General features: G+C 36.6%; 5 protein-coding genes and 1 long non-coding RNA gene across 12 annotated transcripts; 5 read left to right on the top strand and 1 right to left on the bottom strand.

Annotated features, from left to right (window-relative positions):
* The first annotated feature begins 3,029 nt into the window (after positions 1-3,029).
* Positions 3,030-19,349, top strand: tpd52l1 (tpd52 like 1). 5 transcript variants are annotated; one of them, XM_039692432.2, is made up of 9 exons: positions 3,040-3,194; positions 10,348-10,463; positions 11,103-11,251; positions 14,528-14,629; positions 15,475-15,507; positions 16,386-16,400; positions 17,932-17,970; positions 18,272-18,332; positions 18,487-19,349. In XM_039692432.2, the coding sequence occupies exons 1-9, from the start codon at positions 3,176-3,178 to the stop codon at positions 18,607-18,609; spliced, it is 657 nt and encodes a 218-aa protein (XP_039548366.2). In that variant the 5' UTR covers positions 3,040-3,175; the 3' UTR covers positions 18,610-19,349. The 5 variants fall into 5 exon arrangements, with proteins under 5 accessions (XP_039548368.2, XP_039548366.2, XP_088974956.1 ...); XM_089118830.1 differs by lacking the exon at positions 15,475-15,507; XM_089118831.1 differs by lacking the exons at positions 15,475-15,507; positions 16,386-16,400.
* Positions 19,350-19,645: 296 nt separating this feature from the next.
* hddc2 (HD domain containing 2) lies at positions 19,646-23,479 on the bottom strand. The gene is made up of 6 exons (XM_039692435.2): positions 23,384-23,479; positions 23,181-23,302; positions 22,076-22,178; positions 21,926-21,994; positions 21,694-21,832; positions 19,646-20,100 (listed from the first exon to the last, which is right to left on the bottom strand). The coding sequence occupies exons 1-6, from the start codon at positions 23,426-23,428 to the stop codon at positions 19,976-19,978; spliced, it is 603 nt and encodes a 200-aa protein (XP_039548369.2). The 5' UTR covers positions 23,429-23,479; the 3' UTR covers positions 19,646-19,975.
* LOC120493684 (uncharacterized) lies at positions 22,840-61,869 on the top strand. 3 transcript variants are annotated; one of them, XR_005625759.2, is made up of 6 exons: positions 22,840-23,117; positions 23,390-23,586; positions 48,288-48,437; positions 49,590-49,670; positions 53,181-53,322; positions 61,591-61,869. It is a non-coding gene; the product is annotated as an uncharacterized LOC120493684 (long non-coding RNA). The 3 variants fall into 3 exon arrangements; XR_016146064.1 differs by adding an exon at positions 57,353-57,450 and having other exon boundaries at positions 48,288-49,670; XR_016146063.1 differs by having other exon boundaries at positions 48,288-49,670.
* A 283-nt stretch (positions 61,870-62,152) lies between these two features.
* hey2 (hes-related family bHLH transcription factor with YRPW motif 2) lies at positions 62,153-67,031 on the top strand. The gene is made up of 5 exons (XM_039691884.2): positions 62,153-63,971; positions 64,680-64,758; positions 64,858-64,941; positions 65,089-65,170; positions 65,574-67,031. The coding sequence occupies exons 1-5, from the start codon at positions 63,727-63,729 to the stop codon at positions 66,230-66,232; spliced, it is 1,149 nt and encodes a 382-aa protein (XP_039547818.2). The 5' UTR covers positions 62,153-63,726; the 3' UTR covers positions 66,233-67,031.
* A 2,313-nt stretch (positions 67,032-69,344) lies between these two features.
* Positions 69,345-91,250, top strand: pex7 (peroxisomal biogenesis factor 7). The gene is made up of 10 exons (XM_039693365.2): positions 69,345-69,728; positions 69,805-69,862; positions 70,417-70,567; positions 70,655-70,732; positions 71,408-71,516; positions 76,607-76,713; positions 77,895-78,008; positions 80,910-80,965; positions 84,904-85,003; positions 90,790-91,250. The coding sequence occupies exons 1-10, from the start codon at positions 69,623-69,625 to the stop codon at positions 90,853-90,855; spliced, it is 945 nt and encodes a 314-aa protein (XP_039549299.2). The 5' UTR covers positions 69,345-69,622; the 3' UTR covers positions 90,856-91,250.
* Positions 91,251-92,933: 1,683 nt separating this feature from the next.
* slc35d3 (solute carrier family 35 member D3) lies at positions 92,934-96,737 on the top strand. Its single transcript, XM_039657505.2, has 2 exons — positions 92,934-94,370; positions 95,187-96,737. Exons 1-2 carry the CDS (start codon positions 93,935-93,937, stop codon positions 96,017-96,019), a joined length of 1,269 nt encoding a protein of 422 aa, XP_039513439.2. The 5' UTR covers positions 92,934-93,934; the 3' UTR covers positions 96,020-96,737.
* Positions 96,738-122,787: the final 26,050 nt, after the last annotated feature.

Genomic DNA, 122,787 nt, shown 5'->3' with positions numbered 1-122,787 from the left:
CAACTGTTTTCAACATTGATAATAATCATAAATCAGTGATTTCTGAAGGATCATGTGACACTGAAGATTAGTTCAGCTTTGCATCACAGGAGTGAATTACATTTATAAAATATATTAAAACAGAAAACAGCTATATTAAATTGTACTAATATTTCAAAATATTGACCATTCAACATCTCACCAACCCCAAACTTTAAAAAGTGAATCTTTTGCTCTGCTATTCTAGAGTTTATTTTAGATCATATTGTAAGGCCAGAAAAACAAGCTGACAAGTTTATCACCCAACAAAATCTCACTACTACAGATGACTATCTACCTCAAGGAAGTGTGGTGACAGTGGTCTCTGCTGAATGAAAGCTGTCTCCAGTGATTTGCATGTGCAGTGAGATCAAATATGGAAGTCTGACCACACGTTGGAGTAAAATACTGTCTTCTTTTTGTCATCTAGCTGTTGTCCGTGTAATCATGCGGTCTGGGTGCAGCTGCCAGCTGAACTAGCAGCTGTTGCTAGCTAAGTTTAGACACGTCACCTGTGTGACATAGGCTGAAAGCATATTTTGATATTATGGAATGCCATCAGACTCGCTTCCTCGTTGTTCCAAACTTGTATGACTTTCTTCTGTGGTACACACAAAAAAAACAACAAAAAAAACGTTTTTTGTCCATATGATGAATGTCAGTTGGGTCAAACAATGTTTCCACAGCACTGCACATTATATATGTCTCCTTTATCTGACACACCAAGTTCTGTTCATAGAACTTTCTAGATCACTGACGATCTGAATCAGGAAATGAGGATTCCCTGTGTTAAATGGGGGAGACATATAAACTGTGTGGGTCTCCAGGACCAGGATTGAGAACCACTGAATTAGACTTCAATTTTTTGGACACAGAGGACAACATTAGCAAACCGAGATTACAACATGTCACTTGAGTCACAGTTTCCTCAGGATTCCTTCTTTGTCCCTCCCTGCTGGTAGTCTCTGATAATGCACATTCCAGTCAAATCAATTTCCTGCCTGTCTAAGCACTTTGTTCGGGGGTTTGCTTCCTGAGGTCAGCTGACTGACTGACATCCTGTTGACACCAGTACCAGCTGCTCAACCAGACTAATGGCAGTGTGACAAGTAATATCAATCTCTGTCAGGTTAATAGAATAAAACGGTGACTCACGTTGATATTGTAGTTCTTACTCTTGAAACGTGGTGCTGAAAATATTATTGACTTATTAATGATGCTTTCTCATTTGCTGGATGAAGTGTAGGCTATGCTAAATGACTAAATGTGAATGTGGTTATTATAGTTCAAATTCATTCAAGTTTGTAAAATCTAGGCAAGGGTCTTCTGTATACAAGGGCACAACTCCTCAAAACATTTATATTATATCTATTAATCTCATGAGCAAAAACAAGAATATTGAGAACATTCGTTATCAGATATCAAAATTGAACCTAAGTTGTGGTAATGATGGGGTCTCTAATTTTATTGCAATGTTTTTATTTGACTAAATTTAATGACAAAAATGTTCTTCATGTTCTAAATGTATTATTTTTTTGGTGACCAAATGCAATTTAGTTTGATTACATCTTTTGCTCAGGGATTTTAGTCAAATGCGGTGGTGATGGTTTATAATGTTGGTCAAAAATATAAAATTGATAAATAAATTCAAACATGTTTTTCATTAACTCTTTCAAATAGACATTTATATAAACGCCATGGGAGGCGTTATATGACGCCATGGGACAAGGAAAAAATATTTATAGCCTATTTAATTAGAAAATTCCCCCAAAAATCTTCTTCCGTCGTATCAGTCATCATAGCTCATTGCTTTCTCCCAGCACTTTTTATTATCAATAATAATTATAAACACCCTGTCGGCTGTGAGTAAATCAGTCGTCAATCTCTTCATGTTTATTTAGTCTGACACCTAGTGGTCAAAATAACAGAAAAAAAAGTTATCGAGTGACATTGTATGTTGCCAACACTTGTGAAGCTTATAATCATTGTAAATACTTGTATTGAAGGAACTCAGCACAAGTATTCATGTAAATTGTAAACAGCTACAAATAACCTGTTTGCCTTCTTGAATTGTGCTTTCCGTATTATTTTGTGGAATCATCTGCTCTGTGTTTGTATTTCCATGCTTGAAGTGCTGTTTAAACTTCCTTATTACAATAAGGAAGTGTAATATCATAATTGTCTTCAAGCTCCCATGGTCACATCAATAAATATTAGCTTCTGTTATAAGCGCTTTGCATAACTTGACACAAGCATACCCTACTTCAAATGAAAACTGAGCATATTCTATTCTATTCTATATTTGAACTAAATTATTATTATAATTTTTAAATATAATATATCCGTTGCATTCTAAGGCCAGCCTGTTTTTCCTATGTCTAACCAGGAGATGGCGCTGTTGACCGCATGGACAATTTAACCGACAGTAAACTCCTTGCTGCTTTCTGCTTTCAAGTACACGTGTCACACATGACATCATCATTTTGGTATGCCAAACTGGCATTCCTTTGAAATAAAAAAAAAATAATAAAAAAATAATACATCCTATTAGACTGTTCGAATTTAGCTTGGTTTTATTCATAGCATTGTTTTGTTTTATAATTTCACAATTATTGATTATAAATTAGGCTACATAGAGCAGGTTGTTGCTCTAAAACCCCGGAAGATCATTTTTGAGGCATGGGTTCCCTCTGGATTTGCATTAAGGCTTGTATGTGGGGGACGTTAATAAAATGTATTTAACCGTTTTTGTTCTACAAGTTACAACATTGCACACAATCAAACCGAGATTCTGAAGCTGTTGTCTTTTACAACAAAACAAAAATGTTGCTAACAATTCGTTAGATAAGGACTACAACTTCCACAGGGATACAAGTTTACGTGCTTTAGGAATCGGACAACAGTTGTAGTCTTAGCAACTTTCGCTTGTTGATATTTAAAATTTCTTTCTTTTTCCAGTCTACGATATTTACTAAATCATAATATGCTAATTAGAGCCGCTCCTATTGGTCTGTGGCTGAAGCTGTCCTTGTAATGGGCGTGGTTTTGACAGCAGACGCGTGTGTGAAACGGTTGTGTAGGACGCTATATTTCTGTCTGAACTGAGAGGTTGTGTGTGTGTACTGTACTGGACCTGAATTTGCATAGTACCGCTGATATGGAGCCCAGACAACAGGGTGAGCTTACTTTCCTATCACTTTCATGTCTTATGTTCTGTGAAAATACTGGAAATGTGTTTGAATACTTCTCGTTTCACTTTGTGTATCTTTGAATAACTTGAGTAACGTTAGCTCTAAATTAAAGAGGCACGTTTTGTTTGTTTTAAGTTTACATACCAGAAAAATACAAATAATGGATTAAAACATAACTAGCCCAATAGTACTCGAAATATCAGCTGCTTAAAAGTCATCTATCTAGTCATTTAGGCTTCATTTTAATGAGGTGCATGAGCTTATTGTGAGACACGTGATCAAGTTTTCCAGGGATCTGTTGCCAAAACACGTAAACAAATGAGAGAATTAGATGGAGCTCCTCCCTCTCATGTTCCTTTAGGTGCACTGATCTGGACAACCATGTGACCTTTCCATTTCGTTTCCACGTGATTGTCCTGAGCTAAATAATTGAAATCTTGTGACCAGATATGTTCCAGTGGTAGTACCAGTGAATTGGCTGGCATTTAACTAACTAAACAAAACTGTGTAAGTAGGCTACAGTAGTAGCCTAGTAATATATAGACATCCTGTTGGCACCTGGTACTGCATTGCTCCACCAATGTAATGCAACAAACTCTAATTGTAGGGTTGGGCAATGAAAAGTCATATAAATACCATCAATCTATCTCAGTGTAATAAGACTTCTTACATGTTGGTATTCTGTGGTAACTTTTTTGCTCTGAAGCGAGAAAGGCCGGTCTGTGTACCATCACCTGTAACAACAAGACCATTCATATGTGCTCCATGAGCAAACCTATTTAGTATAATACAGTAAACATTCAGAAACTAACAGTAACAAAAGTTGTATATTATAGTAAATAAAATCATGTCAATAACTAGGCTAAAGCTGAGTCATTTACAACGATAAATGTGAATTTGACGTGTAACTTTGCAGTGTTGTATAGTAGTACGGTACAGTAAAGTTGGTAATTTATGGAATAATGTATTTTACACAAGTTTTTATAATTTGACTAGACAAAATGCAAGTAAATTCTAAGTATAACCTATTAGTTCAGTTTGTGAAGTGGAAATGTAGCCAGTTGCTGAATTTGCTAACAGACTACTCTTACTATGTCTGAGAAAGAAATGGTAATAGTACAAGTCGTAGTATGCAGGTCTCAATTCAGCAAATGTATTTTTGAAACCAGTATAGTATAGTATGGCAAAGTACAAACCTGAAAACAGTGTATTCGTAGTAGTTGTAGTTTCATGATAAGGAAAGTCAATGCATCTGCATTGTTCGTTTGTATTCAACCTTTAATATCTGTTTGTTTTGCTAACCGTACACTTCACAGAGCTGTACTCTAGCGTACTGACTTCTGAAGCTATAGACTGGGGTAAGAGCTTGCTGTGAAATGTAATGAAAGTGAATGTGACAGACCCAACCTCTGTAGTCTGTGTGTGTGTGTGTGTGTGTGTGTGTGTGTGTGTGTGTGTGTGTGTGGAAGTGGATCACTCATTTCCACTTCTGAGCTGATGGGTTGTCTACAGCTTTTTCACACAGGCCTAGGTGATTTTAGATGGAAATAGTCTAAGACTTTAGCTCATTTAAAACTTGTGGACACTGCTAAACCCTAAAATTGTGATATTATTTGACAGACACAGACCCTTTGTTGTTCTTCAAAAATGCATGTCATGTTGAGGTTCCTTGAATGAGTCAGCATTGGTTTGATATGCATGTCTGTGCACATTTTGTTTTTAAATGATATTTTTGAATGCAGCCTGTTTGCATGTTCTTTGAAATTTGAGTGCCATTTGTAAATCTGTTTGGATCTGGTGTATCATCAGCTCATGAATCATTTCATGCATTGTTCTTCTTATTTTCAATTTGCTGAACCACAGAAGACAGAGAAACTTTCCATGCAGGTAGGTCACAGAAACATCTCATGTCATCTGAAGGATGTAGCTTAGCTGAGTTATAAAAAACAACTCATTACACACACTTTGCACACTCACCATCTGGAATTTCCTGCCAGTCACTAAATACTGTACTGTCGTGTCTCTGTGCAGTCAGATGGAATTAAATCCAGTCAGATAATCACTTAGGAGAAATCCAACAGATTACTTGGGCAAGGCCAGAAATGACGCAATTCTTCACTGAAACCATGCTCTTAAATTGTACTGCTTTCAAGCTCCGGATAGATTGTGTTGCATTATTGAAGTGTAGTATTGAAGGATTTGTTCCAGTGGTCACACTTTAAGGACTTGTTGTTTAGTTCCAATTAAAGATGGCATGTTAACTAAAACTATTAAAAGTAATTTCCATTAATTGATATAAGGCTAAAATAAAATAAATATTAGAAGAAAAACTTATGAGAATGAGAAATGTTGTGTAATAAAGTGTAATAAAATAAGTTTGTAAGTTGAAGTACTAAAGTTCTGTAAAAAAAAAGAAAAAGAAATATTTAAAATAAAATGACAAAAGCTCTTAACGAAATTGCTGAACATCTAAACTAAAATTTAATTCAAAACAAAAAAAATTATTAAGCTCATTTAAAATATTAATAAAATATAATATATTCAACTAATAACCTATATAAATATTATTATTATAAGTATTACATATTATTTGAATAAAACATTTTTTTTAAATACTGTAATAGTATAAATAATACTAATAGGCCTATATTATTCTTTTTTTGTTGTTGATTTGCATTAAGTTCAAAATTTGGATTTCCATTGATAGTTGTTTGTGTTATTGAGATGAATCACAATGAAAATAAGACAAAGTCATTCACACAACTTGCTGAACAATCGTTATTTTTGGCTATTATTTATAGTTTTCTTTCCATTAGGCAACTGAATGCATTAACACATAATTGGGGGGTCACAATATAAACAATATTGTGACTCGAGGATTATGAGTGATTAATTGGTTTAATCAATTGTCAGCAGTGTTATACATAGATTTACCCAAGATTGTTAGTTTTTCCCCCCCACTCATCTCTGGTTTGTGTTTGCAAGCCGTTGTCTTTCATTCCTCTAAGTGGGTGATGACAGTATGTTTTTTTCATCTGATGAGGATAAGAATGGCCTCCTCCTCCTCCACACTTTGCAATCTTTCTCTGAGGACAGTGAAGGGATTCTTTGTGAGTGAAGAAGGAAAACGAGGACACTGAGAGGGTTAGACAGAATAGTAGCGCATAGTCCAGTGAGCTTGAAGAAGCTGAACCGTCGAGCGCACTGCCCTAAAGGGACTCTTAGTTACTCAGATGACACACTGAACACCATGACATGACTCTGACTCGCTCACCCAGACATAAGAACCTGAGAAAGATGAACTCTGATTGGCCCGTTAATGACAAAAATAGAACAAAAAGAAAATACACGAAGGCTCATCAGCAAAGTTCAATATGGCGGAGATTCTCTGTTATTATGATACTATGATACTTGAGTCATGACAAGTCAAACTTATTTCAGAGAATCAGTTCTTTCAAGTAGTCCATTTCAATGAACTGATTTAACCAATTCAGTAAAAAAAAGAACCAACTCGAAAGAATGATTCCTTCCATGTTTCTACAGATACTGTATGATGATCAAGATGACCAACCACTTGAAGTTGTCTTTGGTTCTCTAGCTCAGGTTTCCAGCTTCAGGGTCAGTTATTCTAGGTATAAATCAGAATCAGGATTTAGCTGGGGGTTTTCAGCAGGAACCATGTTTTTATTTTAATTGGTGTTAAAATAGAATCGTTTTGTATCTTCCAACGATCTCGGCTTAAATCCGATATCTCCGCATTTCATCTTGGTGGTGTTGAGTAAAGCAATTCAATATCACGCAGTTCTCCATTTTCCAGGTAATAAACCTTCATAAAAGATTACACTCAGTGTCTGTAGACACAATATTAAGGCAATGGAATAAAAAGGGTATTATTTTACATATTTACCATGAAAATGATCCTCTGTACTTCCTCTTATTCGAGACACAGACCCTTAAATAGATTTAGGGAATCTGATTCATGGGATAATTGGGAGGTTGACGCAAGGCATCATGAAAGTTACTAGGCAACCTGAACAATGAGGCGGTGGAACTGTGAAATAATTGCTTTTCTTCTGAGTTATGCTCAAAGATCCAGCCCTCAGTTTTAATCTCTATATATAAACAAACCTATTATATCTAAAAGCAAATAAAGCATCTTACAGACTGAAGAGTGTCTCAATTAGTGTTGGCTTGTAGTGTCATGTTAGTGTCTTTGTATTATCTTAATATCAGTGATTTTCCTCTGAAAAAGTCATTTTAAGGACATGTGTCTCTGAATGTGTCATACTGATTATTTTCATATTTTAAATGTCAGCCACATGTGCTATGTTTGAGACTGTTGTTCATCATAATATGACATTTAAATATCCTGACAAAAATGCATGATTATGCATGCCAGGCCAGTAGTTGGCGACCTCACTTTGTAAAGAAACACTACACTCATAAAGACTGAACACATAGTAATCATGCACATGACGTCACCGTTTACACAAAATTGTGTTGCTGTAGTTTACACGGAGATGAAAGCAGTATTATTTTCAAAAACTTGCACTTTGAAACCCAAATTCAAAAGTTTGCATTTTCAAATACTCCCCAAAGCATTGTTGTCATTGTAAATGAACGAAAATGCATACATTTTTTTTGTTTTTTTTTTGTTGTGTAAATGGGCACAAAAGTTTTGTTTACAAATAATCACATTTATATGTGCTGAGAATCTATTTTTTGTGGTTACACTTTATTTTGATAAACTCTCTGTGTTTTCTGGCATTCATTGCAAAGTCTTGTTTAGTGTTCTGAGTTACTAGTGTTACTAGTGTGGACCTTGTTTTACGTTTGGACTGGTTTCCTGTGTTTGACCCCATCGCCTGTTGGATTATGATTTTGGATTGCCCTAAGAAAGCTGTGTTTGGATCAACCAAAATCTTGGAGAAGTTTGTTACAGTAGACTGTTAGATTTATTATGGTTAGGTGTTTGGGTTAGTAAGTAGAACAAGTTTACATGACATGTAAAGTTGCTTATTCTACTTACTATACTATATGTCTCTTGGGGGAGCATCAAAATAGTGTTTAATAGCAGATATTAAGCAGACAGTCTATTAATACACTAATGACTGCTAGTTGACATGTAGTTGCAAAGTTACTTGTAGAATGTTTAAAGTGAACTAAAATGTTACTGTAATCGTAATTGTTCATATTATGACATAAATTAGGCTTTAAAATGCTTTTTTTTAAATAACAAATTGTGTGAAATGTACAAGGTTTATTTATATATCCATGCTATTACTCAAACTTAGCCTACTTCAAACTGAAACAATTATAATGATGTAATGGTGTTTAAAGATCAAAATAGGTTATACTGTGTGCTGACAGGACAGATGAAGATCAGTCAAAAGGCATAACATACTTAGTCTGAAGGTAATGTCTTACAGAGCACTGAACCATCTTGCTTTAGTTTTAAACATGTAGATATGATCTGGCATTGTGTGTGGTGTAAATGATGAATCTGGGATCTCATTCCTGAGTACTTTTCTTTGCTAAAACCTTTCTGCTCTGCTCTTACCTGCTGATTGAATTAGCCTGTGAAAGTGTATCACGCGTTTCATACCACAGCACTCTAATCAGTTTCCCAAGTAATGACTGACCAGACCTCCGAGATGTGACTCTTGTTTCCTTCTGGGCAAAAACAAGCTCAAGGTTTATTCACATTACTGGAGGCATATCAAATGCATTAGAGCTTCATCATTTGAGCTTTCATTGTCTGGCTGTTGTGAGGTTTAGTTTTTGATTCTCCAACATAATGCTTTTGAAGACCATTGTCTTAAATTAATTGTAAAAGTATTCACAGCCATTCACTCTACAATAAACACACTTAATGTAAAATATTTATTTATGTAAGCTATGGCAGGCATGTCTTGCTATTCTGAAATGAAACTGATACACATGATGTTCTGAGTTAAAGGATTTTCGGGAACTGGGTTGAGCTTTCAGTGATAGTTGTGGTAATAAAACCATATTACTTTCATGTCCTCTTCTCTTTACTTTAAGTTATAGGTTTTAGTCCTCAAATGCATGAGGGAATACTACAGTTTTGGTCAGTAGTCTCTGTGTCAGCATGTCAGCTTGATTATGAAATCAGCCTTTTGTTGCCTCAAATCATACTTTCATAATGCTTATAAAAATACCATCTATTTGGAAATCAGTTTACCAATTCTTAGGATTCATAATGTACTGATCTTAAAGAGTTAGTGCACCCAAAAATGTCTGAAGTGAAATGTTCGAAGATGAACGAAAGTCTTACAAAATTAGGGCTGAGTAAATCATTTTTTGGTGAACTAGCTATTTGAAAGAAACACGTAAAGCTCTATTATAACTGTTACCTTCAGGTGAGTGATGATGTGGCATGCTTTTCGTCTTTTTGAGTACAACCTTTCAATAGAACTGCAAAAATACACCTTCATTCAGGGGTGAGGCAGGATAATTACAGAAGGTGATGGTTAAATGTGTTTAAAGGCTTCACTGCTGTTGTCACACTGACTGAAGGCTATAGTTTCTGTGTACTGGCAAATGCTATTTTACTTTTTATTCAGCAAGGATGCATTAAACTGATCAAAATTGACAGTTAAGACTTTAAAAAATTATATAAAAAAAAAATCTTTTAAATTTATAATTTAACAAAAGATTTCTATTTGAAATAAATGCCATTATTTTGAACTTTATAGTCTTTAAAGAATTCTGGGAAAAAATGTATCCACAAAAATATTAAGCAGCACAACTGTTGTCAACATTGATAGTAATAAGAAAGGTTTCTTGAGCAGCATATCTGCATTTTAGAATGATTTCTAAATGATCATAATCACGAGTATAGATGCTGAAAATACATGTGTAAATTTTCAGGTTGGCACAAATATATATAAAGGAATACATAACTTATCTGATTCATTATACCCTTATACTTTAATGATGAGTTTGAGACTTTTTGGCTTAAATGTCATCCTTTTAGCAATGGTGGATTGAGTTTACACGAGATATTTCTGTGAAATCAAATCTGTGAAAGAATGTGTTCTCATAGATTTGTACATGTGACGGAGACATGTTAACAATAACATTTGTTATTCTATTTTTGTATATTTATTTCCAGGTTTATTGGACAAAGAGTCTCTGAAGGAAGTGGATGAGGACATGGTGTCAGAGGTGGACCTCAACAACACTGTCACAGAAGAGGAGCGAGAGGAAATGGAGAATGAACTGACTAAGGTACTTTCCCCAATGTTTTAGTGCTGTAAACTAGGAAAATGAGGTGCAGTGCAGGCACATTAAGAGCTGTTTTATCCTTAGAAACAGTGTTAGTCTGTGAACTGAAAGGCCACAAAGCTCAAGCACAAATTGTCTCGCATGTTATGCAAATCCTGCAGACCTGTCATTTTCCTTCTTTGCATATTGTGACTCAATGTAAAAAGTGCATAGGAGATTCAGTATGTATACCTGCTTTGACCCATAAAAATGAATTTATCTGTGAAAAAGTGTAGTTAGCTTGGGTTAGATTAGTATTGACATGTGATCCAGTTTACTGAAATAGTCACTGAAATTTACTGTGCAAACAGTCTGCATTATCTCCTCCAGAAAATACACCATTGATTGGAAATCATGTGACCTAAGCTTTTCCGTTTTTTTTTTCTCTGGGCTATTTGATCCCCCCAGATCTTCACGGTCCATTAAGCCACGTAAGGCTGACGTTAACTGTGTCACAGTTTGTGTGTGAGACAGAAAGGACAAAAAGAGTGGATAATTCATATTAAAACTGCATTGGACATTTTCTAGCTGTTATATGTAAATCTGAAGAGCATCACAAGAGCTTCTCAGCCCCTAACCTTGACCTATTTTCCCCTCTGTCAGTTAGAAGAAGAAATCACTACTTTGAAACAAGTCCTGGCCTCCAAAGAAAAACGTCACTCGGAGTTGAAACAAATACTAGGGGTCACACCCTTGAGTGAACTACGACAGAACTTCAGCAAGAGCTGGTACGACATGCAGAGCAGCACTGCGTAAGTACAGTAGTGTAATGCCATCTTTCGTTGTGGCTTATTGTTACTACAGAGGCATGCACCTTTTTTAAGAAGAAAATAGTGGTGGTTATGACACATGACCATAATGATGGAGAAAAACAAACACTTTTTAACCACCAATATAGCTTTTTGTGGAAGTAAAAGGACTGCAAAGTTTCAAATATCAAAAAGCATGATAAATGGAGCTATTGTCTCCTAAAAGAGAGAACCTATTTTGAACTGTTTGAGTTGTCAGTAGTTAGTGCTGTCAGTTAAGTTACGCTTAATTTGGTAACATTTTATTTGCAAATTGTACGTTTTATTAGATCAAATGCTCGCCTTGCTCTGTTCTGTAATGCGCGATCGTGACTCTCCTGTTCGAACTCGTTCATCAAAATGAACGAATATTTTTTCATGTCATTTGGTTCATTCAACGAACGAAATTAACGAATTGCTTATAAAACGTAAACTTTGTTATTTATTTATTAAATGAGCGATCGTTTCGCTTGATAAGACCCTTATTCATCGTCTGGAATTGTTTAAAGCCCTTTGAACAGTTTGCAGTTTGCACTGAAACTGTCTTTTGGGCCTTGAACCGTTTGGTTCCCATTGAAGTCCATTATATGGAGAAAAATGCTGGAATGTTTTTATCAAAAACCTAAATTTCTTTTCGACTGAAGGAAGAAAGACATGGACATCTTGGATGACATGGGGGTGCTTAAATTATCAGTAAAAGTTTTTTTTTAAAGTGAACAACTCCTTTAACTACATGTATTTACGTAGAACGGTTACGGTTTGGTTTACTCGTAGTTATGCATCATTTAGTGTTTTTACTATACAGTAAGTACATGTAGTAACGTGTAGCTTAAAATTAAGTGTTACCCCTATTTTTACTAACATGCTTCCTTCTTGAGAATGAATTGCAGTCTGAAAGAGCATGTTGAAACTGCTGTTTTCCCTGTCAGTCTAAATTTAGGTTATTGCAATCATGATGTGATCCATATCTACTTCAATTCACATTCACTTATACAAACAGTGCTTGTCTGAGACACACAGCCTATTTGCACGGCAATTACGTCATTGCGACACCGACAAGGTTTGCTGCACATCCCTCTTTCGCTTTATACGTACACTGAACATAGACATGAACAAATGGCCTATTTTTGTCAATGAAAGGGAAATAATGTAATCACTTCTCATTATGACTCATGAATTATCATAACAATGTTGTGCATTACTGTTTACAATCACTAGCCTAGGTAATAACAGCTGTTCTGTTTTTAAACGGAATAATACTCAGGTTACAAGCATGATGAATAAAAACCATTCATAAGCAAAGATTATGTGAATTTATGCCATCAGAAAATATTGTACATTAATTCATTTAGCAGACTTTTTTGCCCAACGTATTGCCCATTCTTGTTAGATCTGGTGGATTGGCTTGAAATGTATTTTTTTGGAAATCAAATCTGTGCCAGAAAGTTTGCTTATTGAACAATTATTATTGAACTTTCGCTATTGACACTTTAATTATTTGACACTTAAACTTTCTTTTTTGTATTGCTGTTTAACATTATAATCAATGGAACTACATTAAAGGGTATGTTTATATGAAAATAAGTATGACTTTGTTTATATTTATATTAAGTTACTAGTGTCATGGTAACTAGCATCTCAAATGAAAAGCCCTTCTCATGTCGCAGTTGTCATGGACAGAGAGGGACAAGCTGATCAGATGGCATCTTCTGATCGATCTGGATCATTTCTGTATTATTAGCTCTTACAGTAGATTATTCTTGGGTCAGTTTAGATCTGCTATTAACTTAAGGCATGTAATTCCACAATGTGATTCACCTCACATAGATATGCTGAGAAATGTACCTTGTAACATGACTAGTTCACCCAAAAATATTTTTTTTTTTAATATAATTTATTCAGCATTATGTCATTCCAAACCTGTATGACTTTCTGTTCATACTGTGCTTTTCCTATGAATAGGGATGATCAAGCTCCAAAAATGACAATTAAACAACATAATGTCACTATAAATACTAATCCGGACTTGTGTACTATAGTCTTCTGAAGTCATAAGATAGCTTTATGTGAGAAAATCAAGTTTTTGTAGGCTTTTAAAGTCTTGTAACTGATCAGACTGTGCCACTTTGGATTCTGTATGTGTAAAATGTTATTAAATGTGGGAGTTTTGTTGAGGAGCTCTTGGGTCAAAAGGATGTGACTTCAGTAAACTGATTTAGATTAACTTGTTGTCTAAAATGTGATGGGACTCAAAAACAGACATTTATGAAAAAGCATAGAATAGGAAGTCACTCACTCTTATCCAGGCTCAACGAGGAGGATTTGTCACACAAAATAAGTTTTTTTTTTTTCTGTGTGTGTGTGTCTGTGTGTGTGTCCAATTTAAATCAATTAAAATGGTTATGGTTTTCATTGTGACCCATGTAATCTTAAAGTATAATTTATAACACCAAAATTCAGATGCCAGTGAAATTAGCATTATGAATCTACTGTTCCCTTTGTGGACTGTCTTCTTGTATTCTCTATATTGAAGCAGCATTTCTTCCTGTTTTGTATGAGATCAAGTAGAAAAAGTGAAGTAAAGTTCTTCCTGCTTACAATTCAGAAAAGGCACCTTTGTGCCTGTTGGATTCTTGGTTTAAAGTTTGTTCTCGTTCTCCAGTCTCCTTTGGGAACTGGTCTAATATTTTAATGTCATGTTTAATGCACTGTAACATACACTAAATAATTAACCATAAAGGGTACAACGGGGCTAAAGGCACAGTCTATCCTTGTGGACTGCAGTAGATTTGTCAGTTCTTGCTGTGAGATGTTTCTCCACAAAGGCACTTGCAGGTTCTCTAACATGTCTGCTTGGATACATGTGGTTTGGGACTGCAAGGACGATCCCTGTAGCACTGTCAGACATTGCCGTTCCACAGGTGCATATGCAATAGTTGTTTTTGGATCATTGAACAAGCATGAAAAAAAATATATAAATACAGTATATACAATTTTCGTTAAAACTACAGTATCCTGAAAAGGGGACGCTTCTTTTAATTGCTGATATACCGTGTACAGTACATGCGGTCATTTCTACTATGTAGTTTGTTTTAAACTCAGTGACGTTTAATAAATGGATTCTGGAAGGATTTCTATAAAGGAATATATCAGATTTTAGAAATATATATTTTTCTGAAATATTTTGTTTTATTGTATTTATCAGTGACAATATTTGTTATTTTTGTACTGTTCTGGCAGATACAAAAAGACATCTGAGACCCTGGCCACGGCAGGACAGCGGACCTCAACTGCCTTCAGTAACCTGGGTACTACCATCACCAGGAAGTTCGGGGATATGAGGTACAATGTCCCTTCCCCCTCTGCCTCTTAAATTCTGCTGTCCCATCATTTCCTGTTTTTTTTTCTTTTCCTGTAGGGATCTCACAAACACATAGTTCACACATTATATGTTGCCCAGTGAAATGGCAGTGGTCTTGAGGCGTTTACCTCAGACAGTCTGTTTGAGAGGCATGTTTGTGTTATGTAAGCCTCATTTAAGCAGCTTTCAGCCGGCCAGATTGGAGGCAGATCCAGCTGGCAGAGAAGAAGAATTTACCAGCTCCTCTTCACTGCCTCCTGGATGGTTGAGACTTTCAGTGACAATAGATGCTTTCAAAAGCGTCATAGTCTATAGTTTGTTTGAGTTATTAAAATTAAAGATGGCCATCTTAAACACTGCAGAAAATCAGTATATTAAAAAGCAATATATATTCTTAAAACAATTTATTGAGAAGCAACATTTTGTACTATAATAGAACTGTTGTTAGAATGTATGTTATACATTTATATTTTTTCTAATAATCTTAATATGTATGATTACCTGTATATTTATCCACATACGTATTTAGATATATAAATTGTGTCAAAACGCTATGCATTATTATTAGTGCTGCTTATCAAATGAGAGTTTCTTGTTTTAAGGTTGTTTAGGTATGTTTTACTGGAAGACAAGTCAAAAATATAGATACAAAGGATATTCATTATGCTGTATGCTCTTATTAGTGCTTTTAAAACAATTTTATTCATTAATGACAAATCAATGCATGAAGCCCAGTTCTAATTTATTACTCAATCCTGCCTCTGCTTTAGCAAAATAGTGTTGATTTTACTGTAGATCCAATACCTCCTACCTTATTTTACTTCAGCATGTTTGGCCTTCAGGTACTGTATCCCATGAGGTATGTGTGTTTGGTTGCCAGTGTGTGACGCTGTCTCTCTGCATGTGTTTGTGGGGGGGGGGGGGGGGTTTCTACCTCATGTTTGCAGTGAATATTCAAAGAACAATGCGTATCCTTGCATGCTCCTTGCAATAGCAGCAGAGCGCATGATGATACAGTTCATACTGGATGACAAGTAATGCTTTTTGCTCCTCAGGATTTCATCAATATCTTCTACTTCAAAAATGAACTTTTTATTTTGTTTAAATAATGATAAATCTTGTTGTTGTGCAGTCCTGAGTGCTATGTTCAGCCTACTTCATCAGCCCAAAAATGGCAGTATTGGGAACGGTTAATATTCATTAGCAAATTTAATATACAGTGGCCCTAAAAAGTACACTTAAAAATGTATGAATGCCATTGCATTAGATGCACACTTTTAAAGCAAAAAAAAAAAAAATTCACAAAGACAAAGTATTTGTGTGAACTGTGTGAAAAGTTAGTTCTGAGAAAAGATCAACCATCATTTGGTTTATATATTCTTTCCTAATGCAATGATATTCATACTTGAGTGTCCAAATATTTTTTTATGACCTCTCTGTATTAAAATTCATTTACAAAATCAATTGCATGGGGTTCAACTGCTGTTGAAGTTTGTACTGTATATACCGTAATTATGATATGATAAATGTCTCTGATTTTATGTCCAGTGAATTGACCTGAAAGTTCTGTCAGTATAGTTCTTAACGTGAGAACTGCATGCATTTTATGGTTTCTACTGTTCTGGCAGAACACAAACTGTGGTTTTGAGTCTCATATGACCAAATGTTGCATGGCCTATAATCTGTCAGCAAAAATAATTTACAATGTTGTTTCCCTATCTCTGATGCGCACCAAAGGTCGCATTCCATTGGGTAAGATATTATGTTCATAGATCCCAGATAGAGATGAGCGATAGCTGCTTTTCTTTTAGCATCTGCATGATGCATGAGAACAGTGATGGTGCTGAAACTAAATCTGACTTACAGACAGGACTCCCATAAATAATCAATATGGGTGTGATGGGGTATTCAAATATCTCAGCAGTTAGTATGAATATTTTAATACAATTTCAATGAGTGTCAGCCTAACATTGATTCTAACATTGTGTGGAGTCATAAACTCTTTGGATTAGATCATATGAGATCGGAAATGGTTCAATGTCTGAGACGATGGCATAGCATTATAGACTGGTCTTATTTTATTTTTAGCAAATCAATGTAGATCCAAAGCCACAATCATTTCTTTGTCTCCCACATTGACTGTATGTTGTTTACTAAATCAGCATCTGTTGCTTTTCTTTGTGAACTATTTATGACAAGTAATGCATACTCTTTGATAAATAGCAGAACCCCTTTCTTCCATCGGCTTCGAGTAGATTTTTAATTTTTTTTTTTAATCAAGCACGTGGTTTAGTTTCTATGCATAGAAAACAGAAAGTGCAAAATGATCTGTACAGTTACCCAGTTCACATGCAGCCTACTACCAGTATAGCCTTTATGGGACAGTTATACGTATAGTCCATTGAAACGTTCAAAACCGTTCAAAGGTCTGGGGTCAGTATTTTATTTTTGAAAGAATTTAATATTTTTTTTCACCACCGATGCACTAAATTAATACAAAGTGACAGTAAAGACATCTATGTTGTTACTAAATTATATATTATAAAAATATTAAAGGAGTAGTGCACTTTTAAAAAAACTTTTGCTGATAATTTACTCACCCCCATGTCATCCAAGATGTCCATGTCATTCTTTCTTCAGTTGAAAAGAAATGAAGGTTTTTGATGAAAACATTCCAGCATTTTCTCCATATAATGGACTTCAATGGGAACCAAACGGTTCAAGGTCCAAAAGACAGTTTCAGTGCAAACTGCAAACTGTTCAAAAGGCTTTAAACGATTCCAGACAATGAATAAGGGTCTTATCAAGCGAAATGATTGCTCATTTAATAAATAAATAAAGTTTTAAGTTTTAAAAATGCTCGACTTGCTCTGTTCTGTGACACACGTTTGTGACTCTCCTGTTCGAACTCGTTCATCAAAATGAACAAATCTTTTTCCGAGTCAGTTCGTTGGTAGCTTCAATCATTCATTGAATACCAAATGACTCGGAAAGAGAATAATAAGAAATGTTTCTGGAGCAGCAGATCAGCATATTAGAATGATTTCTGAAGGATTATGTGAATGAAGACTAGAGTAATGACGCTTTTCCATCACAGGAACGAATTACAAAAATCGAAACGACCCCAAACTTTTGAACGGTGGTGTACAGTAGATGTAGTGAAACTTAATACAACTAGAATTATAACAATTGTAGCATTTTATGTGTCTTAGTTGCTAAGTATTTCTTTGTCAATGATGATGATGAAACCTCTCTTTTGCTTGGCCATGCTTTCATGGGACAGCTATTCTATACGCCATTCAATGAGCATGCCTGCAATGAGGTAAATATGTGTGACAGCTTGCTTTGCATGTTTTGTCTTTCATTGCATTTAATACCACATAATCATATGCATATATAAAACAGTACACTACAGGTTGAGTGTTTAATACAGTCCGATTTATACCGTCGTGGTTTTGTTGCATTAAAAAACTATAAATAATGGTAATACCTGCATGTACCAACTTTTACATCACACAACAAAAAAACAGGAGAGGATGTTAGGACTCCTTTTGAATGGACCACGTTTAAAGTTAGATTAGGGTTGGTGAAATGCGTAAAACGAAATTGTCTTCATTCCACAGGAACTCACCTAGTTTCAAGTCCTTTGAGGAGAAAGTCGAAAGCACAGTTTCAAACATTAAGGTAAGCCTGGCATAAAATGACCTTATTAGTGATCAAACACTAACTTTGTTTGTCCCTTAGTTCAGTGCTGTTAATAATTGAATAGCTTATCATTGGGAGTTTTCAACTTGTCAACATACTATGCCATGTTGTGAGAGTTTTGTGTTGTGAGCAGTCAAAGGTTGGAGGAACAGGAGGTGCAGGAAGTTTTGAAGAGGTCCTGTCATCAGCGGCCCATGCCAGCGCCCAGGACACCCCTACTAACAACGTAACTGAGAGCAGTGAGCGCTCATGCTGAAGATGTTAAAGGTCTACAGGTGGAACTATGATGCCTCCTAGTGGTCTGGAGACCACAGTGAAAATTGCTCTGGGGGCCCAAGACAGTAATACACGCCTTCAGAGGTATGCTGGTGGATTTTCCGTGCAAAATACGTATTTTTTTTGTACGGAAGGAAAACAACCAAGTGGAGCATGTTTATTCTTTAACATTTCTTAAAAATATGTATATTTTTCAAGGAGACTGCGTTACTTTATCATTATTTAAACTCTCAACATTGTGTTAACAGCAACAAAGCATGATATATTTCCAGGACCAAAAATAACGACTGAATATCCAATCCTAAGAGAAGTACTTGAAAGAATGTTTAACTAAATGGATTTTAACTTGCTTTTTCCTGTCATGAATCTGTTAATGCTCCTTTTCCTGCTGTATACCCCACAGCTAGAGCACATGTTTGCTGTTAACAAATGCAAACAGCAAATTAAGAATGTGTGTTTTACTGCAGTCTATTAATTTATCTAAAATGCCTGGTGTGAACTATGAAATGGCAACAATATTTGTCACTGACCAAAAATGTATAGCATTATGATGTGTGTTTTTTTCTTTTATTCATACATTTGTGTAAAATGTGCTGCAGCTTTACATATTTAACATTGGCATTTAAGTCAATTGTTGTTTTAAGGAAGAGGATTTCATAACCAAAATCTTTCTTCAAAGTGTTGATAACGTTAATCATTAAACGTTTTTTTGCAAAGTCACCAAGTCCCGGCTCATCAGTCATGAAATAAATATGAACTGAAATCATAAACCATAACATGAGGATTCATTTTACTGTTCCCTCATCATTAAGACACTAAAGTGTGGCAAAGTCTCTGCAAAGACCTTCGATTCACTTTTTTTTTGTTGCCTTTACTTTCCACTGTAGAACTGATAATGTATTTACAAATGTAATGAAATTACAAACATATTTTGAAAGTTGTTCAAATTATTGCAAGATGGGTTGTTTACATTTCCCTTTCCATTGCGTTTAACATAGTAAAATCAGGTTCAGTGGTCATAAAATATGCTTTTTAATAAAGAATGTAATACAGGAAGGCAGTAAAATACTGATCAAAAGAAAAAAACTTCTGTTAGGTTAAAAAACACAGTTTCACATATTTCCATTTGATTTTAATAAAAAGGTTGATTTTTCTATAAATAAAATTACAACCGTGGAAACAAACTATGTCCTTTAAACAAACAGGAACATCACACAACCACAAACCATGCTTCTGTACAATTAAAAAGATAATAAAACAGAATATCTCGACTAAATTAACACTCTTGTGCACAGATGTGTGGAGGTAGCTTCATTGCCTGACAGGAATGGAGATCATGGTGTTGCTCAGGTGTGAGAGCTTGTGTCAGTGGTCTTCTCAGTAGCATTATCTCCTTTGGCAGCGATGTGGCGAGCTCTTTCCTCATTCAGACTCTTCACCAGACTCAATACCTCTGGGTGATGAAACCTGCCTGTTTTGAGAAGGGAAAATACAGCAGTCAAAATAGTTAGTGTATGTCCTAAAGACAAAGGTCTCTATCTGTCTAGATCAGGGGTGCTAAACTCGCACATCCTGATTTTGCAGAGTTCGACGCGTTGATCCTGAAGCAACATTCCGTTCCGAAATTTTAGTTTATAATAGGGCTGTGCAAAAGTTAATTGCGATTAATCGCATCCAAAATAAAAGTCTGTGTTTACATAATATATTTGTGTGCGCTGTATATAATTATTTTGTATATATAAATACCTATGCATGCATGTATATTTTTAAGAATTATTTGCGCTTAAATTCTTTATATATTTATAAATACATAATCTATATTATATAAATATAAATATTTTATATATGAATAACACATTTTCTTAAATATATACATGCATGTGTGTGTATTTATATATACAAAATAATTATATACAGCACACACAAATATATTATGTAAACACAGACTTTTATTTTGGATGCGATTAATCGCAATTAACTTTTGCACAGCCCTAGTTTATAACCATATCCCTGCCCCTAAACCTAACCCTACACTAAAGTTATCCCTAAAAGGTATAGGTGAATCACACTGATGTAGAAGCACTTAATCCTGGTTGTAAGCCTAAACTTGACATGAACTGTAAACTTGTCCCTCAAATCTGATTGGTTGGATGGAATGTTGTTCTAGGATCAACAAGGATGTTGATCCAGGAACATGTTGCACTTGGTGAAATCATGTTCTGTGCTACACAGTCCTGCAGAGTTTAGTTCCAAACCTGCTCAAACACACACACACCTGTAGTTTTCAAATAACCCTGAAGGACTTGAGTAGCTGGATCACGTGTGTTTATTTAAGGTTGAAGCTAAACTCTGCAGGAATGTGGCCCTAGAGAATTGAGTTTGACATTCAATATAAAGTAGGGGTGAATTAGATCACAAAACTCATGGTTCGGATCATACTGTGTTTTTTGAGTCATTGCTAGGTTCATAGCCTTAAGTACTTCAATACCACAGCAAAAGCTACTAGCTTACTAAGCTAACTAATAAAATTCAAGTAAACAGTACTTTCCAGGTCGTTCCAACAGTAGTATTCAGGTACAGAAATTGAATCATCAAATGTAAAATAGCACAGCAGAGTGTTCACTGCATCAATGAAATATGATTAATATTTGTTAAAGCCAATTTTGTCTTTTGTTGCTTTGTCATCTTAAAACAAATATAAAATGTAAATGATAAACTTTTACTTTATGATGGTCAAACTTTGCAAAAGCGTGCCGAACGGTGGGGCTTGGTCTGTATGGATCAACTACAATCCGTTACACCCCTAATTTAAAGCTATTGCAATTAAATCAATAATTGCAAGTATGAAAACTATAAGTTATTGCAAAATGGCCTATTCAAAAATGTGCAAATATTTGTAGAGTGTGGTGAGAGGATCGATTTGTTCATTTGGAGTTCTTCATAGGAGTGAGTGAACGGTCACTGTTGATGAGCACATTTAATACAATTTACTTTGCTTGATCTTCTTAGAATTACTTATCTAATTAGATCCTAAGCTTGTAGAAATTAGAAAACAAGATCAAACCTTCAGTGGAGGTGAAGAACTCCTGGAGTCTTCCAGGTTTCCCCTCCAACTCTTCATATTCATGAGCTTGTATTATCATCTCCAGCTGGTCAAACTCTTTCACCAGTTTGGCTTCTGGACTGGACTGAGCCTCATACTCCTATGAGGGATGCAGTCCAGGTTATAATGTCATTCTGAACCAAAAGAAAAAGAGGAACTTGGTCCTGTAATTTCAGTTTGATCATTAACTAACCTCCCATAAGTTGTAAATCTCTTCCCGCAAGCCATCATCTAACAGGCCTGTGATGTGCACCATTGCCTCCTAAAGAGAAACATTCTTAATGTTTAATGTGTACACAAACATATTATTTTAAATGTGAAATTAAACTTAAAACCATCTTACATTTTCCCTTCTGTGCTTCTCTGTTTTGCTAACATTGTCTGCAGGAGCAATATCTCCCACAATACACTCAGCCAAGTCATGAACTAAAGCCAGCTTCATGCATCTGTGAAGAGAGGAGCTCATCAATTATGTGAATGCATCTAAATGAACTGCTCGCTATTATTTACTTTGCACATTTTAGAATTATTTTCTTTTTTAATTACATGTTTTTATTACACTTCTAGAATTGTAAATATATTTACACGTTTGGTACAGTTTATGTTGCTTGATCTTAGCTTTCTAGAACAATTATGCATTAGGCCTCAACAGTTTTTTTTTTATTAAAACGTTGACTGGTATGAAAAATATGTATATGAATTAATAAATAGATCGAACCAGTGTGATTGAAAAAAAGAACTGTACACGTGTGAATGAATCTGAATCAAACACGTGTAAATTAATCTAAATGATTCGCACCATGATTTACACAAGTGTGAATGAATCCTAATGAATCGAACACGCGTAAATCAATCTAGATGAATTAATCTAAATGAACAGCACTAATGTGAAGGAATCTCAATAAATTACACAAATGAGAATGGATCTAATGAACTTCACAAATGATCAATCAGTCTAAGTGAACCAAACAATTGTGAAAGAATAGGGGTTGTGAATTCAATCTCAATGAACTTCAGAAGTATGAATCAGGTATGAACGCTTAAATGAATTGACTCTTCTGTAAACCCCGCCTTTTAAGTCTACTAACCAATCATACTCTAGCAACTGTTGCCACACAAACTTGTTTCTCTCACAAGAGGACCCGTGTTTGTTTGGATAGATTTAGGGAAATTATCGAAAAACACGTTACAGTGTCGTTGCTAAGTTACTTATAATCGTACCACAAGAACCCGAGGAGGATATAAGTAGTATTTTGTCTCAACATCTTTTTTGTCTCAATATCTTTTTCTCAACCTTATGTGAAAGCGCGTGCTGTGGAATAACTGTCAAAACTCATTGAAAAAATAAACAGAAGAAACGAAGAAACATCAACGTAAGTTTAAAGGTAAATATAGTCGACAACAAGTTATGTAAATAATCCTCAATTTTATGACCCCCTCATACAAACCTTTCTTTATTGACACTAGTGTCCTGTATTGTTAATGCCATCATTGACATTCTGTACATATGATCAGAGACACTCTCAGGCTGTTTGATATTTCTGTACACCCATCCTGTTCGTGGTACGCGCTGTAACACAAGAAATCGTTAAAATGGCATAACGTTACATGTTAACCTGCAAAACATTGTACTAATACGAATTTCACTCACTTTCAGCTGTCCGACTAATTTCATGAATTGTAACATGTTGTCCATTCCATTGACGACCGTTACACCAACCAATGGAATTTCGAGTGCCGACGTCAACGACCCGGATGTAAAACCACGAGAGGAATAACCGGTAATAACATGCAGCCGCCACTAGATGGTGACAGAATATAAGCAAGTCAATGGAGTCAAGTGAAGCAAAATCTGTAAGTACTTCAAAAATAGTCAATTCTATGCATACGATAGATAGGTTACAATTTATGAATAAGATAAGCGTTCCTTGCAAGAAAATAGTGCCACATTCAGTGCATATTGTTTTTTTTAATACGTATTGATTTGTTATTAATTCTTTTTTATTATTAAAAAAATAAAATAGTTATTTTAATATTTTCACGAATTAAATACTTTTTTTTACCAATAAAAAGTATCAAAGCATGTCATGATACAACATTTGGTTTACTCTGACATATACCATGGGATTTACAGATAATTACTTTTTAAATAACATGAACATATGCCAATCATTCACCATGGTTGGTAGGCCTATGCCAAAAATGCTTCTACTATTACCATTTTGGGAACACTTTACAATAGGGTTCATTAGTTAACATTAGTTTATGTATTAACTAACATAAACTAACATTGAGCAAAACAGTTGTTAATGTATTTGTTAATCTTTGTTAATGTTAGTGAATTAAAATAAAACTGTTCATTGTTTGTTCATGTTAGCCCACAGTGCATTAACTAATGTTTACAAAGTATTAGTACATGTTGAAATTAAAACTAACAAAGATAAATAAATGCCGTATAAAGTATGTGTAGTTCATTAGTTCATGTTAACTTATGTAGTAACTTATGAACCTTCAAGTTTCTGTGGGAAAACATCAATGTAAACTTGGAAAAACAATCCATTAAAAATTTGCTAAATCACGTGCTTGTCACGTGCGTGTTTTTAATCATAACCATCTTTTGACTGTTTGTAAATGTTATAAAAATCATTCTTCCCTCAGTTGTTTTGGCCTTGACATATGCATTGTCTACAATGTTTCCTTTAAAGTAAGAGAGTGGGATTGACAAACGCACATTCCTCCAAGACTACAAAACTGATTCAAGGTTGATTTAAGAAATACTTCTCTGGAATAGCTTTATATTGCAGTATATTGATTTAAGATTTAACCACAATCATTTTCAATTTCATAAAGCAGTGATAAGATGCAAATGACGGTCGTCCGACGGTGTGAGACGACTGACTCATTATTTACAGGATACGTGTCTCTCCTCATGCATGCAAATCTGTTTTTCGGGGGGCGTGTGCTTGTAGTGACAGATATAGCTTCTATTCTGTGATGGTCATCTTCCCTTATACCTATGTCACCGCTTTTTCTCATGACACCGTTTCCTGGAGGTACGCTCTATTTGTAGAGGGTTTGTAGACAATACATCCTGCTCGTTGGTGTTCTGGTTATCACTTCTTGAACATCCACCAGGAAGGATGTGCTGTGGATATTTTGCACATTGTGGGAAATCATCAGTGATTCAGTGGAGTTGAAGAACTCGGAGTGTGCAGGTTTCCCTGCTAATACAATTTGCAATGATTTGATTAGCTCATGCAGAAAATAGGGTTTTATAGTGAAAGTGTGTCTCCTTAACATGAATGTAAATGAAAGATTATAGTTTCAGTGTTGGTAAATACTTATTTTTTCACATTAAGTGATGTGAAAGTTAAGAAATAAGTCGGAGAAAACAGTAGTTCATTGATAAGATAAATTCAGATGACTCATCCAATAAATTCAAATAAAATCTCACTTTCGTTCATCAGTTTAGGGTTGGTAAATTAAATTTTACATTTTTTTTATTTTGTTTTTATGTTTTATGCTCACCAAGGCTGCATTTATTCGATCAAAATGTAATTAAATTTGCATTTATTAGATTTTTTTTTCATGTGAAAAATTACTCCAGTCCTCAGTGTCACATGACCTTTCAGAAATGATTCTAGTATGCAGATTTGCTTCTAATATATCTATTATTATCAATGTTGAAAACAGTTGTGCTGCTTACTATTTTTGTGTAAACCGTGATTTTTTTCCGGATATTTTAAAAAAGTTTAAAATAACAGTTTTTATTTGAAATATATATTTCACTTTCCACTTTTTTTCAGATTAATTTAATTGGTCCTTAATAAATAATATTATTAATTTAAAAAATAAACATTTTAAACAGTACAGTGTAAATTTCAGCATAAATATATACTGTAAAAAAATATTGTTGGTTTAACTTAAAAAATAAAGCAACCTGGTTGCCTTAACTTTAAGTTCATTGAAAATGAAAAATTGAGTTAATGCAATGAAGGAGATTGATTTAATAATCAGAAACTCAAAATATTATGTTATCTGAACCACATAAATTATCAACAAATCATGATTTTTTTTTTTTTACAGTGTAAAATCTAATCTTAAATATAACAATATTTTTCTGTGATTCTTTCTGAATGTTTGATATGATTTGCATAATTGCAAGTCTTTTAGTGTTGTTGTTGTTATTATTAGATTTACTTTACATAATTTAAACACTGAAACTGTGGTTTAGATCAGTTTGAAAATGAAATCAAGATAGGACATGTTTTCACATGAGGCTTCACGGATGTCACTTGAACCGCTGAGTGTTGTTTTCAACTTCATCGTAGAGATCTTCATTTCAGCCTGCGAATGATTCTGATTCTTGACCTCTGGGTCAGTAGGGAACACTTCTTTTCACACGTAGATGTGACGGGTGTCAGAAAAAGAACAACATCGGCGCAGTTTCCGTTGTCAAAACAATGACAGCCGCACTCCTCTCTTTATTTACAGGAAACACAATGTTTCTTCCTCTCTTCTTCTGCCAGCAGAAAATAGACCCACAGCTGACTGCAGAAAGACACTGCTGACCGCTCATCTCCCTAATTGTCTCTTCCTCTATATTTAACCATTCGGTTGTATTACATTTCAAGCGTTCCGCCGACCTTTGGTCTCAGTTGACCAGAGAAGGTCTAATATTAGAAACCGAAGCTAAAAATGCTCTGGGAACTCTTTTGGGGGATTTTGCAGCTCTCTGGAAGTTGTGTGAACCGCCTCGCATGTGGAGAGTGGGTTTCTCGTGAGAATGCGGCGCTGTCCCGTCAGTGGCGCAGGGGGATGTTTACAGAGGGCACGTGGGGTCTTCAGAGCATCACTCACAGGAGTGTGTTGGGGACGACGGCAGGTCTGCTCTCGGCACCCCGCTGATACTTTAACAGGCCGTCCTGCTCAGTGCTGTGCTGTCTGTGTTTGTGATTAGATTCATGGCCCGCTCTGTTTACAGAGCAAAGAACGTACGGCCCTGACCACATGCTGCTTTATAGTCAAGTGAAAGTGACGTGCCCAATTTTTAAGGTCCAGAAATCGAACTCCTCTACATGCACAATCTTTATATATAAATCCCAATCTTATTTTTATAACGTGCGTGTCATGTAAACAAGTCAAATTTACTTTGTGCAAGTTTTTGCACACAGGTTTTTAAAGTGGAATTAAGTACAAGCTACTTAAATAAGTTTAGTACTATTAACAAAGAAATAAGTAACTTTAACTTGTTAAAGTTTGTTGAATATTTTAAACTTTACTTTACAAAGTACATTTTATTTAAACATTAAAATACTGAATCTTGCAATGCTTTTAAATTACATTACTTTGAACATCTAAATAAATAATACAGTAGTTATGTGTCGATAACATGTCGTATTTATTCACCGCAGAATACTTTTAACAGTGTTGTTTACAATAACCAATATTCTGTTTTTAAAAATCCAAATTTCTAGAAATCCAAAGACGTGTTGGCATATTCATGTATTTTAATCGGTATAAGATTTTATAATGTCATATATTTCTGGGCAGTTTCCAATGAAAGTAATCATTTGTGCAGCCATTTCTTTTTTAAAAGAATGTGTATATAAAAAAAAAGACCTTTAGTAATTCTATAACTCATAGCACACTGTGGTATTTATTGTGCTTCTACGTTGTAATGACTTCATTAAATCTCAAGTAATTATGGCCAGGATCTTTAGGGAATAAAAATGAGCATGTCTTAAATTTGCTTAAAATAAACCGATTGCCACATGCACTACTGCTCAAAAAGTGGGGGTCAGTATGAGAAATACTTTTTAAATTAATACTTTTATATAGCAAGGATGCATTTAATTGCTCAGAAGTCACAGTGAAGACCTTAACCATAACATTATTACAAAAATTGTACTTTAAAATGAATGTTGTTTGTAATTTGTTCATCAAAGAATCCTGAAAAAAAAGTGCAGTAAGGTTGTTTTTAAAATTGATAATAATAAAGATATGTTTAATCTAATCCACATATCAGAATGATTTCTGAAAGATTCGACTTTGCCACCACAGGAAAAAATTAGTTATTATAAAACAGTTATTATAAATTTCAATCATATTTCATAACATTACTGTTTTCACTGTATTTTTTGATCAAATATGCAGCCTTTGTGAGCATGAGAGCCTTCTGTCAAAACATGAAAAAATCTTGACGATGGATCAGTAGTGTATACAGATATATTCCAATAGCTGTGACGCATTTAAAACACAAATGGATGACATTTGGATCAGAAACTTTAAAGAAGCAATTCCTTGGGTTAATTTGAACGTTATAATTCGGCAGACTTTATCTACAAATCTACTTACAGTGATTCAAGGTATACATTTACATAAATAAAACATAAACCTTCTCTTCCGTAGATTGCCATGGCGATGGGTAATGGATCTGAAATCCCCCCGGCTGCCTATGCTGGGTGTCAGGGGGGCCTTTCCACCACAGTCACACATTGTGTGAGCGGACAGTGCTGGGGCGATGGTGGCTAACAAACAGCACTGGCAGTGATGGCTTGTGGGTGCTTTGTGCGGCAGGGCAGGCAGACAGAGAAGGGCCTTGTCCCGGAGGGCCGTGTGAATGAGGAGAGGTTAGAGCGGGGGCAGGTGTAACACGAGCCCCGGCAACGCCACTGTTCAAAAGAACACTACCTTGAAGTGAGCAACCTCAGCCCGGCCATAAACTGAGTTCAGCGGTGGGAAGGGGGGGGGAGGCCACGCTGTTCCCTCTCAGGGATCACATTGGGGGTTCGCAGGCCTTTCTTCCTCAGAGGGAAGAGTCTGAAGAAAGGGACATTGTCATTCATGGCTCCTGAGCTTTGATTTAGAGCCCGTGAGAGGCTGCGGCGGTGATGCACAGTGAGAGGTCTGTGCCTCCGCTCTGCTCACTTCTTGTTAAAGTGGAGGTGAAGCCTTTGGCGGCCATGGAATCGATTATTGACGCGCTTTAAACGCAGTAGCACTACGTCCTCTTTGACGACAAACATGTTGAAATGCCATCATTTTGGCTCTGAAATTTAACCCCAGTGATGGTGCCTAAAAGAGCAACCTGGCATAAATTACATGCTGACTTGATTTTTAGCCAAGCTAAACTTTTAAGGCTGGTCTGTAATGTACTGGATACCAAGAAAGATTGTTTGTATGCTATGCCAAAATATTTAGCTCTTGATTTTGCAGGAAGCGCATTGAGATACATCATTGACCAGTCAGTCACTCACTCATTCACTCACTTACTTATATGGGATAGTTCACCCAAAATGAAAGCCTTAATGTTATGCATGCAGGAGAAAGAAAGGCATAGGTTTGGAATGGCATGAGGCATGAGTAAACAATTACAGAATGTTCATTTTTGATGGTGAATACTCCCTTTAAAACTGTATAGGTTTTAATGTGCTGCAGGTAATCACTGATTCAGTCTCAAATTCTGTACAACATCATTGAGAGATCGTTTTATTGCTTTTATACAAATATGATACAACCACGAAGCAACAGTAACTAATGTAACGTGAGTTAATTAGTGATTTAGGCAGTTTTTGGTCTGCTAGTTGCTAGTGAATTGAAATGCAGAGTGATACAAACAGGGAGTGTTTATTCACTGCTGTTATAGTACTGATTATTTTAGAACATCCAAAAAAATTAGAGGACTTGACAAAAATTGTCATAATTTTTAATGAACACAAATGAGACTTCAAATGATCTCGTATCAGCTCCTCTTCCCAGATTACTGTAGGCCTAAAGATTTCCCGTCAGTTTCTCATTTCATCTTTTGTAACACTTCTGATAAATTGCGTTTTGAAACGTTGCCCTGTAATCAAGGGAGTAGAGCTCATTCAGTGGAGGCTCTCAAATGTAACCGTACCTCGGCCCCAAAAGCTGACCCACTTCTCCCGCGTGAGAGATAAAGAGCTGGGGGAGAGAAGCACAGTGCCGCCAGGAGCCCTGTCCTCCTCGCCGTCGCTCCCACGGCTCACCGAGATCGCCCCGTTCCCAGCGCAACACCAGCACCACGCCGCCCCGCCGTGCCCCACGCTCTCTCACACAGAGTGCCACTGTCTGCCCAGCGACGGCCCCTTTCCATTGCATAATGCAACATGGAGTCTCTTTTTTTTTCCCTTTCGGTCCCTCTTTTCTCCTGGGGACGCATCGGTTATGTATTTTCATAGAACGAGTCTGGTTAGGAAATGTTTGAAGAGAAAAAGGAAGAGGGTGGGGGTTCGTTCTAGCTGGCGGTTTGGCTGTCACCAGAGCATGCACAAGGAGAAAAGCCTGGGAAAGAGTGTGGCGGAGTGGTTGAAATCTCAGGTCATGATGATTTAGCCAAAGAGCATGTGATGGGTAGGACCCATTGAACAGCGGCCCATGGCCATACCTTTGAATCAGTCTTCTGAAGTGCTGGCCTGCTGTCACGTTTGAACGGTGGTACTTGTAAAAAAGGAGCGTGGATCAGAGTCCAAACCCCCCGCGCGCTGGCCGCCTGAAAGGGTATTCAGGAGGGCTTTAGGGGTCTGAGGGGTCCAACTTTTATCCCTAAGCTGGTCGAGCGTTTCGAGCGTTCATCGTGGACAGAAAAGTGCGGGCCAAAAAAAGCACACAAGTAATATTAGCATTTAAGGATCACTGATCAGGAATTATGGCAGGGGGAGTCACAACATGTCCACGATAAGAGGGATTACTGATCACAAGTCATGTGGTTGTATTTTCAAGCTGTAAAAACAGACAACCTTAGTTCATGTCTGTCAATGAGACCAAAAGAAACTTAAATTGTGAAGGAGAGCTCTCAAAGGCCTCACATTTACTTATATTATTCATTAAGATGTAACAAAAAAAATCACCTTTAGGAAAAGTTAGAAAAAGGCTTAAAGAAATAGTTCACTCACAAATTAAAATTCTGTCATTATTTGCTCACCCTATGTCATCCTATGACTTTTTATGACTTTTGATTAACACAAATGTTTAGCTGTTTAGACTGGCCTGCTCTTTTCCACACAAGGTAAACAGATTTTTTAATTATTATTATTTCAAAAAGAACACCATCAAATATACAGTATATACTGCAAAACGAAGAATTTTCTTGCATTTTATGGAAAACTACAGGCAAGCATAAAAGTCTTATGGGACAACCTGAAGGTCAATTATGACTAAATTAATTTTTTTATTTATTTTTTTTTACAAACTTTAATTATCAAAAAGGTGTTTTGCGGTCATTATCAATAAAAATTGTTTAAAAATGCATATATTTAAAACTTATCATAGCTTCACAGTTCCAGTTCAGGAAGTTCATTTTTTTTTTACTTTAAAGCTACTAATCCTATGAATCCCATCAAAAAATCAGCACATCTTTTCCACACACACACACATTTGAGAAAATGTTTGCACTACATCCTGTTCGCGTTGCATTGGACCACAGCCAGAGAAGGTTAAAGCAATGGGAAACACCCCCAATCTATCTCTTATACCGATGTGGTTGAGAACCACTGTCTGTCACAATGCAAGTGACCGGCCGAGAAGGAAGGAGAGATTATATTTAGCCCAATGAATTCGAGGCACAAAAAAAAAACAGGGCAGTCGCTTGATAAATAAGGGTCCGAGAGCCTGAGAACGACGGCAGGACCTACCAAGCAAAACAATCGTGGAGTGGACACAGAGAGGCCTGTGAAAACAAACAGAGCTGATGAGAACGACGCTGCCTGTAAGCGGCTCATTAGTGACCAGATGCAGGCTTTCCCCTGCGCTTCCTCCCTACACACACCGGCAACCCCATGGCACTGCTCGCTCGCCCTCACCGTTTCCGACAGCTCTCCATTTTTCATGAAAGGGCGACACTTTTTTCCCCTCCAGCCAGACTTCTCCACCCTGATATGACAGCAGTAAATCATTGGTTTAAGTAATGAGAGTCGTGTTTGTGATGTTTAAGAACGATGTTTCTCTGGCTTTGGCCACTCTTACTTATTGGCCTTCCTCATCTTTAGATCTTTATTTATTATGTTGGCCTTTTTTCCATGTTGAAATGTCTGTAGATTTGATTGTAGTTCATTTATATGGTTCAGTCCAATCTCTCAACTGTCAAACATTTTATCAATTAAAAAAATATTTTTTTTTAGCTGTGACAAACTTTAAATTTACACTAAGTTAGGGCCTGTACGGTGCGTTATACTGATCAAATTGACAGTAAAGATATTTAAAATGTTACAAAAAAAATCGCTTTCCTCAAAAATATTAAGCAACACAATTGTTTTCAACTTTAAAATAAAAAATAAATGTTTATTGGGCCACATTTATGAGGGATTTCTGAAGTATCATGTGACACTGGAGTAATGATGCTAAAAAAAATTCAGCTTTATCAGAATAAATTGAAAATCTTCTCAAATTGAAAACAGTTATTTTAAATTGTTATATTTCACAATATTATTGTTTTTACTGATTTTTGATTAATTAAATGCAGCCTTTATGAGCATTAGAGACTACTTTCAAAAATATTAACAAATCTTACCAATCCCAAACTTCTCAGTAGTGCATTTAAATGTAGCCTATATATAAAATTCCCCCATTTATTTTTCCACATAAGAAAGAAACTTGTACAGAACAACACTACATCTTTAGACTGATATTTGATCTGACAGCGGCTGAATAGACCTAGCACATTAAATATCCTCTTGTTCTTCACTCTAACCAACTCTGCTAATATTAAACAAACTCCCGAGGTGCTTAATGTCCCACTAACAGCCTGCACTGCAGTGAGTTACTGTTAATCAAATGTTAATTAGTGAAGTGTATTATGAGCAAACAACTTAAAAACAATTTAACACCGCAGTCCAACCCATCAATCTAATAAACCATGCAAAGAAATCCAAAAGATGTGATAAAGCACTCACACATAGGGATATTTTTTACATTGGGACATTGCTTTAACCGCCTGCACTAACTTCCCTTGGATTTCCTAGGGGCATGTTGAATGCGAGGACGTGGAAGAGGAGTGTGTTAGTGCGTTGTGTATACGCATCAGGCCAATGTGGGAACGGTACTAAAGTGGCAGCGGTTCCAGATCTTGATAGAGACGTGTAAGGGTGGAGAGGGCACTGTTTATCAGCGAGGGGATCTCTCTCAGTACAACACTGGGAAGTGCTGTGAGCACACTGCTGCACAGACTCATTGTGCTGGCCCTAAAACACCAGCCTGCCTTTTGCAAGAATTTTTTTTTTTTACAAGCATACTCGTGAATCTGAACCCAATGACTTTACTTGCAGGTTTTATGAAGCAGGACTGGTGCTGATCAATGTTATTGCTATTACTTTTATCGTCAATAGGGGGTGCTCCATAAGGACTGTGCAATACTGGAAAACATGATAAACAATAACAATTCTAAATTCACTTTTATATGATGTATGCCCATGCAAAGCTCTCAGTCGCATTGCTAGGTTGTTGGGGGGGATTTAAAAGTATAGTTAAGTATAGTATAGTAATAATAGGGAATTTTTTTCGGTCCCTATGGGGAAACAATCTTTTAAATCATACAGAATTATTATTATTATTTTATTTGTAAATCTAAAACAGCAGATGGCCTTTTGTTATGGTGTGTATCTGTGTGTGGTGTTGTTGTGTTGTTGTTGTGGCTATATTTTATTCTTATATAATTTATTCTTAGTCTTGGTTAGAAGTACGCTGATACATGTTTTTAATAGTTCAGCATCTCTCTGACCCCACAGTTTTTTTGTTTTGTTACATTTTTGACCTTACAGTTAAGTTTCTCGTGTTCAAAATCATGAAAATATGCACTTTAGGTGCTGGAATTCTCTCCTCCAGAGAACCAGCAGTATTTATAATTTCCTTGGCCATTTTCCCATAAGATTTCAAATATCTGAGATGATAACATGACAATATCAACAGTCCATAATGTCCTGAAACTCAATAATGAGAGAGATTCTCTGTGAGTCAGAGAGGGCCTATCATGAAAGCTCACTGGCTGGGCCGGACCCTCCTTAGCCCTCAGTGCCATGGCCAAGACATAGTGCGTCCATGTAACTCATTCACTCTGCATGGGAGAGTCTCAAAGAATAGAAGTCAAGAACAAAGTTGAATTGGAGGAAGTCAATCCAGATAGTGAGAATCCCAGATGGTCAAATCAGACAAATTGAAGGTAATTCCGACATACTTAATGGCTCATAAGATGCCTGGAGATAGAAGGTGTGCACCGCAGGCAATTGTCTGCTTCTGTGCTATTTTTAAACATGATTTTTGAAACGGGGAGTACTTAATTGTATAAATCATGTTTGAAAAATGGTACTGAAGCAACATAAAGACAATCCTGTAAATGTACTTTTTATACATGAGATAATTCTTAGTTCAGAAAGGATTTTATATTTGTTACATGTTGTATGTACTGAATTAATGAGGCTTGGGAAGTGAACAATGTGTATCCGTGGGAAAGAGAAGTGTGGGTGTGTGTGTGTGTGTGAGCATATGCTTGTGTGAGTGTACTTTAATGTATCTAAACGTGGATGTAATCCACAAAGGGAAGATAGAGATTAGAGTGTTTTACCACTTTGAGTGTTTGACGTGCGTGCGTGCGTGCATGCGTGCGCGTGTGTGTGTGCGTGTCAGCATGTACGTGTGCTTTAATGTATCCAAACGTGGATGTAATCCACAAAGGGAAGATAGAGACCGGGACATTCGAGTGTTTTACCACTTTGAGTGTTTGACGTGTGTGTGTGTGTGTGTGTGTGTGCCTGCCTCTAGAGACATGCTGTTGTTCCTGCTGCTGAAGGAGTTGTGAACGTGGTGGGAAGGTCACCTGATCAGCGCCCTGGGGGCGACCCCTGTAGGCCGCCACTGCATCGTGTCCGGGAAGATCGAATGCAAGTGACAGACGTGGGCTCCCATCACAAAAAGCTCTCTGTGGTTTGTGCACAGGGGCCGAGAAAGTCAGCGATGCTCCTCTCCCTCCCTGGCCAAAGAGCCATGAGAACAACCCTGAGAGAGGGTGGAGGAGACAGTTCTGGAGGAAAGCCATTCATTTTCCCTTTCTACACTGTAGCGATGGGACAGTTCATTCAGTCAATTCATTTCAGTGAATCGGATCTTTTGAGCAGTTTGTTTCAGTTCAAAGGAATCAATTTAGTAGTTCTTTAATCATTGCAATAAAGCCATATCCATTAGCATTTTTTCCCCTGTCTTTTAGAAAACGCTACAATTGTCCTGTCCTAAACATATTTCCAGTATGGTTTCTTTCATACATTATTTCTGTTCCGTTCCAACAGTTCATTCCACATGATTACTCGTCCATTCCCAGCTCTTAATGAATCAAACCGAAAGAAGCGGTTCATAGTTCAGTGACTGGGTGAGTCATAAAGCCGGATCAACACGAGATGAACATGTTCGAAAGAAAATGTTCTGGTTTCAGTGAGCGGTTGTAACATGGCGAGTAGTTAACCCGGATGATTGGAAGTCAGGCATGTTCGATGTTTATACACCATAGTATTTATTCATATTTTACATTTTTTAATTGAGCTTTAATTTTTTTTTTTTTCTGTATTATTTTAATTTTAGTTTAAGTTTTAGTAATTTTGTAATGTGCTTTTGTCATTTTTTATTATATTTTATTTAAAATAAATCAATTTAGCCTTAATTTATTTTTATTTGTTTTGTTTTTTAGTCATTTTAGCACTTAATATTAGTTGCCAGGGCAGCATGTCTAATTTTCATTTTTTAAGTTTAAGTTTTTCATTTAATATTTATTTTTTATTTTATCTTTATTTTAATTAACGAAAACATTTTTTAAATAGTTTTATTTTTAATTAACATAACAACACTTTCCAGAAGAGAACTGTAATTTTTTTCTTGAACGAATCATTCAGACTGATTATGAGAACCGGTTCAACTTATTAATTGAAAAGATTTACTCGAATGAACAATTCATTTGCGAACTGGACATTGCTTGCTTTCTCTCCCTTCACGTCACGAGATACACTTAACCCTGCTGTTCCCCAGCCTCTTTTCTCTCTTTCTCTCCATCTCTCTCAGCTCAAGTCCCTCTCGTCTCATGTCTCTCTATCCTCTTTTCACCTTTCCCATCTCTCCCTCTCAGTTACTTTCAAACTTATTTTCATGCAGTTGAGTTCATGCAGATGAGTACAAGCTCTGAGGGAGGTCTGCAGAGTGTGTACGTGCTGAGGAGTGTTTTTGGGGGAGGTGTTTGGAGAGATTAAAGAAAGGGAGAGCTGTGTGTTGTGTGTGAAACAGGAGCATTTGTGTGTTTGAGAGAAGGACTTCACAGAGTCAGTGAGTGTCTGAACATCATAGAGACCGGGACATTAGAGTGTTTTAGCACTTTGAGTGTTTGACGTGTGTGTGTGTGGGTTGAGGGATTTTTTTTTATATCCTTCCTTCATGGACACTGAGATTAGTGATCTGCCTTGATGTCTGCATACATAGACCAATGTGTTTATGGCATGTTTCATGCTGCACAAAAAAGAGTGCATATTTATGTCAGTAGTATGTGGTAATATATGAAATAATATTATATGCACTCCTGTTCAAAAGTCAGTAAGAATTTTTTATTTTTATGTTTTTGTGAGAAGTCTCATATGCTCACAACATCTCTGTTTATTGGAACAAAAATACAGTAAAAATGGTTATATTGTGAAATATTATTATAATTTAAAATATTTGTTTTCTATTTTAATGTACTGTAAAATTCTATTTATTCCTATGATGGCAATGCTGAATTTTTGGCCGCCATTATTCTAGAAGTTCAGTGTCACATAATCCTTCAGAAATCATTCTATGCTGATTTAGTGATTAAAACATTTCTTGTTTCAAAGAATGGTCAAACAACGAGTTTGTTTGGCCATTGACTCAGCAAGCCAAGCAAGGAGTTGAATTTGGAGGGGTGTTAACCTACGCTCTCTGACATCACAACTTTTGTAATGTTTATTCAAATAAAGCAAAAAAACTGAAAATTAGTATAAAAACGGGGTAAGGACTGCTGGCTTTTGCTTATTAGTTTCCTTGTTATGCAGGCTGACTGTTACATTTTTAGTGCCTTTCCCTAAAGCCGTGAATACACTTAACGACTGTAAGGCCGATTATGAGTGGTGTCTAAAATCTGCTCCAGTCATTGGAAACAGTCTGTAAGTGTGTTCAGTTAAGTCTCAGAATGTTTCAGCTATAGTCGTTAAGTGTGCCACTGTCCACAGCATAAAAATGTAATATTTCATGTTTTCAAGCCACGGAGCAAAGCCTACATATATAAACAGGGTATCAGGCTGCATACATTAACTTAATCTTAAAGGAGTCCTATTATGCTTTTCCAGTTCTTCAACCTTACCTATTGTGTAATGTTGCTGTTTGAGCTTTGTCCTGTAAACTTGCCAATCTTTTTTATGATCTAAGTCCACTCCAAAGCGAGACATTTTATTTTACAGAATCCACTTTCCAAGAACTACAATAAACAGCTCGTTTGGACTTCAATGTGATTGCTTATAAATTCATAATGTTACTCATTTAAATAATTGCTGAGTTGCTGCCAATGCTAAAGAGATGCTTTTTTTCCCCCACACCGGTTCCGAAACCCCTTTTTTGGACCTTCTTAAAGGAGAACTCCGGTCAATTTTAACATTGAGCTCATTTTTTGTACATTTGGAGTGCTGTCAGTACAAAAACGACAAAATCGTCTTTTTAAAATTCGCACCCTGTTGACCCTCAATGGGGCAAGATATTAATAAAAATTAAATGAAAGATATTAATAAAAATTATGTTAATTCAGCCAGCTCACATACCTGTATTTACATCCTGTTTTCGGTCAAAGAACGTTTTCAGAACATGCGCTAAGCAGTGCCAATCACAACACACTGGGCTAGCTAACCAATCAAAGCACAATTTGTATTTCGCATAGAAGGGCTTCATCGAAACAGGACTTAGATGGCTCATTTGAGGTGGACTTGGGAGAGAGGAGCTGTAAAAATGTGAAATATATGAAAAATAATAAGTTTTTTTAACAATCAAGCATGAAAACATTTTCCAGTACACCCCAAAAACAAAATAGTAAAAGAGAATAATAGAACCCCTTTAATCTGACTGTCTTTTATGTTTCACTTGTTAAATGTTGCAAATAAATACGATTTTACAAATAATGACAAAATGTCCACTGTTATTTCTGGCCTAAACTATATGTCATCTTCCATTTGGCTTTCCAAACAACCTCTCTTGTGATGATTTTCATTAGGCGAAAAAAAAAAAAGTTTGACTTACCTCCCACCACTTTTCCTCTTGGTTTGTAAAATGAATAACTCTCATTCATAAGATCACATACAATTATCCCTGGCTCTCCAGAGGAGTTGACACAAATCCACAAAGCTTTCTTAATGTTTGCGTTGTGTGCATTTAAGTGATCTTGAAATAATCCGGAGATGAGTAAAGGCGCTAAATAAATAAAACATTTTTTTTTACATATATATATATATATATATATATATATATATATATATTATAAACATAATTAAATAAGTTTATATATATATAAATGTATTTACTTTTTTTTAATTAACCTATTTTTTATATATAGGAGACAAAAATTAAGAAAGTGTCCCTCTCTTTGTATCCCTACATCATTCATTAAAAAATTTTACAAATGGAATTTGTTTATTATTACATTTGATATAAAAATATGTAATACATAAAAATAATTACATAAAATATGATATATCATTTTTTTATAGTACACAAAACTATGATTTTCCCTATCTCTCACTGTATTTAAAAAATATATTTAGTCCCATATCAATCTTTTTATGTAAATTTTTCCTTATGCAGTGTTTGGCTGGGCATTAGGGAAAAAAAATATGTAGCTAATATTTTATTATGACAGTGAATAGATTTGTTTAAAGTCCTTGTTTAAAGTCCTCGGGGTGAGGAGGTAGAAAGGGCTGTCATAGTTGTTTGACAGCTCACAAGCAGTCACATATTTTTGTTTTTGCCATATTGTTGTAAGAATGCATTTCATAAAGTTCAAGCATCCGAACCCTCCAAATGCATTGAATAACTAAGATATATCATATCTGCACCAGATGTGCATGAGATGCCAGCTAGTAAGTGTGACTCTGTATAGAATCAAAGTCATTTGTTTGTCGTCTCCCGCCCCACCCAAAATCTGCAGCACTCCAGTATTATTTCATCTGGTGAACCTGTAAGGGAAAAGACCCAGCCCTTCTCTGATAAGAGATATTGACAGGCAGAAATGTGTAGACGGTAGATTAATCTGGGTATTTTTTTAAAACTCACTCAATGCCAAGCAACCAGACATGCTGGCCTGCAAGACCAGAGCTCTTTAGACCGATCAGGAAATGACTGCTGTGGTTGTTATGCTTTCTACTTGTCAAGGGCCTATTATCCCAGCACGAACGTTTAGTCTTATTAGTAACCCAACGTATGCTTGAGGACAAGGGGATACTCCCAATGGGGTGCCTGGTCAGAAAATAAAACATGTTCAGTAACTCAATCCTTCAACACATTCAACTTGACCAAAAAAAATCTGATTACTAAGGGGGAAAACATTGAGGACCTGTGCCAATTCACTTGCGCTGAGACATGGGAAAATGGTTGGAGAAGTTGGCCACTGTCTGAATCGCCATAGTATGGCATATTCAGTATCCCACAGACCAATAACAGGATGGTAATTCAATTAAGGCATGAAGGCTGTCTCCCATACAGAGATTCAGTATTGTTCGAAAAGATGAAAGTCGCCAATATCCGTCACTTCTCATGCTTCTTATTTTAGATGTGATGGGAATCAGAGAGATGTGACATTTATGAAGGTCTTCTTTCATAGAGGACACTTTCCCAGACCCAGGAACTTTGACTGGCAGATGTTCTGCATGTCTATCCATTAACCTTATAGTTTTTCAGTAGACCATCAATTCAAAGCTCTTGCTGTTCTTTGAGAAAGATTGAATTGGAATGAATGCAATATGTCTCCATCCACCTTTTGGGATATCATATATGCATAATTTGGGATATGAGGTGTGCGTAAACATAATTTGTTGTTATCCAATAAGACGACGATGGAAACCCGTTTACTGAATAAATCCCTCAATGCGCAGCAAAAACTCATGAGTTTTCCTCTGCAGATGATGTATAATTGATTGGATAACTGGACTAACCAGTTGCACAGCATCTCAAATGTTAGTTTGATCATTCTGAAACCAAGTCAAACTCAAAGTATTTATCTCACACAATTGCGTTCCCGAACACCATTCGCCCGCCTCCGAATTGTATTGCGTTTCGTCTCTGAGGCACAAGCCTGTATTATGCACAAAAAAGAGACACAGTGGCTTCTTTAATTGAAGCAACGTCCATTTTTATTGCAGATATTTTGCACTAGTTTCCCAGGAAGAGACAATTTTGTTCCCTTGAACACATGGTATGGAATCGGTGCTTTATTTGCAAATGTTTTACGCGTTGAATTCGCAACTTTGGATGAAACATAGTTTATGAGACCCTTGTAGTTGCCTGGAAATTTGTGTCAAGTTAAGCTCAAATTGCACTCGTTTTAAGCATCTTGTGATCTGAATCTGTCAAGGCAACAAAAACCTCATCATAATTTGAAACAAAAACGTTTCATACTTGAGTTAACATCTGCAGCCAACTCTTTGAAAAGCGTGCACCACAGCCTGTGCCAGTAGACTGGTTTGACAGGACCTCGCATGGGTGAGGAGAGGGCTAGCTGCAGGTGGCACGACGCGGTGCCAGAATCAATTTAACTGTCAGTGCGGAGCAGTGTGAGTACGGGAGGATGCCAAATTGGCACAGCCCGAGCTCTCCGCAAAGGAAGTTCTGGTGTGGGCAGGACAACAGTTCAAAGCAGAGGTGTCCTGAAGGACTCACATTAGCGTGCTCCAGCTCTGGTCGCTCACCCCCACAGGTACTTAGTGTAGAGAGCCTTTTAACCTGCCAAGAGCTGATGTTTTGTCTCTGGTTGGGCACTTGGCTCACATTTATAGGGAAGGCATGTCATGAAAGCGTCACACTCACCACTCCTGATGGTTTTTAAGGTGATGTGTAGGCAGAAGGACCATAACTTGTTAAAGTTGCTCACTCTTTTCATCTGTGGTTTGGAAAAATAAACTCGGACAGCTGTATGTGATGCTTGTTTGGCTTGAGCACAGTTCAGAGCTGAAAAGTTGTTGATTATTACAGATGTAAGGCACCGAACAGCACAAATATGTTTTTGCTTCTATGTGATTGATGATGTGTGTTATTTCAGAATGTATACCTAGCTCTCTCTCTCTCTCTCTCTCTCTCTCTCTCTCTCTCTCTCTCTCTCTCTCTCTCTCTCTCTCTCTCTCTCTCTCTCTCTCTCTCTCTCTCTCTCTCTCTCTCTCTCTCTCTCTCTCTCTATATATATTCAGTATAATTATATATAAATATTTGTACATTTTTTGTAAATGTATGTAAAACCATATATATATATATAGTTTCTTTAATAATACATTTTATATTAAAATACAGCATTTTAACATATATTTATGAAATAAACAATATTGTTTATTTAGAATGTGTTTAATTTGCATGTATATTTGTCTGCGTGAAACATGAACAGACACAATATAATACAAAATAATATTACCTTTTTTATTTTGTGTTTATTAATTCATTTTTATGTCATTGTTATACAATTTAAATCACACTTTAGATTAGGGTTTAATTCTCACTATTGACTAACTATTAACTATGAATTTTGCCTTAATAAAGTCCTACTGCAGTGCTTAATAAGGCAGTTGTTTAGTTTAGGAATGGGATACCATTAAGGCCATGCAGAATAAAGCATTAATATGGGCTTTACAAGTGTAAACAGCCAATATCCTAATTTGCAAGCTAATATGCAACTAGTGAGAATTGGACCCTAAACTAAAGTCTTACCAAAATTTATATTAAAAATCATTAAAAAAAAAAAATATATATATATATTTGTTTCTTGCAACAACAAATCAAGTTTCATTAAATTGCTAGTTTCTAGCAATGAATAGAGGATGATTTCACATTTTATTACTTTGTTACAAATATTTGATCGATCATTGATGCACAGGGGAAAAGAATAATTAGCACTGATGATGACTGTTCAACAAAAGCGTAATGTCCGTTGCAACATCATCACTGCAGTCTCGTTCGGGAACTCCGTGTGAAAACAATCCTAACGGATATCTGTTTTTAAACAAGCCTGTTGATGGAGGAGGAGGCGATGAGATCAACACGTAATTATAATCAGTATTAGCTCGCTCCTCTGCTGCCAGCCAGCCTAATTGTGTTGTGTTGGACCTTGTGCCTTCCAACAAGCGCTAACAATCACGTTACCACAGAAACACAGACACTGCAGATGCCATGGGGCTTCCTCAAAGTCCTCGTTCCCACTGTTAAATATTAAACAGGTGGTGGGAGCATATGCTCACCTGCTCCCCGGTCATGTGATCGTTAGTTTTGTGAGCCAACCAACAAAGTGAGCTCAGGGGCTTTGTGGTTAGTGCAGTTTACATTTAGCAAGCTTTGCGGTTAAAGATAATTTATTTACAATGAGTTCATGTGCTGATAGTTTAAACATGCAGATAATAGAATTTACATTTTGTTCTTGGACTGATCTATAAACAAAGGTTTCAAAAAATGTTTTACATTACCAGTTCTGTCCATTTTAGATGTAAATAATACATTATATTTTCTGAAAAAAAACGAAATGTAAAATGAGTTTTTAAATTAAACTTGGTGATTGCAATGTCACTAAATCCATGAATTTTGGCTACAACCAATAATTACTCCTAAGAAATTATACTAAAATAATGTACTGTAAAATTGCAAAATGCTACAGAGAAAAAGTCCAGTTAATTGGTTAACTGTAAGTTATTTTTCCTTAATCGGTGAAAAAGTCTAATAAGTTACCATGACAATAATTATACTGTAAAATACTGTACTCTTCGTAAGAATTACGGTGAAAAACAGGAAAAGGATGTTCACATCAAGTTTAATGATATTTTATAAAACTATTTGTGTAATTTTATTTTTGTACATTAAGATGTCATGTTTAGTTAATGTTTACCATAGTGTCCCGTATCCTGATTTAGTTTTTTTGTTCAACACTTTGCTCAGACTGTTTATCTGTTTACTACTTATTTTGGTAATTTGGTGGATATATTGATATAAATTGGTAAGTTGATGGATACATTAACTTTATATCAGTACTGATGTTGTCAATGTAATTTAGCTGCCAGTTTTTAGTTTTTTTGTTACTGTACATTTAGCCAGATTTGTTGCCCAGAGTGCTGTCTGAGAAATCTTTTAGCTTTTGCAGTAAATGGTTATTGTTAAATGACAAATAAGTCATCACTGACCCACCGCAAGCATTTTCTTTCATGGAACGCATAATTACATTCTTAGCCTCCACACAATTCTCACAGTCATTTGAGCGGCGAACTCCCTCGGCTTATTCTCGTGCGTCATTGAGACGTCTAATTTCCACTGTCACACTCTCACTCATTAATTAAACTATAATTTAAGGATGCTAATTTGAAAAGATTCTACATTGATGCCCAAACTCAATAAACGTTTTGCAAAAATATATTCCCAATTTGATTTATGGTGCTGCCATAAATTTGTTCTTCGCATAATCTATGACTTGTTTACGAACGCTGGGGGAAAAAGGCCATTTCTAATGCCTTAAAAGAAATAGAGATCAGTTAAGCCCTCTCATTGACTTGTTCAGGCCTTTCTCTATAAGGCCCCAGTGATTCGCTTTGATTAGTGTGGTGGTGGTCCAAGTATATCTCTCAGTGAGTCTTTGAAACTCAATTCAACATACAAAGCCCATTTTATTTAGGATGCTACATGCATTTGCATGAGCACAATCAAAGCAATTTAGAAGTCACGGCTTCCACTGCCTGTATTCTGATCGAGCTGAACCCTGTGTGATGGAGCCAGACCCCCAGCACAAATGGAAACTGTACCAAGAATTAAACATGAGGATGAATCAGCTGATCCAACCTCAAGGTCTTTCCCACACCCCCTGCGTTCCTCACAGGAATGTGCAAGAGCTAAGACTCTGCATCCTGCACCCCACTGCTTGCATCTCTGGAACGTGTGGGGTTGCAAAGCTACAATGCGTGCTCTGACACGCTGAGGTCACGCAAATAAAGGACCGAGTCGTGTAAGTAGCTGGTTGATTTTGCATAATTGTGCACTGCACTGACGGGCTTGGCCCATTGTGCCCGAAAACGAACCACCCTCTCTCATTCTATAAGTGGGCCAGGGTTTTGTACATGCCTGAAAGACTGCGATGTAGTCCATGAACTCAGATAATCGAGCTTTTCTTCATCAAACGTGACCGAATTACACACTTCTGTCATGCACCGTCAATAAGATTTAGGTTTATATGGCCGATTTAAATATGGAAATGGCAAGCAGCTAGCCAAAAGCCCTATTGCGATGGTAATTTGTAATGAATATTTCTGATTTCATTATAATAACAAATCACTGGCTTGTGAAACCCTTCTTGCGCTGGCATCGCTGTCTGGTTTTATGCCGTACGGTATAACCAAGTCTGACAGATCATATTTAACATTTTCAACTCTGCAGACTAACTTAAACCCACAAAACTTCTTTTTTTTTTTTTCAAAAAGCTTTGCCAGTTGGTTCCCATTGCAGTGTGTGCTGTATTATAAAAAAATAACATTGTTATGTTCTTCAACAATTTCCCAGTCATGTTCTCGATTCAATGCAATACCACAATATAACTGGAACTCACGATGACCAGTCAAAACAAATACAATATTCCATCATTCCCAATTACCTAATTAGAGGTTTACGGCACACAAACGTCTTTGGAAACACTGGTTACAGCAGTACCTATGGGACCTGAGCGCTTGTTTGCCTCTCACCGCTCTCTCGCTTTATAAATAGATCCAAACAATGGCTCAAAAAAAACATTGTCTAATCTGTAGACCGCAAAAGTGTCAAAAGCCAGAGAGTGAAAATGACAATGGAGGGTGCCAGAGGAAGAGGGGTCTGGCTCTGAAAAGCTTGTATTCAGCGTAAAACAGACATTGTGTTGAAGGACATTGATACTGACATTCTCTTTGGAAAACTGACCACAATTAATGAGCAAAGTTCTTATTAAAAAACAGTTACATCTCACCTCTTTTTTCCCGTCAGTAAATGTTGACCTGTCAAACACTAAAAGTCTTACACTGAAAAAATGAATATGCTTTATCTAATCAAAAATTCCTTAATTCCTTAAACAGACTGATCTCATGAAGTAGCGTGTGTATGAGACGCCAATTCGTATTTCCATTTTTGGCGTGCTATCAAGACGCATAATCGCCTTTCAGCGTGTTTATGAACGCCGTTGACTTAACGTTATATAAATATATGACTTACCTCAACCCCGTCCCTAAACTTAACCGTCACTGGGGTTAATGGCATTTATGACTGTTCCCTTACTATCCTAGGTAAAAAAAAAGATGTGACTTACCTCAACCCCATCCCTAAACTTAACCGTCACTGGGGTTAATGGCATTTATCACTGGAGATTTGACTGCGTGTTCAGACACGCGGAATGAAGCGGACGTTAATGGCGTAGACATATACGCATACACGCGGATACACGCGGATAGCACAAAATGCGTGGAGATAACACGCCACCTGACTCAAAAGTGGCGTATATGTTTACGCAAAAGTCATGATGTCATGTTGCCTTAAAAGTTAACCATCTTACAACAACCAAAAAAATAAACATTTATGTCACCATTATGGTGATCAGTGTTTGTTTTAGGTTTGTTTTACAATTACGGTTTCCTCCTTCAGTGATTCTGCTTGTTAACATCAGGTGTCTTCAATGTCGGCAATATAAAATAAAGAGTTCTTGATTAATCGTTGACGTCTATCTGTTAGTGAGACATTTTTTTTTTGGTTTAAAGTTTACTCATTGTAAATGGTTAACTTTTACGGAATAATTTGATTAACGTTTACTCAATTCTAATTTGTTCAATTGAATTAATAATATTGCTTGTAATGTTGCCACAATTCTATTGATTAGATAAAGCATATTCATTTTTAAAGTGTACTATACAATTCTGATTTGCTGTTAAACATACCTACTTTAAGCATCAAAGTTAAATGTAAATATATCACAAATCAGGTTGTAAAAATAGCAAAGCTCATATAAAATGAATAAAAAAAACAGCTCTTATTTAGTTTAACCTTGATAATCATGATCTGGAGGTTTTTTGGAACTTGCGATGACCATTTATTATTATAATTATTATTAAGAATAATACTTAATAACCATACTTAAATAATTTGAGGTTCTCTTTTGTGGCCACTGTGTCACTTAAATAAACTTGAAAAGTACTTGAAACAGACTAAGTAAACTGACTTGTTCCTAATTGCTTTTTTAGTACCCCATGGGCCTATTTAAAAAGCCAGGGGTCTAACTGACCATTGATGACCAATGAGGGATGAAGCCAAACAACCGGCAAGCCTCCATTTGGAAGAGAGCACTTAGTCTAACATGCAGAACTGCAGGCCTACTCATGGTTATTTCCATACGATCACGCAGTGCTTTTGCTAACACTAAACCAGTCACTTGTTTTCTGTCAGACAGACTCTGTTTCAAATGCTGAGCATTGATTTAAGGCCACACACACTCTGCCCTCTGTTGATGCTTCATGAGTCAACATGCTGGGTCCGGGCTCATGAGAAAGACTGTCTTACAGACTTTATTTAGACCCTTGAAGAATGTCCGCCTCCCTCCCAGTCAATGCCACAAGTCTTTCTCCATCCAGTATTCCCAAGGTGAATGTAATGTTTTATGGAGTGTTGGAGAGGACAAGAGGGATGCTTTCCAACACCGTCTGCCTCAATCTTCAATTTTCTCAGCAATTTTATGTTTTTTAAAACAAAGTACAAAAAGCATGCTCAACGAGAATAAATGTAGCTTTACAATAGCCAGCATGGACCAGTGACATAAACAGAAAAAAGAACTGCTTCAGAGGAAGGGCAATTAAAAATAATACTTTTCAAAAATATTATTTCTATCTTAGATCACAGTAAAACCAATGCAATGGTTAGGTTTAAAATGTTAATAAAGGAGCCACCGATGACTCATCAATGACATCACTCATCATCAATTAGCTCAGGGTCACGGTCTCCACACGTGCTTCCCGCGGGTCTGTCGGCGGCAGCTGACTTTCTCACAGGCTGCATGTCATTACGGAGCTATGCGTAACACAAACAATTCCTCGCTCCCAGAGTGTTTATCTCGTGGCGCAGAGCACGGTGTGCCCACACATCAAAGTCAGAGGGAACAGACGCTGCTCAGCGGCAGCAGCTGCGCTCGGATCCTGTCCACACCCTTCCTGTTTGCTGCGGTCTACCTTGGGGCTGTTATTTTCCCCACAGAGAGACGATAACCTCCCTCTGCCTCACTCCCTTCAGCACCACCGACACCGGCCACTACACCGCAACAGCAGCCGCTCGGTTGGTCAAACCTCTCTGAGCTCCGGCCCTTGTTTCCTTATTTACCAAAGAGCGGGATTTTGGCTAGTCCAATGCCGTATTTTGAATGTATTTTCAAACTGCCAGAGACAATAATGCATTTTCACATAATTTACTTTTGCAGAAATTATTATATAAAATATCATGTTTTAAATACGAAATTTCATATTTTTACAAGATTTTAATTGAACAATTGAACATTGGTTACATATTGTATACAGTTTGTGTATATATACAGTAGGCCTGACTGTATGTAGCCTATATATGTACCGGTTTTTATATGATAATTTTTATCATATAAAAAGATATATATATACGTATATAAAATAAAAAATATAAAAGTAATTTCACTTAAATGGCAATGAAGATTAGGCCTACATATTAATTGTCGTTTAAGTGAAATTACTGAACTTAAATATACAAGCTTGATAAAAAAAAAATTATCATTAGAAGAAAATTTCAAATGAAACTTTTGCATCTGATCTCTTTATATATATATATATATATATATATATATATATAGGCTGTGGGCTGTAAAACGATTAATCACATCCAAAATAAAAGTTTGTGTTTACATAATATGTGTGTGTAGTGTGTATAATTATTTTGTATAAATAAATACACACACATGTATGTATACATTTAAGAAATATTTGCATGTATATACTTCATATATATTTATACAAAATTATATATAGCCTATATATATATATATATATATGCAAAAGTTCCGTTTGAAATTTTCTTCTAATGATAATTTTACATTTTAACTTTTAAATTTAGGGTAATTATTAGCCATGGTATAGATTATGTCTTGGGAATGCATGAACTAAAAATGTATATTGTGAATGCAACATATAAGTGAAATGTAAAAATGTATCTGTTTAAAGGCCTGTGATTTTAATATAAGAAGGAAAAACTGTTTAGTGAAGACTGTCCCTAGAAGATCTGAACTCATTATCTGTCACCATCTCAAACCCCCACAGCATTTTCCAGCTCTGGGTCAAGACCTTCATAACGCTGTTTCCTCAGTCAGAATGGGCCATGCAGATTTCCCTGTGAGAGAAAGGGCGATTGAGTCTCCAGCTGCCATCACACAAAAACATCTTCACAGGCATGCGGCAGCAGCAACCGTGGTGAGCTACATCAAATAGGGTTGCTCAGACACCCCATAGACTTTCAACTTCAGAGCCACATCTAGACTTTTCTTTTGACCCCCTCTGTCTCGTAGACCACCACACAGGGTCAGAGAGCACTGTTACACTGTCCTAGGGACTTTCCGTGCCAGTTCCTCTGTGATGTGTGGGCAAACAATATTTCAATGTTCCATTTAAAGTACATTAAGTATTTTTTTATTATTATTAAAAATCCTACACATAAGTTATTTAATCATTCAAATGATGTACCGTTTTCTATCTGTAAATCAATAATTATCTGTAAATTAATAATTAATACAGTAGTTGTGCTTTTATAACGTGTAAAACAAACATCAACACAATGATGTGCTTTGTATGAGAGAAAACACTACGTTCCATTCAAACGTTTGGGGTCGGTATGATTTTTTTTAAATGTTTTTAAAGGCTGTCTCTAACCACAGCTGTATGTATTGGATCAAAAATACAGCAAAACATTAATATTGTGGAAATATTATTACAATTTAAATAAATATTTCAATATTTCAAATGTAATTTATCCCTGTGATGATAAAGCTGCATTTTCAGCATCATTAGTCATGTCTTCAGTGTCACATGATCCTTTAGAAATCATCATTCTAATATGCTGATTTGATGCCAGAGTCAAAAATGCGGTTTTTAATATTAAAAACAATTCTGCTGCTTTAATTTTTGTTTCAAAAATCATAAAACTCAAAAAAAATGTTTCACAGACAAGGCTTATGTTTGAGCAACTTTTACTGACATATTTTAAAATTTGTCACTGCCGTTGTTTTGTGTTAAGATGCACACCAGTAATGTTTTTTTTTCTTAGCCATGTTTATAAAAGCTAATTAAATGTCCTAATTAAGCTGAATTCATGGCTTGATGTAAGAAACAGGCCTTATCTGTGAAACCAGGCGAAAAAATAGTATATTAATCTCAGAAATGTACAGATTGCACCTTTAATTACAATTAGTAAAGGCTCCTGTGATCATAATCAACCCAATAGGCAAAAATGTGTTATTTTGGATGGATGATTTTTGCAGATAGTTTCTGTTAATTCACTCACTGTTTTGTGTATGTGTAATTTTTATATTCCCATGCATTTTATCTTCTGGAAAATGGGATGGCAAGCCAATCAGTGAATGTATGTCTTGGGCACCAGTGAGATTGAATAATTGAACAGGATCGAGGCATACAGACATGACAACTTTGGTATGTAATGGATTTTTGTTTGCCTTTTCATTTTAATAGAAATGTAGAAATTACATTTCTAGTGTGCTGCAATTTTTATTTAAGTCATAAATGCTATTTTAAACACTAAATCAGATGTGTCTCATACCTGTGATGTGACATCACACAAACCCTCTCATGTCTTGTTTTATAGTCTATAATTCACACATGAAAGACCTGGCCAGCACCTGTCATGCAAAACACAACAAGCTTTAATTATCACGGAAATGTCATTAAAGATTAGCAGAAGCGTCTGTTACATGTTTTACAACCTTGACATCCAACTAGTTTAGCTACTGAGGGCTTTTTCGGGGTTCTATAGCAAATTGCATGGATGTTTGAGTGCAACAGGACGTATCATATCAGCTTGTCCATCAGGATGTGAGTTCTCAGAGGTCTGGAAGCACCTAGTGTAATCCAAAGTAAACATTCAGGCTGATGGAGAGAGAGATCCTTACGATAGAAGCAGCTCAGACAGTGAGAGCGTGTCAAGGGTTTGCTTCCCCTTCTTGTCTCAGTCAATAATTGTATCAGATTCACAAAGAAGTGTCAGGGATTGCAGGGATTCCCTAAACTTCCCTCAAACATTTTATGGAATAGTTCACACAAACATGAAAATTGTGCTAAACATTTTATTTAAGGCTAATCACTGAAATAGTGGGCTGTTCATTATACACAAATATAATGCATGATTGATGTACTTTTATGGTGCTTTTATAGTTATTAGATATAAACTGTTATGGAAAAGATCTATTCAGAGACTCTTGTCACTAAATAAAAATAAATGGTTTGCAGTTATATGAATGACATAGCTTTGAAGTATCCTTTTAATATCAAACATTGTTCCCATTTAAATAGCTGTTTTCTATTTGAATATTTTAAATTTATTACCATGAAGGCAAAGCTCAGCATGACTACTCCAGTCTTCAGTGTCACATTTCAGAATTCATTCTTATATGCTAATGTGCTGCTCAAGAAACATTTATTATAAGCAGTGTTTAAAATGTGCTTCTTAATATTTTTTGTGTAAACAGTGATACTTTTGGTCAGGATTCAAAAATTTTATTTGAATTTTTTTGATCGATTTAATGCACACTGTAAAATTGAATACGCTTTATCTAATCAATAAAATTGTGGCAACAGATTACAAGCAATATTATTAATTAAATTCAACAAATTAGAATTGAGTAATAATTAAACAAATTAATTCCTTAAAAGTTAACTATTTAAAATGAGTAAAGTTTACACCCAAAAATTTAACAAAAATATCTGAATAACAGACAGACGTCAAAGATTAATTATGAACTATTTATTTTATATTGCCAACATTGAAGACACCTGATGTTAACAAGCAGAATCACTGAAGGAGAAAACCGTAATTTTAAAACAAACACCGATCACCATAATGGTGACTTAACGTTGTTTTGGTTTGTTTGTTGTTGTTGTAAGTTTTACTCATTTTAAATGGTTAACTTTTAAGGAATTAATTTGATTAATTATTACTCAATTCTAATTTGTTAAATTTAATTAAAATTTTTGTTTGTAATCTGTTGCCACAATTTTTTGACTAGATAAAGCATATTAGTTTTTACAGTGCATCCTTGCTGAATAACAGTATTAGTTTAAAAATAAAATTACCTTAAAATATGGAATAGGAGTGTAATCATATAATTGAAGTTGATATGTTCTGTTCTTATAGCCATTGATCATTCTTCAGCATGGCAATATCCTTAGGATTGTCTTTGCCAGCTGCCTGTCATCACCAGGTGCTTACCCTGACTGACCCTCTCTGGAAGCCAGCTCTCTGATCTCTAACCGAACGCCAACCTCTGCTGCAGTAATGCCAGAGTGGCCAGAGTAGCTTGACCTGTAATGTAGCTGACCACTACAGTATATTACAGGAAGAAAGAAAGTGTGGCTACAAACAATGAAAGCCACAGCTGTTGCCATTCTGTACGGTAGCGCTGCTAGCGAACTACACTTCCTTCCAAGATGGCATCGGCTTTATGAATGAGACTGATGTCTTTTGACAAAACTGATATTAGCACCTGGAGACATATTGTATTCGACTTTAAAAACGTACAGTATTTTGCAGCAGTTAGATTGCTGAAATGATCCTGTTGCCTATTCAAAAACTGACCTACCATTTACAGTCTAAACTTTATAGGCATCATGTAAATAGTTTGCTCAATTAAAGTTGATAATGTTCAACTTCTATATTCATTTTATGAAGTATACACTTGAAACATAAGCAAACAATCAACCCACACAATATTTACACCACAACCCAGTGGCGTGTGGCAGACTTCTGAAATGAAAAGTCAAGTCTCTCACTTTAGGGATATTTTACTGTAGTTCTCTAAATGCATTTCATTTGGAGTTAATTTAGATACTGTGTTAACATTTTTACAGGTTTGGATTAAATGCAAAAGAATATGTTTTAATCCTATAGTCATATAATCTAATATTGTTTGTCAAAGCTTGTTTGTATAAAAAGACCAATTTACTAAATCAGAGGTTCATAATACACGAGGTTAAAAATGTTGCTTAAATTATCCTCCTGGTCTTACCAATTGAGTAAGGTAAGCAGCCACACTGTGAAAAAATATTGTTGGTTTAACTAAAAATAGTAAGTAACCTGGTTGCCTTAAAATTTTAAGTTCATTGAACTGGAAAAAGTGAGTTAATACAATGAAGGAGAATAATTTAATCATCAGAAACTCAAAATTCTATGTTATCTGAACTAAATAAATTATTGAAGTTGATTTGACAAAAGAAAAAATGTTGTGATTACTAATCATGAAAAGATTTTTTTTACAGTGCATTGATATGCCAATCAAAAGTCTGGGGTCTGTAAGATTTTCTTTGTGTTTGAATTGACTCCTGATGGCAAAGCTGAATTTTCAGCATCATTACTCCAGTCTTAAGTGTCACATGATCCTTCAGAAATCATTCTAATAAGCTGATTTGCTGCTCAAGAAACTTTTTTTTTATGATTGTTAAAAAAAACTGTTGTGCTGCTTAATATATTTGTTGAAACCATAGATTTAAGTGTGACCACTATGTCAGCCTTTATGAAGCCTATAGCCTTCATTCAATTTTCAGACTGTGCTTTGTGTATTTACATAATATAGTGCACTGTGCACATGGAAGCAAACAACAAACCCACAGATTATTTACACCAACATCAGCTTAGGCCCTTGAATAAGATGCTTTCTTTTCAGTCAGTACTTATGGGGTAGCATTCCACAGTATGTGTGTCAGTAAAGCCATTTTGCTCATAAACTACCGTCAATCCCTGAAATACCTGATCTGTTCCTCAAAGCAGTCTCATGCAATTGTGTTAAACAGAAAAAAAATATGGGCATGGAAGGTCATAACGACAAACTGTTCTTTATGCACTTTAAATAAATGAAATTGTGGCTTACAGTTGTATGAAAAGGATTATGTCTATGTCTGTAACAAATAACATATTTTATTGAACTTTTTCAGCTTTGATAGACAGTGACAAGTCTTCTACCAATGGGAAAGACAGCGGCAGGGTATCTGGGAGCTGTCGTGGACACCTCTCTCGTCTCTCCTGGTGTGAATGTAGCAAGATTCCTGCAGCTGATCGCGGCTCTTCTGATGACAGGTATTTTCCAGGGCTCGGACCCTCAGTCCAGGTTTTCCCCTGCAGGGTGTATGAAGAATTAGCCGACGTGTTGTTGATCTGGGGTCTGCGTATGGTCAGCTGGTGGCCCTCACTCAGCTTGATAAGATGAGCTGAGCCTGCTGTTGTCACATTCTCCCCCAGATTCAACAGTGCTGTCTCGGGTGATAGCAGTAAGACCAGAAGGCCTGGGGTCAAGCATGTGCGCTACTGCTTTTCAACTGCTCGCACTGATAAGTCAAAGTGTCTGGACTTCCAATACAATGACGGGGACTTGCCAATCAGACCTAAAATAAACCACATACAGATTTAGGCTAGTTCAAAATTAGTCTCAAAATTAAACTGCATTATCACCTTCAGCTCCCCTGTAGCCCCCAAAAATCAGGGATTAGGTGAAAACAGTGGAGAAGGATATATGAGATCTTTTCATTCAGAATCCCACCTTACTAGTTGTGAAAAAACAGTAATTAGGCAGTTAAAAAAAAGTTTAAAATCAATCAAGTCAATCTGTGAGTTCTTCCTCTTAAATAATTTCATATTTCATTTTCAAATAAGTAACTTAGTTCAGTCCTCCTATGACTAAAACTCTAGATTCATCCATGATTACCATTGTCCAAACATTGTATTTGGATACACTACTTTTAAAAATTTGTAGCCCTCAATGGGGTCATGGGGTCTATATGACCCCAATCAACTTTTACTTAATAAAAAAAAGGTTCCCTTCATCTCAGTGGAATAAGATTTTGTGACTTTTCATACATTATCTATTTATACACAAACAAAAAACTGGGCTTGATTCGGTTGTTCTGGAGATATGTAAAAAAAATCTTCACAATGTACACTTTTGGTCTTCAGGGTCAATATAGTCTCAGCCTCAGACGTCACGCCCACGGAACGTTGGCTAAAGGTCTGGCTACGCGAGACTAGGGTCAATATGACCCCACATTGAAATGAATGGGAAAAGTGGGGAAAAAAAACGAAATATATTTTCTTAATGTGTCAAAAAAAAAAAAATCCGGCATAAATCTGAAAATTTTTACACAGAAATAAAGGCCTAGTACTAGAGCATAAATGCAATGTATCATAAAAAAATAATATTTCATATGCAAGCTAATGGTGTAGTTGAGGAATTGTGTGGTATATGGATACAAAAGTACTTTATATCTCCAAAAACACAGCATTAATGAATAGATGAGAAGTAAGCAAAGAAAATTATATAGATGTATGATTAAAAATGTATATATTTTTTGTACAATTAATTACTCATTAATTATTTAATAATTACTTATTATAATTAATTAATTAATTAATTATTGCAATTAATTGTTGGGGTCGTATAGACCCAGAAGTGTAAACAGGAAACGAAGACCATTTGAAGGTTAAGAAAGGTAATACAGTAGTTACAATTACAGTAAAGATGTGTAATGTTATAAAAGTTTCTCTTTATAAAATCTCTTTATATTCATCAAAGAATCCAGAATAAAATATATTGTGGTTTCCAAAAAAAAAAATTTAATTAAATTACATATCACACTTGTTTTTAACATTGATAATGATAATAAATGCTCTTGGCCACAAAATCAGCATATGAATGATTTATTAGTCTCATGACACTGAAGAGTGGCTGCTGAAATTTACAGAGATATACATAAATGAATATGTTAAAATGAAAAACCTTTATTCTAAATTGTGATCATTTTTCATATATTACTGTTTTACTGTATTTTTGACCAAATAAATGCGGTCTTGGTGAGCATAAAAGACTTTAAAACCACTGCAGTATTCTCGTCTGCCGCTTTTATAATGCTTGAGCTCTTTAAAGCAGAATAAATTCTGATTGGCTGATTATCGAATGATTGGCTGTCAATGTTTATATTGTTTATTGTTTCTCTGTGCCATTACTGTAATAGCTGTGATGTGAACTCTGCTATATTTTTTTTTATATTTCGATTTTTAGAACTGTCTTTATCGTTATATTTATCGTGTGAACCTTGGTGTGAACGGGTCTTAACGCTTTTTCAGATAAACCCACCCTAAAGGTCATATGAAAACAAAATACTCAAAGTGCATTGAATTTCTCTTAACCATGATCAACTTCATTGTCATTTATTATATAAGTCCATCACTCTGTAGCACACCCATCGCCATTTCACAATCATGGGGAGTGGAAGGATGCTGGCTGATAAAGAACCAGAGGGTGCAGCCCAAAACAACAATATGGAGCATTGTTTATCACCAGGCAGTGACACACCATATCAGTGTTTTGGCTCTGTGGGGTCTTAGCCTGGTAGAGATTAGCAGAAAGCTCTTTCCTGGATCTCTCTCTAACCTTGTGCTTCCTCACTGCCTGTGATACCCAAACGTCTTAAAACTCAGGGAAAGATTGGTGAATGGCTTCGGCTACTGCCCATACTGAGTTTGCGGTGGTGTTTTCCTTAGCACAAGATAAACTGTGCACAAGCTCATGTTTTGAAAAACATAATTCGCCTTCACAGATAATTGTTAACTGATAAATGTTCAATTTTAACCCCTATCTTTCAAGAGGGTTATATATCATCTTTGTTTAAATATTTAAATAATATGTAATATAAATAATAAAATACAAACCAGTAATGGTTAGTGCAGGTGTCCCGAGGTGTCCTGTGTTTGTTTTTTAGTGTAGAAGATTATCTTGTCGGCCTTCACTGACTGGTGCCACGTGTGCAAGCATATATCTTTCTCTGACTGTGGTTGTATCCTGCCATGTAGAGTAGTGATTTCACAGTGGTCAGGTCACTTAATGTGTAGCTGATGACTTCCTCTTTCTTGTCTGTTAATTACTTTAACACATTTGCCTGTCTGCTCAGACTGGGGTTGTCCAGGGCAGCTGCTTCCCTGAAAGCACAGCGAGCCAGGAGCCACTGATATGGGAGCAGAGCCAGACCGCTTATGCAATTGGATTAAACAGTTAAAAGAGTTTCAGTGTCAAACAACGCTTCCCCGGCATTAAATTTTCCGGTTTTCCATTTTCACTGTAAAACGGTAGGGGGAACTATAAGGCATTTTCTGGAAAAAGTACTTAATCTCCTGATCAAAACACATTCGAGGAAGAAGCAGAAACAAGCGATATCATATGCAATCACATGCGTTTGTAAAATATTAACATTAAACGGCATATAAATCAAAACTGCCTAATGTTGACCGAGAAAGTAGTATAGAACTGTGCAACCTTAGGGTTGCTGATGGACTATTTTTCGCTATTTTCTAAAAAATCTTCATTTCTCTATTTGCTCAATGTATCTTTTTTTTATTAAACTATACCCACATTCAAGTGTTGAGAAAAAAAAAGAATGCATTAAGCTAGAATAATGGTTTGTTTTTTTTAAGCAGAGGCTCTGTTCTTTCTTTTGATATTGCATGTTCAGGTATTCATACAAAATATTCTGGGGGCAATGAAATGTGAAAATGGTCAAAAACGCTGGCGGTGGCTTTTTTTTTTTTTTTTTTCTTGTTTTTTTTTTTACCTGGTGGGGAAAGTGAAAATATAGCCAATGACTGCAATGTGATGAGTTATATTAAAATATATTACTGTATATGTATGAATATTTTATTCTTGGTTGTGCGGCATTTAGAATTTGAATGCTTTTTAAATGTAATGTAATGTTTTTTATTTAATTTTTAATTGCATTTGAATTGAGGTAGCAAACATGATATGGAATTGTTTAAATGAAATTTAGATTGGATCGATAGATAGATCACATTTATATATATATATATATATATAATTTCATGTTTAACCTTTGTGAACCTGGATGGAAAAACACTTAATTTTCCAAGATGTAGCGCTTATGTATAATTTCTTTGAATTGCATTCATTAAATTAAAAGCGAACCAATTTTAAATTGAAATTCCAATCCTGATTTAAATAAATGAAGCTTTTGACAAAAGACATGGCATAATATTAAATACATGTATTCGTAATGGATGAGTTTGCTGAACTAAACTGAAACTGAAAATTGTTGTATTTCTTTAGGTTGAACTCCAAATGAAGCCATCTCAGCGCCTCCTTACTACAATGATCTACAAGCACTCTTGTGGCATGTTTAACTATTTGGATCAAATGTTCAAATGGTAAGGAAATTAAAAATACCACAAAATGTTAATTTTAGTATTTAGCTCTAGAACTTTGTCTGAAGAGCTGACCTGTCGGTTCCAGGTTTTGGCAGTGGAAACAAAGCTATTGTGCAAATAGCGAAGGTGCCACAGTGAATAAAAGGGATGCATAACAATTGGTTACCAATGTTTGAACAATGAGAGCTGAATGCATACGGGGAAACCTATGGCTTCCTCAAGCTCATGCATCCTGACAGGAAGCTCAGGTCATATGACGGGAAATAGAGAAGGGGCACCTGTCTGTGTGTGGTCACACTCCATTTTGGTATTATATTTTTGTATTATAATCCCACACCAGTACACACTATAGCAGAGTTTAAAATGTCTTTTAAAGACTGATAAACTTGTTTACATGAGTACATGCTCCCTTGATAGTCATGCAAAATCACCACAATGATGTTGTTCTGATGCTGACATATTTCTGACAGACACTTTGTGTTGAGCCAAATGGCACTTGCAGTGCAGCTTAGTGTGTATCTGAGCGTAGCATGCGGGTTGATGAGTGGCGAAGCAAAAGGCCAGACACAGTACGATGGAAAGCCGTGACAGAAATACTGCCCTGAATCTGAGAATGGCAGGAAGGGCCCTATTATTCTGACCCATTCTCTTCAACGTTGGCCCATACGACGCCTGGAGCCTGTCTGCCATGAACTCGCTTCCCAGGATTTCCGACTCACGGCCGGCGTTCCAACTAAAAGCCAAATATTTCACTCCAGAGACGCACAAGGCTTCCTGATATAGGATGCACTTGCTTGTCTCTCTGTGACCTTAAACACTAATAAAGCGCCTATAATATGACTTTGGAGTCAGAAGTCCACAATCCTAGGATATCGTGAGTTTGTGGCTGTTCGCTCTTCCACCGACAGGAAAAATAAACAGATGCCCATTTGTCTCGGACAGATTGGATAACAATGAGAAAGAAGTAGATTATTTACTCAGGGGTTAATTGTTTCAGTTTGGCGCTGAAATGAAACCTTGTTGTGTTTAAATCCAGAAATCGCTTAAAATCTTTATTGTCTGATCGGCAAGATCAGTCGATCAGTTATTTCTGATTAGCAAATGTTTTTCATTCATGCAAAGAAACTTCATTCACTAATCACAAGAGCATCCCTTGAGGAGCAAGAAAGGATGGAGCTAGATTATGATCTCTGTAACTTCCTAGTTTCTTTTACTTCTGTTGGTGCAGGCAGTTCTTAAAAAGCAGTTTAAGTCAGCCTTTTATTTTCAACACTTCTCAGCTGTTCAGACCAGATGAAGACCAGTTTAGGCTTGGCTTGAGGACCTGTTTGAGCTGGGTTACACCGTTATGGTATCATAACATTAGCATAAAAGTGAATCCTGTGGCCAGTTGCATAAACATATCCATTATGTTAAGAAGAACTAGTGTGACCAATTGGGAATGACATATTTATGTTGCTATGCAACTGACTTAAAGTCAGTCAAAAAAATTAGATTACTAACTTGAAAGACTAGTCTTAGCCGTTTATGCAGCTAGCCACTGGTTCTCAGATGAATTTACTTAAGAGCAATAAATGCCCATGTTTTCCCAACCATTTTACTTTCACTATACTTTAATTTAACAGGACAAATGTTTGTTTGCCCTGAATCTAAAACAGGTCAGTGTACTCTCAAGGAAGAGTCGGGGCTAAGGAAGATGCTGCCCAGGCAACAGTGTCTGTTGCCATGAAGCAGTTAACTTGGTTATAAAAAGGCAGTTTGCGAGTGACTAAGGGCAGCCTTGTGTTCAGAGAAGGGCTTGAGATTGTGGCTGTTGCTGTTGTTTTCATTGTGTGCTTGGGACTCGGGGAGGGTAAGAACAATAATGCATGTAATGCTGATTTTGGAACGGGTCCACCCAGCTTTTCCCAGGCTGGCCAGCCTTGGGAACCACTGATAGCATGGCACATCAGGGCTGGGCCCCTCTCGCCGGGCCCAGGGGCAGGGCTGCCCGCCCGCCTTCTCCATGCAAGCATGTTTGGGATGAAAGAAATCCTTCCTCCAGCCTGGGAATAGAAGAAACACACGCAAACGTTTGCACTAAGTTGCGTCCCAAGTTTGGACATGCTTGGCCACATACTGAGACGTCTCAGAGGTGACACTGACAAGCTTTAGCTCCACGCTGCCCGCTGGCAGACTTGGTGGAGGCCATATTCCGGTTTTTGTTTTGTAGTCCTGCCCTGAACTGATATCACTAGCACTTGTTTTCTATAAGCCAAGGATGAAATGCAAAAATCAAAACATAATAGGAATGAAAACCTCTTTTCACAACATCTAATATAAAGATATATGTAATATGTGCATATTTTCTGTTTGCTTTGTGTGTATATATGTGTTTGCCCATGCAGCCAAAAAAACACAGCCATTGACTTACATAGTTTTTTTTCCCTTACAATGGAAGTCAGTGAGTTAAAGCCATTCTTTAACTCTTTCTCTGCCAGCGTTTAAAAAAAAAAAAAAAAATTCCAGCCAGCGTTTTTGTTAATTTTCACAAAACTTTCTTGGCCCCCAGAATATTTTGTTGTATGAATATATACCTTTTTATTTTAACCTCAAGTATTTTTTTTCATCAACACTTAAAGCCATTTTGATTTATATGTTGTTTATTGCTGATGATTGCATTATATTTCATATGCATCTGCTTACATATGATCACTCTTGCTGCTTCTTTGCCTGTGTTTTGATCTGATACTCGGGTCAGGAGATGCGCAAGTGCCCCCTGTATAACAGTGAAAACACGGAAAGCCATAAAAACTTGTCAATGGCAGTGAAGCATCTTCTCATAAATGATGAGATAACTCGTCAATGGAGAATTAAAATATCTTATTTTGTGCTCAACAGATACAGGTTTGGAAAACATTTAGGGTGAATAAGTGTATAAATATAAGTTTTGGGGTGTATAAAAATAAGTTTTGGGTGAACTATTGCTTTATGATTGGATTATCAATGCAGTTATTATTGTTTCTAGTGAATTGTGAAACAATAAGTTGGGAGGGAGCATGAAGAATAATTTTCACCCATGAATTGGCCCCTCTAAGTCCAGACCTTAAACTCATTGAAAATCTTTGGGATGTGCTGGAGGAGACTTAACAGAGTGCTGGACTCTTGCATTGTCATTACAAGATCTTGAACAAAAATGTATGCGCCTCTTGATGGAAATAAATGTTGTGATGTTATTTCCACCAAGAGGTGCATCAATTCTTCATGCTCCCTCCCAACCACCCTTTCCCAATTTGAGCCTGATGAATCTTGACATTGTCATCCTGGAATATATGCATGATGTGTCTTCCCACACACTCCATTAATTAGGGTTAGAAGAACTGTTGCCAAACATATGCTAGAAACATAATCACTGCAATAATGACCCAATCATCGACTCTTAAGCATTTGCATATTTACATGCAGTAGATATATAAAACATTGTTGTAAATTTTACTTATTTTGTATTTGTCTTTAGGATGACCCTGTAATATTCTATCCAGGGTCTACAGATAAAAAATAGCCCTAATGCTAAAGGCCCATTCACTCCAAGAATGATAGTACCCACACCTATGCAAAATAATGTTCTTTGTATTATAAGTAAGTGCTGCAGTTTTGCTGCTTTAAATGCTACAGCTCTGAAAACAGGATGGATTCTGATTGGTTGCCAAATGTGCCAATGTTATTATCGTTCATCATCTGGAGAAAAAAACGTTCTGAAAGTAATTCCAACGACATTGTTTCTCTGTGCCGTTATCATTATAGTTGTGGTGTGGACTTCCTTATTCTCACAGAATTAGAACAATACAATTATTAAAACTGTAGAGTTACCATTATTGTCCATTTACAGAAATGTTAATAATGTGCACTGTCCCTTTTAAATAAACTAATAAATGGATAAAACAATAACAATATGCAAATGCAATTCATCGAGTGAAACAAACCTTTAGGGCTTGGTGTATATCTGCTCTCCTGTCAATATTTTCATTATTCTGTCTTTATTTATCCTAAAAGAACTTTGAACATTCTTGAGTGGGCATATCCATCAACAGGGGAAAACGAGGGAAAGTCCGGGTCTGTGAAGCCGGACAGACTGCTTTAATTAGCCCTTATATACTTTAGGTCACACCTGGGAGAGCTGCAGCCTGGCCTGGGCTATGAGAGGCTGTTGACAGCTTGATTGGAGCTATCTGTGCTGAGGACTGGGTCTGGTGCAGGGTGTTAAAGGCAATGGGTGATGCAGAAACCCTTCGGCAGGACAGAGGTGTGTGTCTATAATATTAATAGGAGATCATACATTTTTGGACATACTTAACATTTTTGAACTTTTTATTGCAAAAATACAGTATTGTATAGCTGTTGTTTTTACCAATAAAAATCACCTATTTATTTTGTAAAATATTTGTCAAGTGTGTGTTTCTGTCATTCTTTAAATTCCATTTGGTTTGATATTTTATTGTGAAATGCACATTTAAAGACATTTATGTTTAAATATAATACTTTTTGGAGTAAAATAATTCATTTATATTAAAATTACCACTGGAAAATACATTTGCTCTCCACGTAATAACTACATTTTATTTAAAATATTTTATTCAAATTTGTTTTTAGTTATGATGGTTGTTTTTAGAAATTCTTGGGTGGTAAACATAATTTTATTGTGAAATGCAAAGACATTTATATATTTTTTAAATATTGTACTTTTAAAGTAAAAAAGTTGTAATTTGTCCATAATTTTACATTGTACACATTTACATAAAATTGAATATTAAGTTCATGGATTAACAACAAAATATAGTTCGACACTGTAGAACTTAATGTGTGAAAGGTCATAAGTGCCCTCCTCCACAATGCCAGCTTGATATTTCTAAGGTTTTATATCCTGTTAGTTAAATTGGACTTGCAACAACCAAACAATGTGAAGAATAGGGTACTGCGGCCACAGTAGTGTGGGTGACGCTTGGCTCACGGTAACCTCCCAGTGGCAGCGGCCCTGCCGGCCCTCCCTGTGTTTCTGGCCGTCTCTCACATGGTGATTGGGTTTCAGCGCAGGGCTTGAGCTGTGGGAACGAGTCATCACACTGGCGGGCTGCCTGGGAGACTGTGCTACGCTCCACCAGGGGGAAGGCACATGACAAAGGGGGGGTTTTGTGAGCCCAAACAATGTGCTGTCTTCACCGTTTAACCCAGGAAATTCACTGCAGCTGGAGGCTCCAAGTAGATGAGGAGCCCATGTGTGAAAGTGTGTCTGTCTGTGTATGCATATATTAGTTCAGTTTGTCAACATACTGTTTTGAGCTATATGACAGACTCCCCATAACAACTGAAATAGATTCGGACCGAATGTGATGATTGGACGAACATTTTATGGCCCTATGCCTTCCACAGACGATATATGGGCTACATATAATTTATACATTTAGTGTTAAAGGACCTTAAGTAACAAAAAAATGTTCTGAAACAAATCGCCCATCTTTAACAGTAAAATGTATAGGCTTAAGTAATATAATTTTTTTATTAAGGTAATTGCTTCTTAAAACATGTAAAAATACAGACTATGTTGTCTTTAAAATATAATTTTTTATATAATATATATGGTAAGGCAATATTGACCAATTTTAACTTTTTGTTTATTGTTATTAAAACGACTAGAACTTTTGTAGGTTGAAGAATATGGTTTTGTTCAGTTTTATTTTACATATAGCTGCTAATACGTTTAAATAACATTTAAGTAACCTAAAAGTAAAAAAAAATACCAGTTTGTCGATTGCAGGCTACACAAATTTGCGCGTGAGGTAACCATAGCAACGCAGCTTGATCGCTGTCTGTGTTGGATGGCAAGTCGACAAAAACATTATGTCGTTATTTTCATATTAATATAGATTTAAAATAAATATATACCATTAATTGTTGTTCTATTTAAAACGTCTTCAGGATATTTGAAGGTTAGCTAACTGTGCAAAGAGAAGCTAAAACAGTTTAGAGACTGAACAAACTGACAGGAATTCCTTCCGTAATAATTCGCGCGCTGAATAAACTACGTTACATTTTGGCAAGACACTCGGCATCCTGAAATTAGCCTTGCTTGCCAGAAACCCTTTACCTAGATTTCCTGCCTATCTGCACCCTCTGTCCAAGCTCTGTCAGGCTGTGAAACACCGTCGCCTTTCTTGTGTAAAGTGTTTCTCACGCTTCTGGGGCCCTCGGGTGCAGAGCGCGAGTGCTGAAGCTGGGCAGAGTCAGTCAATTATCAGGGGAATGAAGTTTGAGACCTCCATTCGGTGGCTCGGGGCGTGTTTTCTTTTTTTTCGGTGGGTGTTCCCAAAGCAGGACGTGGGCGTGAATGCGAGACTGAGGCTCCAGCGGTTCGTGGGAAAGACGCTCAGAGTGTTTGGTGACTGTACCTGTGCGCACTGCATCATGAAGCGGCCTTGTGAGGACAGCACGTCCGACAGCGACATGGATGAAACTATTGATGTGGGCAGCGAGAATAACTACTCGGGGTAAGCAAGGATAGCATGGGATGCTTGTTTGTTGTTCTGTAGCTGAGGATTCACTTTTAGGTGAAAGATCTTAAGATCTTTCCCATTGGACATTTTTACATGTATAAATATATATAGGCCTGTAATATAATTAAATTGATTATTTAAAAACATTCTAGTTCATTTATAAGTGTATTCATTATAATTAATAATTAATTTTAATATTTTAATCTTAGACATTATAATTAACAAACATTAGTATACTCAACAGGTGAACTAAATAAAGTTTGTAACTTAGTTGTATATTGTCATGTTACCTAAAACATTAGGCTATTTAATATGACTAAATCAAACTACAGTAGATTGTACCAACAATAATTTGATTGGTTTGATCAATTGGAAATGGATCCTAAATGTACCAATTGTTTGTTATAATGTGTTAACATTTTTTACATGTACATTACTAAACATTATTGTAAAGTTATATAGGCATTTCTATCTATTTGAATGTAGGCTATAGATTTAAATTGACTTGTTTATGCTTGGTAATGAATTACAAGTGAAAGTTTTAGTGAAGTGTTATCTGTTATCACTCTCAAAAATTTTAGGTAACCTGGTTTTGTTGGTTGAAAATCGAAAATATAATTCAATAGGACTTGATCAAAAAAGTTTTTTTAATGAACACTTTTTACAATATACAGTACTGATAAGTTTTCATTCCCCCCAAAGTCAAAGCAGCGGTTCATTTATAAGATGTGGCTCACCTACTACAACATCCCAAGTCATGGCCAGAAAGAAGCGGAGAGGGGTAATTCATAACTTTCCAGATCATTTTCATATTTGTTAAAATCTTTAAAATACTTTATTTAGAATACTGACACATTGTTGATTATTTTATATATTTCAGATCATCGAGAAAAGACGGAGGGACCGAATAAATAATAGTTTATCAGAGTTACGTCGTCTGGTGCCAACAGCATTTGAGAAACAGGTGAGTTCACATCCCTGTGTGCTTCATTCTGCTTTATGAAAGTATTATTTATAATTATAATAAACTAAAAGTAAGTGGAAGAGGATGTTGCCACATTATTTCATCAAAGCTATCATATTAAAAACATATCCTATTTCATCTCCCAAGGGATCTGCCAAGTTAGAGAAAGCGGAAATATTGCAGATGACAGTGGATCATTTGAAGATGCTCCAGGCCACAGGAGGAAAAGGTAGACTGCTTGTTATTGGCTCCTGTTTTGCACTCCACCTAACGCCGTAGTGAAACTTGAGCACAGAGTTCCCTTTTGACCAGATTAAAGTGGAAATCAATGTTAATGGTAGGATTGAACTCGTGGGAAAGTGCCGGCAGGACAAAAGAAGCACTTGACCCTGGGATTGTGTTTGCTTTCATAAATCCATGGGAGGGGAGTGGGGCCACATTCACAGGCTGCACTGTTGGGGGTTTGTTAGGGCTTTCCAATGAGTGTTAAAGCCGAAGCAGAGGGGAGACAAAACAAACATACAAACAGGTCAGGTCACAATCCTAGTCTGCTTAGGTTTAGCCTCTCCAACACAGTGGGGTTGCATTTGATTCGTCACGATTAAAGCCTCACTTCTCTCTGTCTCTTTCAGGATATTTTGATGCTCATTCTCTGGCCATGGACTTCATGAGCATTGGCTTTCGGGAGTGTCTGACCGAAGTGGCGAGGTATTTGAGCTCTGTGGAAGGTCTGGACTCCAGCGACCCGCTCCGCGTCCGCTTGGTTTCTCACCTCAGCAGCTGCGCCTCGCAGAGGGAAGCGGCCGCCATGACCACATCCATAGCCCATCACCAGCAGGCCCTCCACCCGCATCACTGGGCTGCCGCTTTGCATCCCATCCCCACTGCGTTTCTGCACCAGACCGGACTTCCGTCCTCAGAGAGTTCCTCCAGCAGGCTGACCGAGGTTCCTCAGAGGGGTGCAGCCCTGCTGACCTCCTCCTTCACCCACAGTGACTCCGCACTCAGAGCGCCCTCTACAGGCAGCGTCGCTCCTTGCGTGCCGCCGCTCTCCACCTCGCTGCTTTCAATATCGGCAACCGTTCACGCGGCGGCCGCCGCCGCTGCAGCGCAAACCTTCCCTCTGTCGTTTAGCGGATTCCCGCTCTTCAGCCCCAGCGTAACGGCATCTTCGGTGGCTTCTTCCACCGTGAGCTCTTCCGTTTCCACCTCCACCACATCCCAACAGAGCAGCGGGAACAGCGGGAGTAAACCATATCGACCGTGGGGGACTGAAGTGGGAGCGTTTTAAGTGTTGGATTTGCTCTCGTTGCATCTGGACGTCTTCCACACTTTGTACATAAAGGAAAGAAAACAGCTATTGTGCCTGCTTTGGTCAGCACTATGGGCTTTTTTTTCCTCTACACTTCCTGTGCACATATGCCACATCACATCTGGGAGGGAAAGAAAGACAGACTTTTACACATCACACTGCGTGGACACCCGTAAGGATGAAGAGTGATTGTCATTTTTAAAGAAAAATACTGGTTTAACTTTGTGTAAAGGACTACGCTATGGGATAGTGCCTGCATAAACACTGCTAAAATGCTGCAATTGATGTGTATGCTTTGATATTTCTCCACTCAAAAGCATATTGTCAGATTTTCACAAACACACACACACTGTAGAGTTTTTTTTTTTTTAAAAACAGCTTGTTCAAAGACAAACCAAAGGTTTTGCAGATAATCGCTAAAGTGATGTGTGGATCAGTTTTGTAATCTTTGATTTAACAATCCAGTTTGTAAATCTGTACATGTGTAAGATTGTAACTAGAGTTTATATTGAAATTAGATGACTTAATTGGTATGATGCACTTCAATCACTACTGGGTTTTTTTTTTTTTTGTTTTTTTTTTTTGGTGGAGACGGGATCTTCTCCACTTTACACAATAGGCCTACTGAAATTTGTTAAAAATAACATTCACTAATACTCATTTGTGAGATTTTCTACTACTGTAACTTTGTGACCCTTTTTAATAACCCTACCATGCTCTGTAAGATGTAACCCTTTTTCTATGCAAAAAAGAACAAAAACTGATGTCTGAAGTGAAACTGAAGTGTTTTCTTTCATTCTGGCACATATGCCATAAAACCATCATTCCATTTGCCTTCACCACAACAGATCGTGGAATGTTATGAGAGAAAGTAATTGTTTTCCCTTAGCACAATTTAAGTTCTTGAAATTGTATGGTCGAAAAAAATATTTGCGTTCTTTTATGTGTTTTTCCAATAGTCAAACAAACAACTGCAATTATAAGTGCTTCTTGAACAGTTATAAATCTGTCAACAAACTTTAAAGTAAGCTGCAGACACATTTATTGAATAAAACGCATACATCAACAGTCAAAGTTGTTACAGTCACCAGCAATTTTTAAAAAAATATGTTCCCTTTTGTTTATGAAATGTCTCAATGCCATTGTATATTGACGCTGCAACAATGTTTTAAAAACAAAAGCAGTTCTCATTTGCTGTTACTGTTATTTGAAGGCACGGTCCCTCAAGGTCCCCCTTGGTCCCTCAGGGACAGCTCAAGTCAAAACTTATGTAGCTGTTCTGGCGGGCGTGAACAAACCGCCGGTCGGACTGCAGTAGTGTGCGCCACATGAAAGCACAACAACACCAGTCACTCCTCCCCAAGATGGGTCTTTATGCCGGCCTAATCCAGTCCCTTTATGCCAGGGTCTGTTAGACAGATTTACATTAGTAAATCACTGTCACACCATTAAATTCCTTAAGAGAAAAAGTATCAGCATTTCCAAGTGAATGGGGATTAAGGCAAACAGCGCCTGCTCCCCACCGGCAATCATGGGAAAAGTGCGAGGCCATAAATCCGCCGGTTATCTGCTTTAGAGCGGCTGGTTCTCACGCCGGGCCCCTGCCTTTGAAGTGGCCGTCATATATCAAGGCCGCACATGATCTCCCCAAAACATCACACGGGCAAAGAGTCAGTGGTGTGAACGTGGTCAGTAAGCCTGTCAGCTTCATTACTTTCCACACATGAAAATGGTTTAGCTACTACAAGATGAGATTCATAAACCAGACCACAAGATAAAAGCAGCATATAGATATTCACAGCTCAGACAGGTCATGTTTTTGGCTCAAGGTCACAGTGAGTTTGCACACAGTCGTTTAGACTTTTTAACCTCAACTGTTTGGGATTATCTGGAGTATTTAATATATAATGTGTGTGTGTGTGTATATATATATATGAAGAGTTCAGATGCAAAAGCCTCTAAATGCCATTTGAAATTTTCTTCTTTAATGATGATTTTTATCAAACTTGTATATTTAAGTTCAGTAAATTCAGTTAAATAACAATTAATAGGTAGTTATCATTGCCATTTAAGTGAAATCACTGAACTTAAATATACAAGCTTGATAAAAATGATCATTCTAGAAAATTTCAAATGGCACTTAGAGGCTTTTGCATCTGAACTCTTCATTTATATACTGTATATATATATATATATATATATATATATATATATATATATATATATATATATCCAAAACTTAACCCATGGCCATGCACTGTAAAAAAAAAAAATATATTTTGTCAAATCAACCTAAATCATTTATGTAGTTCAGATAACATAATATTTTAAGTTTCAGGTGATTAAATCAATCTCCTTCATTGTATTAACTCATTTTTTTGCATTTCAATGAACTTAAAATTTTAAGGCAACCAGGTTACTTAATTTTTTGTTAAACCAACAATATTTTTTACAATGATTAAAACGTTACTTAAGTAGTCAACAAAGACATAAATTAACTGAGACAAACCTTTGTAAAAAAAAAATAAACATATTGTGGAGGTTTAAATTACTGGGGTCAAATTGACCCCAGAGGGTAAAAAGTGTTATCAGATTTGAGGGTAACAGGAGGGTTAACCAGCACTTTCTTAGTTAAGTGCACGTAGGCTACTGCAAAATATTGCTTAACAAATTATTTGACATACCTCGGAATACCATGTAAATATACTATGCATATATACATAATGTAAATAGATAAAGTGCCATAATTATTATAGTGACACTACATTAATGATGACACAACAACAAAATATTTAAAATGATTAGATGTGTGAAGTTTGAAAAGGCCCCCAAAAAAGTGATTTTTACCAGAGAAATGCTGCCATCTGGTGCGAGATCATTTAAGCTGCAACTTGTTCTAAATTCACTCACTCGGTTTTTTTTTTTTTTTTTTGTGCAAATCCGTTCGAATGTAATTTAAAAAATATTTTCTGATCAAGTTTTCATTTTAGAAAACCACACTGAATAAAAAAAAGGAAAAATAGCATATTAATGTAAACAATCATAACTAGATGGCGTCATCCTCACCCGACCAATCACAGCTTTGCGTTCTTCACGCAGTCAAAACACGGAAGTAAACATCTGGTACTTGGGTACACACATGTTTTGCGATAAATTTGAGTTTACCTGACAAATGCATTCATTTCTTAATGTACTGTTGTATTAATTGTTGGGAATTAATCGAATTTTCGCCATTGTTGACAAGAGCTAGCCATTTTACCTCAAACAAAAGAGGTTATTATTACATGTGATTATTTGATGGACTTTAGAGTCAATAGTACAATGACCTAGGCGCTGTTATCTCTGTATTATATAATAATATCAGCGAGTATGAAGTCGTTTAAATCTTCAGGACGTCATGGATATGCGGTGGAGGTTTCACCTTTTGTGGCTTCTACTGTCGCCTGTGCTTCCTCTCAGTATTATGGAATAGCAGGTAATATTAGTTTGCATGACCATGGTTAGATGACATTGACGTAAATGCCAATGAAAACCTATTTTGTGTCTTTTAGGATGTGGGACACTTCTTGTGCTGGAGCAGAGGGAAGCAGATGTTTCACTTGTGAGAAGGTAATTTGCTTTCTTTTAGGTAATTAAATAGAGCATCTGCAAATATGTGTCATAGATTACCAAAACCATAAGAAACAAACAAACTGCTGTTTTGTTTATGTATTTATTTGTTATTGTTGTTTGTGAAATTATGTTGCTTTACAGTAATGAAAAAAAATCATCCCACAAATATTATAATAATATTACTATGATATACAACTAAAACTGTGTTTTACAAATTACCCTTTTTTTTGCATTAAGAATTTAGAATATTGAGGTTTCGAAGTTTTCGTAATTGTCATGAAAGTAATGTTCCAATGCAACAAAATTGTATTGGGCCTGAAAATGGGTTCTGTTTTCTTTGAGTAAAATATAATGTATTATTATCATCATTATTCAGTAAACATCTTGAATAATTTTCTTGCAGATAACACTTTTGTTTTGTATTTTATTTTGAATGCATTGACATTCATTTCATATGTTTTTGAGGCCATTGTAAATCCGTGTCATCTTGCAGTGATATGAGGAGTCAGTGATGTGACTGATAGTTTAGTATCTTTTTGTCTCATGGGCAGTTTTGACTGGAATAATGGCCTCTTCGATGTGACGTGGAGTGAGAACAATGAACATGTGCTGGTGACGGCAGGAGGTGATGGATCTTTGCAGATCTGGGACACGGCCAACCCGCAAGGTCTTCTGCAAGTGCTGAAAGGGCACACACAAGAGGTCAGTTCACACAAAACAGCATGTTAAAGCTTCCTGCACTTCATAACCTCTAGACTGCTACTGTAAACATCTGGCCTTATACTGTAGGTGTATTCAGTAGACTGGAGTCAGACACAGGGAGAGAACCTGGTGGTATCAGGATCTTGGGACCACACAGCAAAAGTGGTAAGTGGAGTTTAACAGCAGGGGTGTAACAATATATCATGCCACAATATATATCGCAATTCAAAAATGCAGCAATATGTATCGTGGATAGTGACAATATGTATCGTGAATAGTTCCCCCAAAATAAAAATACAAGTTTTCACAGTTTTAGTGTCAATACTATATTAAACTACTATGTATAATGTTGATTATAATGTATAATAATGCAACGGGGGAATATTTGTGGGTACTTATAATGCCAAATGTCTTATGTAACCTGACATTTATTTGAAATATATCTAGTCAGTGACAGAGTGCAAGAATATTCGTCTAAAATTATTCTGGATTTTCACCATTGTCCGTGGGTTACAAGCACCAAGTCCAAGCAATCCAATCAATCCAACAATCCAGTTAACTTCCCATGGACAAAAAAAGTCCTGTCCTACAGTTTTTTTTCTTGTTCGAGAAGCCGTTTCACTAGAAGAAAAGACTATTGCAACTTCCGTTGCATGCCGAACTAAACAATGCTAAATGCAAACAATTAAATGCAGCTAACCATATACTCATGCATTGTTGGGATACCAAATTAAACAGATTTGTTTTACCTTTAAAAGAAAGACGAAAACATTCTTTCATGTGCATTGGTGCCCAAAACACTACTAATGAGTTTACATGGTTGTTCTGTTTTCCACACAGTGGGATCCGGAGCGCTGTCAGTTAGTGAGCTCCCTGCAGGGTCATGAGGGTGTCATATACAGCACCATCTGGTCTCCTTATATCCCAGCATGCTTTGCTTCAGCCTCAGGTAGGATAATGAGCTGTATCTGTTCTCCCATCAAGCTTGGAAGGATTGCTGCTTTCCTTCGGAAAATTGCTGTGTTGGGATGCAGACTAGAAATACTATACAATCTAGGGCTGATCAGACATGCATATGCAAGTTTGTAGAGCATGTGGTAGAGCAACACCAACGTAAACTCACACAATGGGTTTAATTCCCAAGGAATGCATGTACTGATTTAATTTTTTGGGGGAATTATACTGTGTATTATACTATCAATACAGGTTACCAGTTCAAGGGGCTTTTTGCTAATTATATTTTGAGGGATGGAAGAGGACAGACAATTTTGATGAGAAGAGGAGGTTTGGGATCTTAAAACAGTTGTTTTACTATATATATATATATATATATATATATATATATATATATTGGCCATTTCTATTTTATATAAAGTTTTAGTATTTGTGTTTGTCATTTATTCATTTTTTTTTAATGTGTCCTTAGTTTTTGTACATTTTTATTTCAGTTTTAGTTATTTTACTACATCAAATTAAACTAAATGACAATGTTGCCTTGGCAAATAGCTGAAAGAAAACAAGTTTGTCTATTTTATTTGATCAGTTAACATTTATTTAATTTCAAGTATTTTATTTATTTATTTTATTAATAATTGGCTCACAGGCAACTTATAAGTTACAATATATAAGGAAATACATTGTGTATTGAGACATGTATCACCATTTCAAAATCTCATTCCCCTCAATATAATTAACAGAAAAACAAATTGAGGTGCAGACTGAGGTTGAGTTATTTAATTATGTTTTGTTGTAGCCAAATGATTCACCTCATCGTCAGTACCATCATTCACCCCATGAGGTCAGCAGCGAGCTTTCATCATCCTCTTCAGCTCGCTTTTTTTGTTCAGTTTTGAATTTGAATTTAATGTGTTAATATAGTACAATTAATTATGAGGGGAAAAAAGCACAAAGTAAAAAAAAGTTAAAGGTATAGTTCACCCCAAAAAAAAAAATGATTGTGATGGAAAAAATGATGAATCATTTACTCACCCTCAAGTTGTTTTAAACCTTGAAAGAAGTTCTCTCTCCTACATTTTGGTTGCCAACAAAAATATTTTTCATTTACGTTCAACAGAAGAAAGAAATTCATGCATGTTTAGAACAGCATGAGTCTGAGTAAATGATGACAGATTATTCATTTTCAGGTGAACTGTCCCTTTAGCCATGCCCCCTAACATGTATCTAAATTCCCTTATTCCGTTTTCTCAAAAAAAAAAAAAAAATTAATAAGTGCCTCTTTAGATTTAATATGAATTAGTAATCTGCTTTTTGATGTAGAATTACATTTTCAATCGACTGAAAAACCCTAGTTTTGGTACATTTTGTGCTGGGAAAATGTACAATACATTCATCTCATTCATAGTAGAGATCTGCATAATCATGATTGCGTAACAATGGATATTTGCCCTTTTTTGTACTCTTGAGTCCAAACAGTGATCTGTTTATGTGTGTACGTGTGTAAGAAGACTCACAAGGCTAGGAGCACACATCTTTTTCAGATGTAGCAGAGGGTTGGTGACCACATTGCAGCTCAGGGCCCAGGGTTCATCAGCTCCAAACAGCTCTGTCGTGATCTTATCAGCCGCACATTGGGCCTGCAGCACCCACTCACTGCTGATGTGATCAGAGTCTCAGTGTCTAAAACGAATAGTTCATCTAGAAACGAAAATTGTGCCATTATTTACTCGCCCTCACATCGTTGCAAACCTTAATTATTTAATTCTATGGAGCACCCATGGAGATATGCATCCCTTTATAATGCATTTTATGCATGCAGAGTGACGAAGAGTCAAGCACCAGACATTAAAGCCTGGCCCTGAATGCATTGCACATACACACATGAAGCCCATTTATGGTTTTTTGGAAGATCATAATGCATAAAAACTCCTTGATCCTTCCTCAGGGGCTGAATTAAAAATAGCACACTCCTTTGCTGACAGAGGACCCTTTTCTTTTGCTGTTAAATGTTCACACTATGTGTGTAATGAGATGTGTCTGAAAATCAATACTAAATCCCAGTACCTAATGGCGAATGTGATCATAGGAGAAACAGTTTCCATGAAATGCCGCCTCAGCAAAGATGTTTAAGTTATATACATGCTGGCTTTTCTCATCACAGAAACCACTTATGTAAGCAGATAACATAAAGCCAACATCAGGTTTTCACGTTCCATGTATGTGGCATCTTTCCACAGCTTTCACGTACAGATTTAAGAGGGCCGGTTGTGGCTGTGAAAGAGTTTATTTATAAACATCAGGCTTGCAGAAAGTTGCATTCCTTATATCTCTTCAATATGCAAATGCCAAATTGGTATCTTGGTATTTCAGTCTGACCATCTTTGCATGGACACTGATGTCAGTACCTCCACATGACTCTCTTTCGTGAGACAAAATATACACAGAATTTGCTAGTGTAATGTTGGCATATTTCATTATATGAATATTTAAATAAATATTAATAATACAATTCTCTCTTAATCTTGTAATATCTCATATTAGGGTCTAAATCAAGTTAATTATGTGTGTATGTATATATATATATATATATATATATATATATATATATTTTTTTTTTTATTCAGCAAGGACACATTATATATTGATCAAAAGTGATAGGCATTTATAACGTTATGCGTATAACTCTATTCATCAAAGAATCCTGAAACAAAAATGTATCACAATTTCCATAAATTTTTTAACCAGCCCAACACTTAAATATTGATAATAAAAATAATTTTCTTTAGCAGAAAATCATCATATTCGAATGACTTCTGAAGATTAGAATGACATCTGAAAATTAATCTTTGTCATCACAGGAATAAATAACATTTAAAAATGTATTAAAATAGAAAACTGTTATTTTTTATTGTAATAATATTGCTTATATTGGATTGTGTATGTATATAGTAGTGTAAATCTTTTTAATCTTACTTAGATTTTCTTTTTTATGTCATGTCATCTGATAATGTATTCAACAGGGCCTAGAAGTGCTTTGAAGAGACAATTTCAGCACCTCCCTTATCCGAGATTTCACCTCCTCCCGCTCAATGCAGTGATAGCAGGAGTCCTGTCTTCTCTGACGGGGATGCCAATGAAATCTTTAATGCGAAACGCTTGCATGCCAACAATCTCAGTAAGAGATCAGTTCCGCTATAATTAAAATAGAAGTGCCTAAAGCAGACCACATATCAAAGTTATTGTTAAACTTGAGCTCATTCAAATATTGAGATCATTAATCTTCCTCAAATCCTTGAAACAATTTTTATTTCCATCTACGAGCTGCCTCCTACACATTGAGGCCCTGTTTGTGATGTTTTCTGACATATTCTCATCAGCGTTTGGAGCTGGAGTGGTGGGGCCTTGTTGAGGATTTGAATCAATTATTTTCACACAATATTTTCTGAAAAGGTTTACTCTTTATTAACATTTTCATAATTTAAAAAAATGGAAGATTTGTATGGTGGATTTTCATATTTCAAAATCAAAGTCTGCATCTGTGACGAGGGTATAATCATAAAATCTATACATAAAAAGCATTTGAGTAATATTTTTAAAAATAGATGGTGTAGGCAATAGGCTTAGCAAAGTTTGGACTATCGAGTTACAAAACGAAAAATCATAATCATATACTGTAGGTCTACATGTCCCATATTTTAGATTCTCTGACACTTTTTTCCTGATGCTACAATGTTAAAATGGAACCATGTTGCAGTATATCATGATACAAAAACACCACTCCGTTGCACCGTTTAAATCTTCCTAGAGTACTTTAAAGTGTTTGTGGGATAGGCTTAATTTATCGTGGCTGCGCAGCTCAGGCAGGAACTCCCTGCGGGTCGCACTTCAGAGTGACTTTTATTTATTCCATCAGTTGCAAATCACCAAATCAATAGGGGTTACAATAGTCATTGGCATAAGTCTCCTGAGATGTAATTAACTAGAGTAGGGCTATTCATTTAAATGCCAGTCTATTGGATCATCAATAAATTCAATGTATTTTGATGCTGTATTTAGGATCATATTTTTTGAACATGTTTAGTCCAGCCTTGGTTTGTGTGCAAGATGAGATGGATACCAAAATTGTAATACTTTAGGGGTTTGTTCACAATAATAATAGAGATTCTTGCCTTAACACAATTTTAAATGGTCACCACCAAATACAAACTGACAATTCTTATTCTTTATGGAATATTGGATAAATGACTACTTTTTAATTCATGTGCCCTCATAATCTTTAATCAAAATAGCTTCCCCTCCCTTTTGCAGTGACATCTCTTCTCTTCTCTGATGACATGCTTTGCTGGTATGAGGGCGGGACAACCTGTCACTCACATGACATCACACCAAAAGCAAACCACAACCATCCAATCAATTCTCTATGAACAAAATCAAGTCCCACCCTACAGTTTTTCTTGTCAGAGAAGCGTTTCACTTGTATATATACGTCACAATATGGAAGAAAAGACTATCGCAACTTCAGTTTCATCCCAACTTTGTCTGTGAGCTTTCCAGATATCCATTAATATGGTTATGATGTGTTTATGTGGTGCTTATTTAATGCTTTAAGCTTCTGCACATTATATAAGTATTTATGTATTTTTAGAGCATCCTAGGTTATTCAATGTGGAACCTGTGGTTTTAGGAAATCATATGAAAATGTTTCACCAGGCTGTTAGTACTACATTTATACTTAAAGTGAATGATTGGAACATTTACTGCTTACTTCAGAATAGAAGTTCTGTGCTTCAAGAAGGTAAGATAAAAGGCGTAAAAAGAGATATGACGAGAAATACCCTTTATAAATATGCGGCCTGTGCAGCGTACAGAGGACTGGCCGGTGACATTTCCCTCTGCGCCCTTGCCCTGGGTTCATTCATGCTGAGTGCAAGTGGCCCTTGAAATGAATGTTATGGTTCAGAGGATTCTGCTGACGTCGAAAACTGGGAAATGATATGAGAAATGTTGTGGCTTTTTAAAAGATTTAAAGGTCTGACAGACTCTGACGCTTGAGAATTGATGTTCATCTATATGTTGCTATAGGGGATGGGACACTGCGAGTTTGGGATGTGAAAGCGGGATCCTGCAGGCTGGCCATTCCTGCACACAGGACTGAAGCCCTCAGCTGTGATTGGTGCAAATATGACCAGGTGAGTATTTCTATTCAGTTCATTCACTGTCTGTGGGCACAAATGGGATTTGAGTTTCAAAACACAATTTATGATGTAATATTGAAGTGTAATTGTACAGAAGTTTTTCAGAGCACTTAAAGGGATACTCCACTTTTTTTGGAAATAGGCTCATTTTACCACTCCCCCAGAGTTAAACAGTTGAGTTTTACTGTTTTCAAATCCAATCAGCCGATTTTCTGATATTTAGAAGAATATCAGCAACCAGACAGTTTCTGGTCTCATTGACTTCCATATTATTAAAAAATATACTATGGAAGTAAAAGTGCACTTGAAAAAGTGCATGTACCATTATATGATTTTCCTCAGCATCTGTTCAGGAATGAGGTATGTTTAAAATGATGTACTGCAATATTGTTTATTTAATTTTCAAAATATACAATATATTACTGCACACAGTTTGTTCTTTATCCAGAAAAATAAGGTTTTAAATTCTTTTTTAAGGAAATTGTCATGGTACATTAAACAAGATTAGGATAATTTTTTTAGTATTATAACAATTGAAGTAGCAACATAAACTACTGTTCAAAAGTCTAGGCTAGGTCTCTTATGCTCACCAAGGCTGCTTTTACAATAGTCAACATTTGAAGTGGATAACTGTAATATATTACTAGAACTTTTTCTATTTTAATATTTTGTAACATTTGATTTGTTTCTGTAATGATGTGGCACTTCAGTGTTACATACTCCTTCAGAAATCATTCTAATATGCTTATTTGATGCTTAGGAAACATCGCTTATTATTATCATCAGTGTTGAAATCTAATTTATTTGTGGAAACAATTTTCAGGATTATTTGATGAATTGAAAACGTCTCGGTTACGTATGTAACCCGGAGACGTGTCGTCCCAATTCGTCAGGGTTCGTCAGAGTTCCCAGGACGAAAGGCAACTCAAAGAAACAGCATTTATTTATTTCTGAGATGATAACTAGATACCACGCACTAACTAAATTAAGCATGTAATGTAGTGGAGTCATGTGACCAACAATGTAGCATACTGTATACTGCACATACTTTAAAAAAAACCTAGTATGCTATATATATTAAATGGTGCGAAGTTTAATTCCATTCATATTATTGTCTTTCAGTTATGTAACAAGATCTGAAATGACATTTTCTCTCATTTCTATTCTGTTCTCAGAATGTTCTGGTCACTGGAGCCGTGGACTGCAGTCTCCGTGTGTGGGACTTACGTAACATCCGAAATCCTTTAGCTCAAATGATGGGCCATTCCTACGCCATCCGCAGAGTAAAGGTATTTTTAGTTGAATGGTCAACTCATATTTAATATTTTAGCTCAAAAGCTGGTCTTAATTTCTTCCAGTAGTGTCTTGAATCATGTGATTTCAAGGGCCATGCAAACTTTGTGTAAAGAGGGCCATAGAGTAAAATCACATAACAGTTTGAAATATCCAGCTGAATAAAGGGTGAAGAATCTTACTACATCTGCGTTTATGTTACATTAGTTCGGTCATTGCTTTGACTTAAATTAACTTAACAAGTCTGTTGAACATTAATGAGGCTTGCAGCAGCTTCTGTCTGTGTGAAACTCAAAGCGTATTTCTGTACTGTATGTGACAGCTATGGATTTCAGTATGTAAATGGATTATCTTTAGGGATCTGTGTAATTGATTTGGAGAAAAGCATGAGTGTGTGAGTGTCTAAACAGTCAGCAATTATATCGATTAAAGAGTTCAGTGCTCTTTTGACCAGCCTGCTGCCAAACCTGTGAAGAAAACATACACAAAAAGTCCTTCCATCTGATTTTATGCCACTTGAGGATCCTTGTATCGCCAAATGGAGCAGTGGGAATAAAACCCACTCCAGCTGGGTCAGGGTGAAATCACAAGCTGTTTCAAGTTAATGGTTTTGCCCTCAGCTTTCAGGTAATGTTGGAGGAGCTACGAACACAGAGTTTTGCTATTATACTGGGAATAGAGGAGGGCTGTGAAGCATGAGATTGTGTGTTGCTGAATATAATGATATCAAATAGCTTTGAAATGAACACTTTTTATATTATCATTATGTCGTCTTATACTGTATCAGTGATGAAGAGTTTCATTCCTTGTCTTTCACATTTACTGTTCTGCGGATTATCAAAAAACTCTTCCTGTAGGGTAATGACAATATTTGTGATGTGAATATAGATATAAGATCTCCAAGACCAAATAATTTTAGCTTGCTAGCAAGTATAGAATTTGGCTAATCTGAAGGGGAATGTCTGATTTCCATTTTTTGCCATTTCTAGGAAATCACTGACCATTGTATTTTAAATAATTATGAATTTAATCATAAATCTGTTCTCACCTCAAATCAGACTGCTCAGCTTTGCTTTTCTGCTCAAGTTCGTTATCATTATAATTATTATTTATATATAATAATTGTGTGTATATATATATCCCTCTGATGGTCCTCGGTCACTTCTGACCGAATAATTTTCTGTTTTGAATTATTAAAAATCACAGCTTCATTGGAAGGTTATGATACTTGGTGACTTTTTTTGGCATTTGGTATGTGAATACAAAAAAAAAAAATTGTCGTAGTGGTCGTAAAAAAAATAGTCACACTCGTGGTCTAAGGTCAGAAATGACCGACCCATGGTGCTATTAGCATGGTGCTAATTTTCTTATTTATTTTTTTTTCTGTAGGCATAGACTCTATATTAAACAAAAATATTGCATTAAAATAAAAAAAAATAATAATATATATATTATATATATATATATATATTTCCATTGAAAAAATAGACCATAAATATTGCATAAATATTAATAAATTCAATCAAATTGTCTCAAAATACTAAAATAAAAAGAATAAATATTATAGAACAAAAATAAATTGCATTGGTTTTACTAGGATGGAAGAAGTTTCATTTTTAGGCCTCCGGTCACTTCTGACCGGGAAGGCCCAGGACGTGACTCATAAAGGAAGACCATCAGAGTGATATATATATATATATATATATATATATATATATATATATATATATAAAGAGAGAGTGGATACAAATTTCATGTTATTTAGTACTGTTCTAAGCTGTTTCACATAACACGTTGACATCTAGTCCACAAGACAATATAATAACACAAATGAACCAGTTTAAAATTTTACATACCATTGGATCTTAATCTTTGTATTGTTACCTAGATGATTAACAACTATTTTTATGTTTTTTGATTGTTGTTCATTAGTCCCTTGTTTGTTCTTAGCGGTTAAACTGAGCACCGTTTTTCTGAAAAATCCTCCAGGTTCCTCCTGAGGGGTGCGTCTCAATCAGTCCCCTAGCTCCCTTCTAGGTCATGAACCAGTATATTGTGTACATGAAGTCAGGCTCTGGTAAGGACCGTGAGGACTGTGGCTCACAACTCTGTTTCCAGAGACAGGACATTGTCCTCATTTGTTTGTTATTTAAAATTCATTATAAATATTTTGCTTATTACATATACTTGTAACATTTCAGCCGTAAATGAACTGTTAGCTAAATTCAATAGTTCATTACCTGTCTAGCGATCTGTTTTAGCTGAAATATTGTTAAAGAATGGTTTGTATTTTAATAACATCATCATTATGTGTATAGGGGGTTCGCTCATTCATGCGTCATGCTTCAAAACTTCCATTAAGGGGACATAGTGAGCATGGACGCTCCCTCGTTTTCATGGGGGGACCTTTTTAGGCAGCACACGTTTCAGTGCACATGATGAAACAGCCCTTAAATTGGCCGACTTCCTGATCAATGCTCTGATCTCTGAACTGGGGAGCTGATTGAGACCCACCCGTTGACTGAAAACCAAACATGACCGTGACACTTACTGCATACTCTGAAAACTGAACCAATATTAAAGCTGTATAAATATAAAGTGTTTTTTTTTTTTTTAATTCTGTCTACCAAATGATGAAAGGATTTGGGCCACATTTAGCTTTGGTGTAAATATTACATTTTAATACAGTGTTCATTGATAAAGATTTCGGCATGCACATCAATTGATTTATTTTTTTATTTTGTCCAGCAGCCGCTGTATATTAATTCTTCTTTCATTTGTCCATCCTTTCTAGTTCTGTCCTTTTTACAAGACCTTCACATCAATTGATTTATTTTTTTATTTTGTCCAGCAGCCGCTGTATATTAATTCTTCTTTCATTTGTCCATCCTTTCTAGTTCTGTCCTTTTTACAAGACCGTCCTCGCATCCTGCTCATATGATTTCACAGTCAGGTAAGCCAAATATTTGACCACAGATGCATCTGTTCTGTTCTTCTGATTGTCAACACAACAGCATATTTGCTACTTTATATATATATATATATATATACAGTTCTATAAACCTAGTGCAAAATTGTCCTTGCAAATTGAAAGACTAGAACTAACTTTTTAATGATTGAATGAATTAAACTCATCCACAATGAGTGATTTTTTTTAGATATGTTATTTTTCTCTCTTTCCTGTGAGAATTTCCTTCCTTCACTAAGAAATTACATCTGCTTACAATCTAACATTGAGCAGCACTTAAAGAAAAAAATAATTGAGTTTTTTTTTTTTTTTTTTTTACTGAAATGATGTGTCTTCCATCATAAAGACTGTAAGATTTCTAAAGAACCTTTCCAGAGTTTTCCCTGAACTATTCAAATCTACTCATCCATGTTAAGGACAGATGATCTTTCCTAGTGGCCTTTGGATGAATGGTGAAGCATTGCTGGTACTGCTGCAGAAAAACTGATCCCTTTGCCATCAAACGGGGTTGTAAAAGCCATTGATTTCATTTCAGGGTAGACTGTTTTATTTCTTTTTGCAGTGGGTTTATTCTGTTAGTGCATGGTTGTGTTTTTATAGAGCGTGATTATTGCATCTTTGCACAAAGGAGAATGATCTTTAATAGGACGGTCAAGGACGTATCAGCAGAAATCACTGTTGTAAAGCAAAAGCCAATTTTTGGTTTAATTATTTCCAAGATTGCTGGCTGCCTAGTCGCTGTAATTTGATAAAGGATCCACAAATTAGTTTTATACGAATATACCCTTGGAGTCTTAATAATCGTTAATTGTGATAAAGTCTGATATTTTTAGGCCTTGAAGAACATACTAATTATAATACTATAGTTAACAGAAGACTGACATTGTATTTCATGATTCGTATGCCTTTATGCTCCTGCAAGACATCTAGTAATGTTCCAGGTTCATAATTTGTATAATTTAGATAACACTTGTGTAGAAAAATTAAATGCATTAACAAAAATACTGCTACACATTTCGGTTAGTTTTTTATACTAAGGGACATGTGACTGTTGTAATTCACAGCCTGTCAAAAAGCTTAATTTGTTTTGAAAATGGAAAATACCATTCCTTAGTTGGTCTGTTCTGTTGTGAAAGCCCCATTATTGATAGAGGACAAAAAGTGACAACTGATCTTTGCTGTGGCTGTTGGAGAAAGATTGCAGAGAGCACTTTATCTGGGCTGACAAGCTTTTAAAATGAGAATTGACTTGCACATTGAGCAGTGGTCTTATTAGAGGCGAGTTTGATTTTCCTTCCATCGATGCTAGTCACCTTATTGTTTAAACATTGTGTTTGTCTAAGGCTGGAGGCTAAATGTGCCGGCCAATCTGTAAATAAACACTGCGAAATTGTGTAGTACGAAAATCGAAACCTTTTTATATCACCCAGATCCTAAAACAAGAGAAAGAAACCTGTATTAAATTATTCATGCATACAAAAAGCTGATGTAATGGTAGTAAATATATGTTTATGTGTGTGGTGGGGACAGTCTGTATGCTTAAATTTAATTAACATGTGTGTGTATGTTTATGTATATATATATATACCAGCCTTGCCTTAATTATTTGTAGCTTAGATGATGTTACCATATTGACATTGACACAAATTTGCTGCAAATTTGACGGCTACACATCCATGATGAATCTCCCGGGCAGCACAACCCATTTGTGCTTTATTGAACTGAGATCTGGTGAATTTGAAGCCCATTTGAGTATAGTGAACCCACTGGCTTTGTGATATGGTGCAATATCCTGATGGAAGGAGCCATCAGAAGATGGGTACACTTGGATGGACATGATTAGCATCCATACTCAGGTAGACTGTGATGTTTAAATTATGCTCAATTGGTATAGGGGCCCAAAGTATGCCAAGAAAATATCCCTCACACAATTACACCACCACCAGAGTGGGATGGATCCATCCTATTATGTTATTTACGCCAAATTCTGACCCTACCATCTGAATGTTGCGGCAGAAATCAAGACTTATCAGACCAGGCAACGTTTTTCCAATCTTCTATTGTCGAATTTTGGTGAGCCTGTGTGTTCTGCTGCTGTAGCTCTTCTGCTTCAAGATTTAATGTGTCGTGTGTTCAGATATGCTCTTTTGCAGACCTCAGTTGTAATGAGTAGTTATTTGAGTTGAGGCCGGCTCACACAGAACGCATTTTTCTATTGTTTCTTTATATAAACACACGGTAGATTGACCTATTTGACCATTGCGTTTCCATCTCTTGTATTTTGCGGTGGAGCACAATTTATATATTTGTTGTAAAAAATTGAATATTTGTTGCAAAAAAATTGCTGTCAGTGTTAATGGCCAAATACAAATTGCACAAGGAGTGATATGAGTATTACTTTTCCTAAATTAAAATAATTTGTATTGAAAATGTGATATTTGTTAAACTTTTAGTTTGTTGTCATTTTCTCAGTTCATTTAAGATAAATTATAGCTAATTTGCTTTAGAACTGGTATTTGTGGTTTTGCTTTCATAGAAATCAATTCTAATGATTACAGGAAAATTTGCTATTTGAATAGGACAGGCACTCATACTTGGCCAAGGTGTCGTTTAATTAGTTTTACATTCAGAGTAATCTGCGATGATACCGACCGTGAGGTAATTACCAGAAGTGATTTCCGCAGAAGGAACAGAACAATGTGAGTTCTTTTTTGTTCCCTTGCATTAAAGAGAAAAGTGTGTTTATTTAAATACAAAGCCTTTTTGAAGGGTTTGTGTTCAAAAGAACATGTGGGCCACCTGCTGCCACACACACCTAGCTGTTTACTTAACCCAGTCTCCTTTAGCTCTGTCAGGTCTCGTGTACGGGAGATAAGGTGTCCTCTTTCATTCATAACAGCTGGCCTTTCTGAGTTGCTATGATGGCAGTTGCTAATACAGGGTGCTGTACAGAAGGAAAATTGTCTTTCTGTGTGTTATTTAACAACTAATTAGACTGGGATATTGGTTTCGCTGTATTGTTCTCTGCTTTCTTTCTTTCAATGACAACAGTTTGTTTGCTTTAAATGAAGTACTACAGATATCAGTGTTCGGAATATCAAGCTACACTCAAAATAAGAGATTGCGATTTCCCCTTGATTCTGAATCGACATCTAATTAATTTGAATTATTATCTTCTTTTTTTATCAGTTTGAATGAATGATTCAATGACTCACGCATAAAGACTTGACTTGTTTAATTACTGGATGAATCAGTGTTTTTTGAACCACGAATAATTCAATGACAAATGCATAGTCATATTTTGCCACCTACTGGTGTAACGATGGTATTGGTGCGATCTTTATTTGAAGCGTCGAGTTACTTTCAAAAGGTGATTTAATCTATACTGAATGGACGCTACCATAAATATTAGTATTTCTGAACTATAAACTTTTATTCCAGCACTTCTGTGATCATTTGAATTATGGTTACACAGAAATAATAATACTGTGTGACAACTGCAATGCAGATTTGGCTGTTCGCTGTGATCGTATTTCTCAAAGGTTTAATAGATATCTAGCGGAATCGATGTCATTTAGAAATAAGATTGCATGGGTGTTTGAATCGAGATTGCGTTCTTTAAACAATTAATTGTGGAGCTCTATATAGTTGTAGTTTGCATTTTTCTGCACTGACTGTGGGTGAAAATCTGTGCTTATAAATAATATCTTTCATGGCAATGTTAGTATTAATGCCTGCCTAATGTTTTCTTTTAGACAGGGAGTTTTTTTTTTCCAGAGAGGTGATTTAATTACATTTGCTGAATGGATCAGTCGGGGCCTGGTGAGCCAGGGCTGCGTCAGGGCTTTGAGCCGCTGCCCCGTCAAAAAAGACAAACGGCCGTTCAATTAGCATGATTGCCTTCTGCTGCTTTGCGTCCACAGATTCTGGGACTACTCCAAGAACCAGCCACTGCTGGAGACACTGGAGCACCACTCAGAGTTCGTGTGTGGCCTGGATTTCAACCTGCACATCCCCAAGCAGGTAAACCCGCCCAAACACACTACTGTGGGCAACACTTATTGACTTCACTATAGTGCTCATATACTTTAGGCAACTTGGGTTCAAATCCAGTTTAGCTCCCGTTTTCATTCCACCTAATCCGACGTATCCTCCCATGCTCACCTTTCTATAAGTGGCAAAACGGAAATTAATTTTAGGAGAAAGTTCAGAAATGCAGCAAAAAGACTCCAAACAACCTTTGACTATAAGCTTAAGTAGTCCAGAAATAGCCACTGTAATAAAAAAGTGTCATTACATGTATTACAATGATCTATTAAAATATAACTAGGTAAATATTGCAGATTATTGACAAATTTTGTTGTCTAAAAAATAGAAATGAAAGTGAAATATATATTTTTTTTTCATAAAAAGTGTTCATTTAGTTGTATATATATATATATATATATATATATATATATATATATATATATATATAAAATTTCTCTTTTTTTGTTTGTTTTTATTTTTATTATTATTATTTTTTTTTTAGTTTAAAGCTCCAGTCGGTAACTTTTTTGGGTTAAAAATTATCTAAAATAAATTTTTGAACAAGGACATAACCAGCCAGTGTTCAAAACTCTCTGCTTGCCGTAGCTCGATTCAAAACAGTAACCTTGTAATAACGTTTTTAATTCCAGTGGTACTGGTGAGATTCAAGTATGTCTTTTTTTTTTAACTTATTTTGTGGTTTGTTTGGTTTAACTTTTTTTTTAATAAAATAAAAATCTACTTAAAGTGGGTGTTTAAAATGTATAGTACTTCTGATCAAATAAATAAAAAAAATAGCCATTTCATACATAAATACATAAATATAAGTTATATATCAGAGTAAATACATAAATATAAGTTATATATCAAATATTGCCAAAAGGCTGAACAATGTTGAGATCTGCTTGTTTAATACTATATCTTACAATCTTGCTTTCTGTGATCTTTTGTGAGTAAAAAAGGACATGTTTAAAATATCTAAAAAAATATAGAAGTTAAATTGTAATAATATTTCACAATATTACTGTTTTTCTGCATTTTTAGCCATTTTAGAGCAAATACATAAATATAAGTTATATATCATATATTTCCAAAATGCTGAACAATATCTTATCGTAGTCTAACTTTCTGGAATTTTTTCGTGATCTCTGATGATTTTTTTTTTTTTTTTTTTTTTTTTTGGCGAAACCTGCAAATTAATGACATCTGTTCTGATGGACCAGTAATTGAGAAACTTAAATCAATATTTCCATGACTCCATCTGCAGCTATTACTTAACCCTCACTGTACGGCCTGGTCTGTTGACCTCACTTTACCTGGTCTGTTGAAAACATTCATCTGTGGAGAGGTTGCCATGCGCACATAGAATCGGTCACGTACAGTAACCGAGCACTCAGCTCATTGAGATGTGGGCCGCAGTCCTCTGGGGATCTGGTCCTGTCTGACGTCAGCACTCACAGTGATGCAGTCAATGAGCCATCACTGAGCTGACAAGAGATGCAGCAAACCTCTCCTCAGCTCCACCAGGACATTATTCTCAGATTTAACATTGAAGCTCTTGCAAACTATAAGTCACCTCAGAACCTCTTTGAAGCCTGTAAATATAAAGGTCTTTCTTTCCATCTGTTTACATGGAGCATGATGTATTAGATTTGTTTGATTGATTTTCAATTAATTTTATGCAGTCAAGAGAAATAAGTCATAAGGTAATTTAATTTTATGTTGTAATGGAAAGTAAGCTGTTATATATCTCACTGAAAATGCATCGTGTCACCTAATATTTGCGTGTATTTTTGTGCTGATTAGAGTATTCTGTCAAATGTTTGGGGTAAGAATTGTCTTTAGAATTTTTAAGTTAAGACATTTATAATGTTACAAACGACTTTCTGTTCATCAAAGAATCCTGAAAAATGTATCAGTCTCCAAAGTTTTCAACTTTCAAAATTTTTAATATAATAATTATAATAATAATTTCTTGAGCACCAAATCAGCATATAAGAATGATTTCTGAAAGATCAAGGTCATGTGACACTGAAGACTGGAGTAATGATGTTGAAAATTCCCAGGAATAAGTAACATTAATACATTAACATTAATACATTATTTACTGTATTTTGATAGAATAAATGCAACCTTCACCAAGGCATAAGAGACCTCTTTTAACATTTTATGTATATATATATATAAAATGTTAATATATATATATATATATATATATAATATATATATTATATAAATATATATACGTATATAGTATATATATATATATATATATATATAGTATATATATTACAGAAATTAAGTAATCAATAAAGTAAACTTCATTAATTAAATATATATATATATATATATATATTTAATTAATAAATAAAAGTTTACTTTATTTGATTACTTAATTTCTGTAGTTTTTTTATTTTATTTATCACAATCCACTTCTCTGGTTTGAGCTTCTGTTTAAAGATTTATTTTTGCGCTGTCAAAGCATCCTGAAAGTTATTTACATTGTTTTCAGGACATAATGGGTTTGCCATTATCACATCTCATTTTGGTAATGTAGAGTTTCCTGTCAATCAGAATGCAAATTTGGGAAGCTTTTAAGCTCATTTAGATGTCTTGCCCATTTTGTGAGTTTCTAACAAGACGTGATTTGTCTCTTATACTAATAGCGCGCTAGAGAATAGAGAAATAACTAGAGAAATCACAAAAAAGCGACCGCAGTGTGTCAGCCAAATTGCAGGATTGGAAAATTCTGTATGTAAGGGTTCTCTCTTAGTGTTCGTTCGGCGTGGGCCGTAAGTGCTGCTGTTGGCAGGCTGCAGGTGCTGTGGGTTGTTCCTGCAAGACGAGGGCAAGAACTGCGAAGTGCTTTTTCTACCGCAGTCTCCCTGTTCTCTGCCAGCCGTACACAAACGCACGCACATACACACCTTGTGCTTCTTTTAGGTACTGTCAAGGCCAATATCCAAACCCACAAATCAGTCTTGAGCCATTGTTAAATACTCACGCATATAGATTTTTAACACGACCTGTGTCCTTTACTGGCTAACCAGGCCTGATTATAGGTTCAATTCAATTATTTCAAATAGCTGATATATCAGTCAATCAAAAGTTTATGCACATACTTAGACTTAAAAACACACATTCTCCTTGAAAATATGGTTCTATACTCATACCTTACTGTATTCATATCAGTTGAATTTGATTGATCACCTCTGCTCAGATTTGCTCTCTGCACTGAACATCTGTACATCTGCCTTTGAACAAAGTGAAGTATAATTATACTGTAGCCGGTTCTTGAGAAAAAAGCCCAGCTCCACCTTCATCTACACCCACAGCTGGTGATACATCATACTTTGCACCTTTTGACAATAAGCTAGAAGTTTCTGCCAAAGAGGACATGTATTCTGTGTATTCAGATATTGTTCCTCAGATGAGAAGACCGGAGCTCCGAATCACATCTCTCCCCCAGTTCTATTGAACGTTGTGTTATCAGTGACCGGCCGTTCACTGCTCGCGCCTGCTCTGCCTCACTCTCTGCATCTGGTTTTTCTGCACTGTGGGCTGCTCGCTTGCACTCGGTCTCTGTTGGGCATTTTGCAGTTAAGTAATTAATGAATGACTTTTCTCCCTCTATGGGTGATTCACAGGCTTTCTCCTGGAGCGCTCTAGAGTAATGAGACACGGAGAAAAGGACTGCAGTAAAGGGAGCGGAACTTTGCTTTGGCATCGATATATCACTTTCATATTGTCTTGGGACACACTGTGCCTTCTATTCCATTCCTTAGAAATATATTCCGGTCCATTCTATTCAAGTCCAGATTAAGTTTCAATGCATTTAGGGGTGTGTTCCTGGTCAAGACAATCTCCTGAACTCCAAACTGAATGTCAGAATGGGAAAGAAAGGTGATTTAAGCAATTTTGAGCGTGGCATGGTTGCTGGTGCCAGACGGGCCAGTCTGAGTATTTCACAATCTGCTCAGTTACTGGGATTTTCACGCACAACCATTTCTAGGGTTTACAAAGAATGGTGTGAAAAGGGAAAAATATCCAGTATGTGGCAGTCCTGTGGGCCAAAATGCCTTGTTGATGCTAGAGGTCAGAGGAGAATGGGCCGACTGATTCAAGCTGATAGAAGAGCAACTTTGACTGAAATAACCACTCGTTACAACCGAGGTATGCAGCAAAGCATTTGTGAAGCCACAACACGCACAACCTTGAGACGGATGGGCTACAACAGCAGAAGACCCCACCGGGTACCACTCATCTCCACTAAAAAAGGAAAAAGAGGCTAAAATTTGCAAGAGCTCACCAAAATATGAGTCGAAGACTGGAAAAATATTGCCTCATCTGATGAGTCTCGATTTCTGTTGAGACATTCAGATGGTAGAGTCAGAATTTGGCGTAAACAGAATGAAAACATGGATCCATCATGCCTTGTTACCACTGTGCAGGCTGGTGGTGGTGGTGTAATGGTGTGGGGGAGGTTTTATTGGCATACACTGTAAAAAATTTTGTTGGTTTAACTTAAAAAAAAATAAGTAACCTAGTTGCCTTAATTTTAAGTTGATTGAACTGGAAAAAGTGAGTTAATACAATGAAGGAGATTGATTTAATCATCAGAAACTCGAAATAATAAGTTATCTCAACTAGATAAATTATTTAAGTTACATATCATGTCCATGTTATTATCAGCTGCCCTTATTAAGTTTGTCTTGATATTTCTATTATGATTTTTAATGAGGAAAACAAACAGAGGTTCTTTGTTGACTTGTACATGGTACGGAAGCAATTTTTTGTGCACTTGTATTCCTTACATGTTCAAAAGGAGAGGCTTCAAAAGTCTTTGATGCAGAATCAAAAGAAAAAACCATTCCAAGCAAATCATTAACCGGACATTATTATTGTGCATTTCAGTAAAGCAAAGCAGCATGTGCACAGAAATCCCTTTGTTTCAATATCAATGCTCACTGCTTGTATAATTTCTTCTCTCTATCTCTCTCTCTCTCTCTCTCTCTCTCTCTCTCTCTCTCTCTCTATATATATATATATATATATATATATAATCAGGCTAGAAGTTTTTTTTTTATCCCTGATGTCCATTTGTAATATTAGTAAAGTTTGTTGTGCCAAAAAGATGTCATAATTAATCAATGTTATTTTCACATACATCAAGCACTTTTTCTTAAAAGATAAAGAATTTCAGAAGTTCTCATGAACTTACCCTTTTAAATGGAAGGGCTTGTAACCAGTTATTCAGTACCATCATACCAGCATCCATCTTAAAACCTCAAGTCCAGATATTATATCCACAAACATCCATGTCACAATGTGAAATATTAGCATAATGCCCACCCAAAAGCACCCACGAAGAAAGAAGGCAGGTTTCAGTACACTAAAACTGTGTTCAGACGTGAAAGCAAAATAGCTTTTGTTCTCAGAGTTTAAGATTTATTAATAAAGCTGTTCCTGAGTCCGACTCAAGCTCGAAATTATACGGTCAAACAGATGATTATATTTATATAATTATTAACTGTGTGATTACAATTGCTTTAGAAGCCTTGGAAGGGTGTTGTAGAAATTAGTGCATTTCAGACAGACTGGGAATAGAGGAGAAGCAATAACCACGTGAAAAATAATGTGTTTTTTGAACATTATAAAAATTATTATTAATTTAATTTTTACGCTGGCGGGGAGAGAGTTAATGTCCTTTGTTAATTATCAGATTTTTTTTACATTACATGGATGCCATTCTAATTGTGTGAGTTCCCTTTTTTTTACAGGTTGTGGACTGCTCTTGGGATGAGACTGTAAAAGTCTTCACCCCTTCATGCCTGGCAGCCCAGTAGGAGTTGATGCAACAGAAAGATGGGTCCGCAAGGCACGGGGGAGTCACGCGGTTTTAATCACAGGTGCAGAGTTTGCCAAGATTTCACTGCAGTTTTCCTAATGACGCTATTAAAGGAGAACTCGTGGGGCGCATCGGGATCATTGCATCGGGAGCGCGGTACAGAGAACGGGGAATCTCGTGCTGTCACTGAGTGTGAAAACTGCTCGCTTTCAGGAGTCTGATGTTGAGTTTCTTAACTCAATCAAACTAAGTGAGTTTACCTTGAACAGTGAGTGCCTTATTGTTGTCTAAAGCTCATTAGTAAATTATGTGGTACGTATTGTTGTTCCCTACCGGATTGTTTCCAGATTGTCAAACTGATGTTAATAAATTAATGCAAATTTTCATTCTCAATCTTCTCAAATGATGATCCTGGTTTGTTAAAAATCTAATTAATATTTGTATTATTGTCTACAGCACTGTGTTCAGTTTAGATTGCAGCAGACAAATAGGTGAATACTATATAAATGTTTGAGACACATAGTGACTATTGTTTGTTATATTTCACTTGGGGCAAAATATACTGTAGGAATAGAAATGCCAAGTATACAAGCATTTAGAGGTAAAACAGTAATATAGTGTTAAGAAAAAAGTAATGTAGCGGTAACATGGTACCGTGATGTTATCAAGTAATATGGTACTTTAGTATACACCGTAGTATTGAATGAGTATCATGTTCATGGATACATTTTGTAGCATTTTATCAAGTCTATTTTTTTACAACCTACAACCTTATGGACTATATAAGATACAGTTGATATAAAAAAAACATCAAACATAACAATAAAAAAATCTCCAAATATTTGAGATTTAAATATTTCAATGGAAAGGCATCTGATGTCAGGGATTCCACGATCTCAAGCCGAAAACAGAAACAGCCCAATCCGCTTTATTCTTCAAGTGAGTTTTGGGCTTCAACAATAAAATACAGTTTACTTTCAGAATATATATTAATTATATAATTTCAAGTTGTATAGTGGCTGTCAAGGATTTTCCAATGGCTTGTTATCCAAATGACCTTGAATCGACTCAAACTGATATGAAGCCTTTGAAATTGTAAACAGAAAGTTTTGAAGCTCAAACTGTGACTTTAGATATTGCTTCCATGTTCAGAGCTTAAGGCTTAAGCTGGTGTGGCCATTATATAAACACTTTCAGGGAGTTTGACAGAAAATATTTGACACACAATCTGTTCTTGTACAGCCAAACAACCTTTCTTAAAACATTTTTAACCCACTTAATTAAAGGTAGGTCACCCAAAAAGGAAAATTCTTTAATTAACTACAGTGTTGTAGTCGAGACCACCTCACTCGAGTCCGAGTCGAGACCGATACCAGAGAGAGTCGAGTCCGAGACCAGAGAGAGTCGAGTCCGAGTCAAGACCGAGTCCATAGAGAGTCGAGTCCGAGACCAGAGAGAGTCGAGTCCGAGTCAAGACCGAGTCCATAGAGAGTCGAGTCCGAGACCAGAGACAGTCGAGTCCAAGTCGAGACCGAGACCAGAGTTTAAAAAATATGATCAGTTTAGGGTAAAAAGGCCACATAGTAGGTGGTGTTAAAAGTAATTTTATTACAATTTGTCATGCGCAGTTGCGCACTAGAAAATCACCAATCACTGGGCATGTCAATCAATTTAAAGAAATATTTTATTAACATACATTAATAATCATGAAAAATATTTTGAATTGAACTCGAGTGGACTCGGGAATAAGTCCGAGTCCAAAAAAAAAAAATGTTCGAGTACGAGTCAATTCCGAGTCCAAATGCACACGAGTCCATGACTAGACCAAGACCATTAAAATATGGTCTCGAGACCGAGACGAGTCCGAGTCTCGAGTACTATAACACTGATTAACTACTCAGCCTCATTTCAAAAGATTTTTTAAGCTAAGAGATCTTTAAGCTTTCAAATTTTAAGCTAAGAATTTAGATAGGAAGATTCTGTAATACACTATCAGGAACAGCTTGAAAACCCCCATTGAAAACCCCCGTTTTAAAATGTTTTAAATGAGATTTGGGGGGGGGGGGGGGGGTAACAGTGTGTCGACGTAATAAAAACAGGAAGACAGGGTGGGATACATTGAACAGCTCCTCCCCTTTTTTAAATTAGCCAATGGCGTTTAGTTTATATCACAGCTTGGCCAGATGTGTTGAGCTCAGTAAAGCCGCAGTTTCCTCCTAAATTAATCTCTACCATATCGCTTTAAATAGCATTCTGTGCAGAATGCAAATGGGTCCGATATGTTTTCTGGTCTGTTCCGGCTCGTATCCGCTTTGTGCTATCATGTCTCAGCAGAATGTGTGCGCGCTAGCAATTCGCGTGACACAAACGTGAAACCAAACTTCATTCCCCCCAATGGAAATCATATTTGCACTGTCTGAATCATTCACTATCTCTTAGTGCACAATGTGCCATTTGCCATGTAGAAAATAGTAAATTTGTGAACAAATTACCATTTTCAGATGCAGCTTGAGCATCTATTTATAGTGTAGGGGGCGGGTCACTTAAGATTCTATAGAGCATTTGATTGGACAGAAATATGTCATCAAAATCGCTGATCCATATTGGCAGAAGTGAGACTAAGTTTTGAATGAATCTTCTAAATGCGAATTTTTGTCATTATTTTAGAGCACACTATCTTATTATAGATAACAGTTAGGCTAACATATTCATACTAAAAGTAAAAAAAAAAAAAAAACCTTCAATTTTGATTTCATGGTGACTTTAACACCATATATTTGGGTTTACAGCTCTAAATAGCCCACAGCTTGGATTGTTTACAACTGTAAACTACCTGAAAGGAGAAATAAAGTATATCACAGTAAATGGATTGGCTGCAGTTGACTCCAATTCAATCATTGTACAGAGGAGACAGTCGGAGCTGCAGCGCGTGTCGCATTTATTCAGCACCAGCGCGTGCGTTGTGTGAATTACGCGCGAGCGAGAGGAGAGTGCGCGCGCGTGAATATTCAGCAGTGAACTCAGAGCTCAGTGCGTAATACGGAGACGCCGGGAACCCCCAGTCTACGAAGGAAGACATGGAAGTTTGCAAGGGACGTTTGCTGGGCATTTCGGTGGCCGTTGCTCATGGATTCTTTTCGGGGTCGCTAAATATTTTGTTAAAGTTCCTCATTACGACCTATAACTTCACGTATCTGACTTTAATTCAGTGTCTGACCAGCGGCACTGCGGCTCTCACGTTAGAGGTTCTGAGGAGACTGGGCAAAATAGATATACCACCCTTCAGCCTCCAGTTAGTGAAAGTTTTTGCGAGCGTCTGTATTTTATCAACTTTGCAATCCACGCTAACCCTCTGGTCTCTCAGGGGACTGAGTTTACCCATGTATGTTGTGTTTAAGCGATGCCTGCCCTTGGCAACATTAGGGATTGGAGTGTGTGTGCTGAAGAATGGGTTCCCATCAGCTGGGGTGGTAACAGCAGTTCTCATCACCACTGGAGGAGCAGCACTGGCTGGTAGGAATATTTTGGACATTTATAGATAATATTAGTTCTTTATTTATTTGTATATTAAACTTGCAATCACAGTTGTTATTATTAGTATTGCACATACAAGTCTTGGGTACAAAAAAAGGTTTTGAACATCACCGCTATATTGCCAGGGGGAAAAAAGAAGAAGAAATCATTCCCCACTAAAGGGGCATGTTGTCACACTATATAAGAGTTTGAGTTATATGAGTTTTTTCAATGGATCATTAAACAGCTTATTAGGGTTTTAGCAAAATGTTAACAGAATTCATGAAACTGCAAACATTTTTTAAATACATTTTGTAATTATTAAAGTAGTTAATAAAGTGGCCTATATATTTGTAGCACGAAACATGACCACATAAATGTGACATTTATGGACAAACAAAAGTTTTTTTTTTTTTTTTGTTAACCCATAACTACAAAAATATTATATAGGCTAATGTTTGAGGATGAAGACCGTAAAGACCATTCTAATATAAGAACATTTTAGATATATTTTTTTGAATATAGAGTTGCATGCATTTTTGTAATTGGTCCTCTGAAATCAAAACCTATACAGCCAGTGTGACAACTTACCCCAGTTTGATAACTAGCCCTCCATAAATCTAAAGATATAGAATCTAGTATAGAATTTAAAGCAACTACACTAATCTTGCCTAAATGCTGTATTGCCCATAATATACGATTCTATGCATGTGGTGTCTGCACTAAATATTTCTCTCACGCAGAGTTTCAATGAACATAAATCATGTATGGCGCAGTCTCTTTAACTTTGCGCCGTGTCGCTCTGTTCTTGTGCAGGTGCTGGAGATCTAACAGGTGACCCTTTTGGCTACGTGACTGGGGTTTTAGCTGTGATTATCCACGCCACCTATTTGGTTCTCATCCAAAAAGTGAGTGCAGACAGTGATTATGGGCCACTCACGGCCCAGTACACCATTGCAGTGGTGGCTTCTCCTGTTCTCTTCATCTGTTCCATTGTTAGCATGGATGCCATTGACATGTGGACATATGAAGGTTGGAAGAACCCGTATATCACAGGAATCTTCTGTACCTGCATCCTCATTGGCTGTGCGATGAACTTTACCACGCTACACTGTACATATATCAACTCGGCCGTCACCACCAGTTTTGTGGGGGTGGTCAAGAGTATAGCTACTATCACCGTGGGCATGCTGGCCTTCACTGACGTGATGCCAACCAAACTGTTCGTGGGAGGCGTGGTAGTGAACACCGTCGGCTCCATCACGTACTGTGCGGTGAAGTATCACGAAACCAGAAAGAAGCTGGCCTACCAGGATATGGATGAGTCCGCTGAAAATGCAGAACTTCCAGGAGAACCTTATGTGGAACCAGCCAAGCCTGATGGAGATACGGAAACTGTTCCAAATGATCTGGAGAACGTTCCCAATGGCAGCCTGACGACGCCATCAGCTGATGGCAATGACCAGGGTCCCATTCGTGAGAATAAAGTGGCAGAGTCCATAGAATTAGAAAGGCCGGGGCTCCCGTCAGAGGACCCTACAAGACAATCTCTGAGCGACAGTTATGTAGGGGTCTGGAGATCCGTTCGCACCTTAAAGTTCTTTAAGAAAGACACTTTACTTGATAATATGGAGGTCCAAAGTCCTTGATGATTGGTTTCACGAAGTGCATGATAATTGTTGAAGTATTGTTGGTGGTGTGAACAATGTTTGCCTTTTTCTCTCCTGAACATGATTTTATGAAAAACGTTTATTTTTTATAAAAAAAAAAAGGTATGGTCTGTTTGTACTGTAGAGGGAGTATAAACAAATGACAGATGTGCCAATTTATTGACTTGAAATAAAATGTCCTTTTATTTTAGGATCAGTTTGAAATGACTATTGGAAAAAAGAATCAAATATTTTAATAGGGATAGTCCACCCAAAAATTTTAATTCTGTCATCATTTTCTTTGTTCTGTGGAGCATAAAGATATTTTGAAGAATGCTGGTAACCAGCAGTTTCCATTCCTATTGACTTCCATTATATGGACAAAAAATACAATGGGAAGTCAATGGGAATCAAAACTGTTTGGTTTCTTCCAACATTCTTCAAAATATCTTCTTTTGTCTTCCGCAGAAGAAAGAAATGCCATGGAATGACATGAGGGTAAATTATAGAATTTATTTTTTTTGTGTGGAGTATCCGTCCCTTTAATTTAATTGGATTGCTTTTATTTTGAATGAGTATTTATGTTTCTTTGCACGTAGTGTCTGTGCCTGTATAGTGTGTTTTGTCTACGAATGCAATTCTTGAATAGGAGGCATTGAATTTTCCCATTTGCATGTAGAATGCGGAATTAATTTAAAATGATTTTACTTCAAAATTGTGTTCTTTGTGTATCATCTTTAAAAACATGGATAATACAAGCTACCCACCAACTGCTTTAGCTTGATAAAAGCATGCAATTATTTAAAATCCTCTTTAACTTCCAGCCAGATAAGAGACCAACCATCTATATATATTGGAGATACTTTATATCAGTGATTCACAATTGGTGGTTCACAATCCAGAATCCAGTTTTGACAATGGGATTTAACATTTTTTTTATACAATAATAAAATTCAACTAAACTTATAATAGCTAGACTGAAATAATTAAAGCAAAATGAATAGGGAAGGGAAAATGCTACAGATTTTTGTTGTATTTTGCCAGATAATGCAATGTCAACATTGACTGGTTGTGTGACGTGCCTTCAATCTCGAAAACCATTAGTGCAATTATGCAAGGTAAAAGAAAATATGACCAGTCCTAGACTATATTAAATAGAGTTTCTCTTGCAGCAAGGATGCATAAGGTTTAAGCCGTCCATCGTGTGTTTTGTGATTGTGGATGATTGTCGAGAATATGAAATCAAGAGACTTTTGGGGATCTGATCACATCAGAACAAATAATCAAAATTTAGTTCAGTGTTTGCGACATTTGAGTTTACATTTGATACTTTGTTGAGTTTCCACTTGTTGTTCAATCTTAAAATCTGAGTACTGACACAACTGAGAACCACTCCATGATATTGAAGTCAATATCTATCGATCTTGTGTTAGCTGACTTCACTAAATGTAATGTTGTATGCAATTGAGTGGGTTCCTATCAGCAAAAGCAGACCACCTTCACCATCGGTTCTTTAGGGACTGACTACTGAAAATGCAAAACATAGAAAGAATTGTTACAGTATACATTTTTGCAGTGTAATTATACATTATTTTCAATGTAATTATACATTTGTTACAATGTAATTACACATTTTACAGTGTAATTATTATGTAATAAATAGTTACAATCTTATAGGTTTGTACTTTTTTTAAAAAATCGCTATTTTTGAAAAAGAATCGCTACTTTAAAAAAAAGAATCGCTACTTTTTTAATAAGAATCGTTATTTTTTTTAAATGAATCGCTACTTTTTAAAAGAATCGCAACTTTTTCAAAAAGAATCGCTACTTTTTTAAAGAATCTCTACCTTTTTTTAAAAGAATTGGTACTTTTTATAAAAAAAGAATCTCTACCTTTTTTTAAAAGAATCACTATTTTTTTCAAAAGAATCGTTACTTTTTAAAAAGAATCGCTACTTTTGTCAAAAAGAATCGCTACTTTTTTTTTAAATCTCTACTTTTAAAAAGAATCGCTAATTTTTTAATTAGAATCGCTACTTTTTCAAAAAGAATCGCTACTTTTTTTAAAGAATCGCTACTTTTTTAAAAGAATCGCTGAATACTTTAAAAAAAAAGCGATTATTCCTTGCTCTTTTCTTTGACACACGTTTGTGACTCTCCTGTTCGGACTCGTTCATTAAAATGAACAAATCTTTGTCCGAGTCAATTCGTCCGCTTTGTTCGTTGAGTGAACCAAATGACTCAGAAAAAGATTAGTTCATTTTGATGAACAAGTTCCAACAGGAGAGTCACAAACGTGTGCCACAGAACAGAGCAAGGTGACTCTTTGAGCTTATAAAACTTAAACTTTGATTTTTTTTTTTTTATATATGAGTGATCGTTTCGCTTGATAAGACCCTTATTCATCATCTAGAATCGTTTAAAGCCCTTTGAACAGTTTGCAATTTGTACGAAAGTGTCATTTGGACCTTGAACCGTTTGGTTCCCACTGAAGTGCATTAAATGGAGAAAAATGCTGGATTGTTTTCATCAAAAACCTTAATTTCTTTTCGACTGAAGAAAGAATGACATTGGACATCTTGGATGACATGGGGGTGAGTAAATTATCAGCACAAGTTTTTCAGATGTGAACTACTACTTTACTAGATTGTGCATTCAAATTGACCTTTAATGATGTTTAATATAATTCTTGTGTATACATTTTCCTGAAACATTTTAGTTGGACGTTAATGTAAAGTTTTTTAAATGTCACTACTGTTTCAGAGAACATTCAAAAATAGCATGTTTGCAAACTGATGACAAATGATCCCCTTAATGTTTTCATAACCAATCATATTTTTTTTATTATTATTATTTTTATTTTCAAAGCTGGCTGTTGGCAAAAGCAATAGTTTATAAAATGTTCTCAAATTATGCAAAGCTGGGTTAATAAATAAATGTAAACCTTGAATGAAGTAAACTTCAGGCCTCTCAGAACAGTATTATCTGTTGTTACACTAGACTAGAGCACATTCATGTTAAACTCTCCACGGCCTTCTTCCATTTAAAATCATCTTTGCCGGACAATGAACAAGTGAAAACAAATAAAATTGTCATGAGTAGCCTACCAGGTGTTTTTGTTATCATTTTTCAGTTATAATAGATAGCACAGCATGGCGTATTATCTTCTTCATTTCGCTCAAGGCATATTACGAAAGACAATTTGCCAGACAATATAGCACAAACCCCCAGAGCCAAACGTATAAAAAGTTAATGTCATGCTTGAAGCCATGTGTGGGAAAGATGTGTTTTGTGGTGCTGTACTGATCACATTTCATACTTTTCATGAAGCATTTGTTTGGTTTTATGTTCCCATTCTTAATATGATTTATGGCCAGTGGAAGTTTAATTTAAAATCCAATGGTCAAATATACAAGTCCAGGACAGATTGTTCTTTAGATTAATGGCAACAGCTGATATACTAACTAAACATGCAACATCACAGTAATATAAAGTACAGGACATTTGTATTTTTTAGATAGGCCTATGTTTTGAGCAGGGATTTGGGTCATTGCTGTTCAGACCCTGTGTCCATTACAATGGACATCACATGTCAGCCCCCTTTTTTTTTTACTTCTGGAGCATTTCACCTAGTTTAAAGCCTGCAGTCCATGAGATAGGACGTTTGTCATCCAATCAAATGCCAGTAAAGCTCTGCATGTAGTAATTATATATATATATATATATATATATATAAAAAAAATCTACATTGAAGAGAAGCATGGCAGCTTTTTACTCCAAAAACAGAAGCAAGCAACATTTTCTAAGGTGTATTTACATTTTGTATATATTTTTGCCAGTATTTCATAGTTTGTATGTAAAATAAAAAGATTGAACTTATTAATTAAAGGTAAAAATCGACTGTAGAATTGTACGTTTTAAACAAAAGCCCTCTATCAGAATCCAGAGTTTCAAGAAGATCAGAGAAACTCAAAATTTCGACCCCAGCCCCCCCCCCCCAAAAAAAAAAAAAAAAACCAGACAGTGTTTCCCCTGTCGTTTTTTTTGCTTTGTTTTGGGTTTTTTTGGGACGGTGCTTGGTGCTACGGACTCAGTGGCCCCAGCTGAGTGCATTAAAATAGTTTTCATACCAAAATTTTGAAAGCTAAGCTTAAAAACCACGTATCCACAAACCCACTATTTGTCAAATAACCCACTATTTTTATGATGGCATAAATGCTACGTGGGATCTCCATATCTCAGCTCTGGAAGGGTCTAGAGCCTCCATTTTTGCACTCAGGTCTAAGTCCCATGGCCCTCTATCAGAATCCAGAGTTGTAAGAAGATCAGAGAAACTCAAAATTTCGACCCAAAAAAAAACACGACAGTGTTACTACCCCTGTCGGGGGGGTTTTTGTGCGAAAAAATAAGTTTCTCCAATCTTCTTGAAACTCTGGATTCTGATAGAGGGCCATGAAACTTAGACCTGAGTGCAAAAATGGAGGCTCTAGACCCTTCCAGAGCTGAGATATCGAAACTCAAAAATTCGACCCGAAAAAAACGACAGTGGTACCCCTTTCGTTTTTTTTTTCGGGTGAAAAATTAAGTTTCTCCAATCTTCCCAAAACTCTGGATTCTGATAGAGGGCCATGAGACTTAGACCTGAGTGCAAAAATGGAGGCTCTAGACCCTTCCAGAGCTGAGATATCGAAACTCAAAAATTCAACCCGAAAAAAAACGACAGTGGTACCCCTTTCGTTTTTTTTTTTTCGGGTGAAAAATTAAGTTTCTCCAATCTTCCCAAAACTCTGGATTCTGATAGAGGGCCATGAGACTTAGACCTGAGTGCAAAAATGGAGGCTCTAGACCCTTCCAGAGCTGAGATATCGAAACTCAAAAATTCGACCCGAAAAAAAAACGACAGTGGTACCCCTTACGTTTAGTTTTTTTTTTCGGGTGAAAAATTAAGTTTCTCCAATCTTCTCAAAACTCTGGATTCTGATAGAGGGCCATGAGACTTAAACCTGAGTGCAAAAATGGAGGCTCTAGACCCTTCCAGAGCTGAGATATCAAAATTAAAAAATTTGACCCGAAAAAAAAAACGACAGTGTTACCCCTTTCGTTTTTTTTTTCATTTTCGGGCGAAAAATTAAGTTTCTCCAATCTTCTCAAAACTCTGGATTATGATAGAGGGCTGTGAGACTTTGACCTGAGTGCAAAAATGGAGGCTCTAGACCCTTCCAGAGCTGAGATATCAAAATTCAAAATTTCGACCCAAAAAAAAAAACGACAGTGTTACCCCTTTCGTTTTTTTTCATTTTCGGGTGAAAAATTAAGTTTCTCCAATCTTCTCAAAACTCTGGATTATGATAGAGGGCCGTGAGACTTTGATCTGAGTGCAAAAATGGAGGCTCTAGACCCTTCCAGAGCTGAGATATCAAAATTCAAAATTTCGACCCAAAAAAAAAACGACAGTGTTACCCCTTTCGTTTTTTTTTTCATTTTCGGGCGAAAAATTAAGTTTCTCCAATCTTCTCAAAACTCTGGATTCTGATAGAGGGCCATGAGACTTAGACCTGAGTGCAAAAATGGAGGCTCTAGACCCTTCCAGAGCTGAGATATCGAAACTCAAAAATTCGACCCGAAAAAAAAACGACAGTGGTACCCCTTACGTTTAGTTTTTTTTTTCGGGTGAAAAATTACGTTTCTCCAATCTTCTCAAAACTCTGGATTCTGATAGAGGGCCATGAGACTTAAACCTGAGTGCAAAAATGGAGGCTCTAGACCCTTCCAGAGCTGAGATATCAAAATTCAAAAATTTGACCCGAAAAAAAAAAACGACAGTGTTACCCCTTTCGTTTTTTTTCATTTTCGGGCGAAAAATTAAGTTTCTCCAATCTTCTCAAAACTCTGGATTATGATAGAGGGCTGTGAGACTTTGACCTGAGTGCAAAAATGGAGGCTCTTTACCCTTCCAGAGCTGAGATATCAAAATTCAAAATTTCGACCCGAAAAAAAAATCGACAGTGTTACCCCTTTCGTTTTTTTTAATTTTCGGGCGAAAAATTAAGTTTCTCCAATCTTCTCAAAACTCTGGATTATGATAGAGGGCTGTGAGACTTTGATCTGAGTGCAAAAATGGAGGCTCTAGACCCTTCCAGAGCTGAGATATCAAAATTCAAAATTTCGACCCGAAAAAAAAAACGACAGTGTTACCCCTTTCGTTTTTTTTCATTTTCGGGCGAAAAATTAAGTTTCTCCAATCTTCTCAAAACTCTGGATTATGATAGAGGGCCACGAGACTTTGACCTGAGTGCAAAAATGGAGGCTCTAGACCCTTCCAGAGCTGAGATATCAAAATTCAAAATTTCGACCCGAAAAAAAAAACGACAGTGTTACCCCTTTCGTTTTTTTTCATTTTCGGGCGAAAAATTAAGTTTCTCCAATCTTCTCAAAACTCTGGATTATGATAGAGGGTCGTGAGACTTTGACCTGAGTGCAAAAATGGAGGCTCTAGACCCTTCCAGAGCTGAGATATCGAAACTCAAAAATTCGACCCGAAAAAAAACCCACAGTGTTACCCCTTTCGTTTTTCTTCATTTTCGGGCGAAAAATTAAGTTTCTCCAATCTTCTCAAAACTCTGGATTATGATAGAGGGCTGTGAGACTTTGACCTGAGTGCAAAAATGGAGGCTCTAGACCCTTCCAGAGCTGAGATATCAAAATTCAAAATTTCGACCCGAAAAAAAAAAACGACAGTGGTACCCCTTTCGTTTTTTTTTTCGGGTGAAAAATTAAGTTTCTCCAATCTTCCCAAAACTATGGATTCTGATAGAGGGCCATGAGACTTAGACCTGAGTGCAAAAATGGAGGCTCTAGACCCTTCCAGAGCTGAGATATCGAAACTCAAAAATTCGACCCGAAAAAAAAACGACAGTGGTACCCCTTACGTTTAGTTTTTTTTTTCGGGCGAAAAATTAAGTTTCTCCAATCTTCTCAAAACTCTGGATTATGATAGAGGGCTGTGAGACTTTGACCTGAGTGCAAAAATGGAGGCTCTAGACCCTTCCAGAGCTGAGATATCAAAATTCAAAATTTCGACCCGAAAAAAAAAATCGACAGTGTTACCCCTTTCGTTTTTTTTCATTTTCGGGCGAAAAATTAAGTTTCTCCAATCTTCTCAAAACTCTGGATTATGATAGAGGGTCGTGAGACTTTGACCTGAGTGCAAAAATGGAGGCTCTAGACCCTTCCAGAGCTGAGATATCAAAATTCAAAATTTCGACCCGAAAAAAAAACGACAGTGTTACCCCTTTCGTTTTTTTTCATTTTCGGGCGAAAAATTAAGTTTCTCCAATTTTCTCAAAACTCTGGATTATGATAGAGGGCCACGAGACTTTGACCTGAGTGCAAAAATGGAGGCTCTAGACCCTTCCAGAGCTGAGATATCAAAATTCAAAATTTCGACCCGAAAAAAAAAACGACAGTGTTACCCCTTTCGTTTTTTTTCATTTTCGGGCGAAAAATTAAGTTTCTCCAATCTTCTCAAAAATCTGGATTATGATAGAGGGCCATGAGACTTAGACCTGAGTGCAAAAATGGAGGCTCTAAACCCTTCCAGAGCTGAGATATCGAAACTCAAAAATTCGACCCGAAAAAAAAACGACAGTGGTACGTACCCCTTACGTTTAGTTTTTTTTTTCGGGTGAAAAATTAAGTTTCTCCAATCTTCTCAAAACTCTGGATTCTGATAGAGGGCCATGAGACTTAAACCTGAGTGCAAAAATGGAGGCTCTAGAGCCTTCCAGAGCTGAGATATCAAAATTCAAAATTTCGACCCGAAAAAAAAAACGACAGTGTTACCCCTTTCGTTTTTCTTCATTTTCGGTCGAAAAATTACGTTTCTCCAATCTTCTCAAAACTCTGGATTATGATAGAGGGCTGTGAGACTTTGACCTGAGTGCAAAAATGGAGGCCCTAGACCCTTCCAGAGCTGAGATATCAAAATTCAAAATTTCGACCCGAAAAAAAAACGACAGTGTTACCCCTTTCGTTTTTCTTCATTTTCGGGCGAAAAATTAAGTTTCTCCAATCTTCTCAAAACTCTGGATTATGATAGAGGGCTGTGAGACTTTGACCTGAGTGCAAAAATGGAGGCTCTAGACCCTTCCAGAGCTGAGATATCAAAATTCAAAATTTCGACCCGAAAAAAAAATGACAGTGTTACCCCTTTCGTTTTTTTTCATTTTCGGGCGAAAAATTAAGTTTCTCCAATCTTCTCAAAACTCTGGATTATGATAGAGGGCTGTGAGACTTTGACCTGAGTGCAAAAATGGAGGCTCTAGACCCTTCCAGAGCTGAGATATCAAAATTCAAAATTTCGACCCGAAAAAAAAACGACAGTGTTACCCCTTTCGTTTTTTTTCATTTTCGGGCGAAAAATTAAGTTTCTCCAATCTTCTCAAAACTCTGGATTATGATAGAGGGCTGTGAGACTTTGACCTGAGTGCAAAAATGGAGGCTCTAGACCCTTCCAGAGCTGAGATATCAAAATTCAAAATTTCGACCCGGAAAAAAAACCGACAGTGTTACCCCTTTCGTTTTTCTTCATTTTCGGGCGAAAAATTAAGTTTCTCCAATCTTCTCAAAACTCTGGATTATGATAGAGGGCTGTGAGACTTTGACCTGAGTGCAAAAATGGAGGCTCTAGACCCTTCCAGAGCTGAGATATCAAAATTCAAAATTTCGACCCGAAAAAAAAACGACAGTGTTACCCCTTTCGTTTTTTTTCATTTTCGGGCGAAAAATTAAGTTTCTCCAATCTTCTCAAAACTCTGGATTATGATAGAGGGCTGTGAGACTTTGACCTGAGTGCAAAAATGGAGGCTCTAGACCCTTCCAGAGCTGAGATATCAAAATTCAAAATTTCGACCCGAAAAAAAAACCGACAGTGTTACCCCTTTCGTTTTTCTTCATTTTCGGGCGAAAAATTAAGTTTCTCCAATCTTCTCAAAACTCTGGATTATGATAGAGGGCTGTGAGACTTTGACCTGAGTGCAAAAATGGAGGCTCTAGACCCTTCCAGAGCTGAGATATCAAAATTCAAAATTTCGACCCGAAAAAAAAACGACAGTGTTACCCCTTTCGTTTTTTTTCATTTTCGGGCAAAAAATTAAGTTTCTCCAATCTTCTCAAAACTCTGGATTATGATAGAGGGCTGTGAGACTTTGACCTGAGTGCAAAAATGGATGCTCTAGACCCTTCCAGAGCTGAGATATCAAAATTCAAAATTTCGACCCGAAAAAAAAACGACAGTGTTACCCCTTTCGTTTTTCTTCATTTTCGGGCGAAAAATTAAGTTTCTCCAATCTTCTCAAAACTCTGGATTATGATAGAGGGCTGTGAGACTTTGACCTGAGTGCAAAAATGGAGGCTCTAGACCCTTCCAGAGCTGAGATATCAAAATTCAAAATTTCGTCCCGAAAAAAAAATGACAGTGTTACCCCTTTCGTTTTTTTTCATTTTCGGGCGAAAAATTAAGTTTCTCCAATCTTCTCAAAACTCTGGATTATGATAGAGGGCTGTGAGACTTTGACCTGAGTGCAAAAATGGAGGCCCTAGACCCTTCCAGATCTGAGATATCAAAATTCAAAATTTCGACCCGAAAAAAAAATGACAGTGTTACCCCTTTCGTTTTTTTTCATTTTCGGGCGAAAAATTAAGTTTCTCCAATCTTCTCAAAACTCTGGATTATGATAGAGGGCCGTGAGACTTTGACCTGAGTGCAAAAATGGAGGCTCTAGACCCTTCCAGAGCTGAGATATCAAAATTCAAAATTTCGACCCGAAAAAAAACCGACAGTGTTACCCCTTTCGTTTTTTTTCATTTTCGGGCGAAAAATTAAGTTTCTCCAATCTTCTCAAAACTCTGGATTATGATAGAGGGCTGTGAGACTTTGACCTGAGTGCAAAAATGGAGGCTCTAGACCCTTCCAAAGCTGAGATATCAAAATTTCGACCCGAAAAAAAAACGACAGTGTTACCCTTTTCGTTTTTTTTCATTTTCGGGCGAAAAATTAAGTTTCTCCAATCTTCTCAAAACTCTGGATTATAATAGAGGGCCACGAGACTTTGACCTGAGTGCAAAAATGGAGGCTCTAGACCCTTCCAGAGCTGAGATATCAAAATTAAAAAATTTGACCCGAAAAAAAAACGACAGTGTTACCCCTTTCGTTTTTTTTCATTTTCGGGCGAAAAATTAAGTTTCTCCAATCTTCTCAAAACTCTGGATTATGATAGAGGGCTGTGAGACTTTGACCTGAGTGCAAAAATGGAGGCTCTAGACCCTTCCAGAGCTGAGATATCAAAATTCAAAATTTCGACCCAAAAAAAAAAACGACAGTGTTACCCCTTTCGTTTTTTTTCATTTTCGGGCGAAAAATTAAGTTTCTCCAATCTTCTCAAAACTCTGGATTATGATAGAGGGCCGTGAGACTTTGATCTGAGTGCAAAAATGGAGGCTCTAGACCCTTCCAGAGCTGAGATATCAAAATTCAAAATTTCGACCCGAAAAAAAACGACAGTGTTACCCCTTTCGTTTTTTTTTTCATTTTCGGGCGAAAAATTAAGTTTCTCCAATCTTCTCAAAACTCTGGATTCTGATAGAGGGCCATGAGACTTAGACCTGAGTGCAAAAATGGAGGCTCTAGACCCTTCCAGAGCTGAGATATCGAAACTCAAAAATTCGACCCGAAAAAAAAACGACAGTGGTACCCCTTACGTTTAGTTTTTTTTCGGGTGAAAAATTACGTTTCTCCAATCTTCTCAAAACTCTGGATTCTGATAGAGGGCCATGAGACTTAAACCTGAGTGCAAAAATGGAGGCTCTAGACCCTTCCAGAGCTGAGATATCAAAATTCAAAAATTTGACCCGAAAAAAAAAAACGACAGTGTTACCCCTTTCGTTTTTTTTCATTTTCGGGCGAAAAATTAAGTTTCTCCAATCTTCTCAAAACTCTGGATTATGATAGAGGGCTGTGAGACTTTGACCTGAGTGCAAAAATGGAGGCTCTTTACCCTTCCAGAGCTGAGATATCAAAATTCAAAATTTCGACCCGAAAAAAAAATCGACAGTGTTACCCCTTTCGTTTTTTTTAATTTTCGGGCGAAAAATTAAGTTTCTCCAATCTTCTCAAAACTCTGGATTATGATAGAGGGCCGTGAGACTTTGATCTGAGTGCAAAAATGGAGGCTCTAGACCCTTCCAGAGCTGAGATATCAAAATTCAAAATTTCGACCCGAAAAAAAAACGACAGTGTTACCCCTTTCGTTTTTTTTCATTTTCGGGCGAAAAATTAAGTTTCTCCAATCTTCTCAAAACTCTGGATTATGATAGAGGGCCACGAGACTTTGACCTGAGTGCAAAAATGGAGGCTCTAGACCCTTCCAGAGCTGAGATATCAAAATTCAAAATTTCGACCCGAAAAAAAAAACGACAGTGTTACCCCTTTCGTTTTTTTTCATTTTCGGGCGAAAAATTAAGTTTCTCCAATCTTCTCAAAACTCTGGATTATGATAGAGGGTCGTGAGACTTTGACCTGAGTGCAAAAATGGAGGCTCTAGACCCTTCCAGAGCTGAGATATCGAAACTCAAAAATTCGACCCGAAAAAAAACCCACAGTGTTACCCCTTTCGTTTTTCTTCATTTTCGGGCAAAAAATTAAGTTTCTCCAATCTTCTCAAAACTCTGGATTATGATAGAGGGCTGTGAGACTTTGACCTGAGTGCAAAAATGGAGGCTCTAGACCCTTCCAGAGCTGAGATATCAAAATTCAAAATTTCGACCCGAAAAAAAAAAACGACAGTGGTACCCCTTTCGTTTTTTTTTTCGGGTGAAAAATTAAGTTTCTCCAATCTTCCCAAAACTATGGATTCTGATAGAGGGCCATGAGACTTAGACCTGAGTGCAAAAATGGAGGCTCTAGACCCTTCCAGAGCTGAGATATCGAAACTCAAAAATTCGACCCGAAAAAAAAACGACAGTGGTACCCCTTACGTTTAGTTTTTTTTTTTCGGGCGAAAAATTACGTTTCTCCAATCTTCTCAAAACTCTGGATTATGATAGAGGGCTGTGAGACTTTGACCTGAGTGCAAAAATGGAGGCTCTAGACCCTTCCAGAGCTGAGATATCAAAATTCAAAATTTCGACCCGAAAAAAAAAATCGACAGTGTTACCCCTTTCGTTTTTTTTTCATTTTCGGGCGAAAAATTAAGTTTCTCCAATCTTCTCAAAACTCTGGATTATGATAGAGGGTCGTGAGACTTTGACCTGAGTGCAAAAATGGAGGCTCTAGACCCTTCCAGAGCTGAGATATCAAAATTGAAAATTTCGACCCGAAAAAAAAACGACAGTGTTACCCCTTTCGTTTTTTTTCATTTTCGGGCGAAAAATTAAGTTTCTCCAATTTTCTCAAAACTCTGGATTATGATAGAGGGCCACGAGACTTTGACCTGAGTGCAAAAATGGAGGCTCTAGACCCTTCCAGAGCTGAGATATCAAAATTCAAAATTTCGACCCGAAAAAAAAAACGACAGTGTTACCCCTTTCGTTTTTTTTCATTTTCGGGCGAAAAATTAAGTTTCTCCAATCTTCTCAAAAATCTGGATTATGATAGAGGGCCATGAGACTTAGACCTGAGTGCAAAAATGGAGGCTCTAAACCCTTCCAGAGCTGAGATATCGAAACTCAAAAATTCGACCCGAAAAAAAAACGACAGTGGTACGTACCCCTTACGTTTAGTTTTTTTTTTCGGGTGAAAAATTAAGTTTCTCCAATCTTCTCAAAACTCTGGATTCTGATAGAGGGCCATGAGACTTAAACCTGAGTGCAAAAATGGAGGCTCTAGACCCTTCCAGAGCTGAGATATCAAAATTCAAAAATTTGACCCGAAAAAAAAAACGACAGTGTTACCCCTTTCGTTTTTTTTTCATTTTCGGGCGAAAAATTAAGTTTCTCCAATCTTCTCAAAACTCTGGATTCTGATAGAGGGCCATGAGACTTAGACCTGAGTGCAAAAATGGAGTTTCTAGACCCTTCCAGAGCTGAGATATCGAAACTCAAAAATTCGACCCGAAAAAAAAAACGACAGTGGTACCCCTTACGTTTAGTTTTTTTTTTCGGGTGAAAAATTAAGTTTCTCCAATCTTCTCAAAACTCTGGATTCTGATAGAGGGCCATGAGACTTAAACCTGAGTGCAAAAATGGAGGCTCTAGAGCCTTCCAGAGCTGAGATATCAAAATTCAAAAATTTGACCCGAAAAAAAAAACGACAGTGTTACCCCTTTCGTTTTTTTTTCATTTTCGGGCGAAAAATTAAGTTTCTCCAATCTTCTCAAAACTCTGGATTATGATAGAGGGCTGTGAGACTTTGACCTGAGTGCAAAAATGGAGGCCCTAGACCCTTCCAGAGCTGAGATATCAAAATTCAAAATTTTGACCCGAAAAAAAAACGACAGTGTTACCCCTTTCGTTTTTTTTCATTTTCGGGCGAAAAATTACGTTTCTCCAATCTTCTCAAAACTCTGGATTATGATAGAGGGCTGTGAGACTTTGACCTGAGTGCAAAAATGGAGGCTCTAGACCCTTCCAGAGCTGAGATATCAAAATTCTAAATTTCGACCCGAAAAAAAAACGACAGTGTTACCCCTTTCGTTTTTTTTTATTTTCGGGCGAAAAATTAAGTTTCTCCAATCTTCTCAAAACTCTGGATTATGATAGAGGGCCACGAGACTTTGACCTGAGTGCAAAAATGGAGGCTCTAGACCCTTCCAGAGCTGAGATATCAAAATTCAAAATTTCGACCCGAAAAAAAAACGACAGTGTTACCCCTTTCGTTTTTTTTCATTTTTGGGCGAAAAATTAAGTTTCTCCAATCTTCTCAAAACTCTGAATTATGATAGAGGGCTGTGAGACTTTGACCTGAGTGCAAAAATGGAGGCTCTAGACCCTTCCAGAGCTGAGATATCAAAATTCAAAATTTCGACCCGAAAAAAAAACGACAGTGTTACCCCTTTCGTTTTTTTTAATTTTCGGCCGAAAAATTAAGTTTCTCCAATATTCTCAAAAACTCTGGATTATGATAGAGGGCCGTGAGACTTTGATCTGAGTGCAAAAATGGAGGCTCTAGACCCTTCCAGAGCTGAGATATCAAAATTCAAAATTTCAACCCGAAAAAAAACTACAGTGTTACCCCTTTCGTTTTTTTTTTCATTTTCGGGCGAAAAATTAAGTTTCTCCAATCTTCTCAAAACTCTGGATTATGATAGAGGGCTGTGAGACTTTGACCTGAGTGCAAAAATGGAGGCTCTAAACCCTTCCAGAGCTGAGATATCAAAATTTCGACCCGAAAAAAAAACGACAGTGTTACCCCTTTCGTTTTTCTTCATTTTCGGGCGAAAAATTAAGTTTCTCCAATCTTCTCAAAACTCTGGATTATGATAGAGGGCTGTGAGACTTTGACCTGAGTGCAAAAATGGAGGCTCTAGACCCTTTCAGAGCTGAGATATCAAAATTCAAAATTTCGACCCGAAAAAAAAACGACAGTGTTAGCCCTTTTCGTTTTTTTTCATTTTCGGGCGAAAAATTAAGTTTCTCCAATCTTCTCAAAACTCTGGATTATGATAGAGGGCCACGAGACTTTGACCTGAGTGCAAAAATGGAGGCTCTAGACCCTTCCAGAGCTGAGATATCAAAATTCAAAATTTCGACCCAAAAAAAAAACGACAGTGTTACCCCTTTCGTTTTTTTTCATTTTCGGGCGAAAAATTAAGTTTCTCCAATTTTCTCAAAACTCTGGATTATGATAGAGGGCCACGAGACTTTGACCTGAGTGCAAAAATGGAGGCTCTAGACCCTTCCAGAGCTGAGATATCAAAATTCAAAATTTCGACCCGAAAAAAAAAACGACAGTGTTACCCCTTTCGTTTTTTTTCATTTTCGGGCGAAAAATTAAGTTTCTCCAATATTCTCAAAACTCTGGATTATGATAGAGGGCTGTGAGACTTTGACCTGAGTGCAACAATGGAGGCCCTAGACCCTTCCAGAGCTGAGATATCAAAATTCAAAATTTTGACCCGAAAAAAAAACGACAGTGTTACCCCTTTCGTTTTTTTTCATTTTCGGGCGAAAAATTAAGTTTCTCCAATCTTCTCAAAACTCTGGATTATGATAGAGGGCTGTGAGACTTTGACCTGAGTGCAAAAATGGAGGCTCTAGACCCTTCCAGAGCTGAGATATCAAAATTCAAAATTTCGACCCGAAAAAAAAACTACAGTGTTACCCCTTTCGTTTTTTTTCATTTTCGGGCGAAAAATTAAGTTTCTCCAATCTTCTCAAAACTCTGGATTATGATAGAGGGCTGTGAGACTTTGACCTGAGTGCAAAAATGGAGGCTCTAGACCCTTCCAGAGCTGAGATATCGAAACTCAAAAATTCGACCCGAAAAAAAAACCACAGTGTTACCCCTTTCGTTTTTCTTCATTTTCGGGCGAAAAATTAAGTTTCTCCAATCTTCTCAAAACTCTGGATTATGATAGAGGGCTGTGAGACTTTGACCTGAGTGCAAAAATGGAGGCTCTAGACCCTTCCAGAGCTGAGATATCAAAATTCAAAATTTCGACCCGAAAAAAAAATGACAGTGTTACCCCTTTCGTTTTTTTTCATTTTCGGGTGAAAAATTAAGTTTCTCCAATCTTCTCAAAACTCTGGATTATGATAGAGGGCCACGAGACTTTGACCTGAGTGCAAAAATGGAGGCTCTAGACCCTTCCAGAGCTGAGATATCAAAATTCAAAATTTCGAGCCAAAAAAAAAAACGACAGTGTTACCCCTTTCGTTTTTTTTCATTTTCGGGCGAAAAATTAAGTTTCTCCAATTTTCTCAAAACTCTGGATTATGATAGAGGGCCACGAGACTTTGACCTGAGTGCAAAAATGGAGGCTCTAGACCCTTCCAGAGCTGAGATATCAAAATTCAAAATTTCGACCCGAAAAAAAAAACGACAGTGTTACCCCTTTCGTTTTTTTTCATTTTCGGGCGAAAAATTAAGTTTCTCCAATATTCTCAAAACTCTGGATTATGATAGAGGGCTGTGAGACTTTGACCTGAGTGCAAAAATGGAGGCCCTAGACCCTTCCAGAGCTGAGATATCAAAATTCAAAATTTTGACCCGAAAAAAAACCGACAGTGTTACCCCTTTCGTTTTTTTTCATTTTCGGGCGAAAAATTAAGTTTCTCCAATCTTCTCAAAACTCTGGATTATGATAGAGGGCTGTGAGACTTTGACCTGAGTGCAAAAATGGAGGCTCTAGACCCTTCCAGAGCTGAGATATCAAAATTCAAAATTTCGACCCGAAAAAAAAAACGACAGTGTTACCCCTTTCGTTTTTTTTTATTTTTGGGCGAAAAATTAAGTTTCTCCAATCTTCTCAAAACTCTGGATTATGATAGAGGGCCACGAGACTTTGACCTGAGTGCAAAAATGGAGGCTCTAGACCCTTCCAGAGCTGAGATATCGAAACTCAAAAATTCGACCCGAAAAAAAAACCACAGTGTTACCCCTTTCGTTTTTCTTCATTTTCGGGCGAAAAATTAAGTTTCTCCAATCTTCTCAAAACTCTGGATTATGATAGAGGGCTGTGAGACTTTGACCTGAGTGCAAAAATGGAGGCTCTAGACCCTTCCAGAGCTGAGATATCAAAATTCAAAATTTCGACCCGAAAAAAAAAATGACAGTGTTACCCCTTTCGTTTTTTTTTCATTTTCGGGCGAAAAATTAAGTTTCTCCAATCTTCTCAAAACTCTGGATTATGATAGAGGGCTGTGAGACTTTGACCTGAGTGCAAAAATGGAGGCCCTAGACCCTTCCAGAGCTGAGATATCAAAATTCAAAATTTCGACCCGAAAAAAAAACGACAGTGTTACCCCTTTCGTTTTTTTTCATTTTCGGGCGAAAAATTAAGTTTCTCCAATCTTCTCAAAACTCTGGATTATGATAGAGGGCCGTGAGACTTTGACCTGAGTGCAAAAATGGAGGCTCTAGACCCTTCCAGAGCTGAGATATCAAAATTCAAAATTTCGACCCGAAAAAAAAACGACAGTGTTACCCCTTTCGTTTTTTTTCATTTTCGGGCGAAAAATTAAGTTTCTCCAATCTTCTCAAAACTCTGGATTATGATAGAGGGCTGTGAGACTTTGACCTGAGTGCAAAAATGGAGGCTCTAGACCCTTCCAAAGCTGAGATATCAAAATTTCGACCCGAAAAAAAAAACGACAGTGTTACCCTTTTCGTTTTTTTTCATTTTCGGGCGAAAAATTAAGTTTCTCCAATCTTCTCAAAACTCTGGATTATAATAGAGGGCCACGAGACTTTGACCTGAGTGCAAAAATGGAGGCTCTAGACCCTTCCAGAGCTGAGATATCAAAATTCAAAATTTCGACCCGAAAAAAAAACGACAGTGTTACCCCTTTCGTTTTTTTTTCATTTTTGGGCGAAAAATTAAGTTTCTCCAATCTTCTCAAAACTATGGATTATGATAGAGGGCTGTGAGACTTTGACCTGAGTGCAAAAACGGAGGCTCTAGACCCTTCCAGAGCTGAGATATCAAAATTCAAAATTTCGACCCGAAAAAAAAACCACAGTGTTACCCCTTTCGTTTTTTTTCATTTTCGGGCGAAAAATTAAGTTTCTCCAATATTCTCAAAACTCTGGATTATGATAGAGGGCTGTGAGACTTTGACCTGAGTGCAAAAATGGAGGCTCTAGACCCTTCCAGAGCTGAGATATCAAAATTCAAAATTTCGACCCGAAAAAAAAACGACAGTGTTACCCCTTTCGTTTTTTTTCATTTTCGGGCGAAAAATTAAGTTTCTCCAATATTCTCAAAACTCTGGATTATGATAGAGGGCTGTGAGACTTTGACCTGAGTGCAAAAATGGAGGCCCTAGACCCTTCCAGAGCTGAGATATCAAAATTCAAAATTTTGACCCGAAAAAAAAACGACAGTGTTACCCCTTTCGTTTTTTTTCATTTTCGGGCGAAAAATTAAGTTTCTCCAATCTTCTCAAAACTCTGGATTATAATAGAGGGCCACGAGACTTTGACCTGAGTGCAAAAATGGAGGCTCTAGACCCTTCTAGAGCTGAGATATCAAAATTCAAAATTTCGACCCGAAAAAAAAACGACAGTGTTACCCCTTTCGTTTTTTTTCATTTTTGGGCGAAAAATTAAGTTTCTCCAATCTTCTCAAAACTCTGGATTATGATAGAGGGCTGTGAGACTTTGACCTGAGTGCAAAAATGGAGGCTCTAGACCCTTCCAGAGCTGAGATATCAAAATTCAAAATTTCGACCCGAAAAAAAACGACAGTGTTACCCCTTTCGTTTTTTTTTCATTTTCGGGCGAAAAATTAAGTTTCTCCAATATTCTCAAAACTCTGGATTATGATAGAGGGCTGTGAGACTTTGACCTGAGTGCAAAAATGGAGGCCCTAGACCCTTCCAGAGCTGAGATATCAAAATTCAAAATTTTGACCCGAAAAAAAACCGACAGTGTTACCCCTTTCGTTTTTTTTCATTTTCGGGCGAAAAATTAAGTTTCTCCAATCTTCTCAAAACTCTGGATTATGATAGAGGGCTGTGAGACTTTGACCTGAGTGCAAAAATGGAGGCTCTAGACCCTTCCAGAGCTGAGATATCAAAATTCAAAATTTCGACCCGAAAAAAAAAACGACAGTGTTACCCCTTTCGTTTTTTTTTATTTTTGGGCGAAAAATTAAGTTTCTCCAATCTTCTCAAAACTCTGGATTATGATAGAGGGCCACGAGACTTTGACCTGAGTGCAAAAATGGAGGCTCTAGACCCTTCCAGAGCTGAGATATCGAAACTCAAAAATTCGACCCGAAAAAAAAACCACAGTGTTACCCCTTTCGTTTTTCTTCATTTTCGGGCGAAAAATTAAGTTTCTCCAATCTTCTCAAAACTCTGGATTATGATAGAGGGCTGTGAGACTTTGACCTGAGTGCAAAAATGGAGGCTCTAGACCCTTCCAGAGCTGAGATATCAAAATTCAAAATTTCGACCCGAAAAAAAAAATGACAGTGTTACCCCTTTCGTTTTTTTTTCATTTTCGGGCGAAAAATTAAGTTTCTCCAATCTTCTCAAAACTCTGGATTATGATAGAGGGCTGTGAGACTTTGACCTGAGTGCAAAAATGGAGGCCCTAGACCCTTCCAGAGCTGAGATATCAAAATTCAAAATTTCGACCCGAAAAAAAAACGACAGTGTTACCCCTTTCGTTTTTTTTCATTTTCGGGCGAAAAATTAAGTTTCTCCAATCTTCTCAAAACTCTGGATTATGATAGAGGGCCGTGAGACTTTGACCTGAGTGCAAAAATGGAGGCTCTAGACCCTTCCAGAGCTGAGATATCAAAATTCAAAATTTCGACCCGAAAAAAAAACGACAGTGTTACCCCTTTCGTTTTTTTTCATTTTCGGGCGAAAAATTAAGTTTCTCCAATCTTCTCAAAACTCTGGATTATGATAGAGGGCTGTGAGACTTTGACCTGAGTGCAAAAATGGAGGCTCTAGACCCTTCCAAAGCTGAGATATCAAAATTTCGACCCGAAAAAAAAAACGACAGTGTTACCCTTTTCGTTTTTTTTCATTTTCGGGCGAAAAATTAAGTTTCTCCAATCTTCTCAAAACTCTGGATTATAATAGAGGGCCACGAGACTTTGACCTGAGTGCAAAAATGGAGGCTCTAGACCCTTCCAGAGCTGAGATATCAAAATTCAAAATTTCGACCCGAAAAAAAAACGACAGTGTTACCCCTTTCGTTTTTTTTTCATTTTTGGGCGAAAAATTAAGTTTCTCCAATCTTCTCAAAACTATGGATTATGATAGAGGGCTGTGAGACTTTGACCTGAGTGCAAAAACGGAGGCTCTAGACCCTTCCAGAGCTGAGATATCAAAATTCAAAATTTCGACCCGAAAAAAAAACCACAGTGTTACCCCTTTCGTTTTTTTTCATTTTCGGGCGAAAAATTAAGTTTCTCCAATATTCTCAAAACTCTGGATTATGATAGAGGGCTGTGAGACTTTGACCTGAGTGCAAAAATGGAGGCTCTAGACCCTTCCAGAGCTGAGATATCAAAATTCAAAATTTCGACCCGAAAAAAAAACGACAGTGTTACCCCTTTCGTTTTTTTTCATTTTCGGGCGAAAAATTAAGTTTCTCCAATATTCTCAAAACTCTGGATTATGATAGAGGGCTGTGAGACTTTGACCTGAGTGCAAAAATGGAGGCCCTAGACCCTTCCAGAGCTGAGATATCAAAATTCAAAATTTTGACCCGAAAAAAAAACGACAGTGTTACCCCTTTCGTTTTTTTTCATTTTCGGGCGAAAAATTAAGTTTCTCCAATCTTCTCAAAACTCTGGATTATAATAGAGGGCCACGAGACTTTGACCTGAGTGCAAAAATGGAGGCTCTAGACCCTTCTAGAGCTGAGATATCAAAATTCAAAATTTCGACCCGAAAAAAAAACGACAGTGTTACCCCTTTCGTTTTTTTTCATTTTTGGGCGAAAAATTAAGTTTCTCCAATCTTCTCAAAACTCTGGATTATGATAGAGGGCTGTGAGACTTTGACCTGAGTGCAAAAATGGAGGCTCTAGACCCTTCCAGAGCTGAGATATCAAAATTCAAAATTTCGACCCGAAAAAAAACGACAGTGTTACCCCTTTCGTTTTTTTTTCATTTTCGGGCGAAAAATTAAGTTTCTCCAATATTCTCAAAACTCTGGATTATGATAGAGGGCTGTGAGACTTTGACCTGAGTGCAAAAATGGAGGCCCTAGACCCTTCCAGAGCTGAGATATCAAAATTCAAAATTTTGACCCGAAAAAAAAACGACAGTGTTACCCCTTTCGTTTTTTTTCATTTTCGGGCGAAAAATTAAGTTTCTCCAATCTTCTCAAAACTCTGGATTATGATAGAGGGCTGTGAGACTTTGACCTGAGTGCAAAAATGGAGGCTCTAGACCCTTCCAGAGCTGAGATATCAAAATTCAAAATTTCGACCCGAAAAAAAAAACGACAGTGTTACCCCTTTCGTTTTTTTTCATTTTCGGGCGAAAAATTAAGTTTCTCCAATCTTCTCAAAACTCTGGATTCTGATAGAGGGCCATGAGACTTAGACCTGAGTGCAAAAATGGAGGCTCTAGACCCTTCCAGAGTTGAGATATCGAAACTCAAAAATTCGACCCGAAAAAAAAACGACAGTGGTACCCCTTACGTTTAGTTTTTTTTTTCAGGTGAAAAATTAAGTTTCTCCAATCTTCTCAAAACTCTGGATTCTGATAGAGGGCCATGAGACTTAAACCTGAGTGCAAAAATGGAGGCTCTAGACCCTTCCAGAGCTGAGATATCAAAATTCAAAAATTTGACCCGAAAAAAAAACGACAGTGTTACCCCTTTCGTTTTTTTTCATTTTCGGGCGAAAAATTACGTTTCTCCAATCTTCTCAAAACTCTGGATTATGATAGAGGGCCGTGAGACTTTGATCTGAGTGCAAAAATGGAGGCTCTAGACCCTTCCAGAGCTGAGATATCAAAATTCAAAATTTCGACCCGAAAAAAAAACGACAGTGTTACCCCTTTCGTTTTTTTTCATTTTCGGGCAAAAAATTAAGTTTCTCCAATCTTCTCAAAAATCTGGATTATGATAGAGGGCTGTGAGACTTTGACCTGAGTGCAAAAATGGAGGCTCTAGACCCTTCCAGAGCTGAGATATCAAAATTCAAAATTTCGACCCGAAACAAAAAACGACAGTGTTACCCCTTTCGTTTTTTTTCATTTTCGGGCGAAAAATTAAGTTTCTCCAATCTTCTCAAAACTCTGGATTATGATAGAGGGCTGTGAGACTTTGACCTGAGTGCAAAAATGGAGGCTCTAGACCCTTCCAGAGCTGAGATATCAAAATTCAAAATTTCGACCCGAAAAAAAAACTACAGTGTTACCCCTTTCGTTTTTTTTCATTTTCGGGCGAAAAATTAAGTTTCTCCAATCTTCTCAAAACTCTGGATTATGATAGAGGGCTGTGAGACTTTGACCTGAGTGCAAAAATGGAGGCTCTAGACCCTTCCAGAGCTGAGATATCGAAACTCAAAAATTCGACCCGAAAAAAAAACCACAGTGTTACCCCTTTCGTTTTTCTTCATTTTCGGGCGAAAAATTAAGTTTCTCCAATCTTCTCAAAACTCTGGATTATGATAGAGGGCTGTGAGACTTTGACCTGAGTGCAAAAATGGAGGCTCTAGACCCTTCCAGAGCTGAGATATCAAAATTCAAAATTTCGACCCGAAAAAAAAATGACAGTGTTACCCCTTTCGTTTTTTTTCATTTTCGGGCGAAAAATTAAGTTTCTCCAATCTTCTCAAAACTCTGGATTATGATAGAGGGCCACGAGACTTTGACCTGAGTGCAAAAATGGAGGCTCTAGACCCTTCCAGAGCTGAGATATCAAAATTCAAAATTTCGAGCCAAAAAAAAAAACGACAGTGTTACCCCTTTCGTTTTTTTTCATTTTCGGGCGAAAAATTAAGTTTCTCCAATTTTCTCAAAACTCTGGATTATGATAGAGGGCCACGAGACTTTGACCTGAGTGCAAAAATGGAGGCTCTAGACCCTTCCAGAGCTGAGATATCAAAATTCAAAATTTCGACCCGAAAAAAAAAACGACAGTGTTACCCCTTTCGTTTTTTTTCATTTTCGGGCGAAAAATTAAGTTTCTCCAATATTCTCAAAACTCTGGATTATGATAGAGGGCTGTGAGACTTTGACCTGAGTGCAAAAATGGAGGCCCTAGACCCTTCCAGAGCTGAGATATCAAAATTCAAAATTTTGACCCGAAAAAAAACCGACAGTGTTACCCCTTTCATTTTTTTTCATTTTCGGGCGAAAAATTAAGTTTCTCCAATCTTCTCAAAACTCTGGATTATGATAGAGGGCTGTGAGACTTTGACCTGAGTGCAAAAATGGAGGCTCTAGACCCTTCCAGAGCTGAGATATCAAAATTCAAAATTTCGACCCGAAAAAAAAAACGACAGTGTTACCCCTTTCGTTTTTTTTTATTTTCGGGCGAAAAATTAAGTTTCTCCAATCTTCTCAAAACTCTGGATTATGATAGAGGGCCACGAGACTTTGACCTGAGTGCAAAAATGGAGGCTCTAGACCCTTCCAGAGCTGAGATATCGAAACTCAAAAATTCGACCCGAAAAAAAAACCACAGTGTTACCCCTTTCGTTTTTCTTCATTTTCGGGCGAAAAATTAAGTTTCTCCAATCTTCTCAAAACTCTGGATTATGATAGAGGGCTGTGAGACTTTGACCTGAGTGCAAAAATGGAGGCTCTAGACCCTTCCAGAGCTGAGATATCAAAATTCAAAATTTCGACCCGAAAAAAAAAATGACAGTGTTACCCCTTTCGTTTTTTTTTCATTTTCGGGCGAAAAATTAAGTTTCTCCAATCTTCTCAAAACTCTGGATTATGATAGAGGGCTGTGAGACTTTGACCTGAGTGCAAAAATGGAGGCCCTAGACCCTTCCAGAGCTGAGATATCAAAATTCAAAATTTCGACCCGAAAAAAAAACGACAGTGTTACCCCTTTCGTTTTTTTTCATTTTCGGGCGAAAAATTAAGTTTCTCCAATCTTCTCAAAACTCTGGATTATGATAGAGGGCCGTGAGACTTTGACCTGAGTGCAAAAATGGAGGCTCTAGACCCTTCCAGAGCTGAGATATCAAAATTCAAAATTTCGACCCGAAAAAAAAACGACAGTGTTACCCCTTTCGTTTTTTTTCATTTTCGGGCGAAAAATTAAGTTTCTCCAATCTTCTCAAAACTCTGGATTATGATAGAGGGCTGTGAGACTTTGACCTGAGTGCAAAAATGGAGGCTCTAGACCCTTCCAAAGCTGAGATATCAAAATTTCGACCCGAAAAAAAAAACGACAGTGTTACCCTTTTCGTTTTTTTTCATTTTCGGGCGAAAAATTAAGTTTCTCCAATCTTCTCAAAACTCTGGATTATAATAGAGGGCCACGAGACTTTGACCTGAGTGCAAAAATGGAGGCTCTAGACCCTTCCAGAGCTGAGATATCAAAATTCAAAATTTCGACCCGAAAAAAAAACGACAGTGTTACCCCTTTCGTTTTTTTTTCATTTTTGGGCGAAAAATTAAGTTTCTCCAATCTTCTCAAAACTATGGATTATGATAGAGGGCTGTGAGACTTTGACCTGAGTGCAAAAACGGAGGCTCTAGACCCTTCCAGAGCTGAGATATCAAAATTCAAAATTTCGACCCGAAAAAAAAACCACAGTGTTACCCCTTTCGTTTTTTTTCATTTTCGGGCGAAAAATTAAGTTTCTCCAATATTCTCAAAACTCTGGATTATGATAGAGGGCTGTGAGACTTTGACCTGAGTGCAAAAATGGAGGCTCTAGACCCTTCCAGAGCTGAGATATCAAAATTCAAAATTTCGACCCGAAAAAAAAACGACAGTGTTACCCCTTTCGTTTTTTTTCATTTTCGGGCGAAAAATTAAGTTTCTCCAATATTCTCAAAACTCTGGATTATGATAGAGGGCTGTGAGACTTTGACCTGAGTGCAAAAATGGAGGCCCTAGACCCTTCCAGAGCTGAGATATCAAAATTCAAAATTTTGACCCGAAAAAAAAACGACAGTGTTACCCCTTTCGTTTTTTTTCATTTTCGGGCGAAAAATTAAGTTTCTCCAATCTTCTCAAAACTCTGGATTATAATAGAGGGCCACGAGACTTTGACCTGAGTGCAAAAATGGAGGCTCTAGACCCTTCTAGAGCTGAGATATCAAAATTCAAAATTTCGACCCGAAAAAAAAACGACAGTGTTACCCCTTTCGTTTTTTTTCATTTTTGGGCGAAAAATTAAGTTTCTCCAATCTTCTCAAAACTCTGGATTATGATAGAGGGCTGTGAGACTTTGACCTGAGTGCAAAAATGGAGGCTCTAGACCCTTCCAGAGCTGAGATATCAAAATTCAAAATTTCGACCCGAAAAAAAACGACAGTGTTACCCCTTTCGTTTTTTTTTCATTTTCGGGCGAAAAATTAAGTTTCTCCAATATTCTCAAAACTCTGGATTATGATAGAGGGCTGTGAGACTTTGACCTGAGTGCAAAAATGGAGGCCCTAGACCCTTCCAGAGCTGAGATATCAAAATTCAAAATTTTGACCCGAAAAAAAAACGACAGTGTTACCCCTTTCGTTTTTTTTCATTTTCGGGCGAAAAATTAAGTTTCTCCAATCTTCTCAAAACTCTGGATTATGATAGAGGGCTGTGAGACTTTGACCTGAGTGCAAAAATGGAGGCTCTAGACCCTTCCAGAGCTGAGATATCAAAATTCAAAATTTCGACCCGAAAAAAAAACGACAGTGTTACCCCTTTCGTTTTTTTTCATTTTCGGGCGAAAAATTAAGTTTCTCCAATCTTCTCAAAACTCTGGATTCTGATAGAGGGCCATGAGACTTAGACCTGAGTGCAAAAATGGAGGCTCTAGACCCTTCCAGAGTTGAGATATCGAAACTCAAAAATTCGACCCGAAAAAAAAACGACAGTGGTACCCCTTACGTTTAGTTTTTTTTTTCAGGTGAAAAATTAAGTTTCTCCAATCTTCTCAAAACTCTGGATTCTGATAGAGGGCCATGAGACTTAAACCTGAGTGCAAAAATGGAGGCTCTAGACCCTTCCAGAGCTGAGATATCAAAATTCAAAAATTTGACCCGAAAAAAAAACGACAGTGTTACCCCTTTCGTTTTTTTTCATTTTCGGGCGAAAAATTACGTTTCTCCAATCTTCTCAAAACTCTGGATTATGATAGAGGGCCGTGAGACTTTGATCTGAGTGCAAAAATGGAGGCTCTAGACCCTTCCAGAGCTGAGATATCAAAATTCAAAATTTCGACCCGAAAAAAAAACGACAGTGTTACCCCTTTCGTTTTTTTTCATTTTCGGGCAAAAAATTAAGTTTCTCCAATCTTCTCAAAAATCTGGATTATGATAGAGGGCTGTGAGACTTTGACCTGAGTGCAAAAATGGAGGCTCTAGACCCTTCCAGAGCTGAGATATCAAAATTCAAAATTTCGACCCGAAACAAAAAACGACAGTGTTACCCCTTTCGTTTTTTTTCATTTTCGGGCGAAAAATTAAGTTTCTCCAATATTCTCAAAACTCTGGATTATGATAGAGGGCTGTGAGACTTTGACCTGAGTGCAAAAATGGAGGCCCTAGACCCTTCCAGAGCTGAGATATCAAAATTCAAAATTTTGACCCGAAAAAAAAACGACAGTGTTACCCCTTTCGTTTTTTTTCATTTTCGGGCGAAAAATTAAGTTTCTCCAATCTTCTCAAAACTCTGGATTATGATAGAGGGCTGTGAGACTTTGACCTGAGTGCAAAAATGGAGGCTCTAGACCCTTCCAGAGCTGAGATATCAAAATTCAAAATTTCGACCCGAAAAAAAAAACGACAGTGTTACCCCTTTCGTTTTTTTTCATTTTCGGGCGAAAAATTAAGTTTCTCCAATCTTCTCAAAACTCTGGATTATGATAGAGGGCTGTGAGACTTTGACCTGAGTGCAAAAATGGAGGCTCTAGACCCTTCCAGAGCTGAGATATCAAAATTCAAAATTTCGACCCGAAA

This window comes from Pimephales promelas, chromosome 13, assembly GCF_988280905.1.
Source record: "Pimephales promelas chromosome 13, fPimPro1.hap1.1, whole genome shotgun sequence".
Lineage (NCBI taxonomy): Eukaryota > Metazoa > Chordata > Actinopteri > Cypriniformes > Leuciscidae > Pimephales > Pimephales promelas.
This window is presented reverse-complemented; position numbering and strand designations above follow the sequence as displayed.

What these genes read in the sequence shown, in the direction of transcription:
- tpd52l1 (XM_039692432.2), top strand. An exon ending in GACATGCAGAGCAGCACTGC is followed by an intron (nt 11,252 to 14,527) that starts GTAAGTACAGTA and finishes CTGTTCTGGCAG; the next exon opens with ATACAAAAAGACATCTGAGA. An exon ending in AGGAAGTTCGGGGATATGAG is followed by an intron (nt 14,630 to 15,474) that starts GTACAATGTCCC and finishes ATTTTACTTCAG; the next exon opens with CATGTTTGGCCTTCAGGTAC.
- hddc2 (XM_039692435.2), bottom strand. Translation starts at nt 23,428, where the DNA reads ATGGACAACATGTTACAATTCATGAAATTAGTCGGACAGCTGAAA. An exon ending in AATTAGTCGGACAGCTGAAA is followed by an intron (nt 23,303 to 23,383) that starts GTGAGTGAAATT and finishes CTTGTGTTACAG; the next exon opens with CGCGTACCACGAACAGGATG. An exon ending in AGAAGCACAGAAGGGAAAAT is followed by an intron (nt 21,995 to 22,075) that starts GTAAGATGGTTT and finishes GTTTCTCTTTAG; the next exon opens with GAGGCAATGGTGCACATCAC.
- hey2 (XM_039691884.2), top strand. Translation starts at nt 63,727, where the DNA reads ATGAAGTTTGAGACCTCCATTCGGTGGCTCGGGGCGTGTTTTCTTTTT. An exon ending in AGCGAGAATAACTACTCGGG is followed by an intron (nt 63,972 to 64,679) that starts GTAAGCAAGGAT and finishes TTCCCCCCAAAG; the next exon opens with TCAAAGCAGCGGTTCATTTA. An exon ending in CCAGGCCACAGGAGGAAAAG is followed by an intron (nt 65,171 to 65,573) that starts GTAGACTGCTTG and finishes TGTCTCTTTCAG; the next exon opens with GATATTTTGATGCTCATTCT.
- pex7 (XM_039693365.2), top strand. Translation starts at nt 69,623, where the DNA reads ATGAAGTCGTTTAAATCTTCAGGACGTCATGGATATGCGGTGGAGGTT. An exon ending in TCAGTATTATGGAATAGCAG is followed by an intron (nt 69,729 to 69,804) that starts GTAATATTAGTT and finishes TGTGTCTTTTAG; the next exon opens with GATGTGGGACACTTCTTGTG. An exon ending in ACCTGCACATCCCCAAGCAG is followed by an intron (nt 85,004 to 90,789) that starts GTAAACCCGCCC and finishes TTTTTTTTACAG; the next exon opens with GTTGTGGACTGCTCTTGGGA.
- slc35d3 (XM_039657505.2), top strand. Translation starts at nt 93,935, where the DNA reads ATGGAAGTTTGCAAGGGACGTTTGCTGGGCATTTCGGTGGCCGTTGCT. An exon ending in TGGAGGAGCAGCACTGGCTG is followed by an intron (nt 94,371 to 95,186) that starts GTAGGAATATTT and finishes GTTCTTGTGCAG; the next exon opens with GTGCTGGAGATCTAACAGGT.